This window comes from Lacerta agilis, chromosome 7 (genome assembly GCF_009819535.1).
Source record: "Lacerta agilis isolate rLacAgi1 chromosome 7, rLacAgi1.pri, whole genome shotgun sequence".
NCBI classification, from domain to species: Eukaryota; Metazoa; Chordata; class Lepidosauria; order Squamata; family Lacertidae; genus Lacerta; species Lacerta agilis.
Window position 1 is genome coordinate 5,106,728 of NC_046318.1, and position 105,692 is coordinate 5,212,419.

The 105,692-nt window shown below is 45.0% G+C and overlaps 1 protein-coding gene across 3 annotated transcripts; it reads right to left on the reverse strand.

Annotated features, from left to right (window-relative positions):
* Positions 1-4,708: 4,708 nt before the first annotated feature.
* On the reverse strand, positions 4,709-100,167 carry DIAPH1 (diaphanous related formin 1). Of its 3 annotated transcripts, XM_033154240.1 has the most exons (29): positions 99,999-100,167; positions 79,467-79,493; positions 77,555-77,713; positions 76,981-77,082; positions 74,565-74,695; positions 74,074-74,160; positions 73,429-73,492; positions 71,470-71,609; positions 70,886-70,994; positions 70,420-70,530; positions 69,535-69,653; positions 68,317-68,433; positions 67,395-67,510; positions 66,540-66,604; positions 63,190-63,369; positions 61,546-62,172; positions 58,978-59,095; positions 57,873-57,878; positions 43,253-43,348; positions 42,791-42,885; positions 42,277-42,378; positions 40,323-40,562; positions 40,040-40,169; positions 28,723-28,847; positions 27,238-27,402; positions 26,376-26,511; positions 13,686-13,772; positions 9,024-9,073; positions 6,051-6,142 (listed from the first exon to the last, which is right to left on the reverse strand). In XM_033154240.1, the coding sequence occupies exons 1-29, from the start codon at positions 100,140-100,142 to the stop codon at positions 6,104-6,106; spliced, it is 3,687 nt and encodes a 1,228-aa protein (XP_033010131.1). In that variant the 5' UTR covers positions 100,143-100,167; the 3' UTR covers positions 6,051-6,103. The 3 variants fall into 3 exon arrangements, with proteins under 3 accessions (XP_033010130.1, XP_033010132.1, XP_033010131.1); XM_033154239.1 differs by lacking the exon at positions 9,024-9,073 and having other exon boundaries at positions 4,709-6,142; positions 99,999-100,163; XM_033154241.1 differs by lacking the exons at positions 9,024-9,073; positions 73,429-73,492; positions 74,074-74,160; ... (3 more) ...; positions 79,467-79,493; positions 99,999-100,167 and adding an exon at positions 73,367-73,390 and having other exon boundaries at positions 4,709-6,142.
* Between the last annotated feature and the right edge of the window lie 5,525 nt (positions 100,168-105,692).

Here is a 105,692-nt window from a genome sequence, read left to right on the forward strand (position 1 = left end):
GAGTCTGGGTAGATGGGGCATAGGCCTGACCAGCAGTATCTTCTGATGTTCTTTGGAAAATAGTTCACCTTGCTTTTTTTGCTGCTACAACCCTTTCAAGCACTCCTCCTGCAAGGAACAGGTAAAATGAATAGATTTGCTCTTTTGGTTGAGAAATATCCAGATTTTTATGAATAAATTTATATTCAGTAGTGGGCAGTTTGGCCACTGCAGTCTGGCAATAGTCACAGTGTGTTCCATAAAGGATGTTACAAGAACTGTGGTTACCAATGTGTGTATCTCTGTGGTCAGCATATTCTGGTTCAGGAACATTCACCGTTGGCAGAAGGCGCTAGTGGGAAGGCTGGATCCATGAGTGTCCCAGGCTCGTCAAGAGGGACCCCCTCCGAACTAAAACCAAACGCTTACAAGGCTTCCACTTTCTAGTATATAAGCCCAGCTGTTTTTTATGTTCTTATTTAACCTTTCTCCTTTATTTTACAGGATAACGTGAGTCCCTTCTCAGACTACAAAGTTCAAGCAATTACATCTCACCATAGCTGTCCAGCAGAGTTTGTCCATTGTTACTCAGGTACAAAGTAAAACTACACCAAGTTTCAGTAAAGTCATCATCTTCTTGATATAATAATAAATAATAATAACAATAACAATAATTTATTATTTATACCCCGTCCATCTGGCTGGGTTTCCCCAGCCACTCTGGGCAGCTCGCAACAGACATTATTATTATTATTAGCGATAAAACATTGAACATTAAAAACTTCCTTAAACAGGGCTGACTTCAGATGTCTTTTAAAAGTCAGATAGTTGTTTATTTTCTTGATATCTGATGGGAGGGCACCACTACCGAGAAGGCCCTCTGCCTGGTCCCCTGTATCTTCGTTTCTTGCAGTGAGGGAACCGCCAGAAGGCCCTCGGAGCTGGACCTCAGCGTCTGGGCTGAACGATGGGGGTGGAGATGCTCGTTCAGGTATACTGGGAGCTATGGACCAGGCTTCCTTGTCCCCAAGAATCCAAAGATGTTGCTATTGTTGTTGTTGCTTATTATATTTACTGTATATCCTGCCCTTCCTCATGAAGAAGCTCAGGACAGCTCAGGACACCAATTTGGCATTGCACAAGGCACCACTGAGATTTGAGAACCCAAGGTCTGCCATTTTGGGGGGGGGTGCGGAATCCAGACTGTGCTGTTGCAATGGGGTGAAGCAGTCACCTCTCAGGCAGTAGGCACCAGCAAAGTGCCCCCCCTTGCAGCAGTCCTGCCTACCCAACTGCCCCCACCACTGGCAGAGAAGCCAGGTGAAGTCAATCCTGAAATCCCTGCAGAATGGGTCTATCCCTTAGCAGGCTCAGCCGGGGAATGGAAGGAGACAGAGAACCAGCGATTCCCTTGTTTCTGCAGGATTGGGCAGCATGGGGAGGGGGATATTGGAGGGGAAACATAAGGTGTGTGTGTGTGTGTGTGTGTGTGTGTGAGAGAGAGAGAGAGAGAGAGAGAGAGAGAGAGAGAGAGAGAGAGAGAGAGAGAGAGAGAGATGCATGTATAATACAAGTCATTTTCTCCAGCTCCTGTGTCGGCCCCCTCCACCTCTGCCAAGAGGAATAAGCCATTCTGCTTTCTGCTGGTTCTCTCCCATTCATTAAAGGACCCTTTTGTTCTGGAGTCCATTTTTTATTTATCTGAAAACAGCCGGTCTCCATGCAGAACTTTGCTCGTTCTTTGGGGAAAGTGGGTCACGCTGTGCCTATGACTCTTGGGTGCCCCCTGCTGGTGCCTTTCCACGTATGCACAAATAAGTCCCAGGCCCATGTCTGCTCCTCTGTCAGCCTCCTCACTCTTCCTCCATCTTTTATAATCCTGCAGCGAGCAGAGGCTTCTGTTGCTTGCGGAGGGCAAGAAGAGATGAATAATTCAGAGACAATTCTGCAACGCCAGCCGGGAAAAGGGGCTGCCTGCCGTTCGCCACTAGGTTTCCAAAGTGAGATTCACTCTCCTTCCCCCTCAATTCCGGCATCTGATACACAGAGCAGGTCACAGGCCTGGCTTGTGTAAAGGAACCAAAAACATCCCGCCGGAAAAGGAGAGCTGGCTCTTGGCTGCGGGCCTACCTGTTGCTCTCTGCAAGTTTTCCCCAGAGGCCAAGCCATTTCCTCTGGATGCACCTGGGTTTGCTCTTGCTGACAGGAGACAAAAATCTATTTTAAAATCCCGAGGAAGTCACGCTGGGAAGGAAGATGCCTGCAATTTCCTGGTCCCTTATATTTGTGTCAAAACTGAGGCGGTGGAAAACAGGCCTTGATCCTGTCTGTGAGCTGGACCAAGAGAGCCACAGGCCCCGGCAAACCACTTTTCAGGTTCTAGAAATAGCAAGAGGGAGGAAATACCACCACCTCCTCTACCTACCTACACACAGACACACACACAGACGTGTAACGATCTACTAATGAGGGAAGTGCTGTGAGATATAGTCCGGTACATATATATTTATAACATAGCAACAGTTTCACATGAACAAGAGAAGTGAAACTAGGACAGATATTAATTAATTATGGAGAAACACAAGAGCTGGCTTTGGCTCGCTTAGTTCTGTTCCTCAGCTCCTGTTGGGATTAGCTGTAGAGAAAATTGCTCTGCTGCTTACCGTAATTTACAGTGTTGTTTTTAAACAGTCATTTAGAAGAAATCAGGACGTCCGCTCATCTCTCTCCGTAACTGCCCAGTCCTCAAGAGGACACTGTACCAGCACACAAAGCCCACCGAAACGAGAAGCATTTGAGCCTCTTGGGATCACTTATTCAGGCAATACATGAGATTTCATTCAGCTCCCCATTAGTTTCAATTTGCCTTCTCCCCACCAAAAAAAAGCTTAGCCACTCCTGGCTTTCCAATGTCTTTGTATTTGCTGGCCTGGCGCATCCAGACAAGGTTCTTAGTGGGAAATTGCCCTGCTTTGGCCACTCACCTTTACATGGGGCACCTTCATGTCATCAACCAGTCATAGCTCCAGTTTTCTTCTGTCCCTTCTGGGGAAGTCCAAGACTGGGACTTTATTTGCAAATGAGCTGTTGACAACAGGCTGGTTTTTTTTCCTTTTTTCTTTTACTTACCAGAATAGAGGCTGGCTTTTTTATGCCAATGGCCTTGTGCGGAGGCTGCAATAAACTTGCACGCACCAGAAGTGGCATTCTTACGATAAACTGCCATTTGGAAGCATCTCAACTTTCCTTTAGAGTGGAAGGGAAGCACAATCTCTGCTTGCATAGGAAGCCTTGGTGCCACTCTTCTGCCAGGGGCAGGTGAAGGAATTGCCAGCCAACATACCACTTTTCTAGCTGGCATCATTTCATCAACCCCTTCATTTTATTATTCTGTCTTCTAAATAAATACGATGGTACCTTGGTTTCCATGGCTTGGGTGCGCTGCAAACCAGGCCCCACAATAAGTGATGCCCCCCACGGTGTGATGCCCAGTGTGCCCCCCCAGCTACACATCTGAACTCAACAGAATGACATGGGGTCACATATTTTTGCCATTTTGTCACCCCCCTCAGTGATGACACCCAGGATGGCCCGCACCCACTGCACCCCCCCTTCCTATGCCACTGGTATAACTGTGGTGGCCAATACACTTTTCTGTCTGTACGTACAATTGTGCAATACCACCTAAATGTTTTTAAAGAGCAGTGATGTCTCCACTTATTTGCCGGGGGGTGGGTGGGAGAAAAGGGCACTCCAAAAACAGCAAGCGAAGGGCAAAAGCCCACCCCCACCTCCAGCAAGGGTCCTATTGCACCAGGGTTCTGGGTGGGAATGGGTTTTGCAACTTAGTTTGGGAGGTGAACCTTTCTTTTATCCCATGCAGATCAATGGAGAAACCAGTGTCTATTGGCTTACCCAAGGGTGGGAGAGAGGAGAATGCTACCTCCCTCCAAAAATGGGCAACAGATTTTTCCAAGATGGCCCCACTTTAGCCCTTCACATATTACTTTTTAAAGATGGTGCCTTTCTCCCACTGAATTTTCCATTCAGTGCTCCTACCTTAAAACCAAACTGCTTATTTGTAAATTTCCTGTTGTTTTCCATTATATAGCTATGGTGTGGATTTTATGGACGAGGGTCTGCATGCACAGCTAGAGTATAGGGCACCTGCTTAGATGAACAAATGGGCTGCCTAAGGGCGTTCACACAAGCGCACCTCAGACACTGATGGGGAAGCCAGGGCTGCAGAGTCTGGTGGTCACACTCCTAACCACCACTGTGCAAGCAGGGATCCTGGACCAATCAGGGTCTCCACTGTGTGGAGCGCTACACATGCAGGAATTGGGGTGCAGAATACTTTTCATGTGCATGGGTGTTGGCTGTTTTGTTTGGAAGGCTAGCCTCCCTGTGGCTCCCTCCGGTTTTCTGAACATGTGAGGGGGTGTATCTGAACTGACCTTCCCAAAGGAGACTTCTCATCATCGTGATCAGATCAATCAATCCAATTATATTGGATATTTTGGGCTCCCGTTCTGGAAATATAATGACATATAATGGGCCCACTGTATTGCCTAATTAAATAAAAGGGACACAGGGAGCAAATAACTTTTTTTATTAAAACTTTTGAGCAAAATAATTATTATATCCCCTCTCCAGAAAAAAACACCAAATATTCTATCAATTATAATTTTTACACTTCTGAAATATAACTTAAAGCACTGTGAATTACTTTTTTTTTTTTTACTTATGAAATAAAACAAAAACTACAATAAAAAGTAGGTTGGCAGTCTGCAGCAGACAAAATTACCCCTCCATGCTGGGACGCATCCTATTGCTTGGCTTTTCCCTGAGCACCCCTAGAAAACACAGCCTTCTAAGTTCTGTCCCCTTTGGGAAAGAGTGACCAAGGCTCCAGCAAGCAACTGTGATGCTGTGGGAGTATGGGTACCAGTTCTGCATCAAACTCCCCCATTCAGGCGACTAGATTTCAAGGGGAGAGGATTGAGTCTTGCCATGTGCTGCTGCAGGCATAAAAAGTAACCCACCAAGATGACTCAGTTCTGTTCACCTGTCCCTACAGGGGGAAGATGGAAGATTTCTGTAGGACCAGGCCAGGTTAAGCCACCAGTTGGTGCCTACATGCCTAAAACACTAAAATGTCTCTACAGGCATTCTTCTCCGAGTATGAAGACAAGCAGCACCAAACATCTGGCATAGGGTTGTGGTTGGCCAGTTGGGAGAGGGCAGGACGAGGTCAGAAGAACTGGCTAGAGAGGAAGAGGCGGGCCTACAGTTCTTCTGACCTTGCCCTGCCCTTTCCAACTGGCCAACCACAACCCTAAGCCAGATGTTTGATGCTGCTTGTCTCAGAGAGCCTGTGGAGACATTTTAAGCCTTTTGATACCATAGTACAGGACATCTCAAGAGGGGAGAGAACCCAGAGAACAGCGGGGTCCAACAAATGGCCCTCGAGGCCTTTTTGCATCCCTCAGCAACATTTGATGCTTAGGTTGGCACTGAGAAGGCAGCACGAGGCTGGGGCGTTAAATTGTGACCTTGCTTCCCGTCACCCACGCTCGACAAGGCAGTGTGGGGCCCGCGGGTTCCATTTTGAATTAGCCTTGCTACCCAATGGCATGTTCCTCCCCACCCTGTCTGCAGGTGTGGGAGCCAACACAGCAGCAGCTCTCATCTTTGCTCAAAACCATGGTGCATGCTCAGCAGAAAGCTCTGTAGTTCTGATTTCGAGAAAGGCAGGTGGCAGATTCGAGATGAGATGTCCTGTACTATGGTATAAAAAGGCTTAAAAGAAGTTGTAAAACAGCCCTAGAAGGGGGCAAGGCAGAAGTGATTACATTATTTGTCTCCTCGTCTCATGCCCGTGAAAAGTAAAATCAAAGACTGCAAAGTGACTCAGTGTTTTTTAATTCCTCTGGCATGTGTGTCTGTCTCCTGCCACAGGCTTTAGTCCTAGCCTGGCTCTAGCTCTGGCGGCTGTTCCCCTCCGTGGAAGTTTCATCAGGAGTATCTCCATTGGGGGCTTCTGCTTCTCCGTCTTTATCCTTCTTCGGCTTCTTGCTTTGCTTGCTTGAACCCAGAGCATCTTCCTTTGTCAACTCCGAGGCTAGCAATGAAGTGACGGCACAGCCAACTTTTCTGTTTGCTGAGGTGGGTAGAGAGACAAGGGGAGGGAGGGAGACAAAGTTAAAACTCCCAAAGGAAGTCCAAAGCAGAAGAACAAGTTGCTGCACTTCGGTAAGTGTTGCTCAGAAGAAAAGGAGACACGAAGCACTGAAATTTACCACCTTTCAATCAACCCCAACAGTAAAGATATGGGGAACATAATACCATTACAGGCATTTCCAGAGGGGCAGCTGTTTCCACTCTGTTGCAGCAAAACCACCTTAAAAATTAACAAAGTTATTACAGCACAAGCTGTTGTGGACTGCGGCTCGCTCCATCAGATGTCTGCTATCCTCAGCTACAAGGATATTTATGTATTGGGGCGGGGAGGGGGGTCAGAGTGGAATGAAATGCAGGAAATACCCAGTCAGCAATAATTATTTAATTAACAGTGCTAATTCACTAAACAGTAGTTGTTGAAGGCACAGACAACAACTGTAGGCTGAAAAAATAAGACTGTAGACCAGGGGTCCTCAAACTACGGGCCTTGGCCACATCCAGCCTGCCAGGGTCCTTAACCCAGCCCGCCTGGCAATTGCAGAACCCACTGCTGTCTAATGGGTCTCCGGATCTCAGCCAGCAGCAGCATGCTGCAGCAGCAAAGAACTCTGCCCAGACACCATAGGGCAGAGCTCAGGAGGAGGCGCCTGCAGAGCCCAGTCCAGTTCAGGGAAGACGACCTCCCTCTTCTCCTTCCTTCTCCGGCTTTCTCCATTCTCAATCCCAGTTACAAAACTCGTCGTCGTCCATGTGGGGCTTGCTGGGTGAAGATCACAATTAGTCGCTGGAGAATATGCAGTGTCTGAGGGACAGTGAACTGGCCCCTTGTTTAAAAAGTTTGAGGGCCCCTGCTGTAGACCTTCCCCAAGTAGGTTGCCTGCACTTGGATATAAAGGTTTATCACCACTCGACCGCTTCCATTGGTAGAAATGGCACGGCTGCAGGTGCCTGTTCTGCATCTGAACGAACCTGATTGTTTAGTGTGGCAGCACCTGCACTTGGGAACTCCCTGCCTAGGGGAGATCAAGCAGGTGTCTCCCTGTACTCTTTCCAGCGCCAGCTGAAAACATTCTTGTACCTCACTGCTAAAACTATGTATATTCAAGCACTCTGGTGTTTTGGAATTATTGGCCTGGGAAATGAGTAAGAACTGACCCAATCTTCACAAAAACCTAGGCTTCTGGCTTTGTGAACTGGAGAAAGGGCTGTAGTGAATGACACCATTTTGTCCTATTTTATTTACAAGGGTTTACATAGGGATACAGCAAACTGATTCTGCAAAAGTGGTTCTCTGGGAAAAACAGCTCAAGAGTGTTTTCCGAAATGAAGCCTTTCTGCTAATGACTGTGTCTTCTGAAGAGACAAAACACTTGTGTATGCACACAGTTCTGTGCAACACAAACCACTTGGTAGGACCGTCTCCTAGAACACGCTACCTCTAGGAAAGGGCACAATCGCCTGTTTCAGAAGAGACACTCCTGAGACACATGTTTTGGCACAGACTGTGTAGAGAAGTGGATGTCTTCCAAGCTATAAATATGGATAGCTCCTACCTCATATCATCACATTTCAATTGCCTCTTCTTGCCTGGATTTTTGGTATCTGTTGCCATGCAGGCTGACCCCTAAGAGGCTTTGGTCGATGAAATCAAACCCTCTTCCCTCTGCTCCACCTGCAGTTCTGAGAAGGACAATGCACAGAGAATGTCCCATGCCTGAACCTATTACAGTCACAAGAAAGCAACACTGCCTTCCTGCTGCAAAGAAAGGTACGGGCACCCCAGGTTTGGGTTATGATACCAAAGCAGGAATATCTGTGAAGACACTCTTAAAACTGGAGATGATACAGATCACAAACTCTAAGCATCATGAGGGACTGTGGCTCAGTCATAGAAAAGGTTAAGGAGGATCTGGGAAGCTGGAGGGGTCACTTTTGGCCTGCCAAGACAGGCAAACAAACATTCAACACACATATCATAACTCGTGCAACATACACACACTTTTACATTACGGCACTGTACCACATGAGTGTGCCCATAAACCTGATCACAAACAGAAGTCTAGAGAAAACTCCAGGGTTTGGGAAGAAGAATGCAGAAGCGAAGACAACCATGGGAGAACCAAGTGGCAGCTCTGGATGCTGATCTGAGATGCTGCAGTTCTGTGGAGAGTTCAGTTCACCAGACACGGAAAGGGCACACTTCTGGTGTCGCATCAGGAGCAAACACCTGAACATCATGCAAAGGGAACATGCAACTGGCAGAAGAATGACAATTCTAAAGGCAAAGAAAATGGCTCCTTGTCATCTGCTTGTGCCTGCCTACCAAGTTGTACTAGGACTATCCTTGAAGGGCAAACCCTGACAAATGTTTCCTGTGAGCCGTAGAGCTTGTAGAGCTCAGGGCTGTAAATATACGAAGCAATAAAGACAAAAAGGAATACGTAGAGGTGTCAGCCAGTTGCAATGCCTGGATGATGGATCACTGCAGTATTGGAGTTGGGAACACTGCACATGCCGGCAAGGAGGGAGGAGGGTGAGGAGAAAGACGGCAAGGAAACAGCCTCGGAAGGAGCCAGGAGAACCAGGAAGGTTGTCCTGGGCAGGGCAGGCCCATCCTCCAAGACAGAAGTGAGGAAGGATCCACACTTCAAAGGGACCAACTGTAGTGAGTCACATGTACTCAAGGTGACCCATTCGGAAGTCCAAAGGCAATCAGTTCTGGGCAGAGTGCTGAACCCAGCACGGGAGGCTGCCTGAACGCCCATCTCCTCTTCCAAACTTCCTGCTTGCAGCACACGAGGACGTCACACACAAATGGAGGGGAGTGGGGGGGAAAGAACATCCACATGCCCATGGGTTACCCGCTCAGGTGTGTGTTCCTCCACCTCACAAAGGGACAGGACAGAGTTTGCTGCGAGGAAATAAAAAAAAGCGCCCATCAGGTTACCTGTTCAGGATGCTCCAAAGCTGTGACTGCCTTCCCCACAAGAGAACAGAAACAACAGGAAACCCCTCTGCACAATTCCAGAGTACCTGGGCTCTGTATCTATTGACACTGGGCTTATGACCCATAAGATACTGCAAGAGACAGGGCCCTGCGTGCGTTTGATCATTTCAGGATTTCACAGCTGAGCGGTCCCTAATTCTTCCATCAACATGAGGAGCAGGGGGACAGCCAGAGACCCGCAATTCAAAAGCATGAGCTTGTGCCATAGTGACTGCCAAAGCATGTGAACAAACCAGGTGATAAAGTCATTTCCCCCCTGCAACAAAGTCAGCATAGAACCATTACATAGTGCTTTAGTTCTCAAGAGGTTAAAAATTAATGCCCAGGTTGTACCACTTCAGACTGCAGGGCACAGGGGCTTATATGAACAAACGCTCTTCTCCCTAACATGCCAGATTTCTATGTGACGGGACCCCCCCCCCCTTTGAATGGAGCATTCCATCTTGGGAGCGCTCACCTACAACCTTAAGTGCTATTACAGCCCAGATTCATCACCTGTCTTAGAAATAACTAGGTCTAAAACAAGTGGATGGACTAAACTGTAGCTTCTGGTGTTATGGTTTTTTTTTATTTCAGATGGAGACTAAACAAAAGGAGCTGGATCAAGGAAGTGGAATGACCTCATTATCCGAACTCCATCACCACAACAGCAGATGGTCGGCGTGATGTCAAGGCTGTGGAAGTCAAGATGAGTGATCAAAATCAGGAGGCCTGTCTGAATCGGGCTGAAACCATGACTGTAGGACTATCGCTAGGGCAAGCTGCATGGGGACAGACACAAGGCTATTGTGCATTCCCCTCCCTGCAGACGGCAGCAACTGGCAGGCCTTTCTTAATAAACTAGCAGGAACAATATCCCTGCTGACTTATCCCACAATAACTACTTAAGCTATTCAGCGGAGCCCACAAAGGGCTATTCGCTGTTTCATTCCTTCACATCCTAGCGTGAATATGCCAGGGCCACTGAATAGCGACAGCTGCTCGTCAGCAAAAGCAAAGTCAAAGATCAGAGCCAATTGTGTCGACAAGCAGTTACTCTGTGGCAGTGATAGGATGTAGCATCCCTCTCTGCCCCCAGGTCTTTATGAGGAGGGGGCTGCCTCAATTTCTCTTTGAGGGCACATACTGTTAGCAGTAGACGATTCCAGTGAAAGAGTAGCAAAACCCTTTGGAGAAATTGGCAGTACATCTCTGCTCTACCTTATTTAGCTGGCTCCCGTTAATTTCATAGCTCTGAGCATACACGAACCTGGAAATCAAGTCTCACCACTGGGCTGAAGCAGAAAATAATGATGATGATGATGATGATGATGATGATGATAATAATAATAATAATAATAATAATAATAAAAAATTTCTTATTTATACCCCGCCCTTCCCCGCCAAACCGGGCTCAGGGTGGCTAACACCAATAAAATCACAACAAAAACATAAAACAGTTCATTAAAATACACATTAAAATACAATTTAAAATTAAATCTAAACTGCAGCCTCATTTTTAAGTAGCCCACCAATCACACCAAAAGAACGAAACATCAGGGTTAAACTGAAATCAACCCAAAGGCCAGGTGGAACAGCTCCGTCTTGCAGGCCCTGCGGAAAGATGCCAAATCCCGCAGGGCCCTGGTCTCTTGTGCCAGACTGTTCCACCAAGTCGGGGCCAGTACTGAGAAGGCCCTGGCCCTAGTTGAAGCCAACCTAGCATCCTTGTGGCTCGGGACCTCCAACAAATTATTATTTGAGGACCTTAAGGTCCTACCCGGGACATACCAGGAGAGGCGGTCCCTTAGGTATGAGGGTATAGGGCTTTAAAGGTCAAAACCAGCACCTTAAACTTGACCCTGTACTCCACCGGGAGCCAGTGCAGCTGGTAAAGCACTGGATGAATGTGGTCCTGCGGCAAAGACCCCGTGAGGAGCCTCGTTGCGGCATTCTGCACCCGCTGGAGTTTCCAGACTGGCCATCTATATCTTTGTGGCAAGGGCCCCAGGACTGGCAGTTAAGAGGAGCCAGCGGAGCAGGGCCAATGTGTGCACAGGGTTGGAGGGCAGCATGTTCCGGTTGTCCCTCCATGGCTCACCTGGGTAAGCCATCACACTGTATTCTGCAGTGCCACCTGTAGCATGAGGACACTTCTCCATTTTTATTATAGGTATAGATAGAAATATGTGGCACATCTGCAGAATGGAGCAACACAGAAACTGGCTGGAATTTCAAGGAATACTCAGCAGTGAATGAACAGTGGCTCCATTCAGACATCACACAAACCCAAATTTAAGCTTTTTAAATAAATGGTATATTCTAAGAATTGAACCAGTACTGCTTGGCTCTTCAACCCTTGCTCTGATCAACATTTGGGCCCCTCTTAAAGGTTGGTTGCAGCTGACAGATCAGGCCATGCCTGCTGATTTAGCTCTCTCCTCAACACTGCTGAAAAAAGTACAGAGCGACTTGAGTCCAACCCTAACCCTCAGAAGCCCTTAAAACACTCTAATAAAGTGACTGTGGCAGGCTTATTGCAGCTGCTACTATTCCAAGAAGGAGACTGTGGCAGCTTTGCTCCTCCCCAGGCTCAGCACAGGCCGGCAGCTAAACCAAGGTTTGACCTGGCATGTTGTCCAAACCAGGGATCATTGTGAAGGTTCCCCAGCTGCAACCACAGTTTCTAACTACAGGATAAACCTTGAATACAGATGGCTACTTTGGCTGACTGTGGCATGTGAAAGAGGCCAAACTCTGACCTACCTATTCAAAAGACCAGCTCATTCAACGTTTCTCTGCCTTAGGAATACCTGCTCTGGGTTGCTTTGACTGACTTTCTGCAACTTATCTACAACTCCTCAGGTGAGTTTTGGCTGCATCAAAGTGAAACTGAGGAATGACTGATGCGTAACTATTTCTATTTAGTGCCTAACTCATAGGGTTTTGCAATGTCTCCTTCTTCAGAAAATTACTATTCAAATACATAACCATTTCTAACCTCAGAATGCCATAAGAATTTGAAACTAATATGCTTTAATATATTTAACAAAATTACTTAGCACTTAAAACTGATCAATTTCTAAAGACCTGCATATTATCAAATTCTTACTTCATATTATTAAATTAAATATAACATTCCAATGACTATGGCAGACCAGCACGGCTACCCACCTGTAACTGATTCCAATGATCAGTTAGTGGAAAGACATACCGGTATGTATATTCGTGTGTGTGTGTGTGTGTGTGTGTGTGTACATAGAAAGTATCAGTGAAAGGACACTTTTTGTCGTGGCTGTTACACACATTACTTATTTTTTCCTGTAAATAAATTATCTTTAAAATGTCTACACATACACACACAGACACATAAAGTTATTTATCATGAAGGAAGACCTTTCATTTTACAGAAAAAGCATGGACAATCTTGTTATCTTGTATATTAATGGGGCATTAAATATAATACTGCACCAAGCAGCTTTGTCTGAATCAGCATATTGTGGTTTTTCTTGTCAGAAATCATGTGAAAATCAGCCCTTCTGGACATGCGCTCTCCCAGAGGCTTCTTGTAGTAACGAGAGAGACTTAAAAGGAAAAAGTGGTGAAGTCATCCAAACTTTCTTTTTAAATTGTCTGTACCCTGAATGCCAAATTGCACCACAAGATCCAGGGAGTGCGTAAAGGTTAAATAGTGTTGGGACTATTGATTTCATCTTGTAATTACTGCACATTTTAGTCAACTTGAGTTGCTCACTGAACTTGTGATGCTGAATAAGAGCTCTTCAACACATTGCCCCATGTTACATGTCCTTTCCTCCAAAGGGTAAACCAGCTAAAAGTGCTCCAGATTTTTCGCAGGGCTTATAGAATCCAGGAAGCTGCAAGATGTACCTTTGGCTTATAGACCATCTGGCTACTAAGAGGAAGCAACAGTCAGGCAGGGAAAAGGAATTCAAGACAAACCAACAGTCCTGGGATGGAAACAAAGCAAGCATCCTTTTGCCAATACTCTCCCAAACGTTATTTTCATAGAACATCTTACCACTTCAGGCATAAAGGCATCTATAAGCAGATTAACCACCAAATCATTGCCACAGGTACGCATTCAAGAGCTGTGAAACCCATCAAGTTTGATGGGTGAGTTAGAGAAGTCTAGTCTTTTCCCGAATCTCAAATACCCACTCTGAAGAAGCTGGTCTCAATTGCACCTGCTACAAAATGCTTCATAAGGTTGTCAATAAATACAAACCAACAACCAATACTGAACATTGGCCCAAGTTCACTCACTGAACTTCAAAGATAAGCAAAGGATTTTTTTAGCTGCCGGATTGAAGACTAACACTAATTTTTTAATCAAATTGGCTCTTACATTGTCAGCAGAATGGCAAAGACAGAAAACTGTGAGCTGCCATCATACCACAAACGTGTGCTTGGTGAGTTAAACTCCTTCTAGGCATGACTGAAGTTTCATCTTTCTTCCATACAACTCAGGTTTGACCAACAAGAGGATCAGAATTCTGGGCCAAACAGAACATACCTTGGCGTGGTCCTCTTTTCCTACGGAAGGCTGCTCCTGACTGCAAGGCCTCCATTAGACTGTCCATAACGCCTGTTTCATCGCCCTCTGCAAAGTGCAAAAAAAATAAAATAAAAATAAAAGGTGACCCACATTGCTTTCACATTCTAACAGATGCAAAAGACGACACCATCTACCAAGCCCTCCCACAGTGTGTATCAGGTGAATACCGCTTCCCAAGACACCCCTACAAAGAGCGCATGGGAAGATCATCCACCAGGCTCCCATCAAATGCTCAGAAATAGTGCACAGTGAAATATTTTGTGGCTCAGGGTACAGGTATTGGGGAGAGAATGGAATTTATATTTGAATGCACTCCCTTGTAAACAAACAAACAAACAAAAAGAACTTTATACATGTGGGAAATGGACATGTCAAGGAGAAAGCCACACTAAAATGCTTCTCAAAGTGTTTTCAAACTGACATAGGGAGTAAGTTCTTTTTATAACATGGGGAAATATTAAACTAGGCACTCACACTATGTAGAGCTACAATCCCAAAAACAGTTGTGCTGTACATTAGATTCAGAACCATACCTGCCGGTTTGTTAATGTTAACTTTTATGTTAAAAGGTGGGGGGGGGGGAGATGAGAGAAACCCACTCCTTCCCTGTCTTACCTCACTGCTTTAATAAATCTTCTCCAAACTCACTTCTGATAATCAAAGTGAGAATGCAGGAAGAAAATATATCAAAGCTGCAAACTCTGAGAAGGAAGGGGCAGGTTTTCCTTTAGTCCTTTCCCCCCACCCCAGCTTCTTAACTGAATTGGCAAGCACGGTTGGTTTGGCCCTCAGCAATCATGCTTTCTATTCTACTAATAAGAGGAAATAAATTCCTTCTTTATCAGCACAAAAACTGAGATGACCCCCCCCCCCATCACAGCTCTCCTCGCTTCATTCCAGCTATTCCATTCATGGGCGTACCCAGGGGAGCGGGGGGGGGGGGTAGATGCCCCCCCCCAGAAGCAAAAATGATCAGCGTCCGTCGCCGGGCAAGAGGAGCTGCAGCCCAGGTTGGGACCAGATCGCTGGCTCCAGGCCCGTCTCAGCCATAGAGCCGACTGGCGCAAGGCGCCAGGGCCTGGAGGGTGCCTCAGCCGCGCCCACCCCGCTGTGGAGAGCACCTTCACCCTCCAACCACGCCGGCAGCGCCCTCCGGCTACCCGGCGGAGCGCGGGAGCGCGAGCTGGCTGGCTGCGCTGCGCCCTCCGGCGGAGCACGGAAGCGCGTAATGGCCAGCCGCACTGCGCCCTCCGGCTGCCCGGCGGAGTGCGGGAGCGCAAGCTGGCCGGCCGGAGGGGGCATATTCAGGGAGGGATTAAGGGAGGGCGGGAGCATATTCTGGGAACGTTTGACGGAGGGAGGGCATATTCCAGGAACGTTCCAGTGGCGGAGGGGGCATATTGAGGGAGGGATTAAGGGAGGGAGGGAGCATATTCTGGGAACGTTTGAGGGAGGGAGGGGCCATATTGAGGGAGGGATTAAGGGAGGGAGGGGCATATTCTGGGAACGTTTGAGGGAGGGAGGGGCCATATTGAGGGAGGGATTAAGGGAGGGAGGGGGCATATTCTGGGAACCTTTGAGGGCGGAGGGGGCATATTGAGGGAGGGATTAAGGGAGGGAGGGGGCATATTCTGGGAACCTTTGAGGGCGGAGGGGGCATATTGAGGGAGGGATTAAGGGAGGGAGGTGGAATATTCTGGGAACGTTTGAGGGAGGGAGGGGCCATATTGAGGGAGGGATTAAGGGAGGGAGGGGGCATATTCTGGGAACCTTTGAGGGCGGAGGGGGCATATTGAGGGAGGGATTAAGGGAGGGAGGTGGAATATTCTGGGAACGTTTGAGGGAGGGAGGGGCCATATTGAGGGAGGGATTAAGGGAGGGAGGGGGCATATTCTGGGAACCTTTGAGGGCGGAGGGGGCATATTGAGGGAGAGATTAAGGGAGGGAGGGGGCATATTCTGGGAACCTTTGAGGGCGGAGGGGGCATATTGAGGGAGGGATTAAGGGAGGGAGGGGGCATATTCTGGGAACGTTTGAGGGAGGGAGGGGCCATATTGAGGGAGGGATTAAGGGAGGGAGGGGGCATATTCTGGGAACCTTTGAGGGCGGAGGGGGCATATTGAGGGAGGGATTAAGGGAGGGAGGGGGCATATTCTGGGAACGTTTGAGGGAGGGAGGGGCCATATTGAGGGAGGGATTAAGGGAGGGAGGGGGCATATTCTGGGAACGTTTGAGGGAGGGAGGGGCCATATTGAGGGAGGGATTAAGGGAGGGAGGGGGCATATTCTGGGAACCTTTGAGGGCGGAGGGGGCATATTGAGGGAGGGATTAAGGGAGGGAGGTGGAATATTCTGGGAATGTTTGAGGGAGGGAGGGGCCATATTGAGGGAGGGATTAAGGGAGGGAGGGGCATATTCTGGGAACGTTTGAGGGCGGAGGGGCCATATTGAGGGAGGGATTAAGGGAGGGAGGGGGCATATTCTGGGAACCTTTGAGGGCGGAGGGGGCATGTTGAGGGAGGGATTAAGGGAGGTAGGGGGCATATTCTGGGAACGTTTGAGGGCGGAGGGGGCATATTGAGGGAGGGATTAAGGGAGGGAGGGGGACATATTCTGGGAACGTTTGAGGGCGGAGGGGGCATATTGAGGGAGGGATTAAGGGAGGGAGGGGGCATATTCTGGGAACGTTTGAGGGCGGAGGGGGCATATTGAGGGAGGGATTAAGGGAGGGAGGTGGAATATTCTGGGAATGTTTGAGGGAGGGAGGGGCCATATTGAGGGAGGGATTAAGGGAGGGAGGGGCATATTCTGGGAACGTTTGAGGGAGGGAGGGGGCATATTGAGGGAGGGATTAAGGGAGGGAGGGGGCATATTCTGGGAACGTTTGAGGGCGGAGGGGCCATATCGAGGGAGGGATTAAGGGAGGGAGGGGGCATATTCTGGGAACGTTTGAGGGCGGAGGGGCCATATTGAGGGAGGGATTAAGGGAGGGAGGGGGCATATTCTGGGAACGTTTAAGGGAGGGAGGGGCCATATTGGGGGAGGGATTAAGGGAGGGAGGGGGCATATTCTGGGAACGTTTGAGGGAGGGAGGGGGCATATTGAGGGAGGGATTAAGGGAGGGAGGGGGCATATTCTGGGAACGTTTGAGGGCGGAGGGGGCATATTGAGGGAGGGATTAAGGGAGGGAGGGAGCATATTCTGGGAACGTTTGAGCGAGGGAGGGGCCATATTGAGGGAGGGATTAAGGGAGGGAGGGGTCATATTCTGGGAACGTTTGAGGGCGGAGGGGGCATATTCCAGGAACGTTTCAGTGGCGGAGGGGGCATAGAGGGAGGGATTAAGGGAGGGAGGGCATATTCCAGGAACGTTCCAGTGGTGGAGGGGGCATATTGAGGGAGGGATTAAGGGAGGGAGGGGGCATATTCTGGCAACGTTTGAGGGAGGGAGGGCATATTCCAGGAACGTTTCAGTGGCGGAGGGGGCATAGAGGGAGGGAGGGGAATATTCTGGGAACGTTTGAGGGAGGGAGGGGCCATATTGAGGGAGGGATTAAGGGAGGGACGGGCATATTCTGGGAACGTTTGAGGGCGGAGGGGCCATATTGAGGGAGGGATTAAGGGAGGGAGGGGGCATATTCTGGGAACGTTTGAGGGAGGGAGGGGCCATATTGGGAGAGGGATTAAGGGAGGGACGGGCATATTCTGGGAACGTTTGAGGGCGGAGGGGCCATATTGAGGGAGGGATTAAGGGAGGGACGGGCATATTCTGGGAACGTTTGAGGGCGGAGGGGCCATATTGAGGGAGGGATTAAGGGAGGGAGGGGGCATATTCTGGGAACGTTTGAGGGCGGAGGGGCCATATTGAGGGAGGGATTACGGGAGGGAGGGGGCATATTCTGGGAACGTTTGAGGGCGGAGGGGGCATATTGAGGGAGGGATTAAGGGAGGGAGGGGGACATATTCTGGGAACGTTTGAGGGCGGAGGGGGCATATTGAGGGAGGGATTAAGGGAGGGAGGGGGCATATTCTGGCAACGTTTGAGGGAGGGAGGGCATATTCCAGGAACGTTTCAGTGGCGGAGGGGGCATAGAGGGAGGGAGGGGCATATTCTGGGAACGTTTGAGGGAGGGAGGGGCCATATTGAGGGAGGGATTAAGGGAGGGACGGGCATATTCTGGGAACGTTTGAGGGCGGAGGGGCCATATTGAGGGAGGGATTAAGGGAGGGAGGGGGCATATTCTGGGAACGTTTGAGGGAGGGAGGGGCCATATTGGGAGAGGGATTAAGGGAGGGACGGGCATATTCTGGGAACGTTTGAGGGCGGAGGGGCCATATTGAGGGAGGGATTAAGGGAGGGACGGGCATATTCTGGGAACGTTTGAGGGCGGAGGGGGCATATTGAGGGAGGGATTAAGGGAGGGAGGGGGCATATTCTGGGAACGTTTGAGGGAGGGAGGGGCCATATTGAGGGAGGGATTAAGGGAGGGACGGGCATATTCTGGGAACGTTTGAGGGTGGAGGGGCCATATTGAGGGAGGGATTAAGGGAGGGAGGGAGCATATTCTGGGAACCTTTGAGGGCGGAGGGGGCATATTGAGGGAGGGATTAAGGGAGGGAGGGGGCATATTCTGGGAACGTTTGAGGGCGGAGGGGGCATATTGAGGGAGGGATTAAGGGAGGGAGGGGGCATATTCTGGGAACGTTTGAGGGAGGGAGGGGCCATATTGGGGGAGGGATTAAGGGAGGGAGGGCATATTCCAGGAACGTTCCAGTGGTGGAGGGGGCATATTGAGGGAGGGATTAAGGGAGGGAGGGGGCTTATTCTGGGAACGTTTGAAGGCGGAGGGGGCATATTGAGGGAGGGATTAAGGAAGGGAGGGGGCATATTCTGGGAAAGTTTGAGGGAGGGAGGGCATATTCCAGGAACGTTCCAGTGGCGGAGGGGGCATATTCAGGGAGGGATTAAGGGAGGGAGCATATTCTGGGAACGTTTGAGGGCGGAGGGGCCATATTGAGGGAGGGATTACGGGAGGGAGGGGGCATATTCTGGGAACGTTTGAGGGCGGAGGGGGCATATTGAGGGAGGGATTAAGGGAGGGAGGGGGCATATTCTGGGAACGTTTGAGGGCGGAGGGGGCATATTGAGGGAGGGATTAAGGGAGGGAGGGAGCATATTCTGGGAACGTTTGAGCGAGGGAGGGGCCATATTGAGGGAGGGATTAAGGGAGGGAGGGGTCATATTCTGGGAACGTTTGAGGGCGGAGGGGGCATATTCCAGGAACGTTTCAGTGGCGGAGGGGGCATAGAGGGAGGGATTAAGGGAGGGAGGGCATATTCCAGGAACGTTCCAGTGGTGGAGGGGGCATATTGAGGGAGGGATTAAGGGAGGGAGGGGGCATATTCTGGCAACGTTTGAGGGAGGGAGGGCATATTCCAGGAACGTTTCAGTGGCGGAGGGGGCATAGAGGGAGGGAGGGGCATATTCTGGGAACGTTTGAGGGAGGGAGGGGCCATATTGAGGGAGGGATTAAGGGAGGGACGGGCATATTCTGGGAACGTTTGAGGGCGGAGGGGCCATATTGAGGGAGGGATTAAGGGAGGGAGGGGGCATATTCTGGGAACGTTTGAGGGAGGGAGGGGCCATATTGGGGGAGGGATTAAGGGAGGGACGGGCATATTCTGGGAACGTTTGAGGGCGGAGGGAGCATATTGAGGGAGGGATTAAGGGAGGGAGGGGGCATATTCTGGGAACGTTTGAGGGAGGGAGGGGCCATATTGAGGGAGGGATTAAGGGAGGGACGGGCATATTCTGGGAACGTTTGAGGGTGGAGGGGCCATATTGAGGGAGGGATTAAGGGAGGGAGGGAGCATATTCTGGGAACCTTTGAGGGCGGAGGGGGCATATTGAGGGAGGGATTAAGGGAGGGAGGGGGCATATTCTGGGAACGTTTGAGGGCGGAGGGGCCATATTGAGGGAGGGATTAAGGGAGGGAGGGGGCATATTCTGGGAACGTTTGAGGGAGGGAGGGGCCATATTGGGGGAGGGATTAAGGGAGGGACGGGCATATTCTGGGAACGTTTGAGGGCGGAGGGGCCATATTGAGGGAGGGATTAAGGGAGGGAGGGGGCATATTCTGGGAACGTTTGAGGGAGGGAGGGGCCATATTGGGGGAGGGATTAAGGGAGGGACGGGCATATTCTGGGAACGTTTGAGGGTGGAGGGGCCATATTGAGGGAGGGATTAAGGGAGGGAGGGGGCATATTCTGGGAAAGTTTGAGGGAGGGAGGGCATATTCCAGGAACGTTCCAGTGGTGGAGGGGGCATATTGAGGGAGGGATTAAGGGAGGGAGGGGGCTTATTCTGGGAACGTTTGAGGGAGGGAGGGCATATTCCAGGAACGTTCCAGTGGCGGAGGGGGCATATTCAGGGAGGGATTAAGGGAGGGAGCATATTCTGGGAACGTTTGAAGGCGGAGGGGGCATATTGAGGGAGGGATTAAGGAAGGGAGGGGCCATATTCTGGGAAAGTTTGAGGGAGGGAGGGCATATTCCAGGAACGTTCCAGTGGCGGAGGGGGCATATTCAGGGAGGGATTAAGGGAGGGAGGGGGCTTATTCTGGGAACGTTTGAGGGCGGAGGGGGCATATTGAGGGAGGGATTAAGGGAAGGAGGGGGCATATTCTGGGAAAGTTTGAGGGAGGGAGGGCATATTCCAGGAACGTTCCAGTGGCGGAGGGGGCATATTCAGGGAGGGATTAAGGGAGGGAGCATATTCTGGGAACGTTTGAAGGCGGAGGGGGCATAGTGAGGGAGGGATTAAGGAAGGGAGGGGGCATATTCTGGGAAAGTTTGAGGTAGGGAGGGCATATTCCAGGAACGTTCCAGTGGTGGAGGGGGCATATTGAGGGAGGGATTAAGGGAGGGAGGGCATATTCTGGGAACGTTTGAGGGAAGGTATATTATAGCATGGGCGTACCCAGGGTACCCTAGAAGCAAGCTGCCCCCCCAAAGCAAAAATGATCGGCGCCACGGCCTGGAGGGCATCTCAGCGGCGCGCACCTTGCCGTGGAGAGCGCCTCCACCCTCCAGCCCCGCCAGCAGCGCCCTCCCTCCCGGCCGTACCGCGCCCTCCAGCTGCCGGGCGAAGCGCGGGAGCGTGAACTGGCCAGCCGCGCCCTTCAACTACCTGGCGGAGCACCGAAGCACGAGATGGCCGGCCGCACCACGCCCTCCGGCTGCCCGGCAGGCAGAGACTCAGAGTCGGACCTCTCCTCCGCCCCGCCCCCACCTTTTCCGTGCTGAAATGTCACAACCTGAACGACCATTGCTTCCCCCCCCCCAGTTTTGATCCTGGGTACCCCCCTGATTCCATTACAAGGCCGAGGAATGGCTCAGGCCTCCCGTGCCGCCACAATAGCAAGGCAAGCAGGGATGGAGGAGGCCTTTTCTCTGGCCACCATTTTAAAGGAAACTGACCTAATTCACACACACACTAAAACAGCACATGGTTTGCGATAAAAGAAAAGCAAAGCAAAATGCATTAAAATAACAGATTGATCAGTCCATCCATCCCTAAATACAGGCTTGGGAGGGATCCCTCTGAAAGGAAGCTCCCCCCCCCACACATGTTGCAGTGGTGGTGGGGGGCTTCCTGGCAGGCTCCCAGCAGCTTTTATTTTATTTTATTTTTTAAAAGATATTTTAATGGGCCCAGCTACTGGGCTATTCTGCTGCCTTGCTGTGATTAGCACCCCCAGGGCTTTTGTGCCATCCATCCCCCATTAATCTCCTTTTCGCTCTCAGCAGTTCTCTGGCTACTAAAGAGATTAGCTGGCCTGTCTCCACTGATCGCCTTCCCCTAGCAACAAGGATGCTCCGGGCCCAAAAACCATGTGCCAAGGGAGACCCCCTGCACTGTTCCTTTGGCAGAAGCTGTGCACTGCCAGATGAGCAGCTCAGCCTCTCTGGGGGAGAACCTCACTAAAGCAGCCCAAAGGAGGTGCAGGAAAAAGAACTGGGGGGCTGTGCCTTTGCTTGGTATCCCTTCTGCCAGGAAGAATGGAAACAAGCAACACCTTCTACAGACATTGTGAGGGGTGAAAGGAAACGTGGCATAAGCAAAAACTCTTGCAGCCTTTAAAGTTTTATGAATGAAAACTCATGAAGCCAGATTTGGTGCTGTCTCTGGATTCGGGGAACTGGCCCCTCTAACATCCTTGGGAAACAAAGGCTCTGCAAATATGTCTGCTGAAAAAAAAGAGAGCCCAAAGATTACATTAGCACAAATGTTTCTAATTCATTTAATTCCACTGTTGTCATCCCCCACTCCCATCCACAGCCAGCCTGGTGCCGAAAGCGTTAACCACTAATTCACAGGCCGCCAAGCAAATCTTGGTTTCCGTGGCAACAGCTCCTGGCTAAACATAAACCTATAAAGTCACACTAGAACATCTGTTGGGTACTTTCAGTCCGCCTGAATCCATTATCCACAGCGCCACCTGCTGGCAAAAATAACCTGCTACACCTGACCTATATCTGTGGCACATTCAACCTGCTAAGCTAGAATAATAATAATTTATTATTTATACCCCGCCCATCTGGCTGGGTTTCCCCAGCAATTCCGGGGTGGCTCACAACAGACTATTAAAAACACGATAAAAAAAATAAAATATTAAAAACTTCCCTAAACAGGGTAGCCTTCAGATGTCTTCTAAAAGTCAGATAGTTGTTTATTTCCTTGACAGCTAAGAGGCATGCATATAAAAATGCCCTCTTAAAGAAATGTGTCCACCAGTCAGCTCTGTCTCCTGTTTCTTGCCTCAGACTTGCCTCATGTTGCTGTATTCTGTTTCTCTCGTTAAGTTATTTTGTTACAGTTTTCTTTATTATTAAAGCTTAAAAAGGACCCCTGACCGTTAGATCCAGTCGCGGATGACTCCGGGGTTGCGGCACTCATCTCGCTCTACAGGCCGAGGGAGCCGGCGTTTGTCCGCAGACAGCTTCCGGGTCATGTGGCCAGCATGACTAAGCCGTTTCTGGCGAAAGCAGAGCAGCTCATGGAAACGCTGTTTACCTTCCCGCTGGAGCGGTACCTATTTATCTACTTGCACTTTGACATGCTTTCGAACTGCTAGGTTGGCAGGAGCTGGGACTGAGCAACAGGAGCGCACCCCGTCGCGGCGATTTGAACCGCCAACCTTCTGATCAGCAAGCCCTAGGCTCAGTGGTTTAGACCACAGTGCCACCCGCATCCCAAATATTATTAAAGCTTAGCTTACATTTAAATAAATAATAATAATCAAATCAAGCCACTGGTCCATGCAGTTCATTCTCACTGAACCACTCCCAACCTGACTGAATTATTCTGCAAGTTTCATGGTGCCAGCTCTTGATTTCTGTAGATAAGGGACCCCTTTCTCTTCTCCCCACCTCTGTGTTTCATTAAGCTTCAGGAAGAAGTAGAAAAAGAGCACTGGCCTAAGGGAGGAGAAGGTACCCCTTAATTCTTACTGCTGTTTCTCTGCTTGTTCCTGAAGCTTAGTGAAATATGTGGATAGGGGGGAGAAGAGAAAGGGGTCCCTTATCTACAGAAATCAAGAGCTGGCACTATAGAACTTACAAAATAATTCAGGCAAATTGGGAATGGTTCAGTGAGAACTATGGGGGCCCTCCATCTGCCTCACATCCTTCTTTCACTAGGCCAGGGCTGTTTTCTCCGCTTATATATTACTCACAGCACTGTTTCACCACAGTAATCCAAGACAAAATTGTGGGGGAAGGGGAAAGGAATGTGAGGAGAACCATAAGCCATGTCACTCAGCACAACTTCGAGTTGCTCAAAGGCAGGGGTAACTGGCAGGAAATTGCGAGAGACAGGAAATAAGCAGACAGGGGTAGTAATTGAGTCCATATGTTCTAACAAAGGAATGTTTTGGGTAGCTAAGAGAGGATTGTGTCTGTATGCAAGGAAGCCTTACAGAAAGACACAGATTAGCAGACGGTCACTTGGCTGGGCGATCAGAACCAGCATTTGGGAAAACTTGTGCTAATATTGGAGGCATGAATCAGAACTGTAAACTGACGCAGGGCCTTCATTAAAGCCTTCTAAGCAATTAGAAACTAAGATCTAGATAGGATTCTAATTAACAAATGCAATCTATTTAGATATGTGACTGCTGCATTAAAAAGGGGTAAATTAGTACCATAAAGTCACACAATTGCTGTTCAATTGCAAGACACGCAAGTCAAGCAAGGTGGGCTCAGTCCATAGTTCCAGGGTCCATTACAATACCCTACGCTTTCAGGGGAGTAGCTGTGTTAGTTTACTGCAGCAAAAACAACAAGAGGCTTGTAGCATCTTAAAGATTAACAACTTCATTGTGGAGAAAGACTGGGGTGGGAGCATAGCTGTCAAGTTTCGGATTTGAAAATAAGGGATCAGCACCCTCACCCGTCCTGGGGACAGTCTACGGTTCTCAGGGACAGTCCACGCCGCGGTAATCCCCCCAGGCTACAAATTAATTTACACCAGGAAAGAGCCCCCAGGAAAGAGAAACCAGAGCAGAGAAAAGAAAGCACTTATTCACGCAGCACACGGTTAACCTCTGGAACTCCCTGCCACAGGGAGCAGCGACGGCCACCAACTTGGATGGCTTTAGAAAAGGATTAGGCAAATTCATGCAGGAGGAGAGGACCACTGGTGGCTTCTGGCCAGGTTGGCTCTGCTCTGCCTCCAGTTAGGGGCAGCAATGCTTAATCGGAGCACCTGTTGCCGAGAAACATTCATCTATTTTATCTTCTTCTTTATACATCTGTCTGTCTGTCTGACTGTTATTAGGTATTTATATTCCACCTTTTTCTCCAAGGAGCTCCCTGGTCCTAGTCCTCATTTAATCCCCACAACAGTCCTGTGAGGCAGGCAGGCAGGGCTGAGAAAGGCAGGGACCCAAGGAGTCCCCGGACTTCAACTCTCCTTCCCGGAAATAAGGGAAATTTAAGGGATATCAACAATAAGGGATAGCAGCGGGAAACGGCTTGGAATAAGGGAGTTTCCCACCAAAAAAGGGGAGACTTGACAGCTATGGGTGGGAGATCCATGATCCTCCAGATGTTGTTAAACATCTCTGACCTCTGACCATGCAGGAAGGCGCTGACAGAGCCCATCATCATATGGAGGGCACCCCTTTGGTTATCCCTGGTGGAAGCTGTCATAGGTTAGAGTTCATCAGACACATAAAATGTTTTCCTCAGTTGGCAAGTGTATATACACACACACTTTGGCGTAGAGAGAAATAATGGTGATCAGTGGAGTCAAAGAGCAATAAAATGCAAACAGTCTGTATAGCACTTCATGCATCTGATGACGTGGGCCCTAATCTATAAAAGCTTAAGCCATCATGAATTTGTTGTTCTTTAAGGTGCTACAAGACTCTTTCTTGTTTATAATGAACCACTGTCTTAAATAATCCTGGGCTGAAGTGGTACTGCTGTTATCTAGCCCCATTTATTTATTTACAAAGTGTTCTCAAAGCTGTTTACCGAGGAAAAATTGAACACAGACCATCATGCAAGCTAAAACAAATTCAAAGCTCTGGCAGTAAGCAAAGAGCTTAGCTCTCAAGGCTTGGCAGAACAAAGTTTTTACTCGTCTCTGAAAGAAGACAAGTGAGGCAAAGTATTGGAAGGCATTCCACAGGATTTAAATGCCATGGAAAACCATGAAAAGGAAAGGAGCAAAATCAAACTGAGCTCTGAAAGGAAGAAGAGGAGGAAGAGGAAGAGGAAGAAAGCACCAAACAAAATCATTTAAGCATAACATGCTGATGAACAAAGCCCACCAAACCAGAAATTCCTGCACAGAAAGCACTTTTATATCAAAAGTTGCATAAAATTTGTACACAGAAAATTCTAAATGCAGAGTCATTTTGCTTCATGTAGATATGACGGAAATGGACCAGAAAACTGTGGTCCATCACAGTTTCCCACCCCATTTACACCCAGCTGAAGACATGCTGAGGCTATCAAAATGTGACTCCGTGCATATTACTTAATCTCATTTCACTTCCGAAGTGCTTCCAGGGTAGGCCTGTGCCAAGTATGAAGAGCCTCTTCAGATTTCAAGACACAAACCTAAGAGCTGCTGCTACTGAAAATTTCTATGATTGAGATGCAAATTGGTACATAACTAAGGATGCGCCTGTCGGTTTAAGGGGCTTAAGTTTGGCTTCCTCTTCCCCCCGCACACAGCCGTAATGGCTAAATAAAATCTCCATGTTCAGTGGCAGTACCCCTCTGAGTACTGGTTGCTAGGAGGCAAACAGTGCATGGAGGGTTCTTGCCTCCTTATCTCTTCAAGGAGACTGGAAGGCCACAGTTGCAGGCAAGATGCTGGACTCTGGGTCTGATCCAAAATAACTTTTATGGTGTCCTTAAGGGAGAGGAGGCACTGACCCTCCTTCCTGCAATGACTCTGCCCCCTCCTGAATAGCCTTCCATCCACTGAGACAACTATAGAATAAATCCACTGGCACTGTTAGAAAATCAGTATCTCTAGGCCAGGATCTCACTCAAGACTTCAGTGCCAAGTCCCTCTGTTTTGCATTTGGTCCCCTCTACCCTGTTCTCACCACCAAGCTGCTTTACATTACCTGCGTTCATATCTATCAGTTGCTCTCTCTTCTGTTGTTTCTCCTGTCGTTCCTTCTCAGCCTTCTCTTTGGCTAGCTTAGCTTTGCGCATCTTCTCTTCCGTCTCCCGCCGCTTCTGATTCTCCTTTACGGCTTGCTGAAAACCAGACACAGTTGGCTGGTAAGGTGGACTATGGGGGAGTTATGGCAAGGATGTTCACCTGATGTTTCCTTTTCAATGGCATAAGAGATAGCTCAAGAAAAAAATTAGGACAATGCGAGAGAAGAATTCAACAGATTTACGTAACTTGGGTCTACTAACAGCTTTAGCTATGTTAGTTAAATGAAACATCCAAGATCATAGGAAGTGAATGCTAGTTACTGGAACATATGCAGCCATATGCCTTCTAACTTCTCAGATGAAAACAGACACATGCATGTCACTACACCAAAACCCACACTACACTTCTGGTCTGACCAGAACTCTTTAAAATAATGCAAAAAGAAAGGACCTTTGGCATGCTTTATCTCTCGGCAATTTCGCTGTATAACTGCAGTGCAAACACATTAAACAACATTTATTATCTGAATAGGCATTGACACACTCTCTCTCTCTCTCAGGTGAGGGACTGTAGTCTCAAGAATAGCAATTCTATTGTACGAACATGTTTCAAAAACACCTCCACCAAAATCTCTGCAAAAGGCCTAACAAGGGCAAAATGAAAAACTCGTGCAACAAGAGGTGGTTGCCTCCCACCCGGCACTGTTTCATGTGCTGCTGGAGGCACAGGGCTGAGTGGGCTTTCACAAGTCAGACACAAGCAAAGCAGTTTGTATGAGCAGAGGGTTGTATGCAGCTTAGCAGGCCAGAGGCGATGCTCACCAAAAACATGATTCTGAAGTTGTGCAAATCAGTGAAGAACTCCTCAGCAGATATTTTACCGGTGTCAAACAGGAAGTACTGTCCTAACTCCATATAGAGGTTTTCCATATTTGAGTGCATCATCCGCAGCTTCTCATACTGCTCCTCAGCCTCCTTAACAAAGCTGTAAGACTTGAGTCAAAGATCACAGTTGCTGAGTGGAGGTACAATCTAAGTTTAACAAAAGAGCTCTGTCTGCAGGTGACCCTCGGTGTTCTCAGCTGCTCTCCCCATTCCATGTCATCCGCTGAGAGTGTACCTGTATTTCTGTTTCAAACCAACTAACTTCTAAATGTCCTCTCTCCACACACACATCCCCAAAAAACCCTCCTGCAATTCAGAGTTCTACACACATCCAATGACTAGCATTGCTTTGTGGTGCAGGGTTGCCTATCATCTGCTTATTAATAATTCTCTATTATAAGCAGTTAGTTCCACCAGTCCTCCTGCCAGCACCCACCCATGTATTGTAGAACCATCCCATACTCATAGCTGGAGACTCCAAAGGATAGTATCTTGTTAGGGGGCATACATCTGGCCCTACTGCCCACAAAATGAGCTGGACACACATGGAAAAGTATTAAGCAAGTTTGAGCTTACTCCAATTTGAGCCATAAATAAATCTGGGACCAGACTTTGTCATTGCATGTACAGTGGTACCTCGCAAGACGAATGCCTCGCGCAACGAAAAACTCGCTAGACGAAAGGGTTTTGCGATTTTTTAGGTGACTCGCAAGATGAATTTTTCTATGGTCGTGATTTGCAAGACAAAAATTTCAATGCATTCCTATGGGAATTAAATTTCATTGCATTCCTATGGGAAACCGTGCTTCGCAAGACGAATTTTTCGCAATACGAAACGACTCACGGAACAAATTAATTTCGTCTTGCGAGGCACCACTGTACTAACTCTGTGGTAAATGAAGAGGTCCCTTAGGTACAGAATGCCCCAACACCACTAAAACCTCTCCCCATATGAACTGACCTGGACCCTGCAATCATAATCTGAGGCCTTTCTTTGTGAGAGGCCAGAGGGAGGCAACACAAGAACGGGCTTCTCCGTGGAGGCTCCCTGCTTGCGAGATGCTCTCTCCAGGGAGGCTGGCCTGGAGCCTTCATTGCATATCTGTAGGCACCAGGCAAAAACATTCCTCTTCTCCCAGGCCTTGGGCTTATTAAACTACCTATGGTCTTTTAAACTGGGGATTGGGGAAGCTATTAATTTAATAAACAACGACTACAGCCATGTGATCACAACTGTGCAGTCATTGTCGGTGACTTTGGAGAAGAGAGCCTTCCTCGCAGCTCCCCTTGGTTGTATCTTATTAGTGATCCCCCAAATGAGGAAAGAATCCAAAAGGGCTGGTCCCCCAGTAGCACACATAGAGTTCCTTATTCCACATGCTTTTCTCAGGGATTCCCAGTTCACAACGTTCTGAAGGATATCGACATTTTCTCTTTAAATTTATCCTTCTCTTCTGTAGTGCTGGGGCAGTTGTCAACATCGCGCCGCAAGTCTGAAATCTGTTTCTTCATGAGGTCCAGGCTTTTCCCTAAATCCGCCGCAGGAACTTTGGGGTGGAGGGAAGACAAAGCAGGAGTAGAGGAATCAGAAAACAAGGAATTTGCTCACTGTAATTTCTCGAGGGAGGCAGGAGGGCATTTTAATATCCTTCAGGATATTCCCACCCATCAGACCAGAAGGCAGGGCTAGCTATTAGGGACTTCTCCATGGTAGGGACTTCTCCCCAACTCTCCAGACTGGGCTAGAAAAAAGTAAGAACTGTTAAAACAAAAGAAACCCCAACCATTAAAAAGCACACATGGTGATGTGGTGAACAGAATGAACAAGGAATCAAACAGAGGGATAATTTCTATAACAGTACATGAGGGAAGTGACATTATCCACGATTCTCAGGGGCATAGCTGTCAACCTTTCCCTAATTTTGTGGGAAATTCCCTTATTATAGCAGTGGGGAACAGCAGGGAGGGTTGACAGCTATGCTCAGGGGATCCGATTAGCATATTAAAATGCCCTCTTAAAGAAATGTGTCCACCAGTCAGCTCTGAGATAAGCAAGAAACAATCAAGAGAGCAAAATGTTCAAAGTGGGAAATAATCACAGTAGTCCTCCAGGACCAAATGACCCACCTAGTCTAACATCCTATTCCCAACTGTGGAACATGGGGATGCTTGCCTAATACCAAGTCAAGATCTTGCAGGAAATCAGCAGGAAATTGGCACCTATACTGGCACTGCTTCTCTGGCAGAGGTGGGGGGCATGAAAGGAGGCACCCATGAGGGTGCTGCCATAATAGTAGAGGGCATGTGTGCTTTGCTCCAGAACCAGCCCCTCCCTTCGGTATCAGTTTAGAATGACAGTTAAGAATGTCATTTAAGAAGAACCAACTGTCTCTTCTTGCTCCTTGCCTCAGACTTGCCTCATGTCGCTGTATTTTGTTTCTCTCGTTATGTGATTTTGTTAGTTTTATTTATTATTAAAGCTCAGCTTGTTGTTGTTGTTTAGTCGATTAGTCGTGTCCGACACTTCATGACCCCATGTAAGCTTAGCTCACATTTAAATAAATAGTAATAATCAAGTCAAGCCACTGGTCCATGCTGTGGGATATAAAGCTGTCAGTCAAGTCCAACATTCTGAGAGAGGACTAACTGCCTCTTTGTGGCAGGCAGTTTTGTCGGTTGGTTGGTTGGTCAGTTGCTGCAAGGAGTGTTAACTGGTAACTGCTTGGATGCAGTCTTCTCATGACTCACTACTATCTAGTATATAGTTTATCTGTTATGTAACCTAAGTCTGCCTTCAGGAACAACTCTGTAAACCTGAATGAATCTGAAAGTAAAGTAGTTTATGTGAATATGATTCAGATTCATGTGTGTTTTCTTTAAGAGGGACTGAAAGGGATTATCAACCAGGAAGGTATAATTATTGATAGGACTCAAACGAGTTAGCAAGCTGCTTGTCGCTGCATAAATTCAAACAGGGGATCGTTTAAACTCTGCTAAATTATATAAACATTGCCACAATGGATTATGGGCGCAGAGTTGTGTAAATCCCCCCATGTTATTTAGTGGGGGTTAAGTAACCCCTCCCTTCCCTCAGAGGTTACAATGACCTGAGGCAGTGAAGATTATATTTTTGAGATGGCTAGTGGAGATTTTGAAAGTGATCTAGGATGAGGCTTGCCTGTTCTAAATGAACATAATTTTGTGCACTGGAAGTTATGCTTAATAGCATGTCTAGATGCGAAAGGCATCCTCGATGCTATAAAAAGCCCCCAACCTACAAGCACAGATGAGGGTGATTTACCAAAGAAAAGAGTTTGGGAAGAAAAGAATAGTAAAGCCAGATTCATCATTTTGAATGGACTTCGCGATGAACACATCGCAATGATAAATTCTGAAGAAACTGCATCTCAAATTTTAAATGATATTGAGCACATGTTTGGAGACATGATGAAGAGCTCCTACAGGATGTTAATACATGAGTTAACCAGACTGAGAATGAATTCTAAAGATGAATTCACAAAGCATATGAGCCAGTTTACAAAAATTGTTCAAAAAATTCATCTTACCCCAAAACCATTTGATGAGGAAATGAAAACATCATTTCTGTTATCATCCATAGGACCAAGATTTGATGCATTTGTGAATATAATGGACTACAAAGAAGGTCTAACTTTAAGAGACCTGACTGCTTATTTAAGACAGGAATGCAGAGGGAGAGCTGAGTCTCCAGAAAGAAATATTAAGAGTAAAGACAGCAATTATGCGTCTAGACAGTTTGCAAGGCCTAAAGACACACAGAAAAGTGTAGTTTGTTTTAATTGTAAGAAGCAAGATCACATTGCTAAGAACTGTAGATTACTCAAAACAAATAAACCACTCCTTTTTAAGCCAAAAGATGAAAAGAAAGGGAAACCTTAATGCAACTCGCTACTACAAGAAAAGAATTTAACTGTCGGGAATTGTAAAAATAATAGTAATAAATGGATCCTAGACAGTGGAGCAAGTTCGCACTACTCTTTTAGAAAAGACTGTTTTAATGAAATTAATGAAGCAGTAGGATCAGAAATTGAAATCGCAGATGGAAATATTGTCAAAGTGAGAGGGGCTGCTTCTGTGAATTTGAAATTTAATGTAGAAAATCCAATTTTACATACCACAGTAGAAAGAGTCCTGTATGTTCCACAGCTCAGATGCAATCCCAGTTTGGACAAAAAGGGTTTCCAGATAATGTTTGGAAATCAACAATGCAAAGTAACAAAGAATGGCAAACTGTTTGTTCAAGCTAAACTAATAAATGGTGTATATGAGGCTGATATTTCAGAGAATCAATCTGCAAAGGTGGCAAATTCAAGCCAGAAGGATGAGGCGGACCTGCAGTTATGACATAGAAGGCTTGGACACAGAGACACCAACGCCATTCTAGATCTACAGAAAGGTAAACTTGTAAGAGGATTACAGGTAACAGCTAGCAAAACAATTCCAATGAAATGCATAAGTTGTCATAGAATCATAGAGTTGGAAGAGACCACAAGGGCCATCCAGTCCAACCCCCTGCCAAGCAGGAAACACCATCAAAGCATTCCTGACAGATGGCTGTCAAGCCTCCGCTTAAAGACCTCCAAAGAAGGAGACTCCACCACACTCCTTGGCAGCAAATTCCACTTTCGGACAGCTCTTACTGTCAGGAAGTTCTTCCTAATGTTTAGGTGGAATCTTCTTTCTTGTAGTTTGAATCCATTGCTCCGTGTCTGCCTCTCTGGAGCAGCAGAAAACAACCTTTCACCCTCCTCTATATGACATCCTTTTATATATTTGAACATGGCTATCATATCACCCCTTAACCTTCTCTTCTCCATGCTAAACATACCCAGCTCCTTAAGCCGTTCCTCATAAGGCATCGTTTCCAGGTTGTATAACCGAGAAAGCTGTAAAACCTCCATTTCCAAGATGCATAGAGCAGAGAAGTAGTAAAGTACTTGATATAGTCTACAGTGACTTATGTGGACCAATGAGTGTTCCCTCACTGGGTGGGAACAGATGCATACTAATTTTTCTTGATGATTTTTTCAAAATACTGTGTAGTGTATTTCATCAGAAAAAAGAGTGACACACTGGAAATGTTCCAAAAATATTTAGTGATGGTTAAAAATAAGTTCAAAAGAGCTCCAACTATGCTGATGACAGACAATGGAGTCGAGTACTGCTCACGAGATATGCAGACTATACTGAAGAAGGAGGGAATTTCCTACACACAACAAAATTCTATAGCTGAGAGAAAATTTAGATCTATTATGGAAATGACCAAATGTATGTTAAAAGGTGCATCTTTGCCACACAAGCTGTGGGCAGATGCAGTGAATACAGCAGTTTATCTCCAGAACATATTGCCAACAAAGGGAGCAAAGCACACACATTTCAAACTTTGGCATGGGAGAGTTCCTAATCTGTCGCACATATGTGTATTTGGGAGTCTGTGTTATTACCACCTTCCTAAAGAACACAGACACAAGCTTGATTCCAGAGCACAAGCAGGTATCCTTGTGGGGTACACTTCTGGAAGCAAGGGATACAGAATTATGGACTCACAAACTGGTAAGATAAATGCGTACCATGCAGTGTATTTTGATGAAAACGCCAAAGGTGATACTAAGAATAGTATTTTATCTGAAGACACAGAAAAGATTAAAGATCTTGTGTATTTTCCTTCAATACCCCGGCAAAGTCCTGATCTGTCTTCCAGTTTAGAAGACCCAGAGGACCAGATTCATGGTGGCATCAGAGACGAAGATGAGGACTCGGATGGAGACATGCCAGCGTTGGAAGAGGAGGAAGCTGATGCGGTCACAGTATCAGAGGTTAGGTGCTCATCCAGAACTAACAAAGGTGTCCAAACAACAAGATTGTCCTGCAGCGTCGGCGTTTCCACAGGAACCTTACACATGGGAAGAGATAGAGAAGATGCCAGCTACACAAGCCAGTCTCTGGAAGAAAGCCACACAGGAGGAGATGGATGCATTCCATCAGAATAAAACCTGGACACTCACTGAGCTACCTCCCGGTAAGAAGGCCATTGGCAGTAAGTGGGTGTTCAAGGTTAAGAAGGGGTCAGAACGAGAAGTACAACACTATGAACCAGACTTGTGGCACAAGGTTTTTCACAACAATATGGTGAAGATTATGATGAAGTTTTCACACCAACTGTGAGATACAGCAGTGTAAGGATACTTCTAAGTATTGCAGCTTCTAAGCAAATGAATGTGAGACACATCGACATTGCAACTGCTTTTCTACACGGGAAAATTTCAGAAGAAATCTGTATGCATCAACCTAAAGGTTTTATAAAGCCACATCAGGGGCACTTAGTATGCAAGCTAAAAAAGGGGTCTATATGGTCTCAAGCATACTGCAAGAGCCTGGAACCAAAAATTACATAAAATACTGACACAACTTGGTTACAAGGAGGGTCATGCTGATAAATGTTTGTATAGTAAGTTAAGTAATGGTCAATTGTCATATGTCTTAGCATTTGTAGATGATCTGATTATTGCTACATCAAATGAAAAGGACTATGTACAAATTGTAAAACATCTTAGTAAAGAAGTAGGGGTTAAGGAACTGGGTGAAGTACAGTATTATCTTGGAGTTCAAATTGAAAGAGAAAAAGATGGATCATTTATTCTGAGTCAAAAGCAAAAGATCCAAGAACTTATTGAATGCATGAAAATGTAAGATGCAAATACAGTAGATACACCCATGGTCAGTGATTTCTTAAAGAATCAGCAAAACTCAAAACTGTTACCAGACAATAATAAATATAGGTCAATTATTGGTAAACTTTTATATTTTGTCACTACATGTAGACCTGATATTGCTAATGCAGTGGGGATACTTAGGAAAGTAAATGATTATGATTATGATTGGGCAAGTGTAAAAAGAGTGGTGCGATATCTAAAGGGTACTATGTATTACAAATTAAGATTACCACCTGTCAGTAATCCTAGTTTGTTTGGGTATACTGATTCAGATTGGGCTGATGACAATGTTGATTATAAATCTACACCTGGGTATGTATTTATGTTTGGAGATGGACCTATTTCATGGGGAAGTTATAAGCAGAACTGTATAGCGTTATCTTCCACAGAAGCAGAATATATTGCAGCTACAGAAGCATGCAGAGAGGTTGCCTGGTTGGACCAACTCATTAAGGATTTTGGGTTGGTGAGCAAAGTACCTGTCAAACTGCTGGAAGATAATCAAAGTTGTATAAAGTTATCTCAAAATGAGAAGTTTCACGCAAGATCAAAGCATATTGGTGTGAAGTACCACTATATACATGACATGATTCAAAGTGGTCTTGTGGAGCTATGTTACTGCAGCACCAAAGAGATGACGGCAGATATCCTAACAAAACCTCTGACAAAAGAGTTTCCAGAACATATGAAGAAAACTGGGACTTTGTGTAGTAGAGTAAAGTTGTTTAATTTATTAAAGTTGTAATGCCTGAGAAGAGGTTTGTGGGATATGTCAGTCAAATCCAACATTCTAAGAGAGTACTAACTGCCTCTATGTGACAGTCAGTTTGGTCCGTTGGTTGGTTAGGCTGCTGCTGATAGAAGGGTTAAGTAGTAAATGCTCTGATGGAGTCTTTTTAGGACTCACTAATATCTAATATATAGTTTATATCTTTTGTAACCTAAGTATGTACTCAATGAATCTGACAGTAAACTAGTTTATTTCTTATCATTCAGATTCATGTGTATTTTTCCTTTTTATATATATGCATCATTGTATGTACCTATTTTTTTATTAAAGATTTTCACAAAAGTGTGTGTGCAATGTCTCTCTTGTTGTTTTTTCCATGTCATGTTTTTACAAATCAGTTTTGGTTGTTGAGACATTAGGGAGAAAAGGGGGAAAGAGGTGGGTGGGATGGGTAAGGTGGGGTGACAATGTTCATTTGTGGTTGGCTGTGGTGATCTTTGGTTTCCTGTGTGAGTGGGGTGGGTGGGTGTTTTTGATCAGGTTAGCCATATTGATTTGTATGCTGTCAGTAGATTTTTGTCATTGTCTTGTTGGGCTGTGTGTGTGATGAAGGGGAACCATACCAGGGTGAAGGTGTCTTCTGTTTGTCCCCGTGTCAGTTTCAGGTTACTGGTTAGTTCTTCAAGTAGGGCTGTTTCCCATACTACTTGGTACCATTGGTCCATGTTTACTCCTGACAGGTCTTTCCAGTGTCTGGTTATGATGTTTCTGGCTGCTGAGAGTAGATGGGTTATGAGTTCTTTGTGTTGTAAGTGGGCATTATTGTCTTGGAAGATGTTTAGTAAGACCAGTTCTGGGGTGGTTTCTAGCACCTGCTTGGTTATTTTACATATTTCTCGTATGGTTGTTGTCCAGAATAGTTGGATTTTGGGGCATTCCCACCACATGTGGAAGTATGTGCCTGTGGAGGTGCACCCTCTCCAGTATTTTGGTGAGGTTCCTAGGCGTATTAGCGTTAATTTTCTTGGTGTTAGATACCACCTGTAGGTTAGTTTTAGGGTGAGTTCTCTTCTTTTTGTTGATATGGATTTAAAGGGGGGGGTTACACAACATTCTGGTCCATAGGGTGGGGTTGATTTTGTATCCTGTCATCCTCCCATTGTTTTTTGATTGTGTCTAGGGAGCTCGTGGGATTTTTGAGTAGTATTTTGTATATTGTGGATACCAACCCTCTGCCATGTACCTTTGTCATTAGGATGAGGTTTTCGAAGGTTGTCAGGGGTCTAGTTGGTGCTGATTTTACTGCTGGATTGTTTAAGAGGGCATGCAATTGGTGTTGTGTTAACCAGGGCATTTGGGTGTCTTCTAATTTGTCCTGTGTTTCTTGTGTTGACAGAGGTTTGTTATTTTTATAAAAGTCTATTAGGCGATATAGGCCTTTGGATTGCCAGGTTTTTGTTTGGAGGTTTTGTGCTGCATGGTGGTATAGTGGATGGTAGGCCAGGGGAATTAGTGGGGGTGGGGTTGGGGATAGTTTGCCTGTTTCTGTTTTCCATGCTTTGAACATGGTTTGTGTGTACCTGTTAAGTGTTGTGGGGATTTTTCTTAGTTTGGGAGGAGTGGGTATGCTGTGGTGCAGATATTTTCAATTGTGTCCCTTTCTAAGTGTATCCATTGTTTTGTCTTGTCTTCTAGTATATATGGGATTATATGACATATTTGGTTGGCACTGTAGTAGTATGCTTCTATGTTAGGGATTCCCCATCCTCCTTCTGAGGTGGGGAGGTGCAGGTATTTGGTGCTTATTCTTGGTTTTTTTGTGAGAGAAGATACAAGAGTGTAGTTTTCTCTGCCATTTGCGGAGTTGGGTTGGGGGAATCCAGACTGGGAGGGTTTGGAACAGGAAGGTTAGTTTTGGAAGGGTGATCATTTTGATCATGGCTATTTTGTCTGAAAGAGTGGAATTCATGTTGTTCCATCTCTTTAAGTCTTTAATTGTTGCCATAGGGGCCTGTAGTTGTGGAGGTATAATTTGTTTTTGTTTTTTGTTTATTTGTACCCCTAGATATCTGAACTTGGTGTGACAGAGTTTTATCTTGGTGATGTTAGTGAGTTCTCTTTGTGTGGGGGGGGGGAGGTGTTGAAGCACATGGCTTCCGATTTTGCAAAATTTACTTGTAGGCCCGACACCGTTGCAAATGTGTTGAGTTCTCTGATTAGGGAGGGTGCTGTGTTTAAGGGATCTGGTGTTGTGACCATTAGGTCGTCTGAAAAAAATCCTAATTTATAAGTTCTGCCTTTTATTTCCACCCCCTTGATGTCTGTGGCTGCTCGGATTCGGATGGCAGAGGTTCCAGCGCCAGGATAAATAGGAAGGAAGATAGTGAGCATCCTTGTTTTGTGCCTCTTTGGATTGCTATGGTATTTGAGTCCATATTATTAATTCTGCATTTTGCTGAGGCTTGGGAGTATATTTGTTTGATGGTTTGTAGGAAGTTGGGGCCAAATTTCATGCTAGTTAGTACTGCTGATAGGTATTTCCATTCTAGGCAATCAAAAGCTTTGAGGATGTCTAGGGACATAATTGTCAATGGGAGTTTAGTTGCCTTGCTGTGTTCGATTAGGTTCAGTAGTTTCCTGATGGGGTCTGTAATAATTACGACCAGAGACAAAGCCAGTCTGGTCTGGGGCTATTAACTTGGATAAGATTTTTTTCAGGCAGTTGGCCAAGATTGATGTGAATATTTTGTAGTCTTGATTCTACTTTGAGGCTGTCCTTCAATGGTTTTGGGATGGAGACTATTTTAGAGAGGGTCCAGGATTGGGGGATGGGCCCTCCTTTCATGATGTCATTAAACAGGCATGTCAAGTAGGGCATCAGGGGTTCTTTGAATTTCTTAAAGAATTCTGCTATGAAGCCATCTGGACCTGGGGCTTTGTGTGGATTTAAGTTTTTGAGGATTGTGTCTATTTCCTCTGGGGTGATAGGACTGTCCATTAATTCCTGTTCCTCGTTAGTTAGATTAGGCATGTTCATTTCTGTTAGGAATTCTCTGATTCCCTTCTCAGGTGGGTTACGGGGGGTGTATAGGTTGGAGTAGAATTCTGCAAATTCTGAAGTTATTTCTTTGGGGGAGAATGTCGTGTTGCCATCTTTTTTGGTGATACAGTGTATTCTTACTTTGAGTGCTTTTTCCCTACATCTATTTGCTAATAGTCTGGAGTTTCCCCCTCCATATTCATAGAAGTGCTGTTTTGAGTATAAAATGTTGATCATTGTTTTGTTGACTTCTAGGAAGTCTATTTCTCTTCTTTTTTGTTCTATAAGTTGAAGGAGTTTTTTAGATCCCGTTTGTTTGTAGCATGATGAGAGAGAGGTGATGTCTTGTTCTAAATTGTTAATTTTTGAGGTGGTTTGTTTTTTAAGGAGTGCTTTCTCTTTTATGCAAGCTCCTCTGGTAACTGCTTTCATTGCGTCCCATAAGAGGGGTTTTTTATATTGTTTACATCATTTTCCTGGATATTTTTCTTTTAAGAGGGACAAACGGGATTAACAACCAAGAAGGCAGGAAGGTGGAAGACATAATTATTAAAAAGCACTCAAACGAGTCAGCAATTCGCTTGCTGCTGTGTAAATTTAAATAAGGAAACATTTAACCCTTCTATATTATATATAAAAGTTCCTACACTTCTCCCCAACACAAGTTTGGATTTGATAGAAGAGTTTGGATTTGATATCCCGCTTTATCACTACCCGAAGGAGTCTCAAAGCGGCTAACATTCTCCTTTCCCTTCCACCCCCACAACAAACACTCTGTGAGATGAGTGGGGCTGAGAGGCTTCAGAGAAGTGTGACTAACCCAAGGTCACCCAGCAGCTGCATGTGGAGGAGCGGAGAAACAAACCCGGTTCCCCAGATTACGAGTCTACCGCTCTTAACCACTACACCACACTGGCTCTTAACATCATAAATAAAGAACCTGGGCTGCTTGTTTCATACAGACAGCCAAAATGTCTGATATGACGTGGATTTATTTATACAGTGAACACAGTCCTCAGCTGCACTCTGCCAGTGGTTGGATGCTGGGGATGAAGAGAAGAAGGATGTAGCCTTTATTATGCCTTGTTTTGTGAGCTTCCCAAATTCATCTAGCTGTCCATTGTCAGAACATGAAGTATCTACGGCTTATGTACCACCCATGTCTTAAGACCACCTTTTGCCTCCCAAAATGGAATACAGTCATACCTCATGTTGCGTTCGCTGCGGGTTGTGAACGGCACGGGTTACGAATGCGCCGAACCCGGAAGTAATGGAACGGATTACTTCTGGGTTCGGTGGGTCACGCATGCGCAGATGCACGCAGCGATGTCGCGCGCATGCACAGATGCACTGAATTGCATGTAGAAGCGGTGCTGCGAGTTGCGGACTGCTCAGGATGCAAACGGGGCTCCAGAACAGATCCCATTCGCATCTAGAGGTACCACTGTACACCAAGGCTGAGCCAAAACGGACTCCTCCCCACACACCCCAAAACCCCCGATGCCTTAGCTGCAGGCTATAAGGATCCTGATGTTTGGTGGTGGAATCAAGTGAAATGTCTGTTTATCTTACCAGTAGCATGGCACAAGAGGTAGAATTATGGGCAAGGAAACACCTGCACTGCCTGGTTGGTAGGCAGCTGCCCTCACTCCCCACCTTTCAACACCTTACTGTGGGAAATTTGATACAAGAAGCATCTCCTTCACCCTGAAGTGGTTTCAGCTATGGTACTTGCAGGAACATTGCCCAGTGTGACTGGTTATTGGGCATAGCAATATTACAATGGTCCCTGAATATGGACCGAAGGTCCACAAGGCAATCAACCTTGCTGCAGCTAAGCAGGTCTGGGTCTGGTCAGCGCCCTGATGGGTGATTGCCTGGGAACATAGTGTATGTCACCTTGGGGTCCGTGATGGAAGAAACTGGGACAGAAATGTAAAAAAAATAGCAATTAAATAAGGTTCACAATGGGATCTCTGGCTGGGGTGCTATTGTGAAGGAGGAGGAGCAGCCCTGGATAATAAAAGAAAAAACCGCAGCCCTGAAACAGTTGTTGAGGGACAAAGTGAAGCACAAGCAAACATGTTTAAAAAGGGCAAGCCTTTAGGTGCCTTTAACAGAATGCCCTGCCTCTCCGAGTTCCTTTTTCACATTAAAAAGCCTGAGATGGTAAGTTGCAGCCAGAGAACGCGTGCACAAACACCGGCCCCAAAATACCTTGACAAGCCTTCTCCACGTGGATGACTTCATCAGGAAACTTCAGCACTTCAGGATAGTGCACCTCACACGTTTCAGCTAAGAAGTGCAGCAAAGTCATCTTCTGGTCAGCTGACTTTGTGTCTCGGAGCTAATAGTGGAGAAAGCAGGCTACTGTGAGTTCTGTTAAATATGATGAATGCCATTCATCAGTTGCATCTCCCCCAGCCCCAAAATATGTCAGTGGCTTGTAGAGTCAGGATGAACAGCTCTCTCTGCAGAGGTTCTGCCTGCAGAAGCTCACCTTGCAGAGGAAGCTGATGTTGAAACCAAAGGCCTCAGCATTTGAGGAGCCAGAATTCATGTAGTTGCCCACCAGGAGAATGATGGAGAGCAGGTTGGAGAAGCTCTCGCTCTTGCGGACCTCTTCACAGGCAGCTGTCACAGAAACTATCTGTGGTTTGATGTTTTCCACCTGCTCATTAAACTGTAGCTTGAAGAGGATGGAATTGAGACGGGGCCTCAGACTGGGAACTGTACTAATCTAGGAAGGAAAGGGGACAGAATAACACTGTCATGCACAGATGGAGGAAAAGGAAGACAAGGGTGACAAGGAAACAAGGTGGTCTGTAGAAGAGGGAAAAGAAGAGAAAGGATATTTATCAGCAATTGTGGCTTCTTCAGTATCCATGTTTGTGGAATTTGTATGGTGCTAAACACTTTGACACCAGCTTAATATAGAAAAACAACTATCAATGCAGCTCATGCACTGTGATTCTCAAAGAATATTAATTGGCTTTAAAGGAGCTTGCAAAACCCATGTGACTAAACATTCTGGTTTCCCCTGCCATTATTACAAACAAAAACAAAAAAGAGAGGAAAAAGTTAAGACGTTACTTTGTAGAAAAAGTGCATATTGAAAGCTGAAAAAGAACCTTTCCCCTTCAGAAGTCTATAGCATCCAACTCTGAGGGTCCAATGTAGGATATATGGCAGCAACTGCTCAACTCAATGAGACTGAAATAAATGGAACTACAAGTTTTATTCTGAATACGGGATGAACACTGTGGAAGGATAACTGAGAAACAGTTTGACTTTAGCAAGGGGGTGGGTCTGGTTTTCTCAGAGAAATATCAGCTCTAGCCCTGTTGCTTCTTGTATCTATGACCTTTGCAGTACTCAGTCCTAGAGACTAAAATGTCAAAGTCAGTGTTTCCTCAGAGGAACTTCTTGTACTATCTAAACCTTTCTGGCTTGTCCTTGATTATGTCTTCCTTGGAACACACAGGCTCATAACAGAAATTGCTCACTTGTTGCTAGGACTCCTGTCCTTTCCCTGGTATCACACTGATGCATCTAACCTTCAAATTCTCTTTCAAAGCCAAAAGCAACGCTACTAGTTTGCTGAGCCAGGTGCTATCTAGTTGTGACTTTCAGTAGGACACTCCAACAAGGACAAGGAAATGGTGTTTCCTGGCAAATGTGTCTACCTGACTACCAAATCTTACTTTTCTCCCAGTTTAGGGCATCAGGTGCCTGAAGGGCACAGATAAAAAATAGTAATGACCCCAGTAATGCCAGAAGTTAGTTTAAGATAGGATATAAGAAGTAGTTAGAATTATGTTATGTTGATTTTACTAGGATTAAAATAGAGCTAAATGTTGATTAAGGTTTATAATGATTAAGATTAGGTGAGAAAGAAGATTTTACAATGTTACAAAGTTACTAAAGAAGATTAGAAATGAATGCAGAAGGGAGGATGAGAGGAAGTCCCAAAATAATGTTTATAAATAGGATAAGGACAGTTAAATAAGTGTTTGTTTGTAAGGTTTTTTTGTATTTTTGTATTTTTTGTAGTGTTTGTTGTATTTTTTATTTTGTGTGTTTTTTTTGTCAAAATTTAATAAATTCTTTAAAAAAATAGTAATGACCCCTATGCAGTGGCCACAGTTTGGGTGGATGGAGCCAATACCAGATACATATCCTCCACTGCTCTCTGATTTTTCCCCCCAATTTCCTAGAAGCCCAGATAACAGGGAACATAGAGGACTTTGTCAGTCCTCACATATGACAGTGTACAGCATGGAAGTAACAGAGAAATCTCTGGAGAGTGGATGGGACACATGAAGTCTGAGAAATAAAATGAAGAAAACCATGTCATGTACATGTCATGCGGAACATGTCATGTTCAGCAGCATCTTTTCAGAAAAAGATGCTCTCCCTCTTCTCTTTTCTAGAGGCAAAAGCAGCTCACTTACCACAACTCCAAACTGCTCAGGCTCAGCTAGTTCGTCATATTCTTCTTTCAGTTCTGCTATCATCTTCAACTTGTCTGGTTCTGGTATAAGCTTAATCAGGTTCTGAGAAAGGAGAGGAGGAAATTTCTCGCACTGGGGCTCCTAGGCAAAATGACCACACCGGACCGAGGAGACAACTGACACGGCTAAGGAATCATCTTCAAAGGGGCAGAATAGAGTGGATTATTCCCCACTTAAGAAAGGAAGAATATTGTGGCAAATATTTCCTCAACAGCCTTTTGGACAGAATTTGCACGGCAAGCATTAAAATATAAGGGGCTTTAATTGCAGCATGGTCTCCATTCTCTATTATACCAGGGCCTGAAAGTTATCCACAAACCTGAATGCATATGATGTGGCTATCAACTGCTAGGACCCAAGTCATGGATAGCAAAAGCAGGCTTTAACGGCTGATATATGGTGGTCATGAGGTGAAGGGGGGGGGAGCACCTCAAATGCTCCAGTCTTTGCTCACCTGCACCAGGGACTCGGTCAACACAGTTTCATTCACCTCCAGGATGGCATCTTTGATTCCCTCGTAAGGCATGCGGAAGGAGCCCAGAAATATGGCTGCCACAAAGAGAAGCACAAAACCTCCAGTCAGACTTCCACTGACTAATTCACCCTAAGCCTTTCAAGCACACTCTGCAATTTCCCTTAGTACCACAAACACTTTGGCTAAATCGTACTACAGTGGTACCTCTGGTTGCGAACGGGATCCGTTCCAAAGCCTCATTCGCAACCTGAAAGGTCTGCAACCTGAAGTGCCACGTCTGCGCATGTGCGCGGGACAATTCGGTGCTTCTGCGCATGGCGTCATTTTGTGCTTCTGTGCATGTGCGTGCACCAAAACCCGGAAGTAACCCGTTCCAGTACTTCCGGGTTCGGCACGTTCGTAACCTGTCGCAAACGCAACCCAAGGTATGACTGTACTCACAAAGATTCTGTGCGATTTTCGGATCCATGACTCTCAGCTCCCTGCTCTTCTTCTTTTGTTGGACCTTCTCCTCTCCCTGCTCCTCTTTCGCTTTTGCTATGGGTCAGAGAGGAATGCAGGGTCTTAGCAAATGAGAAGCCATCTCATTTTAAGCTGGGGAGCATGCAATTTCTTCACAGATAAAAAAATTAAGCATTTCCTACCCCCCCACACACACAGGCTGGCGACCCATGAGGCATGGTGAGGGAGTTGCCTCAGGTCGCAGACTGGGGAGGGCATGGGGAGGGCAGATCCAGGTCCCAAGGAGTATCCTGCACTGCTCCTCTCTGGACTCCTCCCCGCCCCAGTCCCCCAGGACAGGTGGGCTTCAGCAGGCAGACACCATTTTCTGTTTTGCTTCAGGCAGCCGGACGTCTCAGGTCGACCCTGATTCCCCCACCAAAACCTTTCCGCCATTAATTGATTTTGTCAGAAGTAGCTAATAGAAGAAAGTAGGGAAAGACACTTAATCTTTCTCTGTCTTCTACCTCGAATGCCACACAAGTGGCAGCAACTGTAATGGGAGGGACTGAGCAATAGGAGCTCTTTCCGACTGGCATTTGCTTGCAGGTGTATCTGAACCATGTTACTGGTGTGTCACTGGTGTGTCACACAGTGGGTCTAGCAAGATCATTATTCAGCTTCTGAATAAAGGCCTCTTTATCCTTTGACAAATCAAACATTTTTGTGGGACCCATAGAATCATCGAGTTGGAAGAGACCACAAGGGCCATCCAGTCCAACCCCCTGCCAAGCAGGAAACACCATCAAAGCATTTCTGACAGATGGCTGTCAAGCCTCTGCTTAAAGACCTCCAAAGAAGGAGACTCCACCACACTCCTTGGCAGCAAATTCCACTGCCAAACAGCTCTCACTGTCAGGAAGTTCTTCCTAATGTTTAGGTGGAATCTTCTTTCTTGTAGTTTGAAGACCCACCGCTCCTGTCTTATTTAACCTATACTGTGCTTTTTTGTTCAGATTTTTTTTTACTAGTTTCTATAATTGTATAAACTGTTCTACTTGCTTTGAATTGCATGACTGTAACGTTTTAACTTGCCCTGGGGCTATACAGTGAAAGGTGGATGAAGTATCTTATCATAAATAAAGAAAAGAAAATGCAGATTTGCTCTCAAGGATTCCTTCCAGACACTAGCGATATCTAACACCATGCCAGAGTCTCTTTCCTTCTGCCTTCCTACAGACTGAGGGGTGTAGCCAACTTTCCTTCAAAGCATTCATGTTCTGTGCTTCTATGTAAACAGGGTATCAGAGACACTGTTGCATTGCCACAGAGCTCTCGCGTTTATTGTTAAGTCATCAGGGTAGCCCACTAGTTCCCAAATCTGAAGGCAAAAGGAATCTCTGCTTTTTAAGAAGCTTCCATGCAATACATTATTATTATTATTATTATTATTATTATTATTATTATTATTATTATTATTATTATTATTATTATTACATTGGCAGGAGGCACTCCACTGCCACAGGGCCAATGCCACAGCATGTAAACTTCCTGGCAGGATTCCAGGGGGAGATGGGAAGATTTGGGGTGGGTCGGTGGGTGGGTAAGGGAAGAATGGACATCATTCACTTAAAGGCAATGCCTTAATATAGCTTCCTTTAACACTTTATCCTCCCTGTCAGATACATACTCCATAGGTTAGGAGTATTATGGGTAAGGTTTTGGAGTCACTGACCTAGTTTTCTGTGCATTTGCATCAGTGCACAAATTAAATTAAGGGTTCTGAGACAGAAAGGGAGCATGGCTGCCTTTAGCATATCTATGCGGGATGGGGGCGGGTTCTCCAGATGAGAAAAGGCCTCACATGCAAGTACTGGTGAGAAGTGGAGATGACACGAACAGAAAGAGGAATTCTGCTTTTAACTATGATGTGGAGATGGCTGGGGAAGAAATTATATGCCTTTTTGTGTGGGCTGTTAAAATCAGAAATATAATCAGAAGTACAAGAAACAAGTATTCACTGAGGTGGTAAACCTGTATCCCAGCTGCATATCTTCTGAATGAAGCAGGGGTTACAGAATATTATATTTATTATTAGTACTAGTAGGAATATGCCACCCATCTGACTGGGTGGCATCCAGCAAATTAAAACATTAATCACAGTAGAACATCAGTCATTAAAAACTTCCTGATCTAGGGCTGCCTTCAGATGTCTTCTAAAAATCAGAAAGTTGTATATTCCTTGACATCTGACGGGAGGGTGTTCCACAGGTGGGCGTGACTACTGATAAGGTCCTCTACGTCGTTTCCTGTAACCTCTCTTCTCTCAGGGAGGAATCACCAGAAGGCCCTCAGAGCTGGATCTCAAGTGTCCAAGCTGAATGATGGGGGTGGAGACGCTCCTTCAGGTATACAGAACTGAAGCCATTTAGGGCTTTAAGGGTCAGCACCAACACTTTGAATTGTGCTTGGAAACATACTGGGAGCCAATGTAAATCTTTTAGGACCAGTGTCCCCTAAAGATGGAATGTCTCACCTACAAAAGTACTCCTTGCATGCAGAAAACTGGATGCCAAGGAGAAGGCAAAGCTAGGAAGACTAATTTTCTATGTGCAGGAAATATTTTTCTATGTGGGATAACATTCGCTCATGCAGTGAATATGAAGACATGCAGAGAAAGGGGTCCTGAGCTACAAAACAAGAAGGAAGAGAAGAAATTTGAAAGAAGCAGATGCACTTTGCATCTCAAAATGAATTTAAAATAAAAATAAAAATCCTTGAATAGTGGCAAAGAGAACCCAAATGACCAACACATCTTTCATAAAGAGAACTCTGGGGATTGACATCACAGTAATCTCCCTAAGACAAGTTCATTCACAGAGTGCAAGAGTCAAAGCTCTCTAGACCTCTGGCCACTGCAGCTCACAAGCATTCAACCCTTCTTGCACTGAGAAATAAGACAAGCACACACAGCAGTTGGTATAATAGCATTTGAGGCTATTTGGGGGGGGGGGGCGGGATAAATTTCCCTTTTCAAACCTCTGGACTCAGGAAAATAAAATAGACTAAGGTAACAATTACATTTGTCCATGACTTCTGCTTTTTCCTGTGTTGCTGTTTTGGAAAAATTTCCCACTGCAGTTCAGGGCAAAGCATTCCTTTCTGGTTTAACTGAATGATGCTGCAGACTGTGCCAGATATGTAAGCATATCTTTCCTTGTGGTGTATTGTGGCATCATATTGCAGTTAAAGGGGAGCAAGCTGTCCAGACTGCTAGAATCGAGTACCACAGACAGAAAATGGGTTCAGCGCTCCTTTATGCAGAGCTAGGAACTGGCGCTATGCACAGACACAAGGCAAGCTTTCCTGAAGAAGCAGGGGGTGGTGGTGGTTTGCGTGGGGCTGGCCTGGGTCTGCGCATGCCTGTGAGAGGCAGAGGGGATAGAAAGAAGAGACATCAAAAAGCCGCAGCCTTTGACTCAGCCTGCCTCACCCTCCCTGCAGACTCCTCCCTTCCTGAGTCTTATTTCTCTGCGCCATAAACACAAAATGGAGTCTAGAGGGAAGGCAAACATCCTCTCTAAAATGGCTGAATGCGGCAAAGGAAGACAGGGAATACTAAAATGGGGCAACAGCACCATCTGGTGCTTGAAGCACCTGGTCCCTAGAAAATTCCTGTTGGTTGAGAAGCAGTGGGATTAGACTGCACTTCAAAGGGAGTTTAGGACAGATCTGCTAGAAAACATAGAAAGCTATGGTATAACCAATTATAATACTTTTTTTTTGAAATAATCATTTCTTTATAAAGAGATTCTAACAGTAATCAGAATTTGACACTTGCATGACTAGAAAACTACACACACAGCAACAGACCCACATTCATCTTCTACCTTCTCTCTTTTTAAAATGTTCACAGCCAAACTTTTTTACTTTCTGGCTCACAACAACAACAAAGAATTGGCAAGCAGGTCGGGATGTGATTCTACAGCTGAAAAATGGGTTAAGTTAGTAGTACAGTCAATGTACAGTAGTACATTGCATTCCCTTTCCAGCTTTGCAATGCTTCTGTACCTGGGACTTCCTGTGTGCAAGAGATGTGCTTCACCCTGGAGCCGCTATGGCATGTCCTAATTACTGACCACAAATGGGAATGGCCACCAAATTTAGAAACTGTGCATTCTAATAGAAACTAACAAAAAATAAATGATGGTGATGAATTTACTCTCAAAAGTGGGCTCCCTGGGTATCCTCATGCTGCACGCCAATATTTGGGAAATTATGCCAACACCCACTTGCCTTTCACAAACACACCCAAACTTTTGAAGAGAACCCCAGTTAAGCAAAGTGGCTTGAAACCACAAAAAGTAGAAAACAGGGAGGTGAAGCTTTGTGTGGAAATATTCGCTTTCCTCACAATTCCATTCATTTGCAGCTGGAAAGATTACCTAGCCACCTCTGTTTACACTGACTGAAAGGCATAGTAACTCAACTTTTGTCCAAATCAGGACACCAGGCTAAGGAGGTTTACATGACTCTTAGCGACCGCTTTCACTCCCTTGAGATGGTTGAAAAGTACGTAGGATGGAAGCAGCCCCTGAGAACCCGAGGTGGCATGCATGTGGTTCTCCGGCAATCATCCTTTCAGGAGATTCAGACGTGCGTGTTTTGCTGCTTATGGAGAAAACAGGAGTACACAGAAGGTAGACCACAATCCACCAGTGAACCACCAAGCAGTTTTTGGCAGACGGTCTTCTACTGGCTGCTGGGATTTTAGCAAAGAAAGTTGGACTAGAGTGGCTCTCATCCAGCAAGTATCTGCATATGCGTAAGCAACAGTGCATAGAGTTGACTCTTCTATGTTAAGAAGTCTTATGAATTTGACACACATGGCAGATCACAAAATGATAAACAATGCCAGTCTCCTCCTAAGCTGCTCAGTATATTGAACATAAAAGAGCTGGCAATCTGCAAAGTAGGGTTTGTGTGTGTGTGTGATGACTCAGAGAAAGATCTGGAAAACAGGCCCACACTTTGTCCCGAGGCTAAGAAATCAGAACAATGGTCAGCCTCATAACTTTAGCAATGTAAGATGACTTCAGATGACTGTGGGTGAGTGCCCTGACTTGCAGGAACAGCTTAAGGCAAACTTTTCCCAACATCAACCTGGGTGACTCAGCAGAGGAGTGCTGGGAAAGTACATTTTACACATTCGGGTAGGTCCCTAAGCCTAAAGCAGTTGCCAGGGCTGCAGGGCATGGGTGAGGCACAGAGGCGCACCCTTGTGGGAGTTCAGGGCTAAAAAGAAGTCTATGGCAACATCAGGAAGGGCAGCAGAGGAGTGAAGGGAATTGGAGTGACCCAGCAGTGCTGCAAAATAAGGGGGGTTCATTTCACAAAAACGCACAAAGAATTAATTTCAAGGGCAAGTAAGGGCAGTGACCCAAAGCAGAGTAAGGCAAATAGTCACAGAGGTACTTAAAAAGTGAAATAGCTGAGGCCGAGAAAAGCTTGCAATAGCCCTATAACTATTCGCTGCCCCCCTCCCCAAAGAGAGCTCCAGAATATGGATCTGCAGCATCTCTACAGCATAAAACAAAGGGGGCAGAGAAGGGTTAAAGCAGGATGTGCTAGCTCAGAAGCAGATGGAAGGCTTTCCCCAGATTATAATAATCACCATCTCAGGTTCTCTCTAGCCTCCCCCCAGAAGGGACTGGCAAATTCCTCTGCCACATTAAAACCAAAAAACAAAAGCACCCCTAAAATGTGATCTGAGCTGCTGCTAAAGTTCCCCCACTGGGGAATAGGTGGCATGAAAGGGAAGCAGCAGATGGAGGGGGCCATAGGCTCTGGCAGCAAGAGAAAAGCCTTTGTCTGCAGGAAAGAAAACACCCAGGCATTTCCTTCCTTTGTTTCTGAGAAACGAGGCCAGCTGGAGGGGAGGGGGGAGGGAGGGAGGGGAGGGGGAGAGGGAGGGGGAGGAGGGGAGCCACCGCCCTGGTGACACAATGTCAGCCGACCGCATCCTCCAATCCAATGGCTCTGACATCACTGCCAGGAAACGGAGCCAAAGTGGCTCAACTGCGCACATCTGGCGGATGGAAGAAGCACTGCAAGCAAGCCTTCTCCCCTTTTTTTCCCCACTAGAAAAAGGAATATAAAGATTCCTCACTTAAGAAATACCCCAACAATCTGGTGGGAGCGTAAGAAATATGAAGCAGATATACAACCCACAGCGAGGGTTTGCTATAGTCACCTATGACTCCGCAAGGATTCTTTTAAAATAGAATAAAATACACATATAAACCCAGAGGACAAGCCACTTACCCCAGACTGGTGTCCAGTGCTATTTTTCCAAAAAAAAGAAGAAAAAGAGGTGACAGAACTCACCATGAACACCTCCCTTCTTCTCTTATACAGTGGTACCTCGGGTTACAAACTTAATTCGTTCCAGAGGTCCGTTCTTAACCTGAGGCACACTTTTGCTAATGGGGCCTCACGCTGCCGGCGCGCGGTTTCTTTTCTCATCCTGGGGCAAAGTTTGTAACCCGAGGTACTACTTCTGGGTTAGCGGAGTTTGTAACCCGAAGTGTTTGTAACTTCTGGGTTAGCGGAGTTTGTAACCCGAAGTGTTTGTAACCCGAGGTACCACTGCAATGGCAATGGCACCCACCTGAGAGGTGCCAGAACTAAGTTCCAGCAACTTCCAGCCGAGAAAAGCCCTGCTGATGACCATTTGTTTCCAGGACAAAGTCGTACATCTGCAGCACTCTCAGATTACTAGTATAATTAGCGTTTTGTGTTATCTTCAAATATTGCTGCTGTAACGTTTCTGTGCAAGAATGAATGCAGAAAGTCATGGTAGTTGAGCCGGCGGTTTGTACCCCTATGACTGCACATCTGGTCAAGTACGTACGTGCCCCTCTGCGGAAATTCCATCTCTCTAAAACTGTATCTTTCACTCTCTTGCGACTAATTCACATATATTTACAGTGGGACCACTTCCCCTGTGGCTTCCTCCCATCCCACTTTGACAACATGCGTGCAGTGGGGCTGCAGGTGACACCAAACAGTCGTTCCCGCACAAATGACTGGAATGGGGCGAAGCCACGGGAAAGCAGCCCTCAAAGCAAGGTGACGCTGCTTCCCTTATGACATTGCAGGAACAGCCGTGCCATCCAGGGGACATAAACCGGGCCTGGAAGAAAACAGACTCTCTCTTCTCTTCTGACACTCCAAGAGGCACCCAGTCTTATAGATACTGGCCTATCCTCACACATGAAATGTACCAAATAGAAAAGCTCTGCCCCCCCCAACCATGCCCCTGCAACACACTTACTGGGATAGTCATGCATTTATTGAAGTTTGGAAACACAGCAATGTTCCCCCCGCCATGAAGGAAAGCGTACTTCACCAGAATCTCAACCTGTGGGCATTTTGAAGGGGATATGGCAGACTGAGGAGTCATGTGGCCATTCCCACAGGTAATTTCACTACTTTAGGGGCCGGTTCCCCTTCTGTTCTGCCATGCTGACACTAGGCCCTGAACACATTTATCACCCCAGTGAAATGTCACAGCGGAGTCCTGCCTATAGCTGCACCTGAGGGACGTTCCACTGCCAATACGCTCAACAGGAAATCAGAGCCAATCATGGAGCCAAGTGGGCCTGTTCAATTCACATGTACACGCCTGCCCCATTCATAGTTGGAATTCTTAGGTGCACTTGAAACACCCTAATCTAAAACTAAAGAAGAGAGAAGCAATGTGTGAATGGCTCACATAAAATGTTTCTGACTGTGTACCTGTACCTGTCACATGTTTTATTGCAAAAGCTCCCAACGCTATGCAGATACTGCGATGTATCTGGCCTGGAGCATTACTACTCCAGTTGTCACGGCAAATGGAGTGTGCGCGATCCTGCTACTTAAAAATGTAGACAATGAAACTTTGGATTAGCTAAAGGCCTGTTAAGCTGTTTAGCTATGTGAAACAACTTGACCTGGTACACTAACAGAGATGTGAAGGACGTTAACACCATTATTGCCTATCCTCTGTACGATGCACAAAAAACAAGGTGCGCACATGCAAGCTAAAGCAAAAGAAAACCAAAACATGCACGAAAAGGCTGATCATACAAGCCTCACCGAAAAAAATTATATTCTGGTGATCATAAGATTACAATATGCATAGACACCGATAAAGAATGTATTTGGAAATGGGTGCTTTATGCTAGCTACTCCGTCTGTTTTTGCTCATTACCATTTGATGCTGAATACACGACTATTCACGTAAAATGAATTTTCATTTCAGCCTTTTCTTTTGCTTTATTCTCTATATTGTAATATGAAGCACAGGTATTACAGAGTTTTGAGCTCATTCATGTCCTTCTCCCTACTTCCACTAGGTGGCACTCAAAGCCCACAGTTGAGAGATTCTTATTCCCCATATAAATGAATGATGGGGCTCCACTTACTTAGTAAGTTTTTAGTAAGTGTCCAATTCTGAGCCAATCCTTCTAATGCTAGCACTTGGATGAACACTGTACTCCATAGATCCTCCTGTGCTGCAGATCTAAGCATGCTCACCTGCAGGAAAGATGGTTGGTCAGCATAAAAGGGGCAAGACGTAAAAGTTCGAAACTGTTGAGAACAATGAGTTAGTGTGTCCTGCTCTGTGTAATTATATCCTTCCCTGAAACGAAGTCTTCAGGAAGCTCTAGCACCACAAAGAGATCCTTCCTGAAGCAAGAGAACCTGCCGGAGACTTAAGCCCCCTGCCAGACCTAGAATGGGAGCTAATGCAAGGCTTAGGGCAACAGTGAACCTAGCCGAGTTCTAAGTAAAGCATGAACTCCAAGATCAGCCACCAAGAGGACAGGCTCTTGAGGGCTATGTAAGAATGGGAAGATCTGAGCCTTTTGGGCATGACTCCCTTGAGCAGGGAGCTTGCAATATAGATATAAGAAACAATTTCAGCCAATTCCGAATGCAGGTGACCTTTGAGGTCCCTCCCAACTGTTTAATTATAATGTGACTCGGAATGAACATTTGTTCTGTTCAAGTCGGTTCATGATCCCTTCAACCCTGCCTCCGCTTTCCTCTGCTAATGTGGTGTGATCTAACACACTCATTAACTATCTTTAGGAAATTTAGGACATTTGCAGTTCAGTGAAGCTTGGATTTGTTTGAGTAAGAGTTTAACTGTGGGGAGAGGAATGAGGAAGTGGGAAAAGAGAGGAATCCATGCCTTTTGAAGCTTCAGCTCATGTTAAAGTGGTCCACCACGAATTGTAAAACTAGGCATGGGATAGGAGACAGAGCCGTCTTAAGGGGATCTGCCGCCATGGCGCGGCTATCCCTCCGGCGCCCCCGCCATGCCGCCTCTCCGCCGCCTCCCTCCCGCGCTTGCCGCCCCTTGGGAGGGGGGTGGGCGAGCGGGGGGTTAGGGGCGTGGCGCTGGAGCGGCGCGGGGCTCTGCGTGCCCTTCCAGCGCTTCCGGGATGGGAGGCGAGGGCGGCCGGCTCGCGCTCCCGCGCAGCTCGCGCTCCGCGCGCAGCTGGACGGCGCGGCGCTGCTGGGCAGCTCGCGCTGCATCGGGCGGGCGGCCGGCTGCGCGCGGGAGCGCGAGCCGGCCGCCCTCGCCTCCCAGAGCCCCAGCTGGAGTGCTGGAAGGTCGCGCAAAGCCCCGCGCCGCTCCAGCGCTCCAGCTGGGGCTCTGGGAGGCGAGGGCGGGCGGCTTACAGCCCGCTCGCCGGCGCGCGAGTGCCCGCCTGCCCGTGGGGGCGGGGGCGGGTTGGGGAGGAGGAGCCCGGTATGCCGGCGGGCTCGCGGGGGCGCCCCTGGGGCGCCCAGCGCCCTGGCGCACCGCGCCACCGGCTTCTATGGATGAGACGGCTCTGATAGGAGAGGAAGTCAGACTGGAAACGAGGGGCAAAGAGAGGGGAGACAACCAATCTGCTTCAGATGACGAAGAAGCTATGAAAGAGCAAGGCATGGACCTTCAGGTGTAGCACCATGGAAGATAGGTAGGAGAGATCCAGAAAAACAGGTAGAACGGGGAGAAGCAGATTTGGGCCTGCAACATCTGAATTCAAGTTTCGCCTTGGGCTAATTACTGAATCACAGGAGCTCTTTGTAAAATGAGACTAGAGACTCTATCTCACAAACATGGTGATAATCATAACAAACTTTGCAGATTTCATTAAGGATCCCAAAACCAGATTCCTGGCTTCTGTAGTTTAGTCCAGTGTTTTTCAACCACTGTTCCGCGGCACACTAGTGTGCCGCGAGATGTTGCCTGGTGTGCCATGGGAAAAATTGAAAAATTCAAGAGAATTACTTTATATATAGTCAATATAGGCACAGAGTTAAATTTTTTAACATTTTCTAATGGTGGTGTGCCTCGTGATTTTTTTCATGAAACAAGTGTGCCTTTGCCCAAAAAAGGTTGAAAAACACTGGTTTAGTCTCACATTACTTCCAGTGTAATGTTTCATCTTGTCCACTAGAGGGCACCTGCACTCTTCTGCTATAATAATTTTTCCCAGATAAATGTATCACTTTTGGGAAAGAAAGTGGTACACCTGGTGACTCCCTCCTGCTTCAAGAACCTGCCTCTGGTGTCCGTTTTACATCAAGGTGTGGCAGGGACGGACAATATGTCTGTACACTCCTTGGAGACAAAATACAATTGAACAAACTCCACAATGAGAATGTTAAAGAAACACAAGTGAAACCCTTCTGATCAGTTCATTGCCTCTGTAACAGAGCAATGCTAACAGAGCTGCACTAGCATTCACAAATATATTCTATCCAGAAAGGATTTCATTTCCTGAACATGGGGGGTATTCATTGAAGACCCAGAGGGCTGGAACATACAGCAAGAGAGAAACAGCTCAAAGGGATGGACCTTACCAGGCAAGTGAGACTCTTTCAGAGATAAACAGTGAAACACACAATCTTTAGAAGGATGGTGAAAATCTGGCAGGCTAAGCTGAACAGGTGTAGCTTTGTATGTTGTACTTCCATGTTTTTGTGCTTCTTTTTAAACCAAGAAACATGCCCGGAACTTTGGTTGGGCAGAAGTCACACCTATCTTCTCTGGAGAAAATGTTTATTGGTTCCTATGACTATTCTGTACCTAGAGACACAGGAAGAGATTGAGGCAATCATTCTTAGAGGACTACTCTCATGTGTGTGTGTCAGGTGGTTGCATGAATCTTCTATACCAAAGAATTACATCTCGAACAAAATGTCTGCTCAACATGCATTTCCAGCTTCCAGCATGACTAGCTTGACCTACAGAAGGTAATGTCACCATGGTAAAAGGAGCCAAACATGGATCCTAATATGAGTGGCTAGGAATTTTCTGCCAAAGAAAACAGGAAGAAACCAGTAGGAGTGCACCTGTTTGCTTTTTCCTCCGCAAACACTGCAGCAATCATCCCAAGGGCATCCAACACACAGTCCTTGGACAGCTACACAGATTGCCCAAGACTTCCTTTGACAGAACCCAGAAACGGAGAAAAGCAGAGCTCAAAAAAAAGAAGAGATAGGCAGCAACTGACCTTGCTTTGGAAGCATGCTTTGTTCAGGGAGAATTAATCAGTGCTTGAAGAAAATAAGCCTGTTGACATACACTTGCTTACTGGAGCTGTGAAGCGAATATGATGATCAAAAGGAACTGGCAAAGATGGCAGTCCAGATATTGTCCAAAAGCAGTGTCAAGGCTTAAGGTAAAGGGAACCCTGACCATTAGGTCCAGTCGTGTCCAACTCTGGGGTTGTGGTGCTCATCTCGCGTTAATGGCCAAGGGAGCCGGCGTACAGCTTCCGGGTCATGTGGCCAGCATGACTAAGCCGCTTCTGGTGAACCAGAGCAGCACACGGAAACGCCGTTTACCTTCCCGCTGGAGTGGTACCTATTTATCTACTTGCACTTTGACTTGCTTTTGAACTGCTAGGTTGGCAGGAGCTGGGACCGAGCAACAGGAGCTCACCCCATCGCGGGGATTCGAACCGCCAACCTTCTGATCAGCAATCCCTAGGCTCTGTGGTTTAACCCACAGCGCCACCCGCGTCCCTATAGTGTCAAGGCTTACAAACTGCCAAAATTAGGGTCTGCACACATCCTGCTGTCTCCTTGGTTATAAATTACGTTGATGATTTGGAAATACAGCACAAGTCTCGCTGGAAGTTATCACGGGAGACCGTTGCCTCAGAAGAGCGAGGAACATTCTCAGGGATGACTCACACCCTGGCCAGCACCTTTTTAATCTCCTGCCCTCGGGCAGGAGCTACAGAAACATGATAAGCCGCACCAACAGGTTAAAGAACAGTTTCTACCCATGGGCCGTGAGGCTGCTGAATGGAAGACAGCAACATTGCAGCTGTCGTTAGGGGTTGGTGGTCGTACGACAGCACACAGAATGTGACAAGGACTGAGAGATTGTGGGGGGGGAGGGGGGCTCATTTAATCTCACTGTAAACAAGTGGTACAGTGACAATAAAGTATTTCTATTTCACTAGGCACAAGCCAGCTGTTAGCACTCTTTGAAAACCCTGGAAGGATTCCTTTAAAGTATGACTCCAATGCACTCAGTTGTCATAAGACATCAGACTGACCTAATACATGACAAAGGCCAAAATGAGAGTGAGAGAAAAGTGAAGAAGAGTCGCTTACCTAACTCTAAAACCACAGCCCCAGGGCCCTCCCTAAAATGTTGAAATGAACTTATTGCTCCTGGAGAATGCATGACTCAATGGGCTAGTCTGGGGCCCAAGCGCAGACCGTGCCTTTCAGACACCACTGCTCTGCTTGCAGACAACCAACTCCACTGAAGAGGACTAAGTGCAGATGCAATCTCAATGAAAAATCGAAGGCTCGGGGGGGGGGGGGAAATGGAGCTCTCATGAGGACAAGATCCTGCAAGACATCTGTGTCGATAGCTTTAGTGCCCTTTTATATTCATTCTCATAAATAAAAAATTACCTTTTTTAAAAATGCAGAGGTGCTATTTGTGGCTTCAACAACATTTACCTACCATAACTTTGATCAAGGGTGAAATATTAATCCTTCAAGTGAAGTTAACCAGTGGCCACTGTCTCCCTTGTCAGATAGAAGCCAACTCAGACAGTTATCTTTTCCACTCCCGGTTTCATTTCCACAGCTGATCCAGGTAAGATCAGGTATGTCACCAGACAAAAAATATATTTGGTCAATTGACCTCTCAGATATTAAACAGATAATGGTTATGTATTTTAAAGCTTTAATGTTATAAGAACAACAAAGAAGATATGAACAACTAGTTGGATATCTATGTCAATTACACACACACACACACACACACATACACAAGGGGGAAAAAACAGGGGAAGAAGAGAGCTATTGTTCCCACAGGCAGGTACAGCAAATTAAAGACAGCACATACCACATCACCTTTCTCACCAAGATATTCTGTCCTGACTACAGTAACTGAGAATTGTGTGCACTCAGCACAAACCGCTTGCCGTGGGCTGGGGAGGGAAGTCAAAGGAAGGTGGAGAAAGAGCTCTCCACTCTGCAAGTGACATTTCCTTCATGCAAGACTGGGAGCTGCCTTCTGACAATTACCACAGGAACCCCAGAGTTGATAAAATTAGAACCTAACCAACGTGCAGGCTAGCAGCATCAGGTTAACTGTAAGGGTGCGTATGGAATAGCTTATTTATAACTAGGCTAATTCTGCTGAGGAAGGACAACAGGTCTGATGGTGTGCTGATTAGCTTTGGTCATCAGGACCTGAGAGGAACATTCAAAACAAAAGAGATAAAACCCTATACAACCAGAGAGACAGCAAAAAAACCAACTGATCAACAAGAGAATAGCTTCAGTGTGTCAAGTAACAAGTTCTTCAAATTGGCTCTGCATATGTAGCACTTGCATTCTTGCTTCCCTCAACAGAAAGGAAACTGACAAAAGCTGTAAAACTTAGAAAATCGCCCTCCACACTGGGCAACAGCATGTCAGGGAGGCTTAGGCCAGACCTCTTCTCCCTGTCCTGCTAGCGGAATAACAAAGAATTAACTAATTAACCACCTCCGTAGGAACCGAGGCCAAATGAATGAAAGAACTGAATAGCATGGGATGGGACAAGGCAACAAGTCAAGGACTCCCAGAGCCTATGAGGTTTCATATTCAGCAACTTTATAGCTCTTGTGGCTGTCAAAAATATTAAGGAATGGTAAGATATCATCAGTCCGAAGCAATGCATGGTTGGGCATGGGCAGAACTGCCAGGCAACTACTACAGGGTCTTCTCTGGTCTGCACTAACCCTTTCCTGTTTTCCACCCCATGTTTCGAACCCTCTGCATCCCTATATTAAATGGAACTTGGCACTCCAACTGTCTGGTTCCTATTCCACAACTGAGAATTCTGGAATCAGTCTGGAATAATAAAAAACGAGAGAAACAAAGGTGACAATTAATAATAGGGGTATTAATTAATATGATGAATTATATTTTTGGTTGCCTACTCTTCTCATACGATGATGTTTGAATGATTATGGGTTTCCCAACCTGCCAAAATAAAATAAATAGGAATAAAATCTAAATTGAAGTTGTTGCAGATGTTTAAGGTACTCACCCTTGGCTGCAGGCAGCCATGACAAAACGAATCCAATTCGAGAATCACCAGTGAAGAGAGGAGAGAGAAAAATACATATCAATATGTGTTAATACCACATGAGACAAAACGCAAACCAGCTCCAACCCATATCCTGCCTCAAATTCCACTGATCACTAAAGGTCCACAGAAAATTATTTCCCCAAAGCAAAACAACTGGAGTCGTTGGGACAAGTCTCGTCTTCCGATTCCCAAACCTTGCCTAACTGCCATGCCTTGCTAACCTTGAAATGCCCAGGCGGAAGGTACTTTTTTTCATTTGTGGTGGACATGCCCGAAAGTAAAAGACTTCTGGGAGAAGATTTATAATGAGCTTAAGAAGGTGTTGAAGAACACATTTATTAAAAAACCAGAGGCCTTTTTACTGGGCATTGTAAACCAGGAAATCCCAGTCAAAGATAGAGTAATTTTTATGTATGCCACGACCGCAGCAAGGATATTATTAGCAAAGAACTGGAAGACAGAAGTGATTCTGACAGTTGAAGAATGGCAGTTGAAGATGATTGATTACATGGAGCTCGCAGAAATGACCGGGAAAATCCGAGACCAGAGGGACGATGCGGTGGAGAAGGATTGGAAAAAATTTAAGGACTACTTAAGAAACCACTTAAAAATAAAGATCTAAGAAAGGAGCAGGTGGAAGTAATAGGCTACAGTTAGATTATATTAGAATTAGAAGAATAAATTTAATAGTATTTTTGTATTGTTTAGAAATATGAGGCTAGGGAATTACTACAGATGGGATACAATGTACGTAGAAGGAGAGGGTGTGAGGAGGTCACCATGATAATGTAAAAAAAAGATGTAATGGAATTTATGATAATGTTTTGATGTTGTTGGTTTTTCTTTTTATTGTTGTTTGTATTGTGCTGTTGTTTTGTATTTGTTTTTTCTTGTATTGTTATATTAGAAAATAAAAAAAATTATTTAAAAAAAATGAAATGCCCAGGGAGAAGCAAAGTGGCTGGGATCTCCTCCTCAGGAGCGATGATGTGCCAATGTAGCCATTGTCACCATCTGCTTCCCATGGAGAATTCCTGAAGGCATCTCCCCACCTTCCACTTACATTTGGGCTGTGCAGTCGCGAAGGAAAGAGTCAGTTTGGCAAAGAGTTCATCATCCTCAAAACGATCCTCCTTAGCTTTGACCCAGAAACAGCCTTCAGAGAGCTGGTAAGCTGAAATCTATAGGGGAAGTAAGACAGGCAGAAATTATGGCACAAATGAACTCTACTTGATGGTTCTACAGCAGATTAGCAAACTCGGACATCTTTTTGTAATAAAAAAATCAATAAAGCTAGTAAGTTTATTATGACACAAGCTTTTGTGGAATAGAGCACACTTCATCAGATGCATGTGGATAATTTACTGCTGAACTAGAATTTAGCAGCCAATACTATCCTATTCAGTTTGGGCTTAGCTGGTATTCAGCTTCTTTCACAGCCTAACTGTTAAAATTATCACCACCAATAACTGCAATAATAATTACATTGTTGTAAATGGGCAACAATGTGTTCTTAGCCCATATCAGACTTATGCATCACACAAACAAACATTGAGTAAAACGAACAAACAATACAAAACAGAAGAAAATGCAAAAACAAAATTACAAGGATATAAACATAGCATAATCTGCAATCAAAAATACAAAACAATGAAAAACAAAACCAAAAGAAGAAGAAGAAGAAAGGGGGGGGGAGAAAAAAAGAAATTGACTTTCAACTAACTCCATGTGGATCTTTATTCCTCATATCACTGGTTGTCTGTAATGATTAAATTCTGGGGAGAATTATTCTAATTACCTGCGAGATTTTTATTCTAAACTAAGCCAAGTATGAATCTGGGAATTGGTTCTCTTAATATAATTTATAAAGACTTCCCACTCCCTCCTTATTTTCTCATTAGAATAATTTCTTATTAAACCTGTAAGTTTGGACAATTCAAGATTCTTCTTTTGTCAATTTTATGTTACTTTTCCAGTGTTTAGCAATTACTATCCTGGCCACTGTTACTGCATACAAAAAATATTCCTTTGGTTTCTTTTGGGATGTCTGTTGCTAACAGGCCCAATAAAAACATTTCTTTTTTTGGGGGGGGAGTATGTCTTAACATTTTCTTTCATTCTTCATACATGGTATCCCAATTCTTTTTTTAATTTTAGGGCACGTCCACCACATATGGAAGAAATTCCCTTCCTTAAGTTTGTACCTCCAATACTTTCCACTGGTGTTTCGGTACATTTTAGCCAATTCCAAGGGTGTAAGATACTATCTGCACATCATTTTTTAAACAAAATTATTTTATGGTATAACATGCTGTAAATCTTATATCTTACCTCTTCGTCTTTTAAGTGCCAATTTAATAATAATTTATACATTCTGGATGAATTTTTATCATCATTTATAATCAATTCTTTGTCTAATTCAGATAATTTCTTATCAAATCCATTTACTTTCTTGTCTTCCTCAAGAACTGCATTTAATTGATGGTATTGTAACCAGCCTATTCCTGTATGTCTTATTGTTTCATTTTTTTTTCATTTGTAATCTATTATTTACTTCCTCTAAAAGATCTTTATATGTCAACGAATTTGAATCCATATTTTTTTCTTTTTACCGCCTCCGCCTCCATTGGTGACAAACTTCATATAAGGCTTTCCTTTCCCAAACTTCATATAAGGCTTTCCTAATAATGTGATTTAGGAATCCCTTGTGAATTTTTAGTTTATTATAACCCAAGTAGCCATGCCACCCCACTATATTCTGGCCTGGTTCCATATTTCGTTAGAACAGCTAATCAATTTGGCATTGTGTCCACAACCAGCATCCACTCTCTGTTTAGCTTACTTTAGCCTTTGACAGCTAGGGGTAAACTTAGGAAGGGAGGCTGTTTCTCTTATGCATGAATAAATGAAAACCAACAGCAATCGTAGGTTTCCCTTACACATAGGCATTGGCACTGAGGGGCTAGTTTATGGTTACCAGATTTTTCCCATGAATCCAGGGACCCTTTTTTTAAAAAAATCATGCTTTATTATCCATAATTACATCTATACATCAAAGACATATCTTCCTTAATTTACATCTGGCAAACTAAGGCCCAGGGGCAAGATCCAGCCCAAACACCTTCAAAATCCGGCCCACGGATGGTCCGGGAATCAGCATGTTCTTACATGAGTAGAATGTGCCCTTTTATTTAAAATGCATTTCTGGGTTATTTTTCTTTTCAAAATATAGTCCGGCCCCCCACAAGGTATGAGGGACAGTGGACCGGCCCCCTCCTGCAAAAGTTTGCTGACCCCTGTCAAGACAATCCCTTCCGCAACCAATGCTGTGAAAACTGTGGATTCCGTAACAAACATTTTTGCTGCTATTCCACGCATAAACTGCTACGGCCACTGGCGATAGGAGGGGAGAGAATCTCCCCCAACCTTAACTTCATGAAATCATGAGAAGCTAAATCGGTATCACAGAATAAGAAACAACTAGCTACTCTCTCTCTTCACTCAGTGCTCAAAGGCTAATCTTTCTCTTTACTAAATTTTCAATTGTTACTGGCAGACTAAGGAGCTAAGAGGGCTGGTGGACAAGGAAGACGGGGCAAGCATATTTATACATCCACTAGCTGAACGTCACCTTGGACCAGTTTGTTCTTCGCATCTTAACTTCCGGCTTGTATTGCTTCTTTGGAGGCAATCCAAATGGGAGAACTGGAGCTGCGTAGGACCCAACCCCAGGTGGCATGGGAGGAGGTGGCGCCCCAAGAGGTGGCGGCGGCGGTGGCATCCCTGGCATCCCAGGAAGAGGTGGCGGTGCTGGGGGCATCCCTGGCAGCGGCGGTGGCGGCGGTGGCATCCCTGGCAGAGGCGGTGGTGGTGGCGGCATCCCTGGCATCCCAGGAAGAGGTGGTGGTGGCGGTGGCGGCATCCCAGGAAGAGGTGGCGGTGGCGGTGGCATTCCTGGCATCCCTGGAAGAGGTGGTGGTGGAGGAGGTGGTGCTGCGCCAGGAAGTGGTGGAGGTGGCGGAGGTGGAGCCGCGCCAGGAAGTGGTGGAGGTGGCGGAGGTGGAGCCGCGCCAGGAAGTGGCGGAGGTGGTGGAGGCGGCAGAGGCACTGCAGTCATGCCAGGAAGGGGCGGTGGAGGTGGCGGAGTTCTTGCCTCACCAGGTAAAGAAGCTGGTTGTTGTGGGAGTTCTGCAGATAAAGAGGAGACCTGCACCATCTTCTTCTTAGTCTCTTCAAGTTCGCTTTCAAGCACAGCCATCTACATTAAAAAATAATAATAATGAAATGGAACAAGTAAGCTTAGCAGGGAGGGACGCGGGTGGTGCTGTGGGTTAAACCACAGAGCCTAGGGCTTGCCGATCGGAAGGTCGGTGGTTCGAATCCCTGTGACGGGGTGAGCTCCCTTTGCTCGGTCCCAGCTCCTGCCAAAAAGCACATCGAAGTGCAAGTAGATAAATAGGTACCGCTCCAGCGGGATGGTAAACGGCGTTTCTGTGTGCTGCTCTGGTTCGCTAGAAGCGGCTTAGTCATGCTGGCCACATCACCCGGAAGCTGTACACTCGGCCAATAAAGCGAGATGAGTGCCGCAACCCCAGAGTCGTCAGCGACTGGACCTAATGGTCAGGGGTCCCTTTACCTTTATAAGCTTAGCAGAGCATCCAATTTCCATGCCAGCAAAACAAACTGCAGTTTATTTGATCTCTGCACTGGTGCTACTTCCTTGGTTCTTCGCATCACAGCTGAGATCTAGCAAATTGCTATCGAAAATGTAAATGGGTGCAAAATGATGCAAACCTCTTTCTACTTCTAGTCGGGAATTGGCTCTGAAAATAATCCAAAAATGGCAACTCATACCCCTCCAACCAGCTCATGTTTCCTCAGCTATCTAGCTCCTAACTATGTTGGAGGGGAGGGGAGGTAAAATGTTTATTTCAACATTTGTGACCGTTTTGTTAGAGTGACCCAATTTTTGGCTGATGTCTTCTCAGAGGTTGGTAATGCAACTGGACAACGTATAATAAAATCTCTGCATTTTGCTTTATTGGATATATTTCAGGAGAGAAATACAGGTGCTCATTCCAAGCCCTTGATTGGTCGTTTATTGGTATCAGCAAGGCTGGTGATTGTCTGATTTGGGGGTGGGGGGATAGCTGGGGCTTCCTTATCAACGTGGTACAAGAAGGTCTGGCCCCTTAGGATCTGAACACACAAAATATACCACACTGATCCCCTATGGCCCATATAAATTCAGGCAATATTCCATCCTAAACATTACCTTGTCATTTAGCAAGGACTTATCCTTTTCCAGGCTCTGCTTTTCTGAAACGATTTGCTCTTTCTCAGCTACTAGTTTTTCTTTCTCTTGAAGAAAATCTTGAATTTTTTGCTCAAAATCACTTTCCTTCTTCTTGATTTCAACTTGTAGTTCATGGCGTGCAGTCAACTCAGAATCCAGCTGAGGGGAAGGATATTAAATGCAAAAATCATTCCAATGTACTCCATGTTGGTTGGACCTCAAGCTGAAATCCTGTGTCCCTTTTTATGGGACTGCATAATTACATGATAATGCAGATTAAAAGGACAGGGAGACAAAGGCTAATACCGTTGAAAATGGCTTCTATAAGCAGAATTGCTTAACAATTTGTAGTCATCAGGGACAAATAGGTAACAAAAGAGATGGAGATAAAGTTAGGTGCAACAAAAGGCAGAACTGTGCAACTAGTGAAAAATGAAGGGATTAACATATTGACAATGGAATAAAAGGGCTTTTCAATTTTAAATCTAGTATTGTTTCATAAAACATCCATATATAAAGTTTAATGATATATACAAATAAACAGCCATGCAAAATATATAATGACGAAGATTTTCATTGGAATTCCTTCCCGCTAAATAATGCCATTCGCCACTCTAAGAGATACTGTTGACAAAACCTCAGCCACCCTTGTGGTTACTTCTGGGCTAATATCAGACAGATAGAATCTGATATTTTCTTTGTGCCGTGATGTTAGACAACCCAGAAAAGGGGATAGCACACGTTTACATAGCTGGTTTTACAATGGACAGTAGAAAAGAATATGTTCTACTGTGTCCAGCACATTCAAAGACCATCCGCCATATCTCTCATTTCTGGGGATGTTTGCCTTTGACAAAAGCTGAGGGGGAAATGTTCAGTTAACATAAAGGCTGGACTGGAATTATTAATTTTGAAATATAAGTGACCTTGTTATTTGTTGTATTTAAACCACAGAACTTGGGGGAGGTATGGTAAAAGCCTCCTCTCCTTGCTACACTTGAAGGCCAACTCCCTATTCAGAAAGGATGGAAATGGCTCCAAGCCAGCCACCTCAGTTTAGTTGTAGTTGTTTTCAGGTGTTGCATTTCACATCTGGGAGAGTTTTAAGTGTGTCAGGAATCTCCTTTACATTTATATTGTAAAGAAAAATGAGACAGTAGATTTTAAAATTAAACAAACAAATGAAACTTGCCGGGTAGCATCAGTTTGAATCACTGAGCAAGGGAAAGTTGAGGAAGGGCACTGAAGAATGTTTAAATCAAATTAATGACTACCAGTGGCTACTAGCCATGAAGGCTGAGTAGTGCCTCTGGTACCGGAAGGTGGCCTTCGGCTGAATATTAGCTGCAAGTGAGTCCAAGTGGGAAGAACACTGCGGCACTCTTGATTTGCTTTTGGGCTTTCCAATGGCATCTGGTTGGCACTATGAAAACAGGGTGCTGATCTCTCTTTGTAGTCTTATGAGACCTGCGTTCCATTCAAAGAACTATGCAGGGGCAGCCCCAGGCAATATACCTATGAAAGTCAGTTCATGGATCCATCTGGCCCAGACGTACCCAAACTAAGGTCTGCGGGCCGGATACGACCCAAGGGACTCAATTATCCGGCCCACGGCAACCCCTGCTGCTGCCATCTGCTCGTATTGGCACAGTGCGGCTGCCCACTTCCAGGTCGGTGGAGCACCGAAAATAGCTTGTGCGCATGTGCAAGCATCATTTCTGGCGCACCTCCGAGTCTGAGGAGGCCCATGTGCACATGCACAAGCTATTTCCGGTGCTCCGTCGACCTGGAAGTGCACCGGAAAAAGCTTGTGCGCATGTGCAAGCGTCATTTCCGGTGCACTTCCGAGTCTGAGGGGGCCCGTGTGCACACGCACAAGCTATTTCCAGTGCTCTGCCGACCCGGAAGTGCACCAGAAATAGTGTGTGTGCACGCGTATGGGTGCGTGCTCCTCCACCCTCCAGCCCGCCACACGATCGGCACTGGAGGAACCGGCCCGAGGCCTGGAAGTTTGCCAACCCCTGATCTAGCCCAATGTTCTCTTGGTACTGGCAACAGCAATCCAGAGTCCCAGGCAGAGATCCTTCCCAGCCTGTTTACCCAAGATCCTTTTGCTGGAGGTGCTGGAGACTGAGCTTGTGGACTTTTGCAGGCAAAGCCCTGCCATTGAGCAAGGACCCTTCTTCTGTAGTACCGGTATTTAGTTTCTCTTTTTAAAAAAATAGGCACTTAAGAAGGTTTTACATTAGCCAGGGGCATTAACGCAATCATGCCCGAGTCTTTCATGGGAGTCAAACAGCATTCAGACAGAGGCAATATAGGGGAAAGGATCCTGCCTTCTGATCAAATAAAACTGAAGCAGATTTTACATATGGGGCACAACTGAAGTTGACCACTTCTGATTGAGAGGGATACATGCCAAGAACACTCTTGGGTCTCTGGGATGCCTACATCCTTTTCATAAATTAAGGTATCTTCCTGAGCTATTATGAATCCCTTCATCAGTGACCATGGTCACAATAATTGACCTGTAAGCAATTCCCCTTTTTCTCCAAATCCCTTGCCCAGTGCCCCATCTCTGCCAAACTGCTAGCACAAAGAAGCAACATGGGCACTGCTCAGTGGCCTTATAGTCTAAACCAGGCTTCCTCAAACTCAGCCCTCCAGGTGTTTTGGGACTACAACTCCCATCATACCTAGCTAGCAGGACCAGTGGTCAGGGATGAGGGGAAATGTAGTCTCAAAACATCTGGACGGCCGAGTTTGAGGAAGCCTGGTCTAAACTGTGGTCCCAGGGATGGTATGAAGGCACACGAGGCAAACACCTCAGGCCTATGCCTTGTGACTGGCTTCAGAGGCCTTGGGCAGTCAGAGTGGCAGGCATTAGAGACAGAGAGTTTTCAGTGGTGGCCCCCAGCTTATGCTACACCCTCCCAAGAGATGGGCAATTGGCCTCGCTGGGGCCAGTTTTGAAAAAGGCTATGGAAACCCTTCTGTTTCTACCTGCTTTAAATTAAGAAGAATTTATTAAGGTTGCTGCTGATATTTGATTATCTGATTTAGATTGCTGGTTACTGGTTCTTGTGGTTATTTTTTATGCTGCACTGTACTCCATTTTAAAGGGTTAGTTAATCTGTAGTTACTGCTCACTGACTGTTTTGACATTTTGTTGATTGCAATTTGGCCTTTACGGTTTTTTTTGTTTTTTTGTTTTTTTGCATTACTGGAACTCTGCTTTTTTTGTTATATGTTTGTAAATTGCTTTAAAAGGACAGTCCTGTAAGGCAGTCCAAATACACTTTAAGTAAATAAGTAAGTAGAATATTAACCTTCTTCTCCAGTTCAATGGCTTTGGCTTGACTTTTTGCCACCTTGTTTTGATCAATCAAGTTATCTGCAGAGAGAGAAAAGAACGAACCAGTTAAGATCTTCACAATGGGGGGGAGGGACTCCATTTTATATCAGTGTCACATCTGCAGTGCATTACAGTTTATCTTCTGGGGAAAGCCCTGCCTTGTATATCCTTGAACTTCTTCACTTTTAAAAACAAGCTGGATCAATTCACCTAGCACAGCTGCTGGAGACATCTATTTCCTTCTGCTTCAGCAGACTTCACTGAGGAACAAGGATATTTTATTGGGACTAGGATATTTGGGCACTTGGTACTGATTTATTTATTTTTTTGGTAAGCAAGAATTCTACACCAAAGTTGCCTAAAATCTACACTAAGCACAGCTAAATCAGAAGGGCAGCAGTTCGAATCCCCACGACGGGGTGTGCTCCCAATGCTCGGTCCCAGCTCCTGCCCACCTAGCGGTTCAAAAGCACGTCAAAGTGCAAGTAGATACATAGGTACCACTCCAGCAGGAAGGTAAACGGCGTTTCCGTGCGCTGCTCTGGTTCACCAGAAGCGGCTTAGTCATGCTGGCCACATGACCCGGAAGCTGTACGCCGGCTCCCTCGGCCAGTAACACCAGATGAGTGCCGCAACCCCAGAGTCGTCTGTGACTGGACCTAATGGTTGGGGTCCCTTTACCTTTTACCCATTCTCCAGAGTTTATTTTACTAGCGATGGGAAAGTGCTAAGAGGTATACTTCTGCATTAGTATCTCATATCATGGAATCTTGAGGAAAAATACATTTTTGTGTGTGCAGTTTACAAAGCATAATGTGTCCGGACCCACCTATCAGACCTTCAATATTAAGTTCAAGGTGCTTGCACTTGAAATCTGGATCAGCACCATTCTTGTGCAGGACTATCTGAGAAATACATTCATCAATCAGCTTAAAATACTGAGGCCTAGGGCAGGAGAAAAGAAAAGGAAGAGAGCGTTAGTGCCAATGTGCAAGAGTGCAGGCTTGCTTGAGACATCCCAAGACCAAGCCAAGGCAATAATACCTTTATGTCTCAACTACACAAAATAGCCTACCTACATGAGAAACGCTCCCCTGTCCTCTTCATAGTAACACATTGCTGAAGACACGCCTGCTCATTTACCTCCCAACTCCCACCTCTTCCTTCCTTCTAATTCCGTATTTACTGTCCAATCACCCTTTCTCATGCTGTGGGGGTAAAATGTTCTAATATGAGGAAAAGGTCATTTTCTGAGCAGAGGCATTTGATGAGCAACTTCTTCCATGAATTTTGTAGTAGCCTGAATCCTCCCCTCCCCCCAAAACAAAGAAGCCCTGATGAGCATCCCTGTCAAAGGCGTACCTAGGCTCCCTTGTGCCCTTGGCAAGGAGCTGTATTGGTGCCTCCAATGCCAGGGAAACCATGGAGCAGAAACTCAAAAAGTTTGCTTTTCAATACCTTTGGTGCTCTGTCAGTGACTTCTTCTCCAGCCATCTGTGTCTGCTCTTCTGCTGCTGCTCCTCCACCTCAACTGGTCTGTCTGTCTGTCTGTCTGTCTGTCTCCCTCGCTCTGCTCATTGCTTTACCTCCTGGCCACTCTGAGTCCAAGCGGAGAGGCACAGTTTTTGTGCCCACCTGGGTCTGCTCCCTTGGCAGAGGCCAATCAAACCCCTAGGTACATCCCTGATCACTGTCATCCACATACTGCCAGCACCACCTTTTGTGACTCAATGGCAGTTTCCCCTCTTTACCTGGCTTCATAGTCATTGCGGACTAGCAGGAGATGCTGCAGAATAGAAAGGAGATGCTGCTCTGCCTTAGAGTCCTTTACTGTATTGTGCAGAATCTGGAAAACTTCATTGAAATCAGTGGAAATCAATGGTTAAGGATGCTAAAGCTACTTTGAAGACACACAGATGAACTCACCTAGGAGACCTAGTCTGTCCCCTTAGACTTATCCACCACCCTCTCAACTTGCACACCAACCATAAATGACATACCAGGCATAGGCAAACTCGGCCCTCCAGATGTTTTGAGACTACAATTACCATCATCCCTGACCACTGGTCCTGTTAGCTAGGGATGATGGGAGTTGCAGTCCCAAAACATCTGGAGGGCTGAGTTTGCCTATGCCTGACTTATACAGAACTGTATGCAATACACTTTTCACCAGCTGTCAAACCTTGCATTTACCACCATAGTTTGGCTACAAGACTTTTGTACAAGCCTTAAAACAGCTCAAATAGACAGATCATGGGAGATACCACAACTTTGGGTCCCAGGAACTAACCGTTTAGGATTCAACACATTTCCAGTCATTCTTCCTCAAGGTGGCTTCCCTGCCCCTACTCCTGAACACAATCTAAGAGAGATTCCCATTGTGGGTTTGGCTACAAGTGGGCATTTAAAACAAAGATTCTTTTTGGGGTGTTCTGTTTCCGTGAATATATTTGCATATTTCAGGTGCACTCTGGTGGCCAAGCACACAAATTACCACTCTTAAAACATTGTTTCTCGCGATGCAGTTCTTCAAATCCAGGCACCAAACTTTTCCCACTAGTCCTTTGTTCTTTTCCTCTACCCTTCCACCAGCTTCGCATCTCTCTCTCCTTCCCCAGAGGCAACTAGCCCCTCAGTGCCAATGCCTATGCATAAGGGAAGCCTGTGGTTGCTGTTGGTTTTAATGTATTCATGTATAAGAGAAACAGTCTCCCTTCCTTCCTAAGTTTACCTCCAGCTACCAAAGGCACCATCTTCAACTGAACAGAGAGTGGGTGCAGGTTTGGGGCACAGTGCCATATTGATTAGCTGTTCTGACGAAATATGGAACCAGGCCAGAACAAAATGTTAAAAGTTAAATGGTTTCAATATATATGGCACTTCACAAAGTATACGTGGATAGATCCCTGCCCCAAGAAGCTTATATTCTAAAATTAGCACATCTCTCTTCCAGCTACTCAGAAGGATATTCCATTTCAATGCGAATCTCCTCAAAGCGGTTTTTGAGTTCTGCAGAATCTTCTTCAGCATATTCTTCAAATAGCAACAGGTGCACCAGCAGTTCCTCATTGTCTTGAGCATGCAGCTCCTACAGAGGTTACAACATTAAAGTCATCACCATCCTCATTTCTGGAGTTCCAGCTCTGTACTCTATGCAGATATCCTATTGCTGGCCAACTACTGTACTGGTTCTTTCTCTCTTTCACACACATGGACAGTGATTAACTGGAACCATCCGAGAACAGACACAAACGAATTAATACAGTACCATGCTCCATAATGGTCCTCTTCGCATCTGCCTCCACACATACAATGAACGTGTAGAGGAAGGCAAGACCACATCTCAATGAGCCCACCCACCCAAACACCCATGTGTTCAGCAGGACACATGAAGAAAAATGCATCTATGCATACAGTGGAACTGATCATGTAGGGGTGTCTACAAGAGTGCATGCAACAATCCTTTTCACAGGTACTGCTCTATGCACATACATCATGTGACAGGGCAATGCAGCAGGGTTGAGGGCAAAGCCATTCCACTGTCTCATGTTTAGCATGCACGAAAGGTCTAATAGAGGTCTAATACCCATTAAGGGATCCATTATCCATTAAGAAATAAAAGACTCTGCAACTGCTGAAGCAAACTCAGTTGGGGAACTGTAAACAATGTAGTGTTAAAAAATCTTGCAAATCCTGGCCATTTGGGGAAACTGCTGGTTCAGTGCAAATCTTCAGCATATTCAAGACAACCCACAGCTGCTCTCACTTCTTTCACACTTCAAACAAAGCACTGAGAGATAAGATGTCCCTAAAAACAGCAACACCTGGCAGCAGAAAAGAAAGATGCGCCTCACCTTGAGGATCTGCTGGAGTCCAGAACGCATGAGCTCACTGCGGATGTGAACTCTGAAGTCAAGTTCATCTCCTGGAATGATTAGGGCATTGATCAACTGTAGGCAGGCAACCTAAGAAAATAATGAAGAGAGGTTCCATGTCAGATCTAGCCAAGCATTCTCAGAAATAGCACGCTAAGCCCTTGAAGCAAACCTGACAAAGAAGTTTGCCAGTTAAGACTGTCTGCAGTGTGTGTGTGTGTGTGTACACACACACAAACACACTCACTGACTCTTAATTCATACCAAAGCAGCACAAAAAAGTCCAGGATGCTGGTATAATGAGTAGCAAATTCAAGACATAAGTACCAGTGGCTATATGGACAAAATGAGGATTGAGAAATAATAAAGATGTATCAGCAGAAGTTTGAGGTCTGCAGAAGTACAGATTTTGATTTTATTTTTTGCTGCAGGCCCTACTTGTTACCTTTAATGCCATTGAGGTGTCACTCTTCAGGCCATCCAAGATGGGCTTGAATCGTTCCACTTCATCCATTTCTGCTCGTTGTGTCATTGCCGCCAGAACTTGCTCATGCCTATGTAAGAGTTGGGAAAACAAATCAGTAACAGATTATCTGACAGTGCAATGCTAGCCATGTCTACTTGCTAGTCCCAATGAGTTGAATGAGATGCACTCCCAGGTGCTTTACAGATGGCACGTCTGACTTTCATATGCTCGCAACAGGAAACTATGTAAGAGTTTGATAAATTGTGCATCTACTGTATTAAAAATTCTAAAAACTGTTAAGAACCAATGTTGCCTTGGATCCAGGGGACCAAAAACCCTCCTAAGCAATATGGAGTAAGATGTGACCCCAAACCTTACACAAGCTTTGTTCAGCTTGTGCTTCTTAGGCTTCAGGTCGTTGTGCAGATCACATGCACATTAAAACTTGCAATTTAGATGTAGCCTTCCAGTTTTTAATGTATTTTGAAAAGGATCCCAAGTGCTAGACTGCCCACCTATGAAATACAACTAAACAAAAAGATAAATCTCCTATAGTCACTTACATATCCACAGGTTGAGGCAGAATGCAGAGGGCAGACAGTAGCGTGATAGCATCAATCATCATGGATGGGACTTTGGGGTCAACTGCTCTTGCCAAAAGCAGGATCCCCTCCTCTGTTTCAAGCATCGTCTTAATTCCAAACTAAAAAAGAGGGGGGGACACACCCACTGAGTGCATGCACATAGAGAAAGGTTGCAAATGCCATAGGAAGAGAATAAGGCAACTGTCTAACCTGGGCAATGGGTGCAAGGGGCGGGGCCTAGCCCCCCAAAGCTGACATGTGCAAAAGTGATGTGGGGAAGATCCCGTAAGTGTGCAAATTTAAGAAGGGGAGCATCTCAACTGAGAGTAATCACACTGGAGGTTTCTCACCATTAATCTAGAAGTTCATTTACAATTCATCTCTTCTCTCCTCAAAGTATTGATGTGCTTTAACATATATACATTTTAGATCACATTATTTCCCTCTTATCTTCAATTCTGTTGCTTGTTTAATTTACACTGCCTCTTCATTCTGATCATGTTTCTCCTTTTTTCTTCTCTCCTTGGCTTCGTCTTGCTACCTTCCTTCCAATACAATATGGTTCCTATTTTCATTTGTTTTTGGAATATTTTTATTAAGAAAAATTTAAATCAATAAATTTTGTCAATATTACAACCAATTACATTTTACCCCCTTTCCCCCTCCCTCTCCCGCCCTCCTCAGACTTCCCTCAGCTCCCTTTCCCGATTTATTTTATTCATATTGTTTCTGCATGTTATAAAAATTGTACATATCTTTTCCCTGTTTATTCATATTCTATTAATTAAAAAATTGTGTATGTTTATTCAAAACCTGCCAGTGAGTCTAAGTCTCTTTGTTGCATTTTCAAATAATTTGTAAAAAGTTCCCATTCTTCCTTAAAGTCCCGGTTGTCCTTCCCACGTAGTTATGGTTCCTATTTTCAAATAGCTCTCCTCCCTTGCTTTCTTATTGCTTTCTTCTCCCCTCTTAACCTCCCTGCTGCTGCTGTGTGTTGGCTGCGAGGAAGCCGTGGCTGCGCTCTGCTCCAGGTGACTGCCATCAGCCTGAGACCCTGCAATACCATCTGCCTTTCCATCAGGCAAATAGAAGGGGAAGGCTTCCTAAGGCAATGCGCCATGTGCAACACTACTTGGCATGGCACTTGGTGTCGCCATGGAGCCTCTCTGCTTCTCTGCCCAGCACCAGATTTCTCAGTGGTGACCCAGGTCTTGGAGCCTGAGCTTCCGCAGCAGCAGCAGCAGCAGCAGCCTGCCATGAACCAGCTTAGGCAGCATTTTATTTGACGATGATGCAGTTTCAAATGTGTCTCTTATATCTGATCTCCTTTAGTGGTGTTTTATTTTGAAATGTTTAAGCTTTTTGTTTGTGTGTTTGTTAACTTTGTTGTGTCAATCGTGCATTCTATATTTGAAATCTTTAAGATAATATTTTAGTTTCCTGCTAGCATTGTTGCTTTGAAGTACACTATATTTGATTTTCTTCTGCAAATGTTCTATTTTGCATTGTATTTTTTTAAAGCATAAAGTGGTATAGGAACAAAAATATTATTTATTATTAATAGTAATAATACCATCTTGTTTCTAACCTGAAGAGCTCTCTCTCTCTTCCATCTCCCTTCCCCCATTCCCAGCTACTGGAAAATTCTTGCACCATATATTCGTTGGGCTGGCTCAAGTCTCAATTAAAACATTTATCCCATTACTTCCCATAGCCACCTACATTCCTATTCCATTTCCCCCCCCTTTTGTGTCTGTTCTCAACTGCAAACTGAAGAATGGTCTGGCTTCTTGAGCAATTGTTAAACAGAGCTGAGGCACACTGTGTTCTTAACCACCACCCTCATTTTTCACTTGACTTTCTGAAGTTTGCCCACTGATTCTAAAAAAGTAAGAAATGGCAGGTCACAAATATTTATGTGGAAAACAAAGGACATACCTTATTGTTCATGAAAGCTTTTAAGCATCTAATGATCTCATGTTTGATCCGGGTGTCATATGGCCTAGCGGGGGATAGAGAAAACAATCTGATTATTTATGGTCATCGGTTCCTATACAATTATGTATAATTTTACCACTCCACTCAAAGAAGCTCCTGGTCCTTCTAATAATCCAGATATCAGGCAGCATTAAGACTTGAAACAAGTAGGATGTTTGGAAAAGACTGCTTCCCTCAATCTGAGCTCCACTTTCCCCACCCACATATTTGCATCCTTGGCCCAACTCAGCTCCTATATTCTCTTCTCTCAACCATGTATGAAAGCAAAGCAAAACATATCATGAAAGCCTATTTGCAGGCATATATAAAGATATCTTTGTCCCATTTATCTTAAAATGCTCCACACCAAAACAAAATAATCTCATTTATTTCTTTGTTTTATTTCTAGCATTTGTACTCTGCTTTTCAACCATTTAGGCTCCCCAGAGTGGCTGACATGCAATCAATGTAGGCTGACTCAACAATGAAGTACATTCTTGAAGTACAAGCAAAACACATTTTTAATCTACTCCTATATTTAGAAAAAATGGCTGAGAAATATTATATACATGAATTTAAGCGGGTTTGATTTAAATGTTCTCCTACCCAGAAGCTTCATCCTTCTCATCGTGAAGTCCTTTCAGTATGATCAGCAGACAATCGAGGCCCTCAGCTCCAAAATTTTGCACCCAGCTGGAAAGATTGCACCATGAAAGCATATTAGCAGAGTTGAAAAGATACACATCTGAGCAGCTGTGGTTTCTGAGCAGCCAACAGGGCTGGTCCCACCATTGGCAATGCAAGAAAACCACCTCAGGCGGCAGATACTGAGGAAGGGCATTGGTGGTAGCCCCCTGCCCTCCTAAGCCCCTGAGCTATTTCCCTTTATTGGAAGACTTGTTACATGGCCTGGCCTGGCCTCCTAAACTAGCCTGCTGTCTCAGGGGCAGTGGAGAACATTGCCCTGTAACCAGTATTGAAACAAGATTCATCGGGCAGTCCAGTTGGCTTCTGTAGATGGAATGTCCTGTGCTTCAGCTTACAAAATTTCTTGGGTCAGCCACTGCAGCTAAGCTGGGTCCAACCAAGACTTTTACCTGACAGGATTATTGTTGAGTGACACACGCAGAGACTCCAAACAATTAAGCAGCTGTGCATCTCTGAGACCAGATTTCAGTTCCTGGATGTACATCATAGGAGACTTGGAACTCTCCTTTTGACTCATGCCCTGCAAGAGAGAGAATGACAGTGGTCAAGGCAACTGGCAATACTATCGGGATACAGACGGTGGTGGTCAAAGCAAATATCTGCTGGTTTTCTCAGCTGAACAGAAATTACTCATTCAGAGCAACATTTCACAGAATTAATGGGGGGGATTCGGCTAACCAGCGGAACCCCTGAGCAAGCAATTCCACTTACGCAAAACAGCTCCCCCCTCCCGCTGAAATTGGCTCAGGACAGCAGGGAGAATCCCCAGAGCAGCATTGGTGGGGGTGGGAATATTTTGCATTTCTAAATTTCAAGGATGATTTCCCAATTGGAACTTGGAGGGACGGGCTCTGTTTTGTGGTCAGATTCCAAAGGAGTTTTTTTTTTTAGTATTTTTCCGGGGGGGGGGGATTAAATATATATAAAGCCAGTGTGGTGTAGTGGTTAAGAGCGGTAGACTCATAATCTGGGGAACCGGGTTCGCGTCTCCGCTCCTCCACATGCAGCTGCTGGGTGACCTTGGGCTAGTCACACTTCTCTGAAGTCTCTCAGCCCCACTCACCTCACAGAGTGTTTGTTGTGGGGGAGGAAGGGAAAGGAGAATGTTAGCCGCTTTGAGACTCCTTCGGGTAGTGATAAAGCGGGATATCAAATCCAAACTCTTCTTAAACAGCTACATTTTTTGAACCAATTGTTAATTTGCAAGCTGGTAAGGTGATAAAACAGTGCAACAGCACAACTGAAGTCAACAGGGAGACTGAAAGAGGCTGCAGCCTAAAAATGCCAGGTAGGCATAAACAGACAAACTCCACTGCTGAAGACTCTCTTGCCCCAGGGACTCCCAACAGCAACTTGCTTTTTTACCCTACCAGACATTATTGTGATCTATAAATGTGATATCTCCGTTGATTTCAACCAAGGTATCACAAATGCACAATGGTGTGAAATATTTTCAAAGTAATAAATAAATTCTACTTTTAAGAAAATGGCGTGTGCGCAAGATACTGTTTATGTTCTAAAACCCAGATTTCCAACCAGAAATAAACTAGAGGAAGAATCAACTGGGTATCCGAATCCTAGACCTGTGGGACACAACTGTTCGTTTCTGATCATCCCTCCTTGTACACTCATAGCCTGAGTCTCCTGGGTCTGGTTCCAGTTCCCCTGAGAACCTCCACTGTCAATATGAAATGTAAGACAATGGATGCAAAACCACTTATTCTTTTCATTCTTTGATTACTAAGCAAACCTCGCAAAGGAGAACTATTCAAAGGCAACTAAGCAACAGCTAACCATTAACACAATCTTACAGGGTGGATAAAAACCAATGTGGTTTTTTTTAAGGATTTTTTTTTATTTTAATCGGATTTTTTTTAAAAAAAAATTAATTGGATTTTTAAAATAAAATGCTTTTGAAGGGAAAATCTTTCTAAAGATGGTTTTCTATTAACATTTGGACATTATAGTCCAAAGGCTATTCATCAGGATGTAAGGATTTGTTTTAAGTTTTTCATGTGTGCTAAAACTCAGTCTAAGTTTGTTTGTTTTTTTAAATCGTTTGACCATATCAGTCAACAAACATGGATATATATGCTATAATGTTGTTGTTTTAGTTAAATAAATTGTTTAAATTGTTTTTAAGGAAATGATTATTTTTCTCCTACAATAAAGTGCAGCAGAAAAGTTGTCCAACTATAAAGGTAACTTATTAAGCCTCACAATAATTTCATAATTATCTGTCTATGTATTTCTAATAGTATAACCAAATCAGTAATTTTGATATAACTGTAAAACTACTCTGGAAATTTATTATTCCCAAAATGAACCTTCATCTGGTTGTTTCAGATGGAGTCCCTCCCAGCCGTAACTGGAGATGCCAGGGACTGAACTTGGGAACATCTGCAAGCAAAGAAGGTGCTCCACCATTGAGCTCCTGGCCCTTCTCTGTAGCTGAGCAGCAGTACTGCAAGTGAGCGGTTAGCGTGTGTTAACAGCCAGCCAATTCCAAAGTTATGCTGTTCAGCCTTTTACGTGAGCAAATAATGACACTTTACACATCATCACCTTTATGATATGACTGACTCAACACCTTCCCATAGCATGCAGATTTCTCCCCACCCTTGGCAGGTATCTCCTGAACACTACTTCTTAAAGTCACCTGCATAGCAGCAGAGAGAACTGCTCCTCTGGGCAAAAAGGCTTACACCCTCATAGACTCATAGATCTGTGGAGTTGGAAGCGACCCCGCAAAGTGCTCCCTTATTTTGACCACTCCGTCTCAGCTTTCCCAAGACAAGAACTCACAGCTTTGGAAGTATGCAGGTACTGGGAGACCATCTCTCTCTTGATGCCAATGTCCTTCTCCCGTAGAGGTTGCTGCTTTTCTGCATTTAGATTCATATCCACCTATTGAAGAAAGCAAGAGAGAAATGTCCTTTCATTCGCAGGCGGCTCTCTTCTCATGTCAAAATTGTAAGAGGGGATGATCCTTGGCCTTCCTCCCCACGTGACACAGTTTCTCTTCTCCCTAATGAATTCTGGCTTCAGGGGTTTGGCAAGGGGTGGGGTGGGGATCCCAGAGATCATGCAAACTTCACATAGGGCAGGTGGAGAAGGAAGTTAAGGGACCACCAAGATGCTCTCTGTCACCTACTGTATAAGCAAAGTAGCCTTTTTGCCTTGCCATTGTTATTAGAACAGCCTGGAAGTTCTGTTCCAGTCCATCTGACTTCCCCTGTTTCATAGCTCAGCTCAGCTTCCCACAAGTCCTGAATCTCTGCTTCCCTTTTGTGAATGCATGACAGTGTGTCTTTGGGCCTTGGAAAGATGAGGACTGATCCCGAACCACCACCCAGTACTTAACCTTTTAAGAACTTACCAGCATCTGCTCAAAGAGGGCCAGCACATCCTTGTCTGAAACATCCTGCAGCAACTGACTTGAGCCAGGAGTATCTGGATAGGAAGCAGCAGAATTCCTATGAGCCACGTTGGGCTTTTCCTTCTCCTTCTTTATCCTCATGCTGGTAAATCTTTCAAGCTGATTAAGAAAACCGGAAATTAGCACAACTGTCTTTCTGTCTTCTTTGTAATACATTTTACATCTTGTATTATTTCTTTGGAGTTAATTATGGATGAGGCTTCTTGTACATTTCTGATTTTTTAAAATGAAAATGGTCTTCAGTTATCATACACGATAGGGGTCAAATCAGATTCCTCAGTGGATTTGAAAGCTAAGCTTGGGACACTCATGTAGGAAACATTTGCAAAACAGCTGTTATTTTACAGGCTCTCAAAGTAGCAAAAGATGAATATTCCAATTAGGAATGAATTTGTCAGTTTCTCCCTCTTCCAGTCTTAAATTCAGTTCACCCCCTAGCCCTATCACTTTGCTTTAAAAGGAAAAAAAACCCACTTGAGGATTCATATACATTTTCATTCATAATTCTATTGTGCACATTTTATACAAATTTGCCTAATGTAATGTTTTTGCAAGCAATTTCCCCTAAAATATCTCTGTACATTTTTTCACTACTTTCACACATTTTTGTATGCAATTCCCCCTACAACTCATTTTTTTATTGGAAAACTGCATCAGAAACTTTAGAAAAATGTTAATTTTAAATGATAGCTGCTTCAGTTTGCATATGAGTTTAGGATGGGCAAATTAAGACAGGTTCCTTCACTCTTTTACCTTATTTATTGTTTTAAATTATATCCTGCCACCCATTTACAAGAAAAATCAAAGCAGCAAACATTGCAAAATTCAAAACATCCCAAAAACCATGATGGCAACACAAGGCACGCTGGGTATCATCAGTGTACTAATAACACTTCAGACCAGATTTCTGGATGGTCTCATCCAGAAGTTTCACATGCTATGAAGATCTGTGGACCTACAAATACTGCAAAAACCAGGGGCCAGAGCACCAATCATTGGAGGTGCACTCCAGAAATGAACTGAGGCATCTAAATATGACACACACACCCAGCCCATATCACTCTAGCAAGCTGAAAAGGGAACCAGATAATTCATTCTTCCCAGGAAAAACTTGAGCTGGGCCACCATGGCAGACGCCTTGCCTGAGAATGGGAAAGTGGAGACATGGTGATAGTTTATTACCACCACGCAACATTTTAGCCTGCATTCAGTCAAATTTGCTGTGAGGCTTCTTCAAATGCTGCAATGCTGCTCTAGCCGCCATCCCACCAATTTCATTGCTCTCAGTTCTGTATGGGCTCTGCTGAGCAGGAGAGGGTGCAAAAATGTGAACTGCCTTGGAGCAAACATGTGAACTGCCTGTTTCATCTCACCATTCCAGAGATCAACCAGAGTTTGAAAGGTTTGCCAGTCATGTCAGCAGGAAAACCTCCCAGAGCTACCAGGAAACTATATGAATCCATCAACCAGATTTAGACGTAACTTTCATGTATGTGCCCTCTCTACGCCCCCCCCCCCAAATTCCTTGAAATGCAATAAAGAGGAGACAAGACAATGGGATGAAGAGAAGATAAATGCAGCAGCAAACATTGATCTGCAGACAAGCATCAGCCTTTGCAAACAGGCCATAGCCACATACAGTATTCCTTGTAAAAAGGCCAGCAAGGAGAGAAACATAAGCAAGGAAGCAGCTAGTCCACGAAGGCACTTCATGCAAGGCAAGCATATAGATGGCATTCCAGCAGGCACAGAACAATCAAGGAAGTGGCAACAGAAATGCACAGAAAATGGCACACAGAACTCATTTTAGCAGCAAACATAATACAAAAGGGGGGGGGGGAATCATCCTTACCTCATCTGCCATCACCCGCTTCAAATTCTGTGATTCAAGAAAGGAGGAAAAGGGAAATATCCAAATCATGACACAAGAAAAATCCAAGAGTAAAAACAAAGGGACTGCCTAGAGATTTTTGGAATATTAAGGAATAAATAAAATACAAATAATGACCAGTTTTGCATATCATCTTCCTAACCAACCAGAACACAGTTCCACATTTCAAGAAATCCTGTTCAGTAGTCTTCTGTGAAAGAGTCAAGCCCCAAGCAAGCACTGGCACTCAATTCTAAAAGCACTTAGACCAGGATACAATCTAAAGGGGAGACTGCAACGGGTTTTGGAATTTAATGGCAAGTTCATGAGAATGTATACTACCCAAAGTATCAATGGCCTCCTTACATGCCCTTATTTATTTATTTATTTATTTATTTATAGTACGTCTAAACTGCCATCATCAAAAGGTTCCAGAAAAGTATACAAAAGTGTGAATAAAATTAAATTCACACACATATAAACACAAAAAGCGTCACCAAAAGACCCGAAACCAAGACAAAGAGTAATTAAAAAAAACCCCACCCAGAACAGAACACAATTCCAAAAATCATACACAATCCACCAAAGCCTGGGCAAATAGGCAAGCTTCTAGGCAGGGCATTCCAAAGTCAGGATACCTCCCAAAAAAAGGTCCCCCTCCTAGAATGACAGCACATATAGATGCTTCAAGGCTAGAATTCCATTTTCATAGGAATGGGATTAACTTGGCTGTAGCTACAGGTATCAAAGTGTCCTGAACCCCACACAGCTTTTTAAATATGAGAACAATCAGTTTTCTGTACAAAGTGTAGAAGAAAACATTTGGGAAGAATTTGCTCTGCTAACAGCAAGTTCCACTTTAGGAACATAGTTTTACCGGTTCCTGAAATTTTTATGTCTTTAATTGCCTTTCTACCTCAGTTAGAGGCCCTCAAGGCAACTTAAAACAACAATAAAAACAGCATTTTAAAGTAACTAAAATAGTTTTGCAACACACACCACCTGGGCATATCTGACTGCACTGCCCATTGATTGCCCAAATGTTATAGAAACAGTGAACATACATATAAAATCTGCAGCGTAAGGACCAAACAGACTTAGCACTTACCCTTTACAGTATAGAAGTTAATAAGGCAAATGGATTCTATAATTCAAAATATGTCTGGGGTAGTGAAAACTTGCCTAAAATATGAAATCTAGCAATTTCCCCGTATCACCACTTGGGACTAGCTGTCAAACATACAGCATCCAAATAAATTATGAACCCATGTTTATAAAGTGCTCATACTCATAGTTGACAGATATTTTATTTGGAAATATATTCCTAGTAATTCAAAGGCCCCAGGACAGGTGTATCATGTGATATTATTGTTTCCTAAAGGCATCATCAATATCTTGAGTTTAGTCTTCTGATAAGTACAACACACACATACACACACACACCACACAGAGCGCAGTTTGATTAAAAGACCTGGCAAGCTATTTGCATACAATGAACTGCGATTCCTCCAGACATAGGGCTAACCACAAGGCTGCTCTGCTAGAGCAATGACAAGGAAGCTGTTCCTTCTAATTAATATAACCAAGCCCACCAACCTAATGTTTATTAATTAGGTCCCATTGTTCCAATACGCTTTGTTAAAATCAATTCCATGTTCAAGTTCCTACCTTACCTAGTAACTGCTCACTTCTATTCTCTCACCTCACACTGAGCAGAACATGATCAAACGCTGTCTCAAGATTATGGCAGCCTAGATCAAAGTTCTCTCATCAGAAATCAAAGGATCCGCTCCTTTTAGAACTATCTTCCAGCAAAACAAAAAGAAAAAAACTCTTGTGGAACCTTAAAGACTCGCCAAATAATTATGGCAATTAAACTTTAGTTAAGTTTAATACATGTGTACATCTTCAAGGTGCCACCAACCGACTTATCAGAGTTACACCTCTGGAAATCATTACAATGGAAATCATCTTCCAGAAGGCAGATGGCATCTTGGGTCACAAACCTCTGCTTACTGCTTGAGAAAGCTGAAGGAGGCCATGGGCACAGCCAGAATTTTATTTTAGGGGAACAGGCTTATGTGGGGGGTGGGGATGGGGCAGAACAAGTTATCTGTGAGTTAAACATTTTTCTTTATTTACCTGATGGGGGGCAGTACCACCCCCCCATGGAGGGGGCCAACAAGATGGAGATTGTCAGTCGCCAACCTGACATCCAGAGATCTCCGCATGGTTGCAATTTGACCCGTGCCAGTTGCAAAACGTGAGGGATCCCTGGCGCTTGAGGGGTTTTGCACACTGCAAGAGCTTTGCTGTTCAGTCCATCCCCTCCTTTCCTTAGGTTCTCAATACTGAGTCACTATTTGTGCTCTTAGCATGTTTCTTGAAAAGTCTGATTAGAGAACAAACAAAATACCTCTGTCCAACTTCCTAATTAATGAGATTAATACATTTTCCACTGCTTCCTTCACTGGCAAAAAGAGGTTTCCGGCAGAATATTTAGGCAGGGCGTTGGTCTCATTTTAAGGACTGTATTTTTTTTCAGTGATGAAGAAATGCTGTTTACTTGTCTCTACAGCAACCTGGTCAAAGTCTCCTCCCACGGCGAGAGAGAGTGCTGTCCTTTCTGCCAAAGGGAACTTGCTGACTAGACCTGTGACACAGAAACTGTGAGCGTCTGTGTGGTGTGCCCACATTATCACAGGCAAGCTTAAAACCTAAGCTGCAGGCAGGGGAGGGGGGAACCTACTGCAGGAAGGAGGGTGAGCAAGCGGAAGGTTCAAGGGCAGGCACCCCAAAAGCACAGGAATTTTAAACTTGCTCTAGAATACGGCTTAGTCTCCGAGCTCCTCCGGCAACTGTTAAAGGGAACAGAGCCAAGCTCGGCACTTTTCAGTGAGAGAGCACTTTGCAAAGCTTATACTCTTGTGGCATTTTAAAGGCTAGCAAACGTTTGTGCATCAGCTTCTTTGGACTACATCCCACTGTAGCAGAAGTTTTATTTTGAGGTGTGTGTGGGTGGAGAATATGTATGTATGTATGTATGCATGCATTCATGTACAATACGGGCAACAGCAACCTGATTAATGCTGCACACTCTTCTGGGTCTCAAAGAGAACAGTTACAAATGCCGTGGTGGTGTGATTCATTATGCATTACATTTGCCGGAAGAGACATTCTGCTAGGAGAAAACGGAGGACATCCCTGGGTGGTAAGCACTGAAGATTGCCTACATGGAGAAGTGGCTGCAGAATCTTGGCACCTGCCAAGAGGTGAAAATCAGAGAAGACAACCAGCAAGTTAATCTGCAAAACCGCCCGCCTGGCATTAGTCCAGCAGCTTAAAAGACAGGTGTGGTGTACAAGGGCAACAGGTCCCACTAATTTCTTCATTCCATATCCAACTAATTTGGTGATATGGTTGGTGTGACTACAATTTGGAGTTTCACAGAAAGAAAGTGGAGTTGGGGGCAGAGATGGAAGAGTTGCCAACTTATCTTCTACGCCAGGCTTCCTCAAACTCGGCCCTCCAGATGTTTTTGGCCTACAACTCCCATGATCCCTAGCTAGCAGGGACCAGTGGTCAGGGATGATGGAAATTGTAGTCTCAAACATCTGGAGGGCTGAGTTTGAGGAAGCCTGTTCTAGGCACCTGCAGCTGTGCCTAAGCAGCAGCTTGATTGGACACAAAATAGGCAGGATAACTTTTACTAGAATTCTGAACTTTTTATTAGGGAGAATAGAAAAGAGATGATTATTATTTGTTTACACAAAGATGTTTTGCTAATTAATATGGTTGTATTCAACTCAATTTTACTCAGAGCCAGAATGGGGCACATGCGAAACAAATGGGAGGCATCAGTATGCTCAGTGGATCTGAAAGTTAGATGGCAGGCTGGCAAGACCCTGAACAGCAGCACTCCTGTAAGGACATGAGGTACACTGCAACATTTTGTTGCAGATCCCATATCTTTCCACTCAAGTAAAGACAGAACAATCCCAAAAATCCTAAATTTGTTTCCAAAGGAAAGGTATATTTTAATCTCACTTGTGGATTAGCACTTGTCTAGCCATCACCAAACCCATTTGACCTCTTGGTACCTGACCTCACACTTTAATCCTTATAAATATATCCCCAAGATTCAAAACCTTTAACATTTTTATATGTATATATCCAAAGTAAAGTGCTGAACACAGATACTTAAATCTGTGATAGTGCTCCACCAAAATGAATCTCCAATTTTGCTAGTACTGTACAAATACAGTGCTGTTCTCTGCTTCACAAGGGATCTTTGTGCTTCAATTAGGGATGAAGACAGAACCCAGGAACAACTAGATATATATTTTCAAAAATGGGATAACCACCATTATTTTGCCTTGTCCCAGTCACCCTGGGTGAATCCTGCAGCCTGTCTTGTACCTAATGAGGCTAATCCAATTATATCTGCATAATTCATCCTGCATTCCACTTTAATACTGTTACAAACCACAGGCTTCAGGGGCAACAAGATCATGGCCAGCTTTTTCCTCTCCTCCCCCCCCCCCAAATTCTGCTTAAGGTCTTGAGAACTAGAAGGCCTGCTCATGATTTGCAACATTTTCATGGTCCTACCTAATGAAGGCGTAAGCATAGTGTATTTTATTTTATTTTTCAGCCAGCTAATTCGTTTGACAATGTTGATGCTATGCGATTCAACTATCTGAATAGCTACATTTACATTTTGCCTTAAGTACTTTTAAAAAAACACTTAATACTTATTCCGTCCTCATTTAAGTACAGTGGTACCTCTGGATGCGACAGGATCCGTTCCGGAGCCCTGTTTGCATCCTGAGCAGAACGCAACCCGCAGCGGAGCTTCTGCGCATACGCGGGTCACGATTTGGCACTTCTGCGCATGCGCGAACCGCAGAACCCGGAAGTAACCCATACTGGTACTTCCAGGTTCGGCGCATTCGCAACCCGCAGTGATCGTATCTAGAGGGTATGACTGTAAAGAGAAAGTAAACAAGCACAAAACCCAAAACAGTTCAAGGAATTATTCTTGAAATGTGTTCGCCATCTCCTTTCAGGTATTTCTTGTGTATCCTTGAGATCAGAGGACTGCTAATTCCTTTTTCAAGACACACTCACAACCCTTTTTTTATAACAACTCCCATTTGCTACAGAGAGGGAAATGCTGTGCTGTTTACAATCTGCTTGGCTCACTTATATGCTGATCCAAAATATCAATTTTGGAGATCTGGTTTTAGACCAACGTATTTGCAAATCCGGGTGTTTTGCTTCCTATGAGTTTGTGGAAACTGAGGATCTAACCTCTGCCTAGCCATAACTAGAGCAGTTTACCTTCTCAACCACAACTCTTTCTGAAGGAGGTACTGGCAGGCAATGGGAGGTGGGGAGAGCTTAAGCTGGCCCTGAACCTCTACACTGAGCGCTCCAGTCCGCAGTGTCTGGATGTAGAGTCTACATCCATACACTACGGACTGGAGTGCTCAGTTTTTTAAAAGCAACCGACTTAAGAGAAGGAGATCAGCGTGAGGCAGCCTTCTGGCAAGTGTATCTGGCACGGGTGGAGCAACTCACCCTTGCCAAAGGACTTCATATCCGAGTAAGGCACAGACAGAGTCTCTTGTGGTTTGAAGCACAGGAAACAAGCTACCCACCCTTGAGCTGACAACCAACGGAACAAGCTGCAAGTGATGAAGCAAATACCCAGGAAGAGGCAAGCTTTTTCAAACAGTTGCACAGAAGCAATGGTCCCTGTCATGCATTTACTGGAGATAAAAGAAAATGAAGACAATCCATGGCAATTGATTAAATTGAGTCCTCTCACAAATAAACTAGATCCTCAGCTACATCTTTGCCAGGAACTCAAAAGGTGCAAGGGGAATATTACCCACAGGTTACTTAATGCAGGGATAATCAATGGGATGCTGCTGGATTTCAAACACCAATCAGACCCAGTCAGCAGGGCAAATGGTCAGGATTAGGGGAGCTGTTGTCCAACATCTCAAGGACACCACATTGGCTACCTCTAAATTAACACATAGAAGGAAAAACAAGCTCCAGTGATCTTGCAGCAGTATCATTATTATTGCAAAAGAAACTCTTCAGCTACCCTGTTGACTTTCAAGTTGAACTGAAGTGCATCTTGGATGCAACCTGCCAAGTTCTCCACTCAGAGAAGTGCTGCTTCGTGCTGCTTCTCCCCGCGCTGGGTTCTCATGATTGTGTAGGGCAAGAACATAAAGCCACAGAGTGTAGTTGTTTTCTTATCAAACTTCTAGCTTTCTTCTTTAAAGAAAGAAGCAGGAGTGGGAGAAAACACACATGGAATTGGGGGGGGGCAGAAAATGAATACCATGTAAAATTGTTACAGGTCAACAGGTTTTCCACACCTATCAGCCAATCACCCATTCCCACCACCCTTCTGAGTAATACCCCTCCCCACTCCCTCACTGTATATAAGGGTCTGGTGACTTCCGTTTCAGTGTATTTGAAGAAGTGTGCATGCACACAAAAGCTCATACCAAGAACAAACTTAGTTGGTCTCTAAGGTGCTACTGGAAGAATTTTTTTTTTGACTATGTAAAATTGTTTTACCAAACCTAAGATTACAATAAGAACATGAAATATATTATATACTAGAAGCAGCCACCCTTGCTCCCCTTTGGAGCTCCTCATAGTCTTTACCAACCCTGCTTCTCGTTTGCCTCTCCCTCATGTTGGTGGTACAAGGGAGGTGGGCAGGGAGGATCGTAAAAGGCTTAGTTAGAGCTTCTCATGCCCTCACCAGTCCACCATTTGGCAGGAGGAGGCACATGGGAAAGAGGAAAGCAGTGAGAAGCTGTAGCAAGCCAGCCTGGGAATTGGTGGCTGCATGAAAAGATTGCAAGGCCAACTGGTCACCACTTGTGACTAGCTTCCTTGTTCCCAAGCTTCCCCTCCTGCTGGATGCCAGGTAGTGGCAGCAGAAGCAGCAGATCCCCAAATTGAGTGGGGAGGAGGAAGATGACCAGTAGCAATGCATGTCAGCCTGGGGATCTGAGTCGCACAGGCAGGGGTCCCAGACGTGTAAGGCTAAAGATCCAGTGAAATGGGGGGGGGGCTGTTGCAGCCTGTCCACAGCTCACCTAGGCGGCCTATCATGCTATAGTATGCAGCAGCACCTGTGTATGGTCCAGCAAATGCAGCATGATGACATTCTTATATTTCTATTATATAAGTGGAGGTCAGGGCAATGTACTACGTAGTCAAGATAAAACATCTACACTTAAATCTATAAACTTTCGCAAATCTCTCCCATGTGGCTTGAGAAAGCTGTATTTGGAAAGCTGTCCTTCAACACCTAGTAGTAGTCTCTCTCTCACAGGAGACCCAATGAGGAGCATTCACTCTGCAGAAAGGAAGAGAGAGCTGAAGGCCACGAATCTCCACATGCCAGACTTTTTACTTCAAACTAGTATTGCTGGCCACACACTCATGGTCCCTTTTCCTTTGCAAGATCCACAAACAAGACATTCAGAAACTGTACAGAGAGTTCCACGAGGGTGAAAGAGGAGAGCGCAAAATATGGTCTGAAGCTCAACATCAAAAAAACTAAGTTCATGGCCACTGGTCCCATCACCTCCTGGCAAATAGAAGGGGAAGAAATGGAGGCAGTGAGAGATTTCACTTTCTTGGGTTCCATGATCACTGCAGATGGTGACAGAGGTCACGAAATTAAAAGACGCCTGCTTCTTGGGAGGAAAGCAATGACAAACCTAGACAGCATCTTAAAAAGCAGGGACATCACCTTGCCGACAAAGGTCTGTATAGATAAAGCTATGGTTTTCTCAGTAGTGATCTATTGAAGGGAGAGCTGGACCATAAAGAAGGCTGATCGCCGAAGAATTGATGCTTTTGAATTATGGTGCTGGAGGAGACTCTTGAGATTCCCATGGACTGCAAGAAGATCAAACCCATCCATTCTGAAGGAAATCAGCCCTGAGTGCTCACTGGAAGGACAGATCCTGAAGCTGAGGCTCCAGTACTTTGGCCACCTTATGAGAAGAGAAGACTCCCTGGAAAAGACCCTGATGTTGGGAAAGATGGAGGGCACAAGGAGAAGGGGACGACAGAGGACGAGATGGCTGGACAGTGTTCTCGAAGCTACTAACATGAGTCTGACCAAACTGTGGGAAGCAGTGGAAGACAGGAGTGCCTGGCATGCTCTGGTCCGTGGGGTCACGACTAAACGACTAAACAACAACAAGGGGGAGGAGAAGGTATTCGAAGAGTGACTCCTCAATGCAGCCAAGGCAAAGGTAATGGGTGTGCACCTATACAGCAATTCAATATCTCTCTCTCTCTCTCTCTCTTACACACAAACACCTATTGTATGTACATCTAGGTCCAGGGTCCTGAGACAGGGAAGGTGCATGATAAAAATTAGCATATGGCATAATAAACTTGAAATAGATACACTATTAAGAATGCTTGGTCTGTTACAAGACAAAACAGATTCTTATTTGTTGATTTTAGAAACACCTCAAAAGGGCTGTTGGGCATGTTTAAGAAAATATCTAGAGAAACAGGAAACAGATTTTGTAAGCTTTGTATCAAATAGCATATGGAGTTGGTTTTGGCAAACTGTACCTAATTTGACACCATAAAATAAACCTTAAGGAAAGGTTTACATAATATTATGTTTAAATGATATATTGGTTAAAAAGAATTTATACATCAATGAAAAACATCTGTTAGATATTATGTAATATTGGAGTGAAGCTGTTTCATATTTACTGGGAATCTCCTAAGAAAGTGTTGTATCAGAAATCGGTTTTGATCTTCATAAAACAAATGGATTTACATATCCAGGATGAATCTATAATATCAATACATCATTCAAAACTTCTCAGTTGTTACACATGTTAATTATGTGGGTGCATGGATGTTTTTAAGCATTTATTTCACTTGGTTTGGAAGAATCTGGGGCAAGCGACAAGCAGGAGGGATCAATGGCTGCGCTGTACAAAGGCTATGTTGTACAGATATTGCTTGGAAGGCTAAGTGTTTGGTCCTAAGAGTGCTGCTTGCTTAGTAATCCAGACAAAAGAAGTAGCAAGTGCTATCCTATTACTGCACTTGAATATTGGTTTTATGAGTTTTTCAGCAGATACCTGTAATACTTCTTTTAAATTAAAAGGAAAGCTTTTATATAGCCAAGAAAACTTTCTCAATAGCCAAAATATTTGAACTAAAATAAATTGATGAGGGGAAAAACTCATGCTTGACGTAAGGAAAATATTTTAGGGATGTGAACCACATATACTTCCTCATAGTGTTTTTTAAAAAAATTTAAAGTGAAGGTGCTGAAAACTTAATATGCAAATTTTTGCACACTCAAGGACTATGTTCTTACATAATATATGCACGCAAGCATACTAGGGATTAGTCACCCAAAAAAAGTTCAGGCAGGTTTCCCTAGAAAATGTCATTCCATGTGATCTCAATTAGTAATTTACTAAATTGAGTAATCTCAATTAGTAATATACTAAATGCATACTATATACAAGTTGAACCAAACAAAGTCATAATAATAATAATAATAATATCTATGTGTATTACTAATTGAACAATGGGTTGCATCCAGTTAAATCACTGTGTGCATGGGGTGGCTTCTACAGGCACAATGAAACTTGGCTTGCTGTGCGTCCACCCTTCCCTAAATCTGATCTGGGTGTTCCTCTGGGGGAGGAAGGCATGTTCCATTGCACCCACAGAAGTCGTTCCATTTGCACAGTGGTTTGGTTTAAAACAACCCAGTTTATTATTTTTATTTTTAAACTGAAACTCCATGAAAACTAGTACCCTCCGGTTACGTAACCCTCTGGTTACGTAAACTTCAGGATGCGAAAGCAGCAAACCCGAAAGTATCTGACTGGGTTTCGCCACGCACACATGCGCAGAAGCAGTCCTCAGGCTGCAGAAACCTTGGGATCCGACCGGACCTCTGGAACGGATCCTGTCCGGAACCGGAGGTACCACTGTACAGCAATAGGATGCTGATTTCTTGGTGGGTAATGTGTAGCTCATTGTAGGAGCTGGTGCACCATTGTGGATAAAATCCAATCTTGCCTTTGCCATGAACTCACTAGCTTTTGGCAAATTATTCTCTCCCAGCCTCTACATATGAAATATGGGAGATAATATTAACTTAGTGCACGCCGTTATTGTAAAAATTGCAGCTGGATGATGATCCATGAGAAGCACTTTGGAAAACCTGGAAGGGCTGAATGAATGTGTAAATGTTATTAAGAAACTAATCCCATTTAGTTGTTGTTACACTCTGGATTAACCATGTAACATTTCTGATAACATAACAGTCATCTGTGAGCAGGGGCTGAAATATTTGTAATGTATACTTATTAAACTGAACATTACTAAATTAAAAACATAAAAATATATATGTGGCTGGTTTATTTAAGAAATGTTTAAGTGTGGAATGTTCTCCTCAAGGAGGCTCGCCTGGCACCTTTAGGCACCAGACAAAAACACTCTTCTTCTCCCAAGCCTTTGGCTAATTAAACAATCTGTGGCCTTTTAAATTGGGGGGGGGGGCATTGGTTTTGTTTGTTCTTATGCTATATGTTTTTGTGTTTTTATATTGTAAACTGCCCTGTGTTCTCGGATGAAGCATGGTGTTGAAACTTAATAAATAAAATAAAATAATTTATCCTGAAAAACCAACTATTGCCTTGAAAAAGCTGGAATATGCACTACTACTGAATTCAGCATCACAGTCAATAGCAAAGTCTGAGAAACGTTGGAAACTCACAGTAAAACTCACCAGTGCATACCAGAAGAGACCCAGTTAAATGTTTCCAATAAAACTGTCAGAAGCATTATAGATAGAGATGTCTCCCAAGCCATCATGAAAGCTCATACCAAGAACAAACTTAGTTGGTCTCTAAGGTGCTACTGGAAGGAATTTTCCTATTTTTTATTTTGTTTTGACTATGGCAAACCAACACAGCTACCTACCTGTAACTCATTCTACCAGTTTTTCTATTAAGTCTAAAAACATTTAAGCCACAGATGCTGCAGTGCAAAATCAAGCTGTTATTATTAACAGGCCTTACAAACTATTTCTCTATATAGGTAAAAGGTAATAGGTGAAGGACCCCATGATGGTTAAATCCAGTCAAAGGTGACTATGGGGGTTGCGGTGCTCATCTCGCTTTCAGGCCGAGGGAGCCAGCGTTTGTCCGCAGACAGCTTTTCCGGATAATGTGGCCAGCAAGACTAAACCGCTTCTAGCGCAACAGAACATTGTGACGAGTGCCAAAGTGCACGGAAACACCATTTACCTTCCCACCGCAACGGTACTTTCTTTTATCTACTTGCACTGGTGTGCTTTCAAACTGCTAGGTTGCTGGGACAGAGCAACGGAGCTCACCCCATCACGGGGATTCGAACCGCCGACCTTCAGAGGCTCAGTGGTTTAGACCACAGTGCCACCCATACCCAATAACAGAAAAATGCGACAAAAGCTGTAATGTCTATTTAGAAAATGGCAGCAGCAGGATTCCAGACACAAACACCAACCCTACTTTCCAGCTTCTTCCAGCCTCCCAGTAAGAAAGAAAAAAGCCAGCGTGCTTGAAGCCTACCACATCACAGCATTAAGGGCATATAATAATCTGAAGACTGAATTAAACAATACTGAACTATCCAGTAGTTATCTTACATGCTAACATGGTTCAGTTGGAACGCCAAATATTTCACACTATGGAAACAAGCCTTTTGCTCATCAATTCCCCTGCCCCTGCCTTCTCACATGGTCCTCTTCAATTACTGTAGTTGCTCCCCTTTCAGTACAAACTGTAGGCTTTTTTGTCAAAACTGGCAATTAATTGCATGTGCTCTCCAGATCAGGACTGCAAACCACAATTTGAAGATGGTTCGCAATCCTGGTCTGGAGGGGAAGCATAAATCACTTTACCCACCTCAAATCCGTGCGTTTTAATCAGAATATAAAACAAATTCAGCATGGCTGTGATTGGGCAGCTGCATCTCCCTCTCCCACACCCAAATACAGGTGTTGTATGTGAGGGGGGAAAGGTTCCACACCTCCAAACCTTTCTAGGCCTTGCACACTCCCGCAGTCAGGCCAACTCATTGCTGAAAGGAGCCATTAGGCTGCTCTTCTACATTTCCACTTCACTGCTCCCTGCCAATTGCAGCCGCTGTAGCTGCTGCCAAGTTTGTTCTCCAGCCTGGCCACCAGCCCTGCTTGATCCAGCTGGACTCCGCAACCATAGGAGCTATTGCCCAGGCTCTGGGCTCCTAGCTGGATGACAGGTTTCCCCACTCTCCGTCTCCTCTGCTTCCAAACAAAGGGGAACTAAACCTGCCAGTACACTCACAATGGAGCAGCATCTCACCATGGATAAGAGATAACCATCCAATGCAGGGGCTCTCAGACTTTTCTCTGGGCCACACTTTCAGAATAAAAATTTGCTTGCGTCCCACTGGATTTTTATTGATAAGAAATACATTGGATAACAAAAAGAGGTAACTCCTGGGCTTCATTTTGAAAAGCTATCTTATCCATATTCTGCAAATAAAAAAATTATTTTGATACTATACTATACCATGCTACACTGAAATGTTTAAATGTTTCTTTGATTGTCCTTGAATCTTCCCACCACACTTGCCCATCCTCCCTCATCAATGCTTCTCTTGCTAGCGATCCCTGGACAGCTCTTATCTCCAGATCCACCACAGTTGGTCATAGTGGAAGAGACAGCTGCTGCAGGGCTAAGGAAGAGACATGTTTCCAAACACTGCAACTCAATAATTAGGAGCAGGCAATTACTGGATCAAATGTGTGGAGGAAGGACCTCATTTGTACCCAGGATCAACAGCAAAAAGCCACATTTGCTGCTCACATGCCTGTCTCACTCATAATGTTTTGGCACATGGATAAAAAGCAGCTGTACCCTCGCTAGCCCAGCCTTATCATCCCAAGCGGGACGCGAGTGGTGCTGTGGTCTAAATCACTGAGTCTCTTGGGCTTGCGATTGGAAGGTCGGCGGTTTCGAATTTCCGTGACGGGGTGAGCTCCGGTTGCTCTGTCCCAGCTCCTGCCAACCTAGCAGTTTGAAAGCACACCAGTGCAAGTAGATAAATAGGTACCACTGCGGTGGGAAAGTAAAAGGCATTTCTGTGCACTCTGGCTTCCATCACTATGTCCCGTTGCGCCAAAAGCTGTTTAGTCAGGCTGGCCACATGACTCAGAAAGCTGTCTGCAGACAAACGCCGGCTCCTTCAGCCTGAAAGTGGGATGAGCGCCACACCCCGTAGTTGCCTTTGACTGGACTTAACCATCCAGGGGGCTTTTACCTTTACCTTACCTTTACCATCCCAAGCATTCCAACACTTCACAAATTATTCTCCCTAGTTCAGCTCAGATATCAGAAGTGTAAACCACCACCGCCCAACTTTATATGTGATTGAGACAGCTATGTGAATAAACAAATGTAGCTGTTTCGTCTCATCTAGTTGGGCGCTCTAAAAACCCTATTAAAATAAAAGCAGAAGATCCTTCCATTGTGGCTATATTAACTAATTCTGTAAAAGGGAGAATTAAGAAATCCCAGTTGCTCATTTGCCCCAGAATGTTCAATCACAGCAACTGCAGCTCCAATCATGTGCAGTTTTACTTACCTGACGTGCAAGCACAGTTTTAATGCAGAGATAACACTCTCCAAGAACTGCTTAGTGAGTCTCTCAAATACTCTAAGGCAATGTAAACTGGGTTAGGGCTGGTCACTTGGAGATAAGACATCTTTGTGAGACAATTATGAGGACTACATATACCTCCTAGCAGGCCTGTGCAGAGCTTGACTGAGGCGCAGAACAGGAGTCTTGTTCTTGGCATGACAGATTAAGTTCAGCATGCCCTTTGTGGGGGGCCCTGAGCAGCTTAACCCTCCAAGGCCTGGGGCAAATACCACCCCTTCTAGCCTCAGAAGCAAGCACTCCTTTCAGAACCATCAGATATAAACAGGCTTTTCCTCCTCTCACTCTTAGGAGTGGCTCCAAGAGAATTAAAGCACTTAGCAAAGTGCAATAATATAAAACATATCAACAAGGCCCCAGTGCATTCTAAACAAAGTTTCATTTAAGCTTTTCCCCTTGACAGCATGGCAACATCTCAGAAAGATAAGATAATACAGTGGAACCTCGGTTCTCAAACCACTCCGTTCCTGGACGTTTCGGCTCCCAGACGTTGAAAACCCGGAAGTAAGTGTTCCGGTTTTCGAACGTTTCTTGGAATCCGAACGTCCAACAGGGCTTAAAGGTAAAGGTACCCCTGACCGTTAGGTCCAGTCACGGACGACTCTGAGGTTGCGTGCTCATCTCGCTTTACTGGCTGAGGGAACCGCCGTTTGTCCACAGACAGCTTCCGGGTTATGTGGCCAGCATGACTAAGCCGCTTCTGACGAAACCAGAGCAGTGCATGGAAACACCGTTTACCTTCCCGCCAGAGTGGTACCTATTTATCTACTTGCACTTTGGCATGCTTTTGAACTGCTAGGTTGGCAGGAGCAGGGACTGAGCAACAGGAGTGCACCCCGTCGCGGGGATTCGAGCCACCAACCTTCTGATCGGCAAGCCCTAAGCTCAGTGGTTTAGACCACAGCGCCACCCATGTCCCACTCCAACAGGGCTTCCGGTCTGCAAAAAGCCTAGCTGTCAGCCAGTTGGAAACCATGCCTCGGAATTCAAACGTTTCGGAAGTCGGAAGTCATTCCGGAACGGATTGCGTCGAATTCCGAGGTTCCACTATAATTTATTTCACTAAACTCTACTAGTGAATTAGGCCCAATGTACAGACAGTCAAAAGCTTTCTTTTTGTTGACAATATCATCAGTATTTTGAAAATATTACTGTGACTATTATTAATACTCAGTTTGCAGCGACTAGGGTAAGTCAAAGAAGAAATATTTACATCTGACAAGAATGAGAGGCTCTTTTCTGCTTGTAGAGCTTTATATTTTTACTGAAGTGACCAGTAATGAAACATGCACTTTTAATATAGAAGTCTTATCTACAGTATTTCAGTCCTCAATTGTTGTGTGGTAGAAGTTCAACATAGAGAGGCAGAGTCTTGTGCCATTTTTTCCACTTGTTGACAATCACTGCAAGTATTCTGCAGCCATTGATGTCTGTTTATAAAAGGCTGAAGAGATGATACTCTTCAAATGTTAAAGGATGTAATATGATAAGACAGGTCAGTCTGTGGTAACTCCTACACTTGACCCCTTTATCTGCGTAACCCCCAACGACACTATGGATAAGCACAGCCAGGCATTTTAGTGGTGTACATGACATATATATCAGGGTGGATAAAAATGGGACGGTTTTTATAAAAAAGATAATAATCAATTTTTAAAAAAAATTAAATCTGATTTCTAAAATAAAATGCTTTGGAGGAAAATTCTTTCTAAAGATAGTTTTCTATTTAAGTTACATTATAGTCCAAACGCTATTCATCAGGAAATAAGGATTTGTTTTAAGTTTTTCATGTGTGCTAAAACTCAGTCGAAGTTGTTTTTTTAAAAAAAAAAACGTTTAACCACACCAGTTAACAAACATGAATACATATGCTATAATGTTATTGCTTTAGTTAAATAAATTGTTATTAAGGAAATGATTATTTTTCTCCTTACAATAAAGTACAGCAGAAAAACTTATTAAACCTCACAATAATTTCATAATTATCTATGTATTTCTAATAGTATAACCAAATCTGTAATTTATGATATAACTGTTCAAAACTACTCTGAAAATTTGATAAAACTACTCTGAAAATTTAGTATTCCAAAAATGAAACCATCCTCTGGTTGTAAATATTAAGATTATACCAACAAGAATGAGTATTTCTGTTTTTTTAAAAAAGATTTTAATCAAGTCTTACTGATTAGTGATTTAAATCGATTTGACTTAAATCAAATCCACCCTGATACACACCACACACACACACACACACAGGGCAGGTGTGGTGCAGTGAATAGGGTGGTTGGCTTTTAAGTAGAAAGGTCTGGGTTCTAATCACTGCTGACCCGTAAAACACATTCTCCTCACCTAACCTACTTTATAGAGCTGTAATGAAGGTAAAAGGGGGAAAGCCCCACATACTGGTAGGTCACCCTAAGAAAGAACTAAGAAAGAAGTGAAATTAAATAATAATTGTAACGATGGCAAAAAAACCCAACCCCACTGTGTACAGCTTTCTCCTACACATTACCAGAGAGTTCTTTCATCTTCTTCTGAGCTTACTCTATTTTCAAATGAATGCAAGCATCAAAGCACACAACCTTCAAAAGATCACCTAGTCAATTGCTCTGCCCTTAAAAATAGGAACAAGTACAATAAAAGCATTTGGGACATGCACACATTTTATCTAATCAATTTCAAAAGCATCTAGAGATAAAGTATAATTTGATGGACTGTTCCAATGCACATCCATTAGCATCATTCTGAAGTTTCCTCTTCTTAAATGTGGGTACTTTGAGTTATCTTGAATATCCCAAGTAATACACACAACCTGCTAATTTAGTTTCATTTTTTTTTAGAAATGAAAACTCTAAAGTTTACTGCTTCCGTTGTTCTCCTAGTTTGTAAATATATTGCTGAAAGAGAAAAACCGGATGTAATGGTGAACTTGTACTTACCGGTACTTTCCCTCAGATATAAACTTTTTTTTAATTATCCAAGAATAGGACAAAACAGACCAAATGTAAGTCAATCTGCAACTAAAAGCGCTTAAACAGTTCCTTACACAGAATGGTCTCGTTACACATAGGAAATAAATACCTGACATCTGTCCATGTGACTGTCAATTTTAATACGTCAAGCTACCTGCACTATGTTTGTACATTTGAAACTGGAGCCTAAGCACATTAAAAAGGTGCCCATTAGCATACATTTTATGGCTGCTCACTATGCACATTCACAGAAGACAGCAAGAGAAGTCACCACCAGAAGTTAAACACTCCAGTTAAAAAACCTGTAAGAAGCTTAAACTTTAACATAAATAGTCAGGTCAATTTATATTCCATTTTGATCTTTTCATCAAATTCTTAACTTTTTTCCTAACTGAGACACCTCTGCTATAAAACTATTTATAAAATCAATTAGAAAGGTTGCAATGACTCAGGCCAGGACGGCAATAAACAATGGTTTCCTCTATTTTTGTTGTTTCAAGTCTGAAACAAATTCCAGTTGCAATGATTTTTAACTCCAGGACAAGGCCCTGTTTCGTTTATTCTTCATCAGCTGTCGTTTCTTTGTTTTATGGTCAAAGTGTACCTGAGCTAGTATGGGAGGAAGGGTGGTATAGAAGCAAGACAAATGAATGAACCAAGACTCCTCTCAGGAGTATAGGACATACCCAAAGGTAGTGAAGCTTTCCATGCTTGACTCAAATTCCTGCCCACCTTTTGCTGCTTTGTGAAAGAAATACCCGGTACTGCTCTGCTGAACCCATAAATTATACTTCTAAGAATGTTTTCAACCAAATACAAGTCTGTACATGCACAAAACACTATCAAATCTTGATTCCCCCCCTGAAACACAGCTGAAGTGACAAAACTCTTAAAGAATAGACCAAATGAGAAGCCAAAACCAGTTTAGCCATACTTCTTCAAAGGAAGCAGTGGGTGATAGCTTCCTCTGACATTCTTTCACAAAGTTATACTAAATTGATCTACAAAGATATACAATTTTAAAAGTGTATCTGTTAGTTCAGCAAAAAAAGGAATTACAAGTCTCATATTTCTGCAATCAACCCTGTGTGTGTGTACAACTTTGCCTCAGAGCCAAACTACACTGAGGCTAGTTCAAGTTACCAGAATCTTTTTCACAACTGTAAAGAGAGAGGAGAGGAAATCAAGTTCAGGGCAGCAATGTGCCGGGAGGTGTGTTTAACCCTTTTCTCTTGCTCTGCAGTCCTGAAGAACCTACCACGACAAACCAATCTGATTTATTCACAGGGGAATTCCCCCACCACCAACACTATAGAATGTTTTCTGAACAGCTTTGTGATCTCACAGAGGCTACTATTCCAATCCTCTGCCTATTGGCACATTTACAGAGCAGTTTTTACTCAGAAGTAAATCCCACTGTACTCAATGGGACTTTCACACAGATAGGTGTGAGCTTTTGGCACTTGATTGAAATGAATCAGACAATACTGGGTTTGGTGGGGATACTTGCGGCCCCCAGTTGGAGTATCAATTACTCAGCTTGGGGGGCAGTGCAAAACATGTCACTAGTGGGACAAAAAGAGTACAAAACTTTGGCATCAGATTGGAGGGGGTCCTAAATTTCAGGGTCCCCATTTAATAAAGATTTAGGTGTGTGCTGCACTGTGGTCTTAAGCATCCCAGGCTCTAAGAGGTCAAAGACAGTTATTAAGCAAACAGTTTGCCCTGAAACGCTGACATTGAGTTTGGAGGATTAAACAGTCAATTAAGACAGCAGATTTAAAAGTTGCTATTGAAATACATCACAATTTTATCTGTTGTAGCCAACTTTAACACACCAACTACTTCACTGGGAGCATGATGTTCTATAGGGCAAGAGCAGGCAGGAAAATGGAGCACAGAATCTCTGGGCCATGGCACCAATGTCAGGGTTTGTTATTGAACTAGAGAAACAGAAAGTTGCAGAGCTTACTGTAAATGTAGCTCATGTGGAGCCACATGACATTCAAGTCACCAAGAACAAATTCAGTCACTTGAGTCTTCATAATACTGGTTCAAAATATGTAACACCACAGACGTTAGCTTGCTACACCAACCAAAAACCCCAGCATCTCTCTTAGTGTGGAGAATGATAGGATCTTGCCTATAGTGCAATGAGTCTGCTCACTTGATACCCATGACTGAGCAGCTAAGAGCTTGAACACTTTTAGTTGAAAGTTTTTCGGTTCCCCAAGTAAATTTCAAGCATGCTACTGTTGTTGTTGTTTTACAAGAGTATCACTCCCTGTTCTTCCTTCTATCCCTTGTCATCTTGCTCGCTTATCTGTTCAGATGTTATAATGGCCCTGGACACAGGGCCAGCCCACCCATGAGGCGAGGTAGCCACGCATCTGCCGCTGATCACCTGGCACCCAGCAGAGGAGGAGGAGACAGGGTGGGGAGGGGAGAGGAGGGGAGGGGCATTTATTTTCAATTTCACCTGTAGTGGCAAAACATCTGGGTGATAAGAAAAGACATCTGAGAATTAGCATCTTCCACACCAGAGACACACAAATTCTACAGGTACTTGAAACATAAAGGGACATAAGGAACCACCTTATTTAACGCAGCATTTTCCTACTCTTAGCAGCTGCTCTGAGGGCCTAAAAAGCAGAGGGTCTTTCACAGCCTCCTGCCCTCCTCCAAGGTCCTTTTAACTGGAGAGGGAAAGATCAGAAACTGGAGTCTCTTCTATATGGAAAAACTTGGCTCAACTCCACCATCCAAAATCAAGCCAGCCCTCTTCCTGATCCAAGCCCGCTATAGTGTGGTGTAGTGGTTAAGAGCAGTGGACTTGTAATCTGGTGAACCGGGTTCGATTCTCCGCTCCTCCACATGCAGCTGCTGGGTGACCTTGGGCTAGTCACACTTCTCTGAAGTCTCTCAGCCCCACTCACCTCACAGAGTGTTTGTTGTGTGGGAGGAAGGGAAAGGAGAATGTGAGCCGCTTTGAGACTCCTTCGGGTAGTGATAAAGCGGGATATCAAATCCAAATTCCTCCTCTTCTTCTACACACACACAGCACCTAAATATTGCTTATTGGTGTTGGCCAGGTGCCTTTCACTGTGTTCTTTTTGGTGCCTGCTGAAGACCCTCCTATTTAGAAGCAAGCCTACCCAGATGTTTAAGAAAAGCTGCATGAGGGGTTTTTCCCCTATAGAATAAAAAATCTGCCTGTGTCTATTCTATTCTGGTTTCAAAACTTGCCATGTGTCTTACAGTCACGGATGTGTAATCGCAAAAAAGCGACTGCTTTATTATCCTGCCTGTTTTTTTGGTAGACCACTCTTGCTTTCCAATTAATTCTCACCCATGCACGCACGCACCCAAACGAAACGGAGCGGGGAAAGGGGTCGGCGGGGTCAGGCACGTGCGGAGGGGAACGAAGGAAGAACTTCTGCCGGGCACCGCCAGCTCCGGCAGGGCTGAGAGGGACGGATCCGGCACCCGGGGGCCAAAGCCAGCCCCTCTCTCCCCCGCTGCCACCGCCCGAGGGAGATGCCGCCGGCGGGACACCTGCGCGGGCGGCGCGGGGAGGGAGACGGAGGCCGGGGCCGCTTCTGCCTGCCTTTCCCCGGCCAGCGCGGGACGAGGCAGGGGAGGAGGAGGCGGCCGCGGGCTCCGAAACGCCGCCGGGCGGGCGGGCAGGTGCGGCCACGGCAGGTCCTTCTTTCCCCCTCCCCGCCCGGACCGGCCACCTCAGGAGGACACTCACGAATTTCCGGGACTTCCCGCCTCCTGCTCCTCCTCCGGGGTCTCCTCCAGCCACGGCCGCCGAGGGGGCCTCGTCTGCGGGGATCTTGCTCTTCTTCCTCTCGCGGCCGGTCCCGCGAGCGGATCCCCCGCTGCCGCCCTCCATGGCGGGGCGCGAAGTCCGCCCCTCACCGCCGCCGCCGCGAACAGGACGGGGGGCAGCTCGGATGGCAGTTCAGTCAGGGAGTCAATGAGAGAGCGAGAGAGCGAGCGAGGCAGCGAGCGGCAGAGCAGGGAAGGCAAGCGACTCTGTCCTGACAGGAGCGGCGGCACTCGACGCCCACCCGACGGGACCTCTCAACGGACGGGCAACCGCCGCGCCTTCCCAACTCCGCCTCAGCCGGGTTCCGCCCTCCGTCACAGTGGCTCGCTCCCAGCGCCGGCCCGCCTCCCAGGAAACAGGCGCCACGCCCACCGCCGCGGCGACGTCGCCACGTGAGACGCAGCCACGCCCCCTCGTCTCCCTCGCCCACACCAGCGGGAGGAAAAGGCGGTTGGTTGGAAACCAGGAGAGAGCACAGAGATAGGGAAATGTGGTAGAAGGGGGGCATTCGCGCTCGGAGAAACAACTTCCGAGATCCTTTCGGCGCTATCTTTCTCTCTTTCCTTGCCTGCCAGTCGTTCTCTGCGACTTGGAGGCTGCAGCTCTGGAGAAAGAGAAAGTGGCAACAAAGGTACCAATGGCGGGGGCGGAAATGTAGCTTTAAAAATTATTACTATTATTGTTAAATTTGTATACCGCCCTTCATCCAAAGATCACAGGGCGGTTTGCAGTATAAACACACACACACACACACACACACACACAAAATACAACACACACATATATAGCATAATAATAACAAAAACAAAAAACAAACTTCACTGCCGGCACATTATTATAAAATAAAGAACTTTATTTGAACAAGCTTTCTTTCAGCTCCTAACACTCTCTCTGAACAACATTGTCTACTGTCTAATGTTGTTGCAAATTTGGGGGGGAGTGTTGGCTGAGGTTAGTTTATTTCCAGTCAAATATCTTCCATATATGAGACACACAGGCTGGAGCAAAAGTCAAAATTATTCCCACAAAACTCCTTGCCGAGTTGCATGCAAAAGCCTGGGGACTCTGTCAAGGCATGCAGCCGGGTTGCCATGTGTCCTCTTTTTCCAGGACACGCCCTCTTTTTCAGGGGTAACTTTTTAGAGAAAATGCATTTATTTTCTAGAAATGGCCGTCATATTGTCCTCTTTTTTTGCTCTTCAAAATAGGGCAACACTATCAGACATGCCCTTTAAAATGTTTTAAAACTTTTTTTTCACTCAAACAAACTAAGATCGGAGTTAGCAGTAGGGGATGGGAGCCGTTGCTGCCCATTCAGAGCTGCGCTATTGTATTGCGTTTTGGTTTTTTCCAGTTACAGGTAGGTAGCCGTGTTGGTCTGCCATAGTCAAAACAAAATAATTTTTTTAAAAAAAAAATCCTTCCAGTAGCACCTTAGAGACCAACTAAGTTTGTTCTTGGTATGAGCTTTCGTGTGCATGCACACTTCTTCAGACACCGTTTATGTCATGTCCTTAAAGCATTTCCAAAACCAGCCCTCAGATTGAATGCCGTCGTCCAAAGATGCAGTTTTCCGCCTTCACAATGTAAAAACAGAATTTCCCCCATCAAAAACAAAATGTGTATCTCTTTGAAGCTTTTGAAGCCTATGGTGCCTCTACACTTTTTATCTCTAAGGTGGACATTTTTGGTAATGAGGCAGAACTTCCGCTGCCCTCCCACCCGAAGCCACAGAAATAAGGAAAGGAAAGCGAGGCATTGTAGAAGAGATTTCCGGGTCCCGGGAGGAAAAACCCATTTTAAAACATCCCCAGGGGCCGAGGAAGCAGCTACCTGTAGAAATCAATAGAGAAACCAGCTTGGGGGGGGGGGGTGTAGTGGCAGTGAGACGGAGCAGCAGCAGCAGCATGCCCACGCCTAAACAAACAGCCGCAATAAAGGGCTGGAGTCTTGATCTTTTTGTTTTTAACTTCTAAAGCTAGCCCTGCTTGTGCAAAATCTAATGCCAGTCGAGTCCAATACTGTATAGCCTGGAGGAGCTGCAGCGGAATGTTGCTTGTGGAAACAATAGGCTGAGTCCGGCTGACAGCAACTTGCCTCTTAATAGCCCAGGATAATACTGCAGGTCAGACATGGGGCCAAGGCTGTTTTAGATTTCCAACCAAAGCTCCCCCACACAAAACCAACAGTTGCATCAAGTGTGTATCAATTTCCTTAAATTGCCACTATGGTTTAAACCTAGGTAAAGGTAAAGGTAAAGGGACCCCTGACCATCAGGTCCAGTCGTGTCCGACTCTGGGGTTGCGGCGCTCATCTCGCTCTATAGGCCAAGGGAGCCGGCGTTTGTCCGCAGACAGCTTCCGGGTCATGTGGCCAGCATGACAAAGCCGCTTCTGGTGAACCAGAGCAGCGCATGGAAACGCCGTTTACCTTCCCGCTGGAGCGGTACCTATTTATCTACTTGCACTTTGATGTGCTTTCGAACTGCTAGGTGGGCAGGAGCTGGGACCAAGCAACGGGAGCTCACCCCGTGGCAGGGATTCGAACCACCGACCTTCTGATCAGCAAGCCCTAGACTCTGTGGTTTAACCCACAGCACCACCTGGGTCCCTATGGTTTAAACCTAGATGGGTTTAAATACTGCAGGCAGGATGTTGACAAGGTCTAGTTGGAGAGCCTGGGACTTTGCAGTTGCCCATCCATGCACAATTCAAGGCGTTTGTTATGACCCATAAAGCTCTAAACTGCTGAGGAATAAGTTACCTGCCCATATGCTGTAATCTTCAAGTGAGGCCCTCCTCTGTCCCAGTAGCTCATAAGTGTTGGAAGGGAACTCAGAGGAGGGCCTCCTCAGTAGGTGCCCAGACTCCAGCAATGCAAATTCTTTTGTGCGCATGCACACTTCAGATACCTACTGAAGAAGTGTGCATGCACACAAAAGCTCATACCAATAACAAACTTAGTTGGTCTCTAAGGTGCTACTGGAAGGTTTTTTTTATTATGTATTGTACTGTTAGATTAAAGGTAAAGGGACCCCTGACCATTAGGTAGTGTTGCGAATGACTCTGGGGTTGCGGTGCTCATCTCGCTTTACAGGCGTACAGCTTCCAGGTCATGTGGCCAGCATGACTAATCTGCTTCTGGCGAACCAGAGCAGCACACGGAAACGCCGTTTACCTTCCCGCCGGAGCAGTACCTATTTATCTACTTGCACTTTGATGTGCTTTCGAACTGCTAGGTTGGCAGGAGCAGGGACTGAACAACGGGAGCTCACCCCGTCACGGGGATTCGAGCTACCAACCTTCTGATCGGCAAGCCCTAGGCTCTTAGGTTTAACCCACAGCGCCACCCACGTCCCTGTTACATTAGGGTTGCCATATTTTGCCATGTAAATGAAAAGGTGGGCTAGAAAAGAAGTAACTTCGAAATAGAGGTATGCTGCCGTTTTGGATCCCCTCTTTCCACAGCAACTCCAGCACTAAGCACCCATGAATCAGGGGATCCCAGGGTGCAGCCTCTGGCAGCCTGCAACCACACATAAACATTTGCAAAGTCGCTGACCCATAAGCATGGAATGCTTTGGATCCTAACCAATATCTAGACTGTAGTTGGAGAGCCTCTGGTTTGGGACTCCATTTCCATCAGCCCCAACAAGTGCAGCCAATGTTGAAGGATAAAATAATTGAATCACATAGAGTTGTGGGGTTGGAAGTAGCCCCAAAGGGATGATGGAAGCTGGAGTACCAAGCAACCTGCGGGAGGGTCATCACAGCTCCCCCATGCCTTATTAAGGTGGGTGGTCATGGATTAAGATTATGGCTCTTTGAATGGTACCCATAGTGAAGTATACCAGCTGTGCACACTGACAAACTGTTTTTAGGACACACATTTCTTTGCTTTTGCTTTTTTTTGCCTCATTCTGGAGACTGTAAATGAAGCCATTATCTAGAACTATGACATCTTGTCATGCTATTAGCCGCAGCGGGACTAGTTATGTACCAACATGTCACTGTTTCGTTCTGTTCACTTTCCAGCAGTCATGTTCTTGGATGAGTATTGCTATATAGTCATACCTCGGGTTGCGAACGTGATCCATGCGGGAGGCACGATCGCAACTCGCAGCGTTCACAACCCGCAGCGCGTCTGCGCACACACATGACGTCATTTTGTGCTTCTGCGCATGCGCCGAAACCCGGAAGTAACCTGTTCCAGTACTTTCGGGTTTGACGCGGAGCGCAACCCAAAAACACCAACCTGCAGCATTTGCAACCCGACGTATGACTGTAATGAAAATTATATTTTTAAATTTACATGTTTCCATCTTACATCAGTCATTGTAACTTGTGCTCTAATAATCTAAGTTTGAACTACATACATGGATGAGCAATACTGAGATCAGAGGAAACTGATGTTGCAATTAGAACAATGTCATTTTGGACACTTCTGGGTGAATAATCCTTCATTTCAACATACTGTCTGCAGTCTTGTGGTGAATATTGTCCGTGTCTTCAGAAGCTTAGGCTGCTTGAACTCAGCTTTACAGAACCTCGCATACGTCCTTCAGACAGTAAATTAAGGGAGTGTGTATTGCAGAGTTTCCAGTTACTACCCTTGCACCCACACACTTCCTGAATGTGTGGCAAAAAAATCACTTAGTGCCACATTGCTTCTACAACCATGAAAAGTAATTTCATACACCCGGTAGACCTGAAACAAGAGAATGGGCTCCATTACTGTAAGAATTTAAGAAAAGGCCTGAAAGTGACTGTACATCACACGAGGAACCCATTTACAGTTGGAGGGGCAAATTCCCTTCTGGACATTTATTCCTGCATTGCAGAGGGTTGGCCTAGATGACCCTTGGGATCCCTTCCAATTCTACAATTTTATTATTCCCAGGGCCACATGCCAGTGACAGGCAGGGCTAGAGGCAAAGTGGCAAGAAAGGTACCGGTAAATGTTTCTACAGCAGGCTACTTTCTACACAGTCCTTTGTATCCCCTCCGGACAAGCAAGAATTTGAGGATAAATACCAGCCAGGCAAAAACACTCAAGAAGGATGTGAAACAAGTCCAGTGAAGGGCCAGGCATGAGGAGAGTTCTGAGTGCAAGAAAGAGAGGCATGTGAGGGCCACATCTGGTCACTGAGTCTGCTGTACAGGCTGCATGAGCACATGTCAATGCAAGGGGAAGCATAGGGATCAATACATACTTTCAAAGGTTAAGCAAAAGGGGAGAAGGAAAGACACAAAGCAGGTAAGAAAAACACCATCCTGCTGTTTAATATTTTAAAAGCATTAGTAAAATATGAGCATAAGGAAGAAAAGATCGGTTGCTGTTCTGCCATTCTACCTGCAGTGAAGTCTTCACAACACTGATGGCAAGTATCTGCACGCACACAGTAAGACCACAGCCAAACTGAGGCCCACATTGCATCAATGGCTATGTAGTCAACAAAGGAAGTAGAACCTGCAGTCAAAACTAGAGAAGCTTTTCATATTTTCGCTTGGATCCAAAAAGAACTTTTTTTTTAAATGAAGAGATGTTTCCTGTCCACTTTTCCCCACTGTGTGCATCCCTTTTACCCTGAAAAAGAAAATCCTCTCTGGATGG

Coding starts and splice junctions, on each gene's coding strand:
- DIAPH1 (XM_033154239.1), bottom strand. CDS start 100,142: ATGGAGGGCGGCAGCGGGGGATCCGCTCGCGGGACCGGCCGCGAGAGG. Junction 79,494..99,998: donor GCGGGAAGTCCCGGAAATTC/GTGAGTGTCCTC, acceptor CTTGAATCACAG/AATTTGAAGCGGGTGATGGC. Junction 28,848..40,039: donor CGTGGAGAAGGCTTGTCAAG/GTATTTTGGGGC, acceptor TCCACCCCAAAG/TTCCTGCGGCGGATTTAGGG.